The 111,748-nt window shown below is 42.7% G+C and overlaps 1 protein-coding gene across 5 annotated transcripts; it reads left to right on the plus strand.

Moving 5' to 3' along the window:
- The first annotated feature begins 19,752 nt into the window (after positions 1 to 19,752).
- On the plus strand, positions 19,753 to 97,960 carry casz1 (castor zinc finger 1). 5 transcript variants are annotated; one of them, XM_030423138.1, is made up of 19 exons: positions 19,753 to 20,200; positions 62,480 to 63,031; positions 68,724 to 69,624; positions 71,556 to 71,621; positions 74,261 to 74,357; positions 76,908 to 77,072; positions 78,696 to 78,868; positions 79,490 to 80,355; positions 83,987 to 84,119; positions 84,538 to 84,601; positions 85,590 to 85,753; positions 86,045 to 86,167; positions 86,256 to 86,576; positions 86,686 to 86,884; positions 87,694 to 87,865; positions 89,435 to 89,583; positions 90,659 to 90,896; positions 91,699 to 92,058; positions 92,810 to 97,960. In XM_030423138.1, exons 1-19 carry the CDS (start codon positions 20,152 to 20,154, stop codon positions 94,081 to 94,083), a joined length of 6,066 nt encoding a protein of 2,021 aa, XP_030278998.1. In that variant the 5' UTR covers positions 19,753 to 20,151; the 3' UTR covers positions 94,084 to 97,960. The 5 variants fall into 5 exon arrangements, with proteins under 5 accessions (XP_030278998.1, XP_030278997.1, XP_030278999.1 ...); XM_030423137.1 differs by lacking the exon at positions 19,753 to 20,200 and adding an exon at positions 48,207 to 48,360 and having other exon boundaries at positions 74,261 to 74,351; XM_030423136.1 differs by lacking the exon at positions 19,753 to 20,200 and adding an exon at positions 48,282 to 48,360.
- Positions 97,961 to 111,748: the final 13,788 nt, after the last annotated feature.

Below are 111,748 nucleotides of genomic sequence, written 5' to 3' on the forward strand. Positions count from 1 at the left end.
TTTTAGAATTGCAGCACAAGAAAAGGGTTGTGTATCCCCGTCAGGACGTAATGACAGCTGGTTATGTTGAAATTTCAAAATATAAGGAAGGGTGTAGCTGCGTGTTATTATAACTTCTGTGTACGTATGCATTTATTTGTTTATTTAGTTCTTTCAGGTTCTCAACAATGTGCTGCCAGCCTGTTTAAAAGGTTAAGGCAGTCGGGATATGTTCCTTGATGGGATTTTATCATGCTAGGCATGCTCTGTTTCCTGATGAATATATTAAAATTATTACTGTGCAAACAGAGTTTCTAATTACTGACCTGCTTGCCATTGTACTGTGCGTTCTGTATGCCCCCCTTCTTCTCCATGCCTTGTTTATTTATCTGCACCAGTGAATACAGAATAGTCTATGCAATGTCATTTCCATCCACATGAAAATGATTTTGAAAATGCCAATCTTGCCTATTATACAGTGTAATTACTTGTCTGCTTTTTGATTTTATCATATCTTCAGCCAGTGGGAAGATACTTGGAGAGGCTAAACATCTTAGCGGAGCTTGTCAGCTGTTGATTTGCAGGGGAAAAAAAGAAAATCCCTCGGTTTGCGAACGAAAGCGCTATCTGGCACATGTACGCAACGCAGTCAATGATTGTTTTTTATTGAGGGTTTACCTAGTGTGTGCTGGGCTGTTCTTGAGATTCAGGGCATTGTTTCAAGTGAAATAACTGTATATTCTTGCGTGTCATACCTGAGAATGCATGGGTGGGGTGACTCAGAGAGCTTTGAACTTTTTGGGGACAATTAATTATAAGTCGGCACACAAAAAACTTGGCAGCAGCTCTGTGGGTAATAATACATCTCTGAGAAGTCTCATGGTTGCTCACAATAACATACTGACAAAAACATTTTGAAGAAGGTATGTAAAATATGGGCAGATGAAACCACGTTAACACATTCTCACGTTATGAATGAGCATTTGAGCGGTTACCTCAGTTTTCACTGAGCAGGTTTTTCAACTTACGAAGCCAAAAAGATTATTTTCAAGTTCATTTTGATCGTCACTGCTGCACCTCTGACATGTCATGTAACCATTCCTTCCGTCTATTTGCATATGCAGTATTTGTGTATGTGGCGTGATAAAAGTGTCACTGGTTTTACAGGAGCATCTGCACTGCATCATGGTAAAGGGCAACCCTGTTGTTTACTTGTCTGCCTGCAATGTTGCACAGGGGGTTGATCAGGGGAGTTGATAGGAGCTGCAATTTAAAAAGAGGACACTGCAGCTCTGAACAAAAACAATTAAAGGAAAATGAAAGACGGCCCCCAAGGGTTAAAAATAGAAAATTATCAACATGCATGCTGGAATCCACTACACCACACCACACCCCCCCCCCCAACACCACCTCCCGCACCAGCAGCCCCCCACCTCCCTCAAACTTACTGGGCCTGCATTGTTATGTATGATCAGATCTGCCAGTTCTTCCTCTAAGCTCCTTGTCACATTTTGACTTAATGAAGTGCAACTTAGAAGGGAATTGGGTTCATCATGCTAGTCGCACGATGCTCCCTTGTTGTAGCAAACAGGAGTGGCATGGGACCGAAGCGCTACAGCGCGAGTCGTTATCATTCCGGTCAGTCTGTTTAACACAAAATTAAACAAAGAACTAATTAGTGCCTCATGAATTAATAACTGCACTGTTGCCGAGAAGAAGTTAGGTTGCTGAGGGGAGATATAAAATAAGTAGGAAGATCAGGTTAGAATTATTATTACTTTTTCGGGGATGCATGGGCTCTCAAGGTTAGGAAACTTTTGAGAGGATTTAAGAGTGACTCAACTGGTCCTGCCAAAGTCAGTTTCTGTCCTGAGGTAACTCTGTCTGGGTTAATGAATGTCATAGAAGACAGTGCACTTTTCTGCATATGAGAAAAAGACAGTTATAATTGTCAACTTTATATCTTAACCATGTGTATGATTTTAGCACAGTATGGATGAGGAGCCAGAACAATGTATTTGTCTTCCTTTGAGGTTTTATGGAAAGGGTTTCATTTTTTATTCCATAAAACTGTGTTGAGTCAATCTCACCTAAGAATCAGAAAGCTACTATCACTTCTTTACAACAAGATCAGTTTTTAGAATGCAGCTTATAAGTAAAGACATAGCTAACTGTATGCTTTACTATTACTCCCCACAATTCTTAAATGGGCTTTCCACACTATATTTTCACTATTGCCCCTCCCTTAGTCACCCACCCCTTTCCCCTATCTGTGAAATGGAGCCTGGGTATCTGTGTATTTTTGTACAATATATCAAAAGGACAGTGAGAAGTGAACAAAAGTACACATTTTCCTTTTGCATCATCTTGAAGCACGTAATATTATGTCAACCACTGTAGATGAGATGAGCTGGGTAAATGTATGGATTTCTCGAGAACACGTATGTGCATTCAGATACGTGGGAATAATCAGCGTCTTGGTTTTTAATGTTCCTCCTTTGCTCTCCTTCGCAGATGAAGTGAGCCCCCGTATGGAGTGACTCCCCAGGAAGAGAAAACGAGGTAGGACAAATCCCCAACATGACTGATTACTGTCCCCACCATCTCCCCTGTTCATATCTACAACAATATCAGGCATCTTCATTAATCCCCATGGATCAATGTGTCTGGGGGTTGTAAAAATTGACAAATGACTTATTAGAATCCCACCGTTTTATTTTCCAACTGATTAACTCACAGCAATGTCGTACACTATACAGGCACACTGATGTATCTGTTTTCCAAAGAGGGCTTTGCTCTCTCTCCTTCTCTTTCTCTCCCTCTTTCGCGCTATGAGGGCATCTATACAGTATGAAATGCACCCCTAACTGTGCATTAGAAGCCCCACCAGGCTGAGATGACTCAGAACTCTGACATATAAGAAAAGTCATTTTATTACGTTCAAGACATAAACCGTTGTTGAGCAGTGGACAATTGAAATCCAAAAATACATTAATGAACACAGAAGAACACAAATGATCATCTATAATTTTCAATTATATAAGCTTTTCACTGGCATTAATAAATACATTTATTTTAACACCATAATTTCTCATAAATGTGCCAGCATGTATGTCATATTTGGTTATCTGTCTTGTTACGCTGCTCCGTTAATTATAATTTGATATTCTTTTATGTCTGCTTTATGTCTAGATCTTGTTGTGGCAACATCCCACATTGTCATCTTGACAAAATAATATAATTTTTCCACTATATGGCATTTATTACTGCAGCAGACATTAGACACAGACATCTAAGTACAGATGACATCCACCAAATTAACAAGAGTATAAAACCTTTTGTTGCTGATAAAAAATCTGCCTCTGTACAATTTGACTCTCGAGAGGACGCTAATGACTTGTGACTTGAAGAAACTGGGTTGCTTTTTTTTCCCTCTCTCCCTGAGATGAAACCTTCTGTGCTAATGATGTTAGCTGGTATGAGCACAATGCTGATGTGGGAGTCTGTCATGAGGATGCATACAACAGCCCTTGCCGCTGGCCTCCTAGTCAAGAGGGATCTAAACATTCAGAAGTGACACCGTGGGCTGTCTCATGTCAAACCAGAGACCCTCACTATCACCGGGGGGTGGCATGGCCGTGAATTGAGGCGGAGGGCTACACCACGCTCCTTTGTTTCTGGTGGTGTCACTCACACACCAGAGAGAAGACACACTCCTTGCATCAATCAGAGCCCCAGATACATGCCCAGTGTACCTCCCTACAACACGATGATGACACTATCCACAAATTTCCACATAGATACAATCATTTACGGCATCTGCAGATCAAATCTGTGCAGCCACAGCCGCCCCTCACAGCAGGATGCATGGACATCTTTAAACAGGGTGCTTTGGAAGTCCTGTGAAGTAAAGTTAAGTATGAGTCAACTGTAATGCCGACTACGTAGAATAACAAACCACATAACAACAACATAACTGAGTACAGTTAGTTTAATTGGCTTTTGATATATGTTAATGCAACTAATCATAAAGGCCAACTGGCTCTAACACGGGGCTGGCATGACATCCCCCCCTCTCCTTTTGGCTTCCACAGACTACAGAACACTCCCAGAGCGGAGTCCCTCTCATAGACAGTGGGAAGAAAATTAAACTGCCAAATTTGTTTTCATTGGTTCCAGGGACAATCTCAGGGGGCTTCAAGGCTTTTAATTGAGCTCACTGAGCAGAAATTTGTAGGGCTGCTTACCAACAACAATGGTGTCTCCCTTCACTTCTCTCTGGTCTTAGTGAAAGATCAGACTGATTTTTAGTAAAGTGGTGGTTTGCTAAAAATGGGTAATATGTGTTTTATAGTTCAGCACTGTCAAAGCTCTTTTCCACTTGAATGGTCTTCATGTAAGAAAAGAAAATTGTTTTGGATAATGATTTATAATTTGATAAGTTCAGTCTCACTTTGTTTAGTGTCTTGTTGGCTTTCCAGGGTTTGTGTATAGAAGGGCAATGATCCTCTAATAAGCAGCAGTTCAATTCAGTCATGGATAAAGGTAAATAAAACCCAGAGTTCACCTTAGGAAAGATAATTTGTCTCACTGAAAAAAAAGAGCAGCAACTCATGAAACTCAGTTTAGTATAATTGTATCACTCAGTATAGTATGATAACAAAAACGAGAAGCCGCCTTCCCATTTCCTGCACTTTTCTCTCTCCTACACTTTTTGTCCTTTTAAATTTTTCCAGTGTGTCAAAACAAGCAAAGGCTACATGGAAACGGCAGCCCTGTGTAAATATTTATGATGTAACATCTCCATGTGAATAGACTTTCCTCCCAATCCATCCATCATTACGGGCATATCGTGAAAGCCCACCTCCCGGTGGTGGCTCAGGGCCTTAGGAAGCTCAGACAGGAGCGGCGTGTCCCCCTCTCATTCAAAGTATTTGTTTTTCTTTTGACTAGGGGCAGCCCAGCTGTGAGGGCATTTCATGTGTCAGCCCCCTCCGCTTTCATTCAGGGCTGACTTCAAAGCCCATTTTGGCCCATTGTTTCTGTGACGTGGCTGCTGGACCCGAAATGCCCAAACAGAAAAATGTGATGTAGGTCAAATTACAGCAGTTGTGTCCCTAGAAAAAGTGGAATTCTTATAGTCAAAACATAAAGCCCTGGTTACCGCTTAACCCTAGCTTTTGTGCTTGTTGTCCTCATACCTCTTTATTTCATAGTAGAGCTGAATGGAAGTGAAAAGGCAGCAGTTCAAAGTGCTTGGCAAAAAAAAAATCAATGTTTAAGTCTGATCCTTTCTTATTCATAACACTCCACTCAGGAACAATAATTCAAATAGCTTACTGACTGGAGATGTGTTATAAATTATATTAAGTTGGAGACTATGCTGAGGTCCTGTATTTTGAAGTTATTTGTTATTGCATGTTTGAATGAGGCTTAGGGAGAGATACGTACAGATCTGTTAGGGCCTGTGCATGCACAATTCTTTGACTTGTGCAATGGTTTGAAATGTGAAACATGTCTGCATTTGGTACAAACAAAGTGGGATGAAGAACCTGTTATATTTTTTTCAAGCTCGGCAGTCTTTAAGAATGTGAAGGTGCAGTAGATTTATGGGGTTGTGTGTTTGCAGAAGTAGGTAAGTCTACTGCCTTACCTAAGTGGATTACAAGGTTTTAAGCTTTTCTCCTTGCACAACTTATCGGCAGAAAATAGGCGTCGCAGACGTTAGCGAAATATTGCCACCCAGACTCTCATAACATTATCATTAGCCACTGAGGATTGCTGAAATGTGATTAATACATCACCATTTTGACAGACTGAGCCTGAAAAGGTAATATGGATTATTACAATGGTTGTAGAGCTCAATACCGCCATCCAAGTTTATCCATTTATCTGCAATGATGAGACTCCTTTGTGTTGTATAGCATTGTAACATCTATCTAAATAACAAAAGATATCGCTCCCATACACAATTGTCGTGCTGTTAATATTCAGCCCATGCAACAATGCACATGGGAATGGAGCGCTCAGACAAAACTTGACTCGGAACGGGGGAAAAGTCCATAGAACATTATGAGAATTATGAATCGATGTTCAAGCCTCTAGTACTGGGCACTTTTTCCTTGGCTGAGGTATCTGATTACCTTCAAACAAAAATATTGCTCCTGTATTGTTCAATTACGACTGGTTGAGTGCTGAATGATGCAATTCACTATCTAAGAGCTCTTTTTTCTTTGTGTGTACACTTAGTGTGTGTTTCATTTGGTCGGCCTTGGACTATACACGTTGAATAAATGCCATTTTTCTGTCGTTTCAAGTGCCTCTTTTCTCTCTGTGGATTCATTCAAGCTTTCAATACCTTTTCTCCCCCCTCTCTTCTCCTGTCTCTTTTTTCCACGAGCAGGAGGGTTTTACTTTACTCCTTTGTCATCCTAATTGATTGCATTAACCTTTTGAGTATTGAATTTCCTGTGCATCACGCCGAGCACAATGTGGAATATTATCATAATCCTTCCAAGTAATGGACACAGGGCAATCAACAATGCTTTAGGAAAAGTACATCTTTGAGAGATGGAGCATCATATTATTTTCAGTCCAAAGACCTGGATAGGGTAGGACTGTTGAGCGTTAAGAAACTTTGTCAATAAGTGATGTATGTTTTTTTTCATCTGCTACAGAAGTCAGGAGAGCTGACTATTGTGCCCTTTATTTGGAAACAAAATTAAAATGTCTGTGACGGTCTTATCTTTATGAAATTGACTGAAATGCAAAAGACTGTTATACAAACATGTAAATGATCAATCTCACATGTTTTTTTCATTTTTTGACTGGACTGGATATCTACAATCCCAAATTATTGGAGATAATTGTAGAATTTCTGGTTATCTGAGCCTGTTTTTTTTATGATTATAATCTTTCAAATATTCAGTTAAATTAATTACATAATTACTCAGTTAATTAGTTAAATAGTTGAAATTATTTCTCTTGGCCCAGCAATTTTAAGCGTTGTAACATCATCTCAAAACAAGCCACAAATTGCATTTAACATTTTCAGAAAAGTTGACTAATTCATGTTTAATAATTAAAGAAATGTCCAAAAATCTTGTTCCCACTGGTATTGATCTCACAATAAGGAATACTAACTATAATTTACACACTTAAGTCAAATGGTAGTATGCTTTGCCATCACGCACAATGACAACTTAACATAATTATAACAATGTGGCCACATTCAGTAGCACTACATATTTCAAGTGGGGCTCACCTATATGGACATCAGTGGCTATCAAACCAAAGTCCTGGAAATTGGTTATTAATTGGTTGTTAGATTAGTAATGTATTCCTTATTGAGTGTTGGAGTTTTTAAGTTTTTCTTGGACAATCGTGGGTTCTTCTATGTCACTGCGTGTTTGGTGATTCATTCGAGCAGGACAGTAATTGAGTGCAAAGTGTACTCTAGCATCTTTTTTTGTGGCAGCTAAAAACCTGGCCTAGCCTGGACTGTCCTTAGAAGATATTGTCTAAGCATATTCTCGAGAATTGGAACAAACACTTGTTTAAGCAGCTCCTGATTGTGAAACTGTAAGGTGGTCACTTAAGTTCTCTCAAATTCTCAATAGCAGCAATAGGGGTGCATTTGATTTGCCCCAAGATGCTGTGATGGATCCCTTTGTTAAAACAATGGAATTGAAGGGTGTTGTCTAATAATGGTCCAAGCACTACAAGTTGTACAATCAAAGTAAGATCTGTGTATGTATTCTTGTTCTCCACCAAGATCATACTGCCAGATCAGTAGAGTGTTGCGTTTGTTGATGACATGATTGGATCTCTACTTTTTGCAGATGATGTTATTCTGTTTGCTTGGGTCAAGTGGGAGTCAGGTGCTGCAATAAATAGAAGTGCATTTCAGTATCAGTATTTCTAAAGCCGTTTTCACATATGAACTTCATAGAATCAGGTTTGGACATTGTCCAGAGTTGTAGTTTTAAACATTTAGTGTTTAAAACTACAGTTCTTACCAGTGGAAATTGGTTCAGGTGAGTGGTGGTGGCACTTGAGTATAACATGCAAGAGGAGGAGGACCCCTCTGTCATGATGACTGTTAGTGCATTTGTATCAATACTTTGTGTTTTTGGAAGTATCCACCATAGCAATGAAAGAGTAGAAAACAATATACAGTCATGAGAAAAGAGTAGGAAGCAGCTATACTCGGTCCATCATAATTAATGTCAGTAACATGGGTGGGTAAAATTGAGCATGAGATTAATTGGCAGATGGTGTAGTGTTGGAGGTGATGTAGGCATGGTGGTGAAAAAAGCTGCTGAGTTGTCTTGACAAGTCAATCCATGTTCTAATCATTACCTATGGCTGGAATGACCTACTTTGGTGTCTGAGACTGTATTATGTGCATTTGTAAGGTAAGTTAAATTATGACAATACTGCTTTTTTTAAAATATCCAACCACAGAGAACTTTACAAAGAGGATGCAATGCACATGAAGGTTCCTGTTGTCCTTTCAACATCTGAAGTACCTCAACCAAATACAAGAAATCATTAGTAATACCAAAAATGTGATTCCGCCACATGCTCTCACCAGTGAACACTGACATCCTGGACAACAACTGGAAGCACCACAGCCACCAGGCAATGTCTATTTTGAAAAGTAATAAGCTCCTTAAACTATCTATGCAATGTCCACCAATTTAAAAGTTAATAGTCATCTAATAGTTGTGGAGACTTTTCAAAACCACAAGTTAACTTCATGGTTGCGCTAGAGACCTGTGAGAAGATCAACAAAGTCATTAGGATTCATCCTCTGGAAACCATGCATGTCTGTGCAAAATCTTGTTCCAGTCCAGGTAGAATATGTTGAGCTATTTCAGGATTTCTCCTATAAATTAATGGATGTCTGTTCCAGGTTTAATAGCAATCTATCAAATACGTGTGAAGACAAAAAAGTATGATGTTGTTATTTGTGGTCCAAATTGAATGTAGCAACCAACAAACCAATATTTCCATGTCTATAGCCCCACTGCTGGTATTGCTAAAAATAACCCATAGTGACCAGTATTCTTAAAAAACGTGGTATAAAATGTATGTTTTATTTTACTCATGATAATGTAAAGTATAGTGTTTACCACTAATACCACAGACATAGTCACCACATCGTGTTATTCTGCACATGGTCACATCAGACTGAGACTGAAGTAGCGACATGTTTATTGCATATTTTTTCTCTACCTATTGTAGTTTATCTACTTGTGGGAATATCTCAATTCTTGCTCTTTTTATCCCACTACCTCTTACTTAAGATTTTGTATGTATTGCCATACATTTTAATAAATCATCGTTCAAGGGTAATTCTATTTGTTAACTGTGGATAGTTTTAAGTTGAGGGCTCAGGATAGACAAGCTTCAGTTGCAAGGTAAGCCCTAGATTTACCTTGGCACGTACTTAAATCTCTTTACCTCCTTTACAATCGCCTGTTTCAGTTTGGGGGAAGTGTAAGTTGATTTTCCCCTGTTCTCTTAAGAGTCTTTGCCTAAGCATATGTTCGCTCATATTGGTTTATTATTGTCTGTCTTATTGGCCCAAGATAATATGAATGGAGATTTGGGCAGGGAAGGTGAAACAAGCATTACTAGTTCATTGTTTAACACAGCACCACTGCTACATCAATAATATTAAGGCTCCAAGCCTAAAATCTACAGAAGACACTCCAAGGATAACAGTACAATAATAACCTGTTAACAAGGCAGGAGGTAGCACGTTGGCCTATTGAGTTTAATCTGTTGCAGTAGCTCTTTTATCTAAACATTACGGTAAAGGCGTAAAAAACAGTTTATGTTGCAAGACCAATGTAACACCAATAACTGTCTTATAAAGGCTTAATGTCAGAAGGCCTTAGGGGAACTGTCACTAGAATAACACTGATCAGCCTTGAGCTTGGGAATTAGAGACAGCAAATCTTTGAGCATAACACTACAACTGGGATAGTTTGGAGGGATGCAAGTGGGCTGCAACTTTAGCTGAACAACACTGATACATGTTATTGTGCTGATTACAGAATTATAGTTCTTTTTTGTATTGCATCAGAGACACCACCATACGTCATATTTTAAAATGTAATATCACATTGATTACTTGCTCTTACACACCAACACTATAGTAGGCAGCATGTAGCCTGACAACATGTTAGCTTTGTTACCCCTGCAGTGGAAAGCTAAAATATAGTTTATTTCCAATGGAACAAGCCCCACTTACATCCACATACACTGTATATTCCTGCTATAAACCACCTAGTTACAGTATTGGTGACTTCTACAGACTGTTGTGTGTTTGTCTGTAAACACTAGCGTAAGTGCATTAAAGTAATTGATTGTTGAAAAACAGACAAAATCTGTTATCATGTTTCCCTGGCAACAGCAAGTATTATCTGGATTGCGCTGATGAATTGAAGCAAAACACCCTGTAATTCATATCAACTCTATTATATTTTTCAGCTCAAAGAGGAAAAATCAATTGAAACAAGCTCTTATGCATGGGTAGATGCTAGTTTTGATCAATACTATTTTCACAGGGATGGTGCTTTCGAGTTTGAGTGAGGCCAGGTTATACAAAGCCAGCCAGTGGTGCTCAGGACTAAGAGAAAATGAAGATTTTCAGAAGCAAGCGCAGTCACTATTTGGGTTCATCTTTTGGCACATTCACCTGAGTTTTATTGATCAGAATAGAATCATGTGATTGAGTGAGGATGTGGGTCAAAATATAGGTCAAGGTCAGTCAACAGCACAAAGCCCAATCCTGTCCATCTTTTGTATTCCATCAAGCGTCACTGGTATTCCACTGGGAAGCTGTGCCCTCAGCATATGGAAACTAAGGGCCCTTAGTTCAATTATACAAGCTCATTCAGCTTCAGAATATTGACATATCTCAGTACTCTGAAAATGTCATGGATAATGATCAACCAGGTCACCAGAAAATGCTTTCATACAAACCAAGATCTTGAGGCTGTATTTTGTAGTGCACTGCATTTGTGGACTGTAGCTAGAAGGTCAGGATTTGCCTATTTACAGGTAGGTTTGATATGGACAAGCCTTTGCTTTCTCCAAATCAATGGTTTTTGCACATCCTTCGCCATACACAGTGCTCACAAAAATAATTGCATATCATACTGTAAATTAGGTGTTTTGCCAAGGTTGTGAAAGGTGGGTTGAGTGGTATGCACAGGTTACATAACAGATCTAGTTATGTTCAGTGATCAGTATTAATTTCCATTATCACCGCCTGGGTGCACAGAGGTATACTTTGCCCGTAGATAAATTGTAAGGCTTAAGATACATATCATAGTTCATTGGTCCCACAAAGCTGTCTAATTATTGACTATCGTAAGGTGGAGAAAGTTATATATTATGACTTGAAGCTGCTACGATGAACTTTAATGTTTGTTGATTCTGGCGGCCCCTGTGGACAAAAGTGACATGAGCACTACCCCCTCCTGTTGTAAAGCTCTTGATCTGGTGAACTTGTGCATTAGTTTTAGAGCAAGTGAAAGAAAGAGGCAACACATTTTTAACACTGTTTTACCTTTAAACCCAGCAATGAAGTAATGTGTCTATTAAGATTGAAATCTGACGTGTATCTTACACTACAGAGACTACAGAACAAGAATATTTTCCAACCTGATCACATCCATAAAGAATGACTATAATAAACATAAAGAAACAGCCAATCTCCTAGCTCGTGGTCTTTTTTCCTTACCTAGGTCATACAGGGGAATGAGTTTTTCTTTAAACTACAAGACAAGCTGCTCAGCTGCCCCAACAGAAATTAGTGCCCATTGGAAGAATTTAACATTCAGGCTTACCTGCTTTACCATGTTGTCAAACATGGTGTTAGCTGTGTAGTCTGCGGATCCACAGGGCATGTAACGTATTAGAATATGTCAATAGAGATATGTTACTCAGGGACTTTGCTACAGAGAGTATCATTTTTTTGAGGTTTTATTTGTTTGACTGACAGGCAGATATCCTGTGAGCTGACCAAGCCAACATATAAATATATATTCACCTTTTTGCATTCTGTTGCTTATCTTTTAGAATGCCGATTAAATGTTAACAAACAACAGCAAAAACACCCACAAATTATATGCATGGAGTATTTGCAAATTGAGGAAACAATTTCCAGATACAACAATAGAATTGGCTTGACATAACTTTGCTCAATCACCAAAACTTTACATTTAACCAAAAGTGGGTGTTGTGTGGACATTTTCTTTCTGATAGCTGTGTCTGTGTTTACGATTGAGTGCTTAGTCTTGCTCTAGTCAGCAACAGATACAGACAGAATCTTAATTGATCTAATCTGGTTACTGCTTGCTATTTTCAACAGTTCCATTAGAAAACTCCCATCCTCCCCCACTCTGTCTCTCTCCCTTCACCTCCCACACTTTCTACCCCCCATCTGCCCTGACCTACATGGTAGTCACATGGCCCCGGCTCCCTGGCTTGGCATTTTATGGAAAATCTGCAGGAGATAAAGCCACAGGGTTTAAAGTGTTATCCCTGCCTGTCCTTTGAGAAGGGCTAAACACTGAATGAGGTGTTATTGCATCAATGCTGTTGGACACACACACAGGCAGCAAAGAGGATATCTTCCTCCCTCCTTCCTTTCCTCTCTCTATGTGTCTCTCCCTCTCCCTCCTCAGTTTGATTGGATTTAGTAGAGTGTCACCACTGTGACTTTGGGGGATTTCTCTTTCCCTGTCACTGTCTTATGCATGCTTGCTTGGGTTATTTACTTAACTTGTCCAGAAAATGGACTGTGATCTGCAGCTTACCGCCAAAGCTAGGGAGAGACAAGTGCCTCATGCTGGTTAAGATATGCCAGACAGGCACCTCGACGCTCACTCGCTGCTCTGGCTTGCTTACTCCCTTGCTGGTGCTGAAGGCTTAGTTTTGCACTGTGACCGAGTCCCCTTCACACTGTTGTCTGCCTGTAAATTTTCTGCTGCCCTTGCTATTCAGCCAATTACAGCAAAAGAGCTTTAGTGATTTTTTCCCTTCCCTTCTCTTCCTCCTTGTGTATATTTATATATTTATTTTACAAGCGAATGACAAGCATTGCTGAAGGTTAAAAAAATGCTGAATTTCATAGTGCATATAATGTCAACTTTTTTTTCTATCTCAGGGCTGATCAATAGAAGTCAGCTCTATCTTGTGCAGAACAAATATACATGCTGCCGACTAATATAGCTTCCTCGCCTGTTGCGTTTCAAGTGAGTCTTTCCTAGTGCTACTGCCACTTAAATTCAGAAAAGGACACACTGCAACTTGTTAAAATTCAATTTGGATCTGTGAGGGATTTTTTGTATTTAATATTTAATATTCATAAATTCTGTAAATACATGTCACCCTGATTTGTTCTCTCCTTTAAGTGCATGGTGTAGTCCCTTATTTTAAAACATATAGAAATGACAACCAAGTGACTACATGAGATACTGTGTGAGTGAAGGCAAATAAGTTTGTCTGGAGCTGGCAGGTTTTACAGTTTATCCCTCTGCAACTATTCTAGATTTTATGCTGTCAGCATCTTCCCTGTCCTCTTGACATTAATCTGCTCTGTCCCATACTGTCAACCTTATGAGCTATATATTCAATAATTGGTTTAGAAGAACTCCCCCTTAAGCCCATCTACACAATAATACAGTCAACCGTATTTCAATAACTGCACCACATCTCACATATGTTTTCGGAGTTGTTTCCTCTTTTTGAAGCTAGGATGCGGTACTGAATACATTTGACCTAATGTCTTTGAAAGGCCACATTATGACTATCAATACAATGTCAAATGTAATGCAGAGCTTCAAAGTGGTTTAGGAATGCATCCAAAGAGCTCTGCCATGTTGCATTCTGGTGCTAAAATTACCAGAGAAAGTATCCACACAAAAAAACTGGATAGGATAAAGCGGTCAGGGCAGCTTCGCATCACTGTGGTGATTGGTTGTAGTCATACTACAGCTATGCTTGACAGGGTGACGTGCAGGCTTCCTTAAAACAGTCCCACTGCAACCAAAAAAAGAACATCACATACGTTTTATTGTTCAGTCTCTCATAAAAACAAAACCAGAAGTTACACAAGTGATAATTGTGCATAAAAGAAGTGACACCACAAAATGCAGTGTTCCAAAACAAGAGAGCTGAAGAATAAAGAGCTCTTTCCACCAGTGTAAAATCAGCCACGCCTAGCAGTGGGAACGGAAAGCAAAACTGCTTAATGTGACAAAATAAAGACAGAAACACTCCAAGGGAGAGTTAGAATTAGGATCCTGAAAGATTTATGCCTCCATTTTATTTATAATTTGTTTTCTTTTCCTTATTGGAATTGAGTTGCAACTGAATATTTGATGAACACAGCCTAGAAGTAAGGATGTTATGTCAGCAAGGAAACAAAAAGTAAAAACAACCAAGAATTGCATTTTGCAAAGTTTGCGCTTTGGAGTAAACTCGAATGCCTCTGCTTTCACAAGTGGCTCGTTAATTGAATGTGGAGGGGAGTTCGCTATCTGCAGGTTGTGTTGAGCCCTAGCGAGGCTAGCTGCGCCTTTCCGTATGCACGGCGCTGAGTGCTGGGTACTCTCCGTGCACAGAACACCATCTGCATTTTGCTGTTAACGCGCCTTCACATCCAAGGGAGGATTAGGAGAAAATCCCCTGGTTTTTTTCAACCAGTTGACAAATATCAGATTTGTCTCTAAAAAATTAGCTCCATCTATATCTCCCACCATATGACACACAAAAAAGATTATCTTTAATACCCAGCCAGCTTGGTTGTGGAAAAAGCAGATTAAAGTTTCAGTTTGGTCATATTTACCCAGCCACTTCAAGTACGAGACTGCCTGTATTACTCAGTAGACAGACCTCTTCACAAAGATTCCTCCCCGGCACATGTACACCCTCCCCCACCCCCAAGCCTTTACCTTCCAGAAACAAGATGTCTGCCTGAAACAATTAGACATCATACTTAAATAATTCATCATTTCCCAGTCAGTCTTTCTCTTCTACGTGTCCTTTAAACAGACAGAGTGAGCTGCCAAAGGGGCTAAAGTGAATAACAGCAGCAGGTGCCTTTTCAGATGGAGCTTTGTAGTCTGCAGAGGGTGCTGAGCTGTTATTTTAGTGGCCCACTGGTGAGGAGCAGGGGGTGGCTGGGAAATGGACCTGGTGACTGACCTGAGACCCTAGAGCTGTCCTATTAGCAGTGTGCTCTCCACCAAACATTACCAGCAATGGTCCCAAATGAAACACAGATGCAGCCATACAGGGTTCAGCTGCAGTCACCTGAGAAGCAGCCCAAAACATTGCTTGAATCCCTATTTGTTAGTGTAAGAACCTTACTCGCCAAAAATAAACCCCTTTGACCCTGAAGGAGGTCATTTGTGTCTGCAGTGCCAGATTGTGCGACTGGACATGCATGATTATTACCCATCAGCATTCATCAGAGGGATTTAAACATATGAGTAAGATGCTCCTTAAGCCTCTGCTAAGTCAGTATGTTCTTCCTGACCATTTCATTATCAAATGCATAATCGTCATCTGCCGAGGACAGAACTGAAGGCCTCAGGCCCTACCTGTTGTCCTGGATGTTGACTTCCTTGCTTCCGCTCAAGACCACTGCCCCACCCAGAGGTTGCTTTATGAACACAGGAGCCCCATAAATGAAATTAAGGTGTCAATTAGTCAATTATAGCATAATAACTCTGAGGGCAGACATTTAGAGACAGAGAGAACCTCGGCTAAGTTCATTTCCTCCGGCCCAGGAGCCTAGCGCTTGGCACACGTCACTCCCCACCCAGGCTCGCAGAATAAAGGCCCCAGTGCTCTCCCTAATGTTATTTTCCCCTGGATATCTTTTTTGATCAACAATTTCCTTTCATGGGTTTGTTTTTCAGAAGCAGGGTATGCACTTTTTCTCTCCCCAATTTGGCTAGGGAGAATTTTATAATTTAGTAATTAAAATCTTTGTTAGGCTTTAGAAATTGCAGCTAATTGAATTTAATGGGAAGATGAATTTCAGCTTTATTTGATTAGCAGGACCCCTGGCATAGGTATTTATGGAAAAAACTCTACAAAAATATGCTGTGTGGGCTAAGATGGCATAATAGAATTACAGATAATCGGATTTCACTGTCATGAATTTCACTCTAATTTCACTCTAATTTTCCATTAGATAGCTGGTTTACAAATATTTGCTCATCTGCGATGGGAAAGGCTATCTGTCTAAAATGATTACGGAGCAAGCCTTCAGAAATATGTCCCTTTTTTCCCCTCCCTTTTAAAAACCAGATTGCGAGGGATCAAAATTAGGAAGATTGCATTATGGATGTCTGCATCCGGGAGAGCAATGGGGGAGATATGATGATTACGGCCGGGGGATGAAAGCAGTGTCAAGAAAAATGTATGACTCAAAAACATAGGCCTTGTCTATCTACGAAATCTCTGCTCTCAGCACACTGCTGCCAAGCAACATGATATATCATAATTCATGTAATATCATAAACAGTGCACAAATATAAGAAAGACATTGCAGCATGTTGACACACGCATATACCGTATACCTCATACAAACTATATGTTAATTTCTCTCAAGTGCGCACCTATAATGAGATTTTGCCCTGATTTTCAGAGTGTATGTATGTAGTTGTATATACAGCTATACAGCAATTATGAAAATCAAATGAGAGTCTGAAGAATCATTGTCATGAGTAATGCAAATGATGATCATCAAGAAGTGGTGTATAGCCGTCATCATTGTTCTGGCTGTGTTTGTGTGTAAGTTTAATATTCAGCTCCTTCTCTGCTTAAAAATAAATATATAATGCAATATAAACAGACGTGAGAGGGAATAATATCTCACATCACAGACAACCTCGAATAACACTGGGGTGAACTCTTGTTGAATCCCACTTTAAAAGCCCCTGCTTCAGAATTAAGCTTTTACACGTTCAATTTCCTGCCAATTTGACAACAACATGACAGTGAATATCAAAAATAAACTTGATCCGTTGTCCGTTGGAAAACACAAACTATTTTAATTTGTTGTGCTCCAAGTTAGATGCAGCAGAAGTGCGTCATGCCGCTACTCCTGTGTAAACCCCCAACCCCCACCCACCTGTACACTCCACCAGTCAGGACAGACCTCCACCCCACGCCATCTCGCACCCTCTCCTTTGCCTCTCATTCGCTCGCTCACTCTTTGCCCCGACCTGCCAGAGACAGCAAGAGGGGTTCAAAAACACAATCTGACTCTCGGCAAAGGTCAGATTTCTCACTCGGCATGTCTCTGGGCTTTGGGCACAAAAGCCACTGAATTCACATCTATCAACTGGGCCCTAGCTTTTGTCCTGGGGAATGGAGGACTCGGAGTGGGCCCTTCACCAGACCAGCCCCTCCTGGAGTGCACTGTCAGGGGCAGCCAAACGTCTGGCCCGGCAGCCCTTTGACTGATGTACCCCTGCCATGTCACACGCACGGCGGCGCGCACACGCATACTCACTCGCATACACAATCCACCTTGCCCTCAACATTCTCCCGCATGCACCATACAATACCCTCAGACCACATCAAACGAAAAGCCCCACAGCTCCTTTTGAAAAGTAATGGTTTCACCCCCAAAGATGGCAGTTTGAGGGCCAGAGGGCTGTAATGCATGGACGACAAACCCTCCCTCCCGTGGACATGAATAGCATCCACCCTGCAAACTGAAATGTCCCCGATATCAAGTTTGAAGATACTGTAAAAGTTTTAGTTTTCTTCTCTGTTGTCATGCTGTGGGTATGCGCAGCAAAGCATCACAGAGTCACAGCCAGGCCGATGTTTTCATATCTTGTTTGCAGTCGCAATCATGTAAACCCGCTAGAAAAATACATTTCTGTGTTTTTAAAACTTTTTATGTAAACCACAAAATTCATTCAGTCCATTGTTTAGTTAACACACATCTCTGCATTCTTTTATATAGCTCTACATATGAGTTTAATTGAATATAGCTATGTGAATAAGAACCAAAGACCAAAGAAACGACAACAATAGAACAACAAAAAACTAAACAAACAGTTTAATTTGAAAGTTTTTCTAAAGCATAAAATTCAAATGAACTACAGGTACTGTTTATTTATCACAGTGGGGTTGGTATGACGCTTCCCACAAGAGCTCGCCACTTTTAAGATATTATACATAGTCACATTAGTGACCTCAATACATGTCACGTATTATATTTTAGCTTAACTGACAATATCTCATACCTTTAGCACAATATCACAGTCAGTGAGAGAGATTTATAATCATGTTTTCCCTGTGGTCAGGGAGTATTTAGCTCAAAGTTTGTTCAGCAATGATCCACATGGGCGTCAGACCGTACCAGTTCTCACTAATTCACCAACAAAATGTGTTTGTTTGTACAATATGTGATTGATGAAGAACATAACTGATATTTGACAAAAGATTTCAACCAACACCTTTGTAACAACAAAAAAAAAAAAAGTCCGGGTGCCAAATCAGGTCATGTGAAACAATTATATTTTTTATCATGGCTAACAAAAACTGAAGTAATATTTACAGTACACTGTGAGATCAAGGGTGGAACCTTTTGATAGAAATTCTTTAAAGGACATTTTCCTTTATGTGGGTGAGGAAGAACGAGACAAAGGTTTTTTTTTTCTCCTGTTATTAACCAGGATGAGTCATCATCATTTCAAAATCAACCAAAACCTGTTTTATGTACATACTTTGGACTTTGCTGTCGGCACTCAGGAACTGAAGCCAGGACTGTGTATCATTGCCTTATAGTTCACAGCCATAAAGTTGTTCATTTCCTCTTTTCTATAACCAGTAAATGTTAGTTATACACCACCTTTACGCAAAATAAAACCACTGTGGGAAAACAGGAATATCCAGTGTCCTGACGAAGTTCACACAGTTCTTTTCTAATTTTCTGTCACTTTGTAAATTCCACATTCTTGACATTCAGTCTTGTTTACAGTATATGGACATTGTGTACAAATGGTCCAGAGGCACTTTGCATGCCACTGCGGAAGAAACTGCCAGGCAAATAAGGGGTTTGTCTTATAAAGTATTCATTGTCACCTGGTAACGGCTGTCGTTTATCATTTCACCCTGAAATTACAATGAAAACTGATAGCTTATCACAGGGAGGGAAGGAGAAAGAGAGTGCTCTGAGGGACAGAGGCAAAGAAAGTGTTCTACGCGGCTCCGACATAGAGACAATCTCTTTTTTGTGAAAGAGTTATTTGCTTTAAGCTCAGTAATGTTTTTGTCAAATATCATAAAAACTCACAGAGAGACATAAGCAGACAGTTATTTTTATCTTACCTCAGTTTGAAATCTACTTGATATAACTGTATCCACTTAACGTGCGACGTTCGGTGACTGGTTATACTTTATACAAAGCAATAATTAGATATATAATGAATTTAAAAAAAGCTTTCACACATAGTAACAATGTGTTTAATTAAAATAATTGGTCTAAAAGCCTCAAATACTTGCGTGTAATAAACGTATAATATATTTTAATAAATGTGTAATCTCTTCCTCCCCAAAACCTTTTTTTTTAAAGTGTTGTGCTCCCCTCATTTGAATAGAGGCAGTGGAGGCTCCACCCCAAGAGAGTTGAAAGGCTAGAAGACCACAAAGATGGAAAAGGCCAGCCCACTGAGGGAGGGAGAAAAAAAACTGCTCTGGTTCCTCTGCCATAATTTCCTATCAGCCTATTCAGACAACATCACCAACAGCTTGGTCTGTGCGTGTGTGTGTGTATGGGGGCAAAGCAGAGAGTGAGACAGAGCGAGAGAGAGGCAGCGCACGAGAGGCAGAGAGAGAGCGACACAGAGAGAGAGAGCAGAGAAGGGGGAGGCTCCATATTCTTTCACCTACCCCCCGTCAAACCACAGGAAGGAGGGGCCAGACCCTAAGCTGCCAATCAAATCCGCTCGTGGCAGCCGGCATTATCTCAGCAACAAACTATTGACAGATTACATGTCAAGGAGTTTAGTGCATGATTGAAGGAAGCCTTTTTTTTTATCTAGTTACTTTTCCGCTTTATTTCCCCCCACCACCAACCAACATTCGAATGACTTTCTAACAGAGTTGAGTAATATTATGAAAGTTACATGTCTGAGAGGATTTAACTTCGACTTCCCTGAATATGGTGAGTACTCTTCTTCTTTTTCTGTCTGTGCCAGATATGTTTTATTATCTGACAGTTAAAGGTGTGCCTTTATCTCGGACTAAATACACTGAGAGGGGAAGTTGTTCATGATTAAACTATGTGCCAGCGCGTACGTATACCCAAGTGTTGCGACACCCTTATTTATAGCTCTTTGACAGTGCCCAAAGGTGACTGCAATATCAAATATGATGGCCCGTTTCACCAGCTTACGACTCATGACGCTGTGTTATATGCAGCACACATGTGAAGAAAGTTCTCAAAGCCAGTTTCATTTTCTCTTGCCAGAGTGTATTTCTCTTACAGGACATGAGAGCAACACAACTCCCTGACAGGCTTATTTTTTTCTTCTTCATTCGTGTTGTCCTGCTTGTTTAGTTCTTTCATTTAATTACATGTTTTTGAATAAGCCAGCATGTGGTACTGTAGAAATACAGGTATTGGTTTTACCCACAGAGGCACTGCCGATGCCATTAGGGTACGTTGAATGGCCTAAGGGTTTGTTGCCAAGGGGACAAAGCAAACAAACTGTTGTGTTGCTTATGTTGTCACACATGTAAAGGGAACCTGAGCAGAGCTAACACCTTTCCAGGTGCTTCTAATTAGTGTATATACAGTGCACTAGTGTAAGTGACAGTAAAACGTAAACATTATGATAAATTAAATGCATCCAATTTTAGGTAAAATGTAGCAAATAACAATATTAATTTAAAATATGTATTAAGATTTTTCACACTGATAAACAAACGCACCTGTGGGGCAGATAATTTAAAACGGTCTCAGACCTGTGACTGTCAGGTTAACAACAGTCATTCGGTGCGTACTTTTAGGAGGGTAAACTTGTCCTGTTGTAACTGCATTACACCTCACACTTATCAGCCTCACTCTCCTCACCACTTTACTTGAAATAGGGGGTTTGTGTGTGTTTTAAAATAAGTCCTCTGTACACATTTAGTTCTTTCTTTTTTTTGCGTGTACTGTATGTACGTGTGCGTTCTGTGTTTGCATGCTCTGAGTATGACTTCCCTTCATATATACGTGTGTGTGTGTGTGTGTGTGTGTGTATAGTCCCTCTGTATTTCATTATTTGCACCATACATAAATATTACTGCTCAATAACTAAATGATAACTTCTCATAGACTCTGATAAATCTTATCTGCCTTTTTTTTGTACCGCATTATTTTTAAACTGAGTGTATAAATATTTAGTAAAGGTTGTAGAGATATTTTTGAAGAGGGAGTTACTTTTAAAATAGTAGCAGTGTTTTAAAATAGCAGAGAGGATGGACGGGAAAATATTCATATCCAGAATTATTCTTTTCCTTTTTTTGGTCTTTTATATTTTTTGAAAAAAAAATCATGTAATTCAAACTTCATTCAAGCTTTTTTTGCTCCAGGCTGTTGTTTTTAATAGCTTTATTTGCCAGTTATGTACTCCCTCTGTTACTCTCTGTCCTCTTACAGTTATTCATTCTTCTTGCCGTTCAGCACTCCTGACACTGTATGAGCTCTAGTGCCCCTTAATAATGTATATGGCAGCCTTACTGACAAATAAAATAGAATCCAAACATGATGATTTTAATTAACAAAAACTCTGACAGACTGTATAGCGAACCACTCTGGCCACAGGTTTTCAGACATACATGAGGGCTCGCTTATCATGGGTGGTTATTTAAGGTGTCCTGTATTATAGTTTGAAATAACAACAAACAAGTACAACTGTTATTGTGACACACCCTAATTTCAAACTTTTCGTCAGCTCGGAAAATGTTTTTCTACCCTCTTATGAGTCATAATGTTGATTGCCTTCTCCCTCACTGAGTTGTCTCATTAACCCTTTGTGGCCCTCTCCATCTTTTACGGCCTTCCACAAAACCAGGATGAAATGAGGGAGAAAAACAAGCCCAGTTCTGAAGGCCCTCAATAACCTTTTATCACAATTTGGCAATAACCTGAATCAATTTGATGTCTTAAGCAATAAAATATGCTGTTGCACTCCTATTTCTGCTGCTCCTTGGATGACAGTAAATTTACATTTTTTAATTAAACTAGCCGGAATTTTTATTAGGGGGCTGGGCTATGCTAATGGGAATGTTGTGTACAGCAGATTAACAGAGTTTTGAAATAAATTTAACAGGGAGACATTTGGAGGAAAAAAAATGCGAGTCATTGTCTTTAACCTCTTTCATGCCGATTTCTCCTGGGGGATCCTTGTATTCTAAGGAGCCTTGTCAGGGAAGAGTGCTTCTCAGCAACGAGGTGATTAGTATCGCCTTGTCAACCGAGGAAAACACTCACATTCTCAAGATTTATTTTTTAAATACCGTTTACAAATGATATCAAAGTATATGATTTTTGTTACCTATTACATATACAATAGAATAAACTGACAAGATTTACATCCCTACGTTTGAATTACGTGTTTAAGGTAAAAGATTCCTATGTTCATATTTCAATTTGCTTTGTTTTGTTATTTAAAGGAAAAGAAGTCAAAAACAAATGTATCGCATTGTAATTTAAATGTATATTTAAAATCCGCACCTTACCAATTCATTCTTTTTTTTTTTCCTATCCTACGTCTAAATTAATTCCCTTTCGGTCTTTAAATTTAGATTTCTGATTTCACACCTACATCAAAGAAGAACTATTAAAATAAGTGTCAAATACAGTAGTTAATGGCAGCGTATATGTTTGTGTAGTTTTATGGTCCGCTCTCAGGATTTGATTGATGTTGCGCGAGGCTGTGTCTGTTATGCCTGGTTTTAGCAGAGTGGCAGAGGGAGAGAAGGGGGAACATAGACAGCAGACAAGGGGAGGGAGGTGTGTGTGTATGTGCGTGTGCGCGCGTGCGTGTGTGTGTGTGTGTGTGTGTGTGTGTGTGTTGGGGGGGGTAGACAGAAAGAGAGGGACAGCTGAGTCCTGATTGAGCATGTGCCCAGTCATCAGACACAAGCCACCCAACACCATAATTACCTTAACCCCCGTCTTTTAATACCCAAATCACACCAACTGGCCTTTTTTTTTTTTTTTTTTTTTTACCGGTAGAAAGAGGAAACATTAGAGATCAAACGATCAAATAAACTCCAGATGCACGTGGGCTGCCATGCATCTTGCCGCAGTAGCCAAAGTGTTCAGGGCTACTTGATATGGGCCAGGAGCAAGGCAAGTGGCATCACCACCCCCTTTCTTCAATCCTGTGCACTCATGCAGTGGCCAGCACCTAATTAAAACCTCAAAGCTCCCCGTCACCAATCTGGAGTAATGGCCTAATTAATACTCAGTGAAGAAATATTCCAGAATGATAAACAGGTTGCACCTTGGGTCTTCATTGCCTTTATTATCTAAAATATAACAGGCCAAGTTTTTATTATCGCAGATAATGCATGTTTGTTAAACTGCTCTACTAAAATTGAGGGAAATGGAAATGGTGAATTGTCCTGTTTAATTAAACTATCTCAAAAAGGACGGCAGTGAATTATACACTCTAACATTAATTAGGGGAAAGAAAGTTTAATCATGCATTATTTTCTGGACAAAAATGTCTTTTTTCCCCCCATAATCTTACTCATTTGTCTCGGCGTATCCAGCCGTAAAGAAATCCTGCTTTTAATCTCACAGCTGAATATGCCGTGTCATGTATTCTTCTGTGCAGAGTCAAGAGGAGAAGCTTCCGGCAAATTTTTTTTTTTAACCCTGACTCGATTTCTTAATCTTACATATGAAATTATAATTTCATGCAAAGTAAGGGAGAAGAATAATCTCTAGTCGTTGATATGCTATATAAGAAGGGAAAAGGGGAAAATGAAGAGGTAATTAGCAGAGTGGAAGACTTTGGCGCGTTTGTCTGAAAGCGTGGTCTCCACTGGCCATGAATGAATTTGCATGCTTCGCTTATCGAAGCACACTTATTAGGCCAGCTGAAAGAGAGATTAAGCCGGCACAAAATGTGGTGACTAATCCTTTTAAATGTGGCAGGGGGTCTTTAAGGTGTGAACCAGTCCGTACTGTAGGTTAGTGGCTATGGAATGTGACAGACTGCAACTTTCATACAACTGAGTAGAAGAAAAGGAAGCAGCAGACGCGGGGTTAACTGTTTAATGACAAGGACAGTGATTGACAACGGGTAATAAATTGATAGTATATCTCTTGACCCTCTTATCTCTGGAACAAACACATCAGGTGGGGTCAGACTGGGTTGATAAAATGACGGAAACACTTTGTGTGGTCCAACATCAGTGGCTCTGCCTTGTTTTTTAATCAATAATTGTTTGTGAGTTTCGTTACTCATACAAGGCAAAAAAAAGATGAGGAGCAAGTCTGTCTTCTCGCTTTGAGTTTCACTTCTCTGTCACCTTTTTCTTTGACGGGAATTCAGTGTACTGTCTACTGTGCTTCATTTTTTGATAGGAGGAAAGGAAAAAAATAATCAACACAAACACAGAACCTCTTTTTTCTGTCACCTTCGCTACGAGCGGGAAAATGTTTGCTCTGCCGAGTTACAGAGCCAATACCCCTGTCCTCATCCGTAATTGACTGCAAACAGGAACGTGGTGACGTTTAAACACTGCCCTCCTCTCTCTTCTGTGTCACACACACATATCCTCCGCACAGTCCCCCAACCCGGCACCCCTCGACTTCAGGTTCCCCCTTCTGCCGTGTGTTTTTTCATGTGACATTCTATTCACTTGGGTCAGTAGCAGGCAGCACCAGCAATAATTACTGTCTGTACATGATAAATCTGAAGCCCAGCTGTTCATTTCTGTCACTGCCAGCAGAGACAGAAAGAGAGAGAAAGATAGAGAGGACAGGGGGAGAGAGGGGAGAAGAGAGACCAGGAGTTTGCGGTTTGCCGGATTTCTTTCTTTTTTTTTTCTTCTTTTTTTTTTTTTTTTTTACTTGGTAACCTGATAGGATTACATGGTTCTAGATTCCACACCTGTTAAGAGGCTGTTAGCAGAACAGTTGGCAGTCCCATAGCCACAGCTTAGCCTTTTTCTTCTCTCGCTGCTGTCCGTTCTCTATCCTCCTTTTGGAGATTTCACCCCGCATGTATGACGGGAGTTTGTTTCTCTGGGTTCCTGGCTCAGTCAGGGGTGAGGAGGGGGGAGCGCTCCTTGTGACACGCGAGCGGTGTGTGTTTGATGTTAGAGTGCGTACCCTACGATTCTGTGTGTGTGTGTGTGCGTGCGCGCGTGTGTGAGGCCGGGTCGGCTGACATCTCTTTTTCCCCTCCCTCTCCTGAGAGCCGTTGTCTGCCATCAGTTGCGCCTCCCTCTCCGACCTCAGTCACACCGGAGCCCCCCCCCCCCTCTGCCGGAACAACGTATATACAAGCAACACGACAGCAGACAAAGAAAGAATTCAATTTGTTGTTTTTTTCACGGGGTGGGGGACAGGTGTTGGCAGCGTTGTAAAATGCCCAAATACAGGTTAAACCAGACGATTTAAATGATTAAGGGTTGGGTTGAGAACGTTTGTGCGTATTTTAGGAGTGCCAAAGCCATGCTGTCAATTAGAAATACTTTTGGAAGGAGTGGAGAAATGAGTAATGCGTAAAATTTGTTGCCTGTTTTCTCTTGTTCAGCTATTATTAAGGTGGAAAACAGCTCTGAATGTTCAGGGAAATATTGTGTAGAAGACAGTTTGTGGGGGAATCTGTGATCATAGGTTGTTTTATGCCTTGGTGCGACGTGTCTCACTGCCTTATTTGGCATTCAGCAGCAACCCAGTTCTTTGGCTTCGTCACTTTCTATGGGCCCTCAGCACCTGTTCCCCCTATTGTGCCGGAATTTTCTATATTTGGCAAGGAGTTGGACTCTCTCAGTTGGTGTGCAGATCAATGTTTCTAGTAGTTCGAGAGAGACAAACTATACTCTCCAACATTATTACACGTGCTGTTGCTCAGTTGTTCAGAAGACAATATTAGAAAACATGATTCAACTTGGGAGGACTACGAAACATTTCTCACCAGGGCATCTAAATGTCATGCCGTCCCTTGCATGTTATTGACACGTTGCCTTGCCAGGAGTGCAAATTATCTTCCTTCCGAAGCGCAAGAGAAATAAAAAAAGAGAGCAAAGTTAATAGATATCTCAGGCTAACTTTTAATTGTTCTGATATGTAATCGCTAAATGACAATAAAAAAGGAGCAGGGCCACTTTAAAAGCTTTATCTCTCCTGCTCTGTGCCCAAAGTGTCATGTCCATAACAGCACCAGCTGATCTACAGAGTAAAATAACCGCTAAGCCTTATTGTTTGGACAATATTGGAGCCCCCCCACCCCACACACACCCCACCCCCTGCCTCCCCCCGCTGCTTCTCTCCCCTCTCCCTTGATTCATTTCACCCACTGTCCTCGGCTGCTGGAAAATGGCGTTAATTTTTTTATTACCTGTTTGACTCTCCAGCCTTATTACTGTAGCCCCTTAATGTTCTCTGTAACCGTGGAAACCAGATGAATAAATGTCCGCCAAAGAAAATGAGATGATTAAACAGGTCACCCTTGCAAAACAAATTCGCTTGGTCGAGCGCAATTTGTGTACCAAGCGGCTGTCTTAACAGTTTGCTAACAAGGGGATTGTTTGCCAGACTAACTGACAGAGAAGGGAGGGGGAAATGAAGATATCTGGGGAAAAAGGATATGATTGAAGAGATAATATTTTAGATCACTATGCTGTTTGTCTCATCTCTTTATTCCTCAGGATAATCGGGTGTTTGTGCAACATTTCAAGTTCTATCCTGCCTTATTTTGTATTCCTTAAATAATGAGACTTTAGACAGGTTCTTTTCCAGTGTTCTTTATATTTTAGCTCCATTTATGAGTAAGATTTAAGTTTAAAGCATCCATCCATATTATTGTCATAAGCATTTGGTGTGTGATCATCAGCAAGTGCAGTAGCAAATAGAATTTCCCTCATTTATGTGGCAACCAATCATTACTGCTAATTGTCCTTGAGGCCATCTGTATGGAATGGCTTGTCCTCTATTGGTGTTGGAACAGGACTGGTCATGGATTTACTAGTCCAATAATACTACTTAACTCCTCCAACCTCCATAGTCAGCGCAACACAGTTCGTATTCACATCTGCAGTAATAAATATAAAGGAGTTTTTTTTTTTTTTCTCCCTAAATTAAACAGTAGCCTGAACAGCATCCTGGTCTCAAAGTGTCACTAAGTTTCGTTCCCATGATTCCTCCGCCCTTCCCTTCCTTCTCCAAGTGTAATGTTCTCATATGACTTGTTTTAAGCAAAGCTCTCTGACAACCATATGAACCGTCTGGTGTTTTCATCTGGGAAAATAAGAGACTAGGTCGGGCAGATTTAGCCATGTAACGATAGGGCAAACATGCAGACTTGGACTGGAATCAGGCCTGTGTTGCCATTCTGACCACAAATCATAAATGTCGGGGACACGGCGGTGGTGTTGTTTATGGAAGGATGCCACGCTGCGCCACTCAAGGGTGTTGCCTGTTTGCATTGATGCACCACCACCACTTACCGCCTCTTGCTTTAAAACAACTTCCGCATCCCACTCAGCCCAGCCATTTTGTCCCGTTACCAAAGCAGATCCCAAATGTTCACCACAGCTTTAGCCTCAACGTTAAAGGAAGGAGGGTTGTTGCTCAAAGCGGAGCCGTGGCTTCTTTGAGTCGTTTGTGGGACAGAAGATGGCAAGCAGAGTTTTTCCATTGGTAGACGGGGTATTTCATCCCAATACAGGGATGCTACTGCTCAAAACTGAAAAGCACTTATGCATTATTGATGTTTTAATTTGTGCAAATGCCCAAGTCTTTGTTAAGTGATTATAGTGCTGGGGAGATAACAGGGGAGGTACTTCTCTATGAAACAAGAGCTTGCTTGCTGGCCGCACTGGGAAGCCATTGGACTAAATCTAACAAGTCCGCGCTTCTACTCAGCTCCGTGTGAGAGGGAGGGAGGAAAGCAAGGGAGGGGGGAGGAGGTGACGAGAGTTGACTGAAAAAATATCAACGTGTCTAAGATAAGGAAAAATTCAGGCGTTGATCTTTTGTCCTTATTTCAACTACACCTCCCGTTTATGATGTTGGGTTTATAGGTCTTTTACATCCCTTATCAAAAATTATTTGATGTAAATACAATAGAACTGACCTGAAAAGGCCCCATGTGTAAATACTCCTCATGACACACTAGAAACTGACCTTGGGAGAAGAATGCAAAGTTATAACGCTTGCAAAACAAGCCAATAAAATAATACCCCATTGAAAGGAGGGAGTTTGGGTAAATATAAAAGAGACGAGAGGAGAAGCAGTTTTCTTTCCCTGCAATGATTAACTCAGAACAAAGGTTATCAGGGATGACATTTTTTTAAACTCTGTAATTTATGTAATTGCCCGCTACAGCTACCTTGCCAGATAAACAATGACGGTCGGAAAGGTTGAAACCTTCCCCTAGAAAACAAACAAGCGAATATGCGCAGACTAGGAGCCGAGCTAAAAAAGATTTCTTTCCATATCCTAGTTGATCCAATCTCCCACTACGTCTCAGATCATTGCCACCAGAGCATAAAAACCTGTGTTTCCTCTATTGTGCAGTGTGGTGTCTGTGATGGTTGTCCAAACTCGGCCTCGCTGCTCCCACACCTGCAGCTGTTCACACAGCCTGCCTTCCTCCAGCTCCTAACGCATGTACAACCTGTAAATTATGCTGTATTCATTTAGCTCAGACTGCATTAATATGGACTCTATCAATGTCAACTCATGAGATAAGTGTCTTAGTTTTGGCTTTGGTTTAGGTATTAGTCATTCTCCTTTGTTCATTGCCTTTATTCCTGCTTTATTCTTTGGGAAAATCTGCTCAAGTATGGAACCAGGCTTTGCCTTCTGCTTTGAGGTCCCTGGTGGAGGTAAAACACGAGAGCATGCGTGTGCACATACGTGCACACAGACACAGACAGACACACACACACACACACACACGCACGCACACACAATAGGGCTCTCAGGCTTCCCCAAGCATTTACTGCTTTATTAAGCTGTCTCATGAACCCACTAGCAGAACATGAGAATACAGGAAAAAAAGAAAAGCCCATATTACTTAGATGATTTGATGTCATTTGTGGACTACAAAACACTAGGCTTTATTGTGTGCGCAGGGAGAAAGAGCGGGAGCAGGAAAGAAAAAAAAAGAAGTTGGCTTAGAAATTCAGAATTTCAATTAGCGTACGTAATCTGAACCTGCCGGCTTTGATAGAGGCTTTTTTTTTTTTGCTAAGAATACAGCAGCACTTGTAAAACATTAATTAAGCAGACTTGTTTTTTTAAAGGATAGAGTAAAGTGTGCTTTATGCAGTCCTTTTCACTGAACAAAAGGCAGTTACCTCACATAGAGGACCGCTTCACCCAAACCATTTGGAAAAAAGGGGGCCATTTAAATTGGAGAAAAACACAAAAGACAAAAAAGACAAGCCATTGAGAGTAATGTTCTGAAAGAGATGATATCATATGAGAGCACAGTCTTTTGCTGAAGAAAAGAAATGTATCCCTGCCTCAGTGAAACCTAAGCTTGGCGCAGGAAAACGAGACCCTATTTTAATGACTTTCTACCTGACAGATGACTTTAGACCGCCTTTTGGATCACATTGCTCTGACTTTGTCTCTTACATCATCAAACCATTGATTATTAATAGTTTGTATGAATTGTTAATTGATGGGTAACATGAGTTATGATGGCAACATTCTCCTAAATGTTAAAAGATAACTGTTTGATCTGTTGTGTAAACAAAATCTTGAAAGAGTCTCAAACGTTTCCACCCCACGGTGAATGTTTGTGGCAAAGCCGTGGTATGTCTGTTTGTGCTGCACGGGGGCCGGAGCCCTCTTGAAATTTCTACTCTTTTCTGGTTAGCGTGGCTACATGATACTGCACACTGAAATGCATGCTCTAAACAACACTAGTTAGCATTGAAGGGGGTTACAGTTCATTCACACGCTTTGGTTTTATTTTCCATGACTGTATCAAGATAAAAGACAATGTTATTGCCAATAGATCATTTACCAGGTTCAGAGGCAGATAATGGGCAAGTTATAAAAAAGGTGATTTCTTTTCACCTGTTTTTTTTCCACTTCATGGATTATATAATAGAAAAAGAGCAGAAAAGGAAAGTCCCTGTCTCACTTTTGCACACAGTGTTGTGTTTGCATTTTCCACAGACTATTGTAAATCCTGATGCAGTGGGTGATGAGTACACATACAGATGATACATTAAAACTGCCATAACTCGCACACCCAGCAAAGCTAAAAATCAATTGGAATGGATAGTTAAGCTGGCCCCTAAAAATCAATGAGCAATTCATGTCCTTGATCACACAGTGTCATTCCTCTCAATGTTAGAGGCTGATGAGGGCTCAACATACACACGCGTATACAAACATACAGGAAACTTTCAGACACATTCAGCGTCAGTGTAGTGTGAGTTCAGACTAAATTAAAACACACAGGACAAGGACACACATATTTATTACTTAGACTTTAAATAACTTCTTTAAAAAAAAAAACCTTTTTGCTGTAGCTTTTCAGTTTCAAAACTGAATGAATATACAAAAGGTTTGAAATGTACTGAGGCGGTGCTAAATGAGGTTGGGATGTTTTATCGGGGCCAGCTGGTGACTACAACATAGTAGTCAATCTATTGAAAATAGCAGGGAGTCAAATTTCAAAGCTCATGTTGTTGTTTTTAAACCGTGCAAAATGTTGCAATCCGACAACATTGTACACCAAGCCTGGAAAATAGAGATGACCTTATAACCATTACATGGTGGGGGCACAGACACACTCAAATACCACCACACACACACACACACACACACACACACACACACACACGCACACACACACGTGCACAGACATAGTGGTGTAGGAAGAGGAGAAAGGCGATAAGGTTGTCCAAATGAAGAGGATAAAAAAATCTGCGTTTCAAAATAGCAATTTTGCCCTTATTAATGCCATTAGTGTAACAGTCATAATGGATCAAATCAACGGATGACCGAAGCAACTCCTCTGTCTCTGCGCTATGACGGGATTATGTCGGGAACAATTTGGGCATTTTATGTTGATGGGTGAAGTTTCAAGTGCTGTAGTATCCTGCAAACCGCCTCTAAATTATGCCCATAGTTTATATCTCTCTTTTTATGTGTTTCTTTTTTCTACTTCTTTCTCTGCTTCTCTCCCCTGCTCTTTGTACCTATTTTATCCCTCGTTTTTAAGTACCTTCTGAACATTTGTTTGCTGTTGCCACCCTTCGTTTTGGCTGGCTATCAGCAGAAGTGACCCTTTCATTGGGAACCACTGTATTTTTAACCTAGATTTAGATAATGGCACTGTTACAGTCATTTTTGCTCCTGGGCTATTCGCTGCTTTGAGGCCATTCATGTCACTCACACTTTGTATCCCCCCCGTTACCAATTATAGCCACACTGACCAATTCAGAGCCAAAGCTACGACAGAAATTATGTCCATGCGACACCATATCTTCGACGTCAAATCTCAGTTTCTGCTTTGAAACCGTTTTCTTGAGCCCCCCCATTTGTCCATAGAGTCTGTGGTGCATTAGTTACGAGTTAGCAGTTGCCCGGCCTTAACAGGTGGTCATCTTTTACAGTCTATAACATTTGAAAGGGTCATTCAGCCCACTAGCTAAATACCTCAGATTTGGGGAGAGGACAGGGCCTTCGAAACAGTTGTCGCCTGTCAGGAGGAGCAGAGAGTCAGAAGGACCAGGCGAACACTTGCTCGTCCCCTCATCGAGGTGAGAATTTTCCAGCAGCTGTCACTCGGCCTCTTTACCTCGTGTGTTTTTAGAGGGGTGGGTTTTTTTTTCCCTCTCATTTCCAATAAAGAAGAAATGACTGTTTGTGGCAACTGGAGGGGGAGGGCGAACTCCAGTGCTGTGCCCTGTCACTCACAATCTCGCCCGTGTGTGTCCTCCTCTAGAAGGGTTACATGTCTCATCAGCCGCCAATCATGAGGCGCACGGGAGACGAGCTGAACGACAGAGTTCTCTTTCTCGTTATTCGACTGCTTAAAAAGCTCTGTTGGTTTATTTTAAAGTTTGGCGTCACAAAACTCCTTCCATTTGGCCACGCACGGTAGCAGAAAGAAGCCTTTCATTTGCCTCCGTTCTGCCTCTCCACGACTGCACTACCCTTCTCTCTACCATACCCTCTTCCTTTCCCTGTCTCCCTCACTCCCCCTTTCTCCCCCCCTCAATCCATCTGCATCATGTCGATCTGTCAGACTGCCAGTGTCTGTTCCAATTAGATTCCACTTAATACACGTAACCTCGATTAACACGCAATCAAGCCCAGATAAATCACGTCCTTTAAGTCCCCCCCTCTGCCTCTCCTGTGTTGCTTTGCATCACTCAGTTTTTCCCAACAAGCTTTCTTCGCCGCAGTCGTTGGTCACAATGTATAAAATCACACGATGACTGCGCAAGCAGGTAAACTTAGAAAATGTCCTCAGCTGTGACATTTCGCTGCAGAGACAGGTGCTTTTCACCTCTAACCAAACGCTCTGCCTTAGTGTGCGTCTCACTTCTGTTTCCAGTAATGTGAAGTTCCTCTTGTGTTTCCAGCAGACTCTTGTTGGTGCCCTTCTCACCCCTGAAGATGAAGGTGTCTTAATTACATCTTTGGTTAAAAAGCTACAAAAGACACCCTGGGCTTTCTCTACATTGCGGGAGGCTGTGTAGTCTATTGTCTCGGTGACCTTTTTAGCTAGCGGACAATTGGTTTGACTAGATTACAAATTAAGACACAGCACCAGGCACTTAGAAAGCAAGTCTGTTAGAGAGCAGTTCTATTACTACCAGCCTGTGAAAGCCACTGGGCCATACATTTTAAGCATCACATAAATGGCCACAAAGTCAGGCATCACATGCACATTGTTCCGGATCTATGAAATATAAAGTTACATTTGCTTTAATGATATCTGCAATGCCATAGTGCCTCTTTGCCAGTGGCAGAAAGGGAAAAATACACAAAGCTACTCCAGAGCTTGGGATTCAGGGCTGATTATAATTCTTTTAACAAAGTTAATAATTTACACTGTTTATGCTAATAGGGGAAAAGAGGTCTGTTGAATTACCAAACAGCGAAAACCACTAAAAATACAAACCAAATGAAAACAACCTGGGGCACTGAAAAAGCACACACAGCACTCTTGGGGTCTTCTTTTATTAATCGCAGCTAAAAGTGCTAACATTGACATGTTGAACAGATTAGCCTCTTTAATAACGGGGCGGGTCAACATGGCTACTGCTGCTGATCCACGAGGATATCCTGTCGGGAGGCGGATAGCCTGTGTGTTTCATATCCTGACCCCTGCCTCTATGGGGCTAGCCCCTGTACTAAAGATACACTGCATCTGGCCTGTGCATTCACTGCATGAGAAACATGACACTCTTGCTCTTTATTTATCCACATTGTATTTTTTATTCTTTTTTACCCTTTTCTTAAATTTGAAATGTCTGGCAATTGTGTTATTGTAATGTCTGTCGGCACGGCTACCGCTTTTGTAGCCGTGCTGTGTTCAAAAGTGGAAGCTGTGGCAGTTAGAGATCTGGCTTTGTTTCACACAGCGACAGCTTGTGTCATACACGCTCAGGCTGCCGCTGTACAGCATTAATGGTTTTAAATATCTCAATGCTAGTTGGAGCTGACAAGGCCTGCCGGTGTGCAGTGTGTAAATAGGGCTTGGATTTAAAATAAATTAAGCTATGAGAAAGGCTCACGTTGATCCATTTCTTATCTCCTTTGCTGCCTTGTCAGCCCCAAGCCCTTTTAGATAGTGTGGACAAGCAGAGGGACGAGCAGTGCTCATTCACAGTTTCTTGCGTGTAAGAATAGCCTGTGATTACTACTTACTAATAAAGAATGTATTACATGTATAGCCACGGTTGGCACTACTTTTTCAACTTCTTCGAAACTGTTGATCTCTGCAAAACCAATTATAAAGTTGTGCGTGTTTTATTTAATTAGTATTGGGTGCAAACAAAATGAGTATTGAATAGACACCCGATAGCCCTCTGCCCTGTCTTTTTCCATTTATAAACTCACAGCCTCAACAATGTAGCACTGTCTCTTTAAAAGGGGTGACAGTTGACTATAAGTTGAGCTAATTCTTTTTTTCTCTTTCCCAGAGAAAAAAAAATGAGAACAACGCTGATGAGTTTTAACAGCTTCAGCCAGGCGATGGGCAAATATAATAAGTGTTTTCGTAGACGTCACCAATGATTATCTCATCTGGGCATTTTGGGTGAATGTAGTGGATTTAGAGGCTCGTCTCCCTTTGTGCTGACATCACCCTTTAACCAACCAAATTAAATCATGGCTAAAATCATTTGAAACTCTCCCAGAGTCTGTCTCAAATGGCTAAACAATGAAAGTCTGGGAAAAATTTAAAGGGAGCGCTGTGTGCGTGTGCGGGTTTGAGTGAGTTTAGTCGTGGGGGATGGGAGGGGGGGCACTGTGGAAATGGGGGCAAATTAACCCTCACACTGAATAATGGGATAAGGAAAACCAATATTTAGCACATTCTTAAGAGAATTTAAATGACTGGGTTGTGACGCAGTACTGTGCACTCATGGCTGTTTTTATTAAAAGTATTTAATCATTCAGCATAAAGTTTTTATTTCCTGTATTTAATTTTTCGGTGATTTGTAATTGTAGTTGAACTTATGGAGAAATCTCAGCGGCTTCAGCATGGAAAGTTCTATGTAAGGAAAATCTCAGAAGGCATATAAAACACGGCCGAAGTCAGTCTTGATATAGCTCCACTTTTATAGATTGAAAGTCAGATTAAAGGGCATGAGTGTCCAGTTCCCACACTCAGAGTATGTTGCATGGAAAATGTGTTTTGATACTGATACCACTATGACACACTACAGGCAAGAAAAAACTAAATGACACCTGTGTATTTTATAAACACATTTTGGTGTCGTGCCCTCATAGCGCTGGCATGCATTCCAGGCTCTTACAGTGACAGTGATAATTAAAAATGACCTCTTAAAGATTTTTTCTTTAAAATAGAGAAAACAGAGATAAATATAAATGTACGATGACCTTGGAGACTTAAATGCAACTTTACAAAAACATGCCATAAAGTTGTAGTAAATGTGCAATTCTTTATGTATTTATTTCTTATTTTCTCCATACTGCAGTATTTACTTGTTAGCCATAAGGTGAGGTCTACGAGCATGGCTGGAACACACAGGGATTCGTCAGCTGTCCCGTCTCACCACTCGCGTGCTGTAGCCGGCCACCCATGACCTTGTGAAATGAACAAAGGAGTAAAAGACAGAGAGAAAGTGAGTGAGAGGAGTCAGTGAAGGAGTGGTGGCAAAGTGTGGAGGTGCATGGAGGTGGGGGTGGGGGGGTGGGGTTGCTGCTAAAGGCCTCAACTCAGCCAACGTGGCCTGATGTGACAGGATTAGCTAAGCCCCGGTGAGCATGGCTGGTACTGTGAGGCTGTGTGTGCGTGTGTGAGTGTGTGTGTGTGTGCGTGCGCGCGTGTGTGGCAGGCAGTGTGCACAGCAGACTGGGAACCCTGAACTGCTGCTTGCCACCAGCCGAGCCAAGACAAGACATGAGAGATCAACAGTGTGTCAGCCCATCGCTGCCATCAAGCCTTAGCCCTCATCACCCTCCCCTTCCACCAATGGGAGAGAGCCAGACCATAGAAGATACAGCCAAGGGAGTCAAGATACAGTAGGGGGGAGACACAGTGGGGGACAAGTGGGCGGGCAGCTGGGGCTAAAGTGAACGTGAGTTGGAAAATGATCCTATTAAATTGAATTAAAGAGGCAGTCTTCATTTACTCCAAGAATGATGGATTTGGATAATTAACAGTGTTAATGGGGACTGGTTAAAGAGGGCAAAGGAAACCGGTGATTGCAGATGGAGAGTAAAGGGGCCAGGTCAGACCTGCATTGTAGTCAGTCCGGCAGCCCATAAGGCATTTTTTTTCTTTTTTCCCCTGCACCTTGGTCACTTGGTGGGGATTATTTTGTAAGCGCTTCCAGACTGTGTCACAATGTTGAGAAACGCTACAAACCTCCCTCACCTCTTTTTCTTTTCAAGGTGTTCTTTTTTTTTTCCCCACAACTCCACCTTTATGAAAGGGCAGTGGCTGTAAGATGATCTGAACACGGCAGATCAAAGGCTGTTTTGTTGTGTGGTTTAGCGCACGGCCTGCCGGGGAGCATGCATGTGAATAAGGAAATAAAAGAAGCGATAGGAGGGTGTCACTGATGAGCGTGTAGGTTTAGTGTCGATATATTTTGCAGTAGTGTACTGCAGCAGTGAGTGCATTATACCAGTTTAATGCCCTCATCTCGGGACCTAATTATGGCACTAGTAGTGTGTGTGAAGTGTATGTGTCTGCACGCACATGCAGTGGTGTGCTTGTGTGCCTGGGTTTTCACTTTGGTCAGTGCACAAACCCTATCTGCATGTCCTTAATTCTTGATGATGTGTAGGCCTCAGGCAGTGTGTGTGATGGAGAGGATGTCTGTGTGCCAAGTTGAAGTGATCAGGCGGCAGGGCATGAGCCCTCACCCTCCTGAAAAATCCCGTTGGTTTTCTCACAGCGGCCGACCAACGGTAGTACGTCGCTGGTTACCACAGCCGGGACTGGTGACAGCCACCACAAAGTAGCCAGATTTATGGAGCGCTACTGTATGTGTCACTGGGTAATCTGCGGCTCCCCTATTACTTTCTAAATAAAAGCTAATCCTGAGGAGGAACTAGTTAGCTTCATTTACATGATCTTGGCCAGTGCCTTAGTAATTCTGTTTTTCCCCTATACGCAGCGTATATCATGTGCTGCATTGTTTAGGGTCGAGCAGTTTTCCTTTGACACAGAGTTGTGGATGTAATCAATTTCGACAGTTGTAGACGCACACTCAACTCTCCATTACCCGGGATGATGTGCACCACAGCTTACCTGAACCCTGATTAGGGAGAAAATGTCTTGAGTAAAGGGATCAAATAATTTTATGCTACTTTTCTCCTTTCAAAAAAATTAACACCACAGTCGCACGCGTGTGTGTAAGCGAGAGAGTGATAGAGTGTGTGAAAAAAAACAATCTCATCAAGCAGGAGGCCGTTTGCTTAGCAAGAGCTGACAGTCTTTGTGTATGTAAATGAAGAATTTAGACTAATGGAGTTGAACCATTTCTAATTTTGTGATGGCAAGAGGATTTTGATTGAAAGTAATTAAGCAAGCTAGCTGTAAAATTAATTAAAGCAAAAGGAGGGGGGGACTTTTATTGGATTGGATAGCGATATAGCTGCTGTCAGGCAGGGGGACAAATGGGGGTGACCTGGATTCTCTGCCCTCCCTCCTCCCACTCGGGACTTTTATGTCACTTTAATCTCCTTAGAGCGGCTGGTGTGCATTTGTTCGAAATAATCAAGGAAATATGGTCAGAAATTGTCAGCTTTCAGATCTAATTTACCTGACAGCCTCGCAAGAGTGTGTGCACGCGCAGGCATGCATGTGACAGTGGCAGGTCCTTTTTTTTCCCCTTGCCCTCTCCTCAGCTTTGTGGAAAATGCTCTTGACAGTCTTGAAGCATCTTGGTCGTCGGAGGGCGGGGGAGATGAGGAACTTGGGTGGCTTTAAGATGGACATTTCAATGAGGCGTGTTTGGCCCGGCTTAGCACCTCTGACACTGTTGTGTGCGTGCACACACACCAACATGTTTAATTGCCTCTGTAACATATTCAGACTCCGTTTGGCCGCTGTAGCAGCACTTCTCAGCCTCTGTTGTCTGCAGGTAGCCTAAACGAGCAGAAGCAGATTACAGCCATGACAAAGCCTGTTACAGCTACTTAACCACTAACAAATACGATTGGCCAATCCTGCACAAATAGAAATGGAACTTATTGTCCTTTTAGTTTAGAAAAATAGCAACATCTTATTTCTTATCTTATTTAAAGTCAATGCTCATTTCAAAACAAAACCAACTTTCATCATAAGCTGACGATTTAATAGCTGTAAAGTTGTTAAAAATATCAACCACCTGTGCAATTTGTGCTAAGCTAATAACTAGTCATAAAATTGCCCTGCTAATGTCCTGCGACATCTATATGGCTTTGAGCTGTATGGGGTCCATATTAAAGATCCACAGGGTTCCCTGCCATTCCACAGTGGGTGAGATGCCACTTCCTCTTAAAGCTTCTCATTGCTTGCTGGCGTTTGTGACATAGGGTCTCAGTGTGGCCCTCAGTACCCCCTGAAGAGACAGTTAATTAAGGCCTGGACCCAGACAACGCTGCCGGGACTCTCACCCATCACACCATCATCTGCCCCTGCCGCCACCACTCCCCTCCTCAACTCTGCAGCCGGCGGGGCCTGTGGGAAAGCAGAGCGCCGGAGCTGCGCCACCATCGGGGCCCCTAACGGGATTAGGAGTCCTCTGAAAATAGGACCTTAGCACCAAAAGCCTCTCACCCACCTTCATCTGCCCAAAGGATCCCCCTCAATTCAGCCCCAGCCCTCCTCCCCCCTTATAAGACGGCTCCACCCGAGCTCCATTTTATCAATTAATGTAATAAAAGGTGGAACAAAGAGCTTTCTTTCCCCTGCTCTGTAATTAGAGGGGGAGATCTCCAGAGGACTGGCATTCCTTGGGCCCGAAAAACATGATTCTCACTCCCCCCCTCTACTCTGCTGCCACCACTCAAGCGGAACATGGCTCCTCGATGTATAAGGGTGATAATGTAAATGTAGTGTAGTCTGCCAGGCAAACCCGGCACAACCTATTTTGCAGTGGCTTTATCTAAGTGTGAACAAATGAATGTAACATTTGGAAGAGTGATACATTATTAACTCTAATTGATTCCTTTATAACACTATACATCCACTGTCACCTTCACTTTGGCTCGCACGAGTACATGCGCTCTGAATCACTCCTGTCGCTGTCCCTATTCTAACACGTTACGTGTCACCACACACTGTTAACAAACGTGATAAAACCACCTGAATCGAGAATATCAGGTATTGCGTCTGCCTATGTGTGTTTTTGTCTGTTAAGGTGAGATACAGTAGACGTTCCTGTGCGTGTGTTCATATGTGTGAGCGTCTTACTCTCTCCGTCTCTCTTGTGCTTAACTGTGTCTACACGGGTGTGAAAGTAAAAGAGAGACGGGGCGCCTGCTTTCACAGCCACTGGAGCTTTCGATAGGAATTAGTTTTACAACATATGCAAATGTTCCCCCTTGAAAAAAAGGGGGTCTTTAAGTGACAGGTTGATATGTGATTAAACGACAATTAGAGTGCTGAAAATAAGTGTCGGCAGTAGGTCAAGCACTGGGCGGCTCAGCTAAAAGGTAGCAGACTATCGAGGAGAAAACATTCCCAGGCTGAGGCCAGGAACAGGACCCAAAACAAATTAGAAAGGTGAAGGGGGAACAAGGTTGGCACTGTGTTCCAATAAACCCACAACAAAAAGAAGTTCTGTGTTTTGCCTGGATGACAAAAGACACACTATTCATGATTAAATTAGGATCAGCGCTGAGCATAAATTCAAACCTTGAATCCTAACATTTTGTCAAATTGTATGGACTCAAAGTGTTAAAACGTTATACTTAACGGGCATATTTAACCTTTAAGGGACTCCACCATGTGATGGCGATGCCCTGCTTGTCCCAGTTTTAACCTTTAGTGTCCCCAGCCCAGATTAAAACCAGTTGTCCGCCCCAGTGTAAGCTGCACCCCTCTCCTCTGCTGCCCTTTAAGTTAAAAGTACAGAGACATGAGGGATTCTGTGTCTTTCTCTCTCTGGCCGTCCTTCTCTAATAAACACATACACAGTGATAAACACACACACACGCTCACACAACCATACAGGCAGAGACATAAAAGGGCTCACGCTTATTCTGGCAACAGATGGCCCTGTCCCTATAATCCCCTTTGATGCTGCGGTGGGCAGTGGCTCCTGAACATCTCTGAAGCCAAAGCCCCAACAAAACTTGAGCTACTTTTCCTTTAACTGACCCCAATTGCCAAGGAGCTGTCAGCTGTCAGACCTGGTTAAGAGCGTCTTTACTGGGGGAGACTGAAGGGCACAGGTTTCTCTCTCTCTTTCTTTCTCTCTCTCTCTCTCTCTCTGTCTCTCTCTCTCTCTCTCTCTCTCTCGTCATTCGGCTTCCTGTTTGTTTTCTGTCACAGACGGTTCATTCCACCTCCACACCGTGGCCGTGAAAGCAGGTTGACCGTGGTACTCTGACTCGTAGTACAGACGGCACTTACTGTATTTCTCCTCTGTTCCTTCCAGAAGGCGAAAGAGAGAACCTCCCCGAGCTCTAATATTGGAGCCACAGATGGCAGGAGGTGGGCTAAGAGGCTTAGATTTCATTGAACAGCTCACCTTAATTATTGTCAATTGTAAGAAAAGAGGGTCTTTTCACTGGTTGTGTAACCCATTCGTTATAATTACATTTAAATTTAAATTTAAAACATCGCACATCCTCACTTATTTTTTACAAACATAACTTTTTTTTGACTGATTTAGAAATATATTTTGCTTATCTTTTTTTGGTTGTCCTCACAGGCATCTGTGTAAGTGGGCACTTTAGTTTGGAGAGCTGAACAGTGGATGCTGATGAAATAAATCTGCTATCTCTAAAGAAAGTGGTTCTGTCTCTGATAAGATAAAATCCCCATGATAGTAATGAGCTCACTAATGGAGTTTTAAAAATTATTTAAGTACCTTTAACCCTTTTCTTTCACAGTAAAAAGCGACTGCAGTTCACACTTTTCTGATTTTGCAGAAGAATGTGCAAGTTATTTTATTCTATCATTTATAGTCTCTAATTGAAGCACAGCGTTGTGTTAAACACCCCTGATTAAACTGAAGATCGCTCACCCAAATATTTGAGCGAACCGGCAGTACGAAGCACTCCGCTTTCTTATTAATTTTGCACTGTAAATAGAATCAAATGTGAACTCGTGTCTCAACCTTTGTCTTAAATAATTTCCTTCCCCTAATGTTGGGAGCTTGGGTCTGTAATTGGAGGACAGCAGTTAAATGTCTCCTCGGGTGCAGAGGCGACTGATTGGAGCAGTCTCTGCTGTTTCATTTGGAAAGCACCAGATTCTAACGCACACAAACGGGGAAACACAAATTAGTGCTCGCTGGCTATGAGATTTCAGAGAAATCTTCTGTGCTGTTCGATTATGTATTATCATCTGAGAGCTTTGGGGGATAATCATCTCTGAGATTTGCTCACGTTTCCAGCAGGTCTGCTGAGATGCATGTACGTAGCTAATGGGATTGGGCTTTTTTTTTTCTATCCCTCTCCTGTGGCGTTATGGAGCTGGCAGCTGAACTTGAACGGATGCGCATGGTGCTGAGTCGTGCACAGGACTATTTCAAGACTGAAATGCGATTGTTTTAATACTTTAATCCACCTGTCCTTGGCATTCAGGATGTTGCAGAAGTCGCCTAATTATTTCAGTGCCCTCTATCCTTCCTAGTTGAGACAGCAGCACCCTTCTGTTGCTAAATAAGTCCATCCGAAAAGGGTTTTCTTCTATTAATTGTTCTTAAAGTAAAAAGTGTTAATTTATCTAAGGGGGAAAAACTTCTGAATCTTTCTTTAAAAAAAATGTATAGCCTAATTGAAATTTTAAATATGCATGTATGCAAAGAGGATCTGAAATACCTCAAATCACTTTAAAGAGCGAGGCCGTTAGAATTCTCGGAATTGTCCCAGGTTCCAACCACGATAGTATGCAAACACAAATATTTTCTTTTAATTAAAAAGGCCTCATCTAGCCGTATCCTCCCCCAAGCCTGCTGCCAGCTATGAAACCACCCCCCATTGGACACCCACACATGGACACGGACACACACACACACACACACACACACACACACACACACACACACTTTTGTGACGCTTGATCCAAATCCACTTTCACTCACAGTCACATAAATGCAGCCAAATTTTGAGAAAAGTGATTATTTTAATTGTGTCTAGGGCCATGGATTCCTCTTGACTAGCTGCTAATCTGTCAGAGCCTGGTTGTCAATTGAGAACCAGGGACACCAGCAGTGACGGCTGCCCAGTTCACTGATAGCCCCCTGAGGGACAGTTAACCCTCAAACACCCCCCCCCCCCCCCCCCCCCCTACTTCCACCCTTCCCCCAGACTGGTCCAGCCTAGCAGAACCCGTGGTGGCACTAAAAGGTGGGGCGGAGTGGGGGGGCTTTAGACTGGTGTGTATGTGCGTGCCTGTGTGTATGTGTGTGTGTGTTTGTGCCGGTTTGGGACAGTGACGATGTGTTTGTGTATATACGTGCGGTTTGTTTGGCGGGGGGTGGCGGCTTGATAGTAATGCATGTTGATGGTTTCAGAGATACTTCATTTCAGAAACAGGGGCCTCATTAACCATAGTCTTCATCAGGCCGGCGAGCAGCGGGCACATTAGGGGTCCACAGGAAGTTAGAGTACAGCAGGAGAGTGCATTAGGGAGGCCTGGGGAGACACACTCCCTCAGTTCCACTTCCACCTCCAGCTCTTTTCTATATCTTAATGTACCTTTCAGAGGAATTCAGATAGAGGTCAATAATTATGCTCTTTAAATTATTCAGTCGAGGTCCTCTGTAATTGTGCTTTTTAGAGCTCGGACATTGACAGCATGGTTTACTGCACCACGTTTGGGGCACGGCCTGACCGGATGAATCAGTGTAAGGGAAGGAGAAAGAGTGTGTGAGAGTGTTTTACTGCTCTCAACTAACTGGTGTGAAGTATGAAGTGAGCTTCATTTATGAAATTGCAATTTGTGTCAACAACAAATGCACAATTTGCCGAGCAATTTTGTCATCAGGTTTGGGTCTCTTTAAACAGGCGTCAGGACCGAGTTGTAGGTGTTGCGTTTGTTGGTGTCGGAGACCGTTTCGACTAGCAGCCGCTGTGTGGGAATGTTTAGTTTGGGACGCAACCGTGTTATTTTTGTAACATCGAGGAGAGGAAAGCACAATCTGCAAGGGTAGCAGAAAAAATCACCAAACTTTCTCTACAAAGCCAGCCCCTGCAACGTTTGACTGCACATGATAACATCGTCCGTCCACACAACAAGTCCTCTTTCAGCCACAGATTATTAACACATCGCTGAAGGCGGCAGAGAGCAATTCGCTGTTGTCACAGGGTCTAATATTTATATTTATCTAGTTGGGAGAGGCATTGACAAACATGTCACACACCTGCAGTTTTATAGAACGTGCTACTGCAGTTTGGTGTCAAAGAAAGAGCCTGTACAGTAGAGTTTTGTTGGGGCGAGAGGAAGACTGTAATTACTGTCTGACGATTCATCTAGTCACTGCATAAAATAGTGTTTATCCAGTCGCCCGTGTTTCTGTCGTGGCTGAGGGAGGGGAGGGTCATGTTTTGCACAACTGAGACAGCTAGGGCAATCAGGAGAAGAATCGTGACTCTAAAACATTCTGCCTTTCTTTCTTTTCTCTCTTGTCGCTCTCTTTCTTTCTCTCTTTTTCTGGTTGAGAACCGGTGCCTTAGAAAATGAGATCTCCCTCCCCCCCCCTCCTTCTCTGACACACCCACACACAAAATAAACATAAAAAGCTAATTTGTTAGCGCCCTCATTTCAGAGGCCTGAGCAGGAGAATATTGTTGGGGGAAAAGTAATGCTTTGTCAAATGTTGACATGTGTTGCAAACATGGGGCCTTCAGCAGCAGCCGCAGCAGCGTTTTGTAGAGTGGCTGAGGCACATTGTCGGCACATGAAGAGAGGATGCTTTGAAACAAGATTAGCCTCCAAATGGCCCTGCCTGCCCCCCCCCCCCCCCCCCCCCCCGCGTCCTCCTGTGCATAATATGTGTGTGTGTGTGTGTGCGTGCGTGCGTGCGTCTGCACTAAGATACTAAATGATCGGATCGACCAAAATATTTGTGGGCCTGTTTTCTCACAGAATGAGTCTGGGTGTCATGTACTGTATTTCACTGTCCAGCTGAAGGTGTGTGTACACATTAGTCCTGCTGCAAGGCCCCATTGTCTGGCACATGGCTTGGCTCGGTTTCGTGGGGCCAAAAAGCACACGTCCCTGTCACCGAGGCTACCTCCCCTTGGCTTTGGGTCAGGGTGACACTGGGCAGGGGGAGGAAAAAAAAATCCATCACCCAACACCCTGCCCCCACAAAAATGAATCAAAATTGGAAAACAACATGCAAGGTCTGCCTAATACAGGAACACTTGCAATATGCTGATGTTTTCTTTTGCACACTGTGTTTGCTAAATTGCCTTTGACTGCGTGCATCAGTAATGAAACTTTATGTCCTTGTGGAGAGGGCAGCAAGTCCGTTCCAGTTAGGACCGGGACGATCTCTCCTGTCTGGCTTTTGTAAGACTTTTTTTTTTTTCTAATACATCCTTATGAATAAATGAAGCCCATGAAGTCATTTTTTCCATATTTGTGTAAATTGCTTTAAAAGCATTTTATCATGTCATAAAAAAGCGCAATTGATCTGCTGGGCTTAGCCCATTGGACAGCTGTGTGTTTTGTTAATGGCCACTTTGCTCCAAGCAGCTTATTAAAAAATTTATATATAAATGCTAAAATTGCATAAATTATTTAGATACAGTAAGCATTTTTTTTGTTTTGATTAGGCAGGGAGGGGCTGTTATCAGTATGGAAATTTACCATAGTATATTATCTGCTGAAATATAGTAATATATCTGCCCAGACACATATGTGTCCTCCTCAGTGCACCCCCACACATGCAGAGGCGCAGGGAAAAAAAGTATATATTTTTTGATGACTTCGTTTCAGCAACCACGGAATGTCACCCATATCCTGGTTGATTGTACTTTCGAGTTTTATGATGTTTTTCCATTGATTTGTTTCCCCGGCGCAGCTGCCGACCTCTATTGAGGGACGAACGTAATCAGCGCTGACGCAAATTAGATGGTTATTCGTTTCGAAAATTGACAGAAAAACAATAAAAAAGATGAAATGCTCCCAAATCAATAGATATAATGAAATTCAAATAATCCGAGAGATGAGGTCTCCATGGCAACTGATAATGTGGAAAAGAAAACAATTTAATAAAGGACAGACACGCTTTGAAAACAGATTGGGGAGGGGGGTGGCTGTAAAGCGGGGAGAGGAGAGGAAAGCAGAGCAGAGGAGAGAGAGAGGAGGTGGGGAGATGGAGGGATAGAGGGAGGGTGGGAGCGGAGGTGGAGGGGTGTTTGTGGCTGTAGTGGTTGCTCTATAGCTTGTTTCCCCCGGCGTGTGAAGGATCTGTGTCTGTCCCAAGGACACCGGAATAATTAGAAAAGCTTTCAGGCCAGAAAGTGCAGATTCAGGTTTTAATACACAAAATTATTTCAGGGGCAGTGAATCGGAAAACCATTTGTTGGTGACCTTCCTGAGAGGCCTCCCCCCTCCCCGGTACAGGGCAAGATGGAGGCTATGTGGCAGCACTGCCTGAGTTATGGCATATTTGTGTTTTTATAGAGGCAGGGGGAATGGAGTTGGGGAAGTTGGGAGGGGGATGTGGGGGTAAATGTGTGTGTATGGTCGTGTGTGTGCGTGGCTCCGTGAGATTGGGGTGGGGTGGGGGGGTCATAGCAAGACCTTCATGTTCTGTGTGCGTGTGTGTGTGTGTGGGGGGGGTTCTGGCAGGAGTTTGGGCAGAGGGAGGGAGGGCAAAAAGACATGAAGGGAGGAGAGAAAGGGGGAAGTTGCAGATCCGGCTGTATTTACAGATCAGTTGTCAAAAGGAGCCATTTAAGGGGAATGCGCCCGTTCCTGCACTGTGACAGGCGAGGTGCCTGTTTAAAAAGGAAAAGACAACTATGAACCTGAGAGGGAGATAGTCAAACACAGGCTTTTTTTGTTGAAGACAGACAGAGCAGGGGGTGGCGAGGGAAGCGAGTGGGTGTTAAGTGACTTCATTTGTAGTCTATTTAAGGTATGTTTTACTTGTCCTTGTGCCGCTCCTCCAACATCTAATACAGGGGCTGCGTTCTAGTTAGCACAGCAAGGGAATAATGATTGAGTGCATCGTTCTTATTTCCTGTAAATACAAATGACTTTCCTTCATCTGCCTAAAAACCTGTATTTGATTTCAGTCTTGCTGTCAAGGGAGATTTGCTTTTGATGCAAACAGTGATAAGAGTCAAAACCAAAAGCACAGCCTCTGTTGCCCTCATTAGCTTATCACGACTTTTAGTATGTACACTTTCTGGTGGCTTTATTCAACATCCGTGTCCTGCTCTTTTAACATCCTATTTTCTTTATTACTCCTAGTCAACGGTCTAGAGCCAGTCTGGTTGGGCGTTGGACGCTTGTCTGTCAAGTGGTGACTAGCATTTTTGTGTCATTAGAAGGCTTTGTTTAACTTAAATAAAGGTGATCCACCCTCTGTTCAAATGATACCAACAGCAGGTCCGGGATGTCACGTCTCTAGTGCAGATACCCTTATCCTGTTTCAGGGAGCAATAAATGGAAAAACAAGTCCAGGCACAAAGCTTGGCTTGATAATTACTGTTTCGATATTTTAATAGCATAGGATCCTGATCAGGATCGCTGATTTCCTGCAATATAAACCATCATAAAAGTTGGGCAATATTTGATAGAAATATGAGTTCAAATTCCACATATTGTTAATCTTAGTCCTTCCTCTTTCCTACAAGTAGTTTGTTGCTTAATACACACTAAAGGTGTAAAAACTCAGTTTGCATTGAGTCCTTATACTCTACTTTCCACAAATGGTTTCATTCTTATTCCTGCTTGATTTTTCAAAAGCCCTTTCCCACCTTTAATTCAGTTGTACAAATTATGTTTCTCACATAAGACTAATTGAGACTCTGATAGTTAGATTGTCCTTTCTTTAACTCAGGGTAAAGGTAAACAGAGATCTGACATTCTTTGGCAGGACAGCTAATAGTCTCCAGTACTGATATTACAATGTGAAAAGTGCCCCACAAGTAGGAGAGAAACTAGAAATTCCCCACTGTACACTCGCTAAGAGCCTTCAAATCTAACATGGCAGTGTCAATGAAAACTGTTTGTTTTCTTTTTTTATAACTGAAAAAACAGAAAACTAAAGGGATAAAACAGAGACCTGAAATATGAGAGCCGGCAGGCATCCGCTGTGTGTTTGTGTATGAATGCATGTGTTTGTGTGCACATGCACACTTCCAGACACACACACACACACACACACACACACACACACACATAGGGCACAAAGCACATGTTATCACTGTCACCAGCAGCAGTAGCAAACAGCACCAGTTGTTCCGTGTGTCTGTGTTCTGTATGAGTGAAAGTGTGTATGCCTGTGCGTGCCCACAATCTCTCTCTGGCTGCTGGCTCTAAGGGACCCACTGTAAGTCAATCTGTGTGTTCATATACCCGTGTGTGTGTGTGTGTGTGTGTGTATGTGTATGCATGAGCCACTACTGTACTACACTTCAGGGGCCAGGAGCCAGGACCGAGCCTAGCCGAACAGGGCTGAACAGGGCTGGAAAGGGCTGAGGGCCAGCTCCCTGTGCACACCACCCACTTCACACCTGTCTCTCTCTCTCTCACACACACACACGTGCGCGCACACACACACACACACACACACACGAACAGCTCATACAGCCGTGCTGCTCGGCACAGGGCTCTCATTGTAGCAGTGACAGGAGGGCGCCCGTTAAGTGGCTCTCTCTTCCTGGGGCCTGTGTGTGTGCGTGTGTGTGTGTGTGTGGGTGTGTGTGTTTTGTTCCCCCATGTGACTGTGGGGTGGAGAAGGGCGATGAAGGACCCCTACCGGTAAAGTGGGTAAACTCGCACAGCCTCGACATCTGTGCTCGGAGAAGGAAGGAGGGGTGGGGGGGAGTGGAGAGAGAAGGAGAGAGGGGGAGGGTAAGGAGGGAGGAGAGATAGACAGCGAGAGAGGAGGACAGAGTGGGAGAGAGGAAAGGAGGGAGAGAGAGACAGAGGGAGAGGGGGAGAGAGAGAGAGAGAGCAGAGCCTTGGCAGAGAGCAGTTGAGGAGAAAATGCCTTGCTTTGTGGAGAGAATTCTTCCAGGGCAGGAGGGAGAGGTGAGACAGAGCGCAGAGGGCGGTCTGCTGCCAGGTAAGACTCACACACACCTTCCTCTCTCTCACCCCCCCCCCCCCCCCCCTCTCTCTTTCTCTCTCTCTCCCCCCCACACACAAACACACGCAGGAGTTGGAGTGCTACCTCGAGGTGAACGGGTCTGCTACTAGTTGCAGTTGGCATGAGTCAGGCACGCATGTGTAGTAATGAGGTGGGTGGTGTCAAAGTGTGTGTGTGAGAGAGAGAGGGACTGTGTGTGTGTGTGTGTGTCTGTGTGTGTGTTTGTGTCTGTGTGTGTGTGAGAGAGAGAGAGTGGAAACAGAGCAGGTGTAATGTTTGCTTTCTGGAAAAAAATTGTAGTTTTTAATTACAGATGCATATTTGTACTTATAGTGCACTGGATGTCAGTGGTGTGTTTAATTAGTTTTAATGGTGTGCTGCTTCCTCAAAAGTTCTGTTGCTGACTTTTTGTGCTGTGCCTTATAGCACTCCTCAGTTCCACTTTGTGAATGTTTCAGTTAAGTTTATGACATTCAGTGCTGGAAGGCAACTAAGTACATTTACTCAAATACTACACTGTACAATTTTTAGGTACTTTTATTAAATATCGTATGCTTCTTTATACTTTTACTTTCACTCATTTCAGAAAAATGGGAAAATGATGGAAATATTTTAACTATATATATTATATATTGTAGCTTTTACAATAATTTATTTGACATGTGTAGTCATCAGTTATGAACAGATTCATATTTTACAAATACAAAACATGATCAGTTTATAAAATATGATGCATATTGACAGAACCTACTGACTAACAGTGTGTGAAGTTATTTAAATGAGATCCAACTTGAGAAGCTGCAGCACAAATTTTACTTCCATTTTTATAATAATCCAGATCTTTTTCCAAATAACACTACCTTTTAAGTATTTTATTTTTAAATAAAGACAGAGCTGTTACTCGGATTTGAGTGTTTTCACTCCTTCTACTTACACTTCAGCAACGGATTGATTATAACTTAAATTTATAACAAATATTGTTTTTTTTATTATTATAAAGCCATTTAAGGCTGTTAAAGCAATCAAAGGATCCACAAATACACTTTATTTGACTTTAAAGGGAAAGAAAATATGATGTAAATACACGTTACACAGAATGAAAATAGAAATTGTTAAAAAGCACCTAAAACCCCCTCGCTAACGTCACGTGCAGATGTTTTCGGATGCGACATGAGGTAATTTGCGGTGTTGGTCGAGATTGATTCGGCTGTTTAGATACAGATGTTGTGATGGAGAGGTTTGTCATCGCAGGGATTTTCCACTCTGATGATGTAAACAGTGTCTGTTGAACAACGACTAAAAAGTCCTTTTCTCCCTCGTGGAGACATAGTACTGAGAGGAATAATCCTCCTCGTGCACAATTAGATTTTCTCCTTTTGGTTAAATAAATACTGTGTCTGTGAACATAAACACAGATTTACATGCAGCCCTGTGGGTGTCTGCCTCTCAGACAGTCTACTGCTACAGCCCGGGCCTGATATTTCTTGTTGAGGCCTAGAGGAAGAAAAAAAGAAAAGAAAAGAGGAGGAAGAAGTTGGCCGGCTTTAACTTCACGCTTGCTGTTTATTTGTTTTTATAACAAATGGAACCAGCTTCCCGTGTGAAAGGTGAATTCAGAATTGAATTTGGCTTGCTTTACCGTGGTGATCTGGCAACCGCTCCCGTGTCCCATAGGACTGCTCTGGTTGCTGTGTGCCGGGCGCGTGTGTTTGTTATTTAACTGGTGTGTGTCTGTGCTACTGCTCAGTGTTCATGTGTGTGTGTGCGTGTGTGTGTGTGTGTGTGTGTGTTTGAATAGTGGGTGGTGGTAGCAGCATTCACGAGAGAGACATTTTACTAAGCAGACATTTCCCCCTCTGTTTTCACTCTGACCTGGTAGGAGATTGATGACTGAATTGTGGAGTACATGTTAACAGTAACTGGTGATTTATGAAGATACTTAGGGTAAGTGAGGCCGCACAGGCTGGAGGGGAAGAAAAAGATATAGCCTTTTAAGTTAATGCAAAAATATATCCTTTTTAAGTAATAATTGTTATTACCACTGCAGGGTTTGGAGAGAGGTCTGAGTTGGATGTGCACAAAGTGCAATGTGAAGCTTTTCCTTTTCCTTTGGCCATGTGCCCTCCTTTGTTTCTGGCTTGTTTCTGGACTCCAATCAACATAGCAAGTTTTTTTTGCAAGGAAAAATGAATTTATAGGAAATCCGTTAAATGTGCATTTAGATGGATAGATGGAAGGGTTTATATTTACATTACACAAGATAGCTGAATTCAAACATTTGAGTTGAAAAATTACTTTTTCCTGGGTACACCACAGTGGAAAACTTCTCTTGGATGAACCTTTGCACTGCAACAAGTGCACTGTGTGTTTTGGCAGCCCCCGTTTAGCCAAAGATCCCTCAGAAAATCCGCATGCAATTTTAGAAGAATCAGATTCGTTCCCTTTCCTTGGCTCATGAACTCCCTTGATATTATGCACACGGAGAATCCTCCTCTCTATTCAAATATGAGAGTCAATCCACTTGGTTTTGATCTATAGCATTTTTAAGGAATAAAGCAATTTTGGGGAATACGGAATAGTGCTTCCCCCTGGAAGAGGGATGGCTTTCAATTTTTTTCGAGGCACCTCTTAGACTGAGTGAAATGTTTCCCCTGTTCGCTCAGGGACGACTTTATTTCTTACCAGGGATTTAACACTCACTCAGTCCCCTCATAAATACAGCGTCCCTCAGCCCTTCGCTAGCCATAACTCATGCACTAACTCTCTAGCTAACTAAACTCATATAGCAGAGCCAACACTTGTTTGTCTTTTACCTCAGCCTTTCTCTCCCACTCTTCCTCTCTGTCTCTTTTGCCTCCTCTCAGCTGATTTATACATGACAGAATCTTCTCTGACTACCGTCTCACCCAACTCCTGCACTGATCTCCTTGGCCCACTCGTGGAGTGGGTTTTAGAAGAAATGTGCATTTGAATATGAGCCAGCCTAATCTCCTTGAGGCTATTTAGAGTGAGCCTAATGCTCCAAGAATGAGCGAGAACAACACTGGAGAAAATGCGGACATCCCTCTCAGCATGTCACAACACAACTCAGGTCTCCACAGAACGAAGCAAGTCTTTGATTCGTTGATGAAAATCTTTCTGTAAGCTAAATTACATAAAATTCCTCCTTTCAAGGCACCTGTTGAAGCCCTCAGCCTTCTTAGAAAAGTCTCTGTGTCAATTCTTTGTGTCCTTCTGCCTCTATGACACCTACCTGTGGAATTTTTACCTTTAAAGGTGTTATTCCAACAGTACCAGTACTAAGAAGCAGACGCACAGCAGCTGATAAACTTTCAAGCTATTTCACTTTGAGCAGATGAAAGTGCTCAGGTGGGGTATTACAGTATTGTGGAAGCCTTTACTGATCTGGTGCCGATTGGCATTTTGGGAGGAGACCGTCTTTCTGGCGTGGTTCCCGTATTGGTTGTTAACAGCCTGCTGGTACCTTCTGTTCTCTAAACTCCTCAAGCATCTGAAGACCCTCTGAAGTCAAAATCGCCCATTCTGATGTCTCGTGGCAGCACCCGGCGTTTTGTTGTATTTGCGTCTCAAAACACAGGCCCCGCTCGGAGGAATTACCCTGAGCACTCGTTGGTGTCGGATGGGGGAGGAGGGCATCTTTCCTCTCTCCCCCCCCCCCATCTCCCAGCTCTCCTTGCTGTCCTTCCTCTCTTTTTGATCTCACCATCAAATCTTCCCTGGTTTTTATGAGTGACGTTTACCCGAGAGCGGCTTGGGAAATGGCTGGCTGAAGAAGACGTTTGAGAAAATGCGCCTGAGCAAGCCATCACCTTTGATAAAGCCATAGTTCCAGTGGGAGAGGAAGAAGAAAGCCAAAGAATAAGAGCATTGTTGGTAATGAAAAATGCCATGCAAGAGGGAGCATCTCTCTGATCCCAGCCTGTTAAACCAACAACGTATAGTACAACAGATACTGCAGGGGTACATCAAGCGGCTCTCCAACAAAGAGTGTGCGACCCAAAGGACTGATCTGAATCGGGGCTACCACACTGTGCATTTATTGCACATCAGCTGGGCACCAAATAATCTCATAATACAGCGCTCACACATGCACGGTGACTCACACTGGTGCTGCCATCGACATTGGCATACCTTCAACTGTGTCACCAGTTGGCAAAAGGCTGGCAAGGCACTTGAAACTGCACTGCAAAAAGAGAATAAAATAATTGGGAAGTGGAGGGAAGTTGGAGGCGCAGAGAGCGAGAAATGTTAGCTTTAGTAATTACTACCTCCATAGAGAAGCAGTGGAGAGGACAGTGAGGCAGGCAAGCGCACGAAGGAGGCCCCGTGTGCAGATAATGAAGGGGTATCATTGCAGCTCTGACAGCGTTAATCTTAGAGTGCCTCACAATGTGTGTGTGTGTGTGTGTGTGTCTCTATCAGGTTGTGTGTATGCTCTGTGCAGCATATGTATATACTGCCGAGGTGAACGAAGGTCGCGGTAGAGTGCCATTGACTCTCACCCTTCCAGTGAGACCATCGGGCCCACCTGACAGCACAGATTATCCAACCACGTTGACAGGTGGCACCTCGCGCAGCTTCTTGAAGACAATCCTGAAACTCCACAGCCTCTCGCTCGTCCTCACGAAGCACTGGGCTCACCTATCAGCACCCAAACTTGTCTGCTTTCTTCACAAGAGAGAGGAAGAAAAGAGGACAGCGGAAAAAGGGGACGAGCAGTCCAACTTTCTTTGTGCCAGGCTTTTTCTTTTCTTTTTTCCTCTTCCTATTTGAAGTTGTGAGACACTCATTTAAGCCTCATTGCACACCAACGCTCAACACACAAGAAAGTGTTATGAATATGTATCAACACAGCATATGGCAGCAGTAGCGCTGGGACTAGGTGTGTCCAGAAGGGTAGAGTGCTGCCGATGCATTATTCTCCATTCAAATTACCACAGTAAGAGTGCAGCGGGGAGCTGTGAGGTGTTCACCACCTTTTTAGACGGGGCAGGAGAAGAACCCGGATCATGCGAAACAGCAGGAACGGAAGAGCTGTGATGAGCACAGTAGTGGGCCAGCTGAGTTTCCTTGATTTGCTAGATTTTTTCGGCAGGTTCAAACCCAGCACTCGCTGACACGAGCGTGATTAAAAGTGATATTTCTGACACATTAGGATGCGCACGGGAAGTAACCTCCTCTAAAGCGTTCATTATTAGATGCATGACAGACCTGAATATTTATAAAATAGGTTTTAATAATTAATAGCAGCAATCTGCTCCCGTAATTCATCAGATTTGCACTTCAACAGAGTATCCGTTTTCACTTTAAAATAATAATAAGAGGAATATTAATGTTGGAGAAATGTAAAACGGGCAGCTGGATACAGCGGCAAGCACTACATGTTCACTTCTGAGGCTTTACTTTAACCTGTCACTTTGCAAATAAAATTACATTTTAAGCCGCTAACGCTGCGCTGTTTGAAAACCTTCAGTTGTTTGTGCTTGACAATTTAGTGTGCTGCTTCTCACAAATGTGGCAAGTCATGAAGATAAAGATGCAGGAAACAAAGTGGGTTTGGTGTAGAATGCAAAAGTAGTTGCTGTGGTTTTATCAAAAGCAAATTTATTTGTTTGAGTCAACTTAGCAGCACTTCCTTTTGTATACTGCGACCCAAAATAGACAGCATTCTTTTTTCCTGTAAAGCGGCTTTGCGCGTTTCATCGTTTCACAGTCATTTTTCTTTTCTTTTTTTTTCTTCTTTTTTTTTTCTCCCTTATTGTTGAGTGTTGTTTTATCACACCTTCAAATTCAGTCACTGCACATTCCTCCATCGACTGAACTCCCAGAAACAAGATTGTTCCTGTTTTAGCTGAAATCTGCCACGTTTAGTTCCGCCTCCACTTGAGATATAACTTTTTGGTAAAGCACACTGTTTTAGTGCTGTCACTGACAAACTCCTGTGTTTCTCCTCACTGTGGTTCAGTTTTTCCTGAGTGTGTAGAAATGCCAGTGTACGTATTTACCAGTGTGTGTCTCAGCAAATGACGTGACCTGCAGCCACTAGACAGAGTGGAACAGAAGGAGAGCACACACCACATGGCTCTGCTGTCTACAAGCAACGCACACACACACTTAATATCAGTCACATCCACTCAACATAAGCGTGTCCAGTGTATTCTGCACATAAACACACACACACAAATGTAAAACAAAATTAAAATCATATATCATTTCAACCCCAGTGTCGCATTCATCCTGCTTATCAGAAAAGTAAAACTAAAGTTTTGGCAGCCGAGTTACAGCCACAGGGTGTAGAAAATGCAAATCCCGGGAGCAGGAAGACTCGTTCTCATCACTTCCTCTCTTAGCCCTACAAAGAAAGTGTTTTGATCAAAATTTAATTGTGTTTCATTAGAAGAACACATTGAACACTGAATGTGTAAGAGTGTTTGAAAAAGCCTCCAGTTTTAAGCATGCGATGGGTCATTTTTGGACAGGTAGAGAACCTGCCCAAGATGACATTTTAACAGGCACCTGTGATTCATTCTACCACATATAAAGTCCAAAAGAGGAGAAGTCTGTCAGGCAGAGCAAATGTTTTAATGGTAGCTAGGGATCGATGTTGTCAGTGCAGGCATCCTGTCTGGAAATACATGCTTTTTTGGGGGTAAATGTCACCTCCTTCTTTCTTTTCAAGGAGAAAGAGAGAGGAGAAAGAGAGCAACGACAGGGGGAAGGAGGTCAGTGAGATCTGATGCAAACATTCCAAACTAGGCCGAATTTAGGGAAATTGCTTGAAAAACATTGACTCGCACTCTCGTTCACAAGGCCCCCGTATCTGAAAAACAAATTTGAAACGTAACCTTGGAAATCAATTAAGAAGTCCCCGGGAGCTGGAGAAAAAAGAAGGGAAAGGTCCACCCTTCTTTTTCCTTTTTCCCCCCTCCCTACATGTCTTTTCCTCTCCTCCACTTAACAGGGACTTGGATCTGCCCATCAGAGCGCTGCCTTGTGTGAGGAGGCTTTGTCAGCGGGGGCTTTATTATTTTTTTTAACGGCAGAGTGCCTTATATGCTGTCAAAATGTCTTAAGAGTCTTATTAAAGAAATGCCACAGCTCATTTCCTTGTAATGCAATTCATATGCTGGTGAAAGGGGGCATGTCTAAAGATCTAAACAGCTTTGCTTTTTAGGCTTCACATTAGGGGTTATCTGTGAGGGCTTGTCATTGATTGACATTATCTGGCCTGACAGGGCCTCATATCAAGGTTAACCTCATGGACAAAAGTGCCACCCGCACGGACACACAAACACACCCTCTCTCCCACACTCGTGGTCAAATAAGGCACGCTCTCCTCAACTTCCTGTTGAGAGGGGTGCTACGTATTTGTGTGTCGGCTTCGTGTGTGTGTGTCAGCCAGGTGGAGATTTCCAGACTTAATTGATAACTAATGGAGCGGCGTGTGCTGAGTTTACCCTGGAGGATTGACACTGTGTGTGTTTGTGTGTGCGTGTCCTGTGGAGAGATAGAGGGGGTAGGTGATGGTAAAAGGATGGGGATGACTTACTCAGCAGCTCCAGATTTTGCTAAATTAAATATGGCCCCAAAGATAATGACATGGAGTGACACACACCAGTCTGGCGGCTCCTGACCTCTTAGGCGAGCAGGCCGCTCACTTCGCAGTAGAAAAAAAGTGTGTTACTAACACACACAATACACACTCCCACACATCTCCCCCTCTCCCTCCCAACAAGCCACAAAGGCGAAGAGAGATCCCCGTGACCAAAATACAACTGAAGCAGTTAATCTGTACAGATATTAGCTCAAGGGCCCTTGAGAGGTGCACCGCTGAGCCCCTTCTCCACTGTACTACCCACACCGCCTTGCTGCCGCGCCGAGCGCTGCAACCATGAGGGAGGGACACAGGGTCGTCTGCTCATTTACCATGGCGGTTGGTTTATCAAATTGCACTTGTGGTGTCTTGAAACTGAACATGGGAGCCGCGCTTCAAAATAAAGCTGCAGGAATAAATTTCCCTCGTTTCAGTCTGCAGAGGCATGAGACCGAGTGTGATTGTGTATTTTTCAAAGCAAAGTTATTTTATTCACCTCCCGCAACACAAACACTTCTAAATTAAGTCATCATCTGGTGCCAGCTGTGAGTCCAGATTTGATGTACAATTTTAACAAGTTAGCCGTGTGTCCCATGAATTACCCTAAGCAGCAAACTCAATAAAAGTTGGCTGTTTTAGTACGTGGCTGTCAGAATGGCTCTTGTCACTCATGTCAGATAGTTTTTTTTTTTTTTTTCTCCCTTAGACCATTTTAGGCTGCTTGTCCTCTGTTCTGGAAAACACCATAATTACCATGTTTGTGATGAAGCTGGAGGGCGTATTTGTCCTCAGATTTCAACTTTCCTGCCTGATTGCCCTCAAGTTCAACGTCTTTCCTCTTCCGTCTGCACTTGAAATATACATTGTTTTTCTTCAGCCATTGTCCCGTGCAGTCAGTGTGTGTGTGTGTGTGTTTGTGTGTTACAGGGGCCGTTTGCGTCTGTCTTTGTCCTGCAGCGTCTTCTTTGTGTTTTTGCGGCGGTGTGACGAGAGCGTGGCACTTGGCTGAGGGCTCGTGTTTGATAACAGCCCGTGGACTGAGCTGCAGTGTAGTAGTCCAAACGGGTCCTTCAAGGTCAGCACCCCCAGAAAGAAAGCACACAATGTGCAAGGTCACATTCTAGACTAAAAGCAATAAGTGCTTTATTGATAGAGAAAAAAACAACAAGCAGGCAGATGTGCAACCAACTGATTAATAATAAAATACATTTGTGAGAGAGAGGGACAGGGGGGAGGGTAGAGGGCAGAAAGGAGAAGACAGCTACCTCCTGACTGTATGTCCCTGTGTGTGTGTGTACTGTACAGTGTGTTTTGCAGCCAAACATTGATCCTGTAGTGGAACCTAAAAAATCTATTAGTGGTTAAAAAAAGAACAAAATGTGACAGATTGGTGCTGGTGGCAGTTTCCCGGGTGCACAGTCTCTCCCTTTCTCTTCACGCCCGAATCATTTCCTACCATTACTGCAGTGTGAGTGATTTGTAAAGTACAGTGTGAAAGTACAGTTTAAAAGAAGATCACAAACAACTGACTTCTCCTGTTTTGACAGTAATCTACACATCTCATCAGTATCGTGTTTTATGACGGAGACAACAGGCACTGTAGGTTCCTTTTTTTCCGTTCAGTCACTTTGTGAACAATGTGCCTTTTGTACCGCGCCTACTGTGCTATTATCTTTTTATGAAAATAAGCAGAGGGTATTGGACTGTCGTCATCTTTTATGTGCCTTTATCGCTCTTTCTCGCGTGCTCTCTCTGTCTCTTGTTCTCTCCGTTCCCTAACCCGGCAAACCTGCTAAGTGAGTAGAGCTCCGAAGTGGATAGGTTAGTGGCAGATTTAGATTTGAGGTGGGGAAAGCTGAGTCCCAGTCCCCGCCAAACCTGTTTCTTCAATACGACTCTGAGGGACATGAGAGCTGGGAGATTTCCATATGCTCTGCCACCCTCTTCCCCTCAGTGATCACCTACAATAGTACCCACCCCTCCCTTCTTGCTCCTTGGAAGTGTATACCCGCTTTTACAGCACGCTTTCTAAATCCCTTCTCTACATAAACTTCTCCTCAGATGTACCCACCCCTAAACCCCCATCTATCAACTAGTTGGCAGTGGCATTGTTTTTAATCATCAGAACCTCAAAATTATTATTATCGCTTCTGATGCGGCAATTAAAACTTCAGGTCAGAGGCACAACGAGCGGTGATCAGCAGCCGAGCTGAGAAGTTTTAATTAGACGATCAGAACCATTAATGCACAAAAAAAAGGTGTGCGCTGGGAAATTAACGGGAACGTCTTAATCAGGGTTAGCGACTCCGAAGAGGAGTCAAGTGAACAGAGAGCAAAAAACAAATCATTTCCGCACCACTGGGACAAAACTCAATTAAATATGCATGCGGAAAAATGGAAATTTCTCAGCATCGGCTGCACCGACTGTTGGAAAACTGTGGCAAAATCTCACGGCAGGGTCGGCGACCTGCTTATTGTTATTCTTGTGTAATAAAAATGAGAGAGGGGCCAGATGCTGGGGTCTGGGTGTCGTGGCGTAGTTGTCCATCAGTGGCTTTCCGCTTGACTTCCTTGCGGCTGCCGCAGCCTCTCTACCATGCAGGGGGGAGAGGGAGAAGAGGAAAACATTCTCTTCCTGCAAGCCGTAAATTTACAAAAATAAAAACATGGTAATTTTCAAGTGTGCCTGTGTATGTTTGCCTGTGTGGCTCAGTGATTTTTCTGAAACACACATGCACACACACTCTCTCTCACACATACATCTCCCTTGAGAGCCAGAGACACAAAAGGTTCAGTGAGCTACGCGCAGGGAGCTGCAGCCTTGTCGATTAATCTGCCAAAGGTTCATAAAGTTATAACTGGGCTTTTTTAAAGAGCTACAGCAACTCTCCGTTGCATATTGTAAAATAATCCTGAGCTAAACAGACATCTCCCAGACCCTGTTTGTATTAATTAACTCCTGATATTGCGGGGGGTTTGTCCCTGTGTCAGTCATGTTGGAACTCAGCAGGAATCTACAACAAGCCCTGTACCTGTGTTTGATTAGGTGAAGACATAAGCTTCAGTTTAAACAGGTAATATCCACCCTGCTTATATACAGACCCTCCTGTGTGCTCGCTCCATACAAACTGACAACACTGCAGGGAGTCGGTGTGTTTATGGTGCGGCTCTGCGCTTTGAATGAACAATAAAGTCAAGTTATTCAATTTCCTATATGTTGTATATGTGACTTTACGTCTTCCGCAAGATTATTACGCCTGCATTTCGGACATTAGCTGCCTCCTCTTGTATGTCGGAGAGAGGTAAAGCCGTGACCCTGCCACTCACAGTCGTTGTTAACTCCCACATCCTTTACCCGTAGCAGCCTTGATTACAGTCTGTGCACGTTCACACAAATAATGCACTTCCAACAGCGTTATTAGGATTTGAAACACCACTTGATTGGGCATGATATCATTCTGGCACACAAACAGAGACTCTGCATCAAAAACCAACAAGACCTGTGGGGCTTAGAGCTGTGGAAAAGTAAGAGCGGAGGGCTAGACTCAAACACAAGCTGTGTCATCCGGCGCTGAGAAGAAACAGGACCCGAAAGAACTTTGATGCACTTATTTTTGACTGAAGATGAAAAAGAAGCTGACCTCTCCCAAATGTATTCAAAATAGTTTCTTGACTTTTTCCTCAGGTTTTGGCCTTATACAGACAGTAAATGGCGCTCCTTTGCGGCCCTGCACTGTTTCCAGTAAAAATAGTGTCACAGTTAACATAAGCAGTTGGAAAAATTAGTTTCAGCTGTTCAAATTCAGACCTGTCTATTTTTTTTCCAACTCCCAGTGCTTACTGAGGTGTCTCCTCCTTGACAATTAGCACACCAGGCTAAAACAAACTGTAAATAATGTCCGATGCATGTGACAGTGTTGTTTTTCTTTCTGATATTCATTAATAAGGCAGAATGCTTACTGGACTCTCAGGGAGGTGGGGGAGCAGGTCCCAGAGGGAAAAGTTGTTCTTTCATGTAGGTCCCCACAGATTTTATCTCATTGTACGCTATCATGCACACAAACGACTTGGGGTAAACAGCTTAGTGTTACCATAGCAATCCCTATTGTAAGCAATGGCAAAAAGCTGCTGTGGACAGAAACCCTCAGCATAAATAATAGTTTAGACAGCTTCCATAAACCATCGAACCATAGCATGTTCCTCCTCACGGGAGGCTCACAATCTTAAATTTGTTTTAAATCACGCCCTACCTTTAAAAAGAAAACAATGAATATGTCTGATAATTCAGTTAGAGGCCTGCTTAGATACTCAACCGGTAGCACTTGGTCCTCTACTCACGCTCCGTATTGTTAACAGAAAATCATACATAAATACTCACTAATGGAAAGAAACAACTGTGTAGGGGTCATTTCCTACAAGGAGCCTGAGATTGCGATGCAAAGGAAATCGGTAGTTAAAGCATGAAATACTGAACGCAGTAAACAGTAAAAATGACCTTCACTGCAACACCCAAATGACCTCAATCTTCCTTTCTGAAAAAAAAAGAAAAACTTGAAAATTTATGTCTTCCACTTCCTAATAGTTTTTCCAGCTGATTCCTTTTTTTTTCCTTCCAAAATTGCTGTCTCCTGAAAAGTGACCCTTTCACCCCCGCCTGCAATTGTCTAACACTAAATTGTACAGTAATGTGCCGCTGATATATGGCCCACTCAAAACTACATAATTCCTGAAGTCATTGTTTCAGGGAGGAAGTCGGCAATGTAAATACAGTAACTGAGAAAGCATGTGTGGCGAGCACGGGGGTGCATTGTCTGCTGGCGATGGGGTGATCTGTAAACTCCTTCAAATTGTATATCCTCTAATGATTCCACAGCTTTGCAAAAGAAAATGAAAACAGGATTTTATGTCGCACCGATGTGATTTACATAATGCTGGCAATGGCTCACACATGATTGTGCTTGGCTTTATGGCTGAGGGAAAATGAAGTGGCTCGCACTCATTGTTACAGAGAGCGAATTGAGTCTTTAAGATAGAACTTAGTTACGTCTGATATCACATTTTTTGTCTGCTGAAATGGTATGTCCGTAGCTCAGTATGGTGTATTATCTTAACCACAGTGTGGCTCAGTTAAGATTCAATACAACTTCACACACACAGAAGAAATATATCTGCTCTTTAACTGTTTTCACAGAGCCTCAACTGACAAAGCTTTAAAGTAAAAGCAGAATACGATTTAAAATGCTCGTCTGATCCCTGGCGATTCCCCCGTTTTTTTTTTTAATATCATAAATACTGTGTTACTCACGGTCACCTCCTGCTCGCTTTTTGAAAGTTATTTACAACCTGATAAAGATCTGGCCTTGATTTTGAGTCTGGAAAATTGCTGTTGGAGGGTGAACTTTGGTGGCTCTGGAAATAAAGTGAAAGGTACCAGAGTGCATTTTCTGCCCTAAAAAGGCAGCTCTGGATATGGAATGCCACAGGCAGCTGTTCCTGCCTCATCAGAGGACATGTTATAAAGATAGCCCCACTTGGGTTGAAATAATGCCACCCATTCCTGCCCCAAAGCACACTCTATCATGGTCTATTGTTCACAGAGGCCGCACTGAGGGGGGAAAAAATGTTGAGACTGTGCAGCATGTCTTGTTAAGCAAAGATATGTAAAACACAGCTACTACAACATTTTTCGCCCGATGTGTCCATGTTGCTGTCTTGGTAAGATCACCAGATAAAGACAGCAGAGGGTAGGAAGAGCTTATGTACACGGCTTATTATTTTCACTTAATAAAGTGAAACCAGCAGTCTCCACAGAACAAGATATTGAGTCTAATCCCACCGAATAGCCAACATGAGAACGCGGCTCCAAAAAGCCCAAAAGTGCTCAGCGCATTCACTCCACATCCTGACAGCTTTAATGCTGAGCAGCCCCCCACTCAGTGGCAGGACCACAGCCTCTTGAGGTGAGACTGAAGATAACATTTCACAGTGTCTCTATAGCGCTGTCATGTGAAGGATTATGTAGCCGTGTCTTTGCTGCTTGTAGTACCGTAGGGGGTCTGATACCTATCTGCCAGCGATTTTCAGCTCCCTGTGTTTTTTTTTTTTCTCTCCATTTTTTTTTTCCACCCCTCTGAGCTGACCGAAGAGGTGTGACTTAGAAAGATATGTACAGTATCTCTGTGTGTCCTTCCAGTCTTGTGCCGTTATTGTTAAGTGCTTTTGGATGTTATTTATAGCAGCCATCACTCTTGTTCTATGTTGTTTTTTCCATTGTGATGTTTAAAATCAGTACAAGTTGATGACATGTGAAACACCGGTTCAAACTTTGTTTCTGGTCGTCGTGAAAGCATGACGCACATTTAAAAAACCTGCTTATTGGGTGAAAAGTGGAGTTATGTTTTGTTAAACCGCGACACATATAATGTGGTATTGGACGAGTTTAAATGATCGCATATCTTTTTCTTTTTCTTTTTGTTTCAGCTGAAAGGAGTTTATGCACTGAAACGACCTCAGGAAAATCCAAGATGGCCGCCAAAAGGAAAGGTGGCCTAAAACTCAACGCTATCTGTGCCAAGCTGAGCCGCCAGGTGGTGTTCGACAGCAGCTCCCAGAATGCAGAGGGAGACCAGAGTGTAGCAGACAACAGCGAGCGTGGCAGTTCCCACTACGATGACAATGAGACCAACTTCCCCGAGAGCCTGAGCCTAAGTCAGAGCCTAGAGGAAGACCAGAAGAGACGTGAGGCCATTGAGAAGTGGGTCAACGGCGAGTATGGCGATGAGCCGCCAGCTCCTGACGATGAGCAGGAGCATGAACTCAAAGTCAGCACTGACGAAGACGGCCCTCCAGAGGGTGTGTACATGGTCCAGCCCAAAGGCTGCAGTGATGACGAAGAGGAGGCCGAGCCAGCGGCAGGGTCTCAGGGTGGCAGTTTCCATGACAACAAAGAACCTGAAGACAAAGCTTCAAAAGATGACACCTACATACCACCCGGCGAAGCCCAGAGTCGCCAAGCACCTTTCGCCTCTCCAGGTACATTTTGACTCTCTGTCCTCCAATCAGTGAGCCACACTCTGATTTAAACTCGACCCTTTGCATACATCTTAAACCAACTACTAAAGCTACCTTTGCCCTTCAAATCATTCCACTCCATAGTGTTACAGGGCAAAGGCTCAAATAGAGCGTGGGTGACATTGGCACATCCACATAAGCTTAAGTGTGCCCATTATTGGAAAGAGACACTCTAGAGTTACATTATGAATAGCCAGTGACATTATTACCCTAAAGACAGATACAACTGGCAGGCCAGGGGGGAAAACAGGAACTTGTCAGTGTGTAGTTCACTATAAATTCATAAATGGAGTAGGCTTACAACGTAAGGCCGTTTATGCACTCTCTCGGCAGCTGTGGGCCAAGAGCGCATGGCAGGACCAGGCTAAGCTTCATATTACACCCAGGATTACATATTGAGTCTTTGATTTTCCCTAAGCTCACTAAACTTAGCCACTGCTTCAAGCTCCTCTATTACATGGAGTCGTAGTTTTGCTGTGGAGCAGTTCTGGGTTTTTTTCACAGTTGCCAAATCCAAGAGATGAATTGTCAGATACAGTCAGAAACAGGGAAGTTATATTGCAATGCCATATCACAGTTAACTATGTTATTATCTTTCACAAACAACAGGAGATTCATGTATTTGCTGTTAGCAGACATGGGCATGTTTTAATATATTCCTTAATGCTATATGCTCTTGTAAATGACTCATAATAACCCCTGTTTAATCATGACATGATGTTCCCTAGGTATAATTCACTGATTATCAAATAGATAAAGCTGGCAGAGACTTCCAACAGTCATTCTGAAGTGGCAATAGTGTGCGTCAACAGCACAAACAATCTTTTAAGAAAGCACCTTTTACGGTTATACACTTTGTGACCCTTGAAACTAGCGCATATGCACTATATGAGAGAATGGCCTTTGTGTAGCAGAAGTTAAAACAGAGCTGTAAAAAGGGGCAAAAAAACATTGCTCGGTTATATGAATAGATAAAGCCTGTGTCACAGACAGCGAGAGAAAAAAAACAGCAATTTGCAGGCGAGACCGGTTGTTGCGGTACAAAAACAAGTTTTGTTTTGTGCTTGCTCACCTCAGTTTAACAGTTTTTTGGTCTTTCATCTAGGTTTAGGTATCTACCTCAGAGTCATGTACACATGCTCTTTTTGTCTACATTTCTTTTGGTTTTCACTATCTGCACGGCAGTAGCTCTGGCCACATACAGAATTGGGGGCAGGGGCTTCTCAGAAAATGAAGCAGGTTTCATTTCAGAGGCAAATGAAAAAGGCTTTGTGGTTTTAATTAGTCATTTTGTGTTTATTTCATGGCCGTAAAAAAGCCTGTCTGTAAATATGTATTACTGTTGTGTAGCAGGCCTACAACTTTCCCTTCACTGGTTGCCTCACTACTTTACATCTCACAACAAAGCCGAAGTGTTTGAAGACTGCGGGGAGAGCGCACTGCATCAGTTGCAAATCTTGTCTTTAGAGTGTTTTTTTTTTTTTTTCAGAGTTGCTCTTTGTTGATTGTAACTAGGGCATCTATATTGCCACGTTTCTGCTCAGCTCACAATTAAAACATTTTTTTCCCCGCTCTCTCTCTCGCGCGCGCACCGCTGTCTTTCAAAGGCTGATGCGGAGTGCACGTAATTATGCATATAAACATAGTGGCTTAATTATCTCTCATAACATCAGTGACAATGTAATTAACAAACATTGCAAGATCAATGAGAGAAACTGCGACCTTCAAAACATTTAACTCCTCACATTGAGGCATCGTGCGGATTTCCTATCAGTGCAAAACCCCAGAATACTTTTCCTAGATAATTTAGATGTCGCATTAGAGCCCTCATAAGCCAGTCAATGGAAAAAAACCAATGAATAAAAAAAACTATGAAAGCAATGACAGAGATGCTCATAGCGATGGATCAAACAGGCTTGACCATGACTTCCATTTGCAATTCTGGGTTCACTGTAAAAGGTTATTGTTCATTCCAAGCTGTTTCAAAGCACTCTCTATTTACTGCCTGTTAATTAACTAACCAAACAACAAGCAAGTTTGAAGCTCCGTACAGTTTTGTCTGTGTCAGATTAGTCCGAACAAATGCACATAATGTCATTTATTCAAAGCAACTCTTCATTAGGATACCACTGTCCATTTAAAACAAAACACACTTAAACTAATTCACTAACATGAACACAAATTGCTTTTTAAATCTCCATTTAAATGATTGTTCCATATAAAAGAATCCCACCATTCAAAACTTTCCCCAACTGAACTCTGCTGAAAAACACTGCGTGTTATTAAAAAATATATATATTTTTCACCAAATCGTTTACATTGTGCTTGAGTGGTTAAAAAACGGACGTCCTTTAGAGGGTATTCAAACTCGGGTAGTCCATATATAGCCACTAGCATGCACCTTTATCATCAGCGACACCTCTGCCTCTCATTCCTGTGAGCAGGGAAGCTATGCCACTCGGATGGCCATGTTTGGTCAGCCAAAAGAGATATAATACCCATCTGTTATCATATTGGGGAGGGAAAATGTGGCCTAATTGCCTAAAATACAGACGAGGCCGGTGTCTGTCGTGTGTTGGATTTTGCTTGCCTGAAGTGTCAAGATTAGGCAGCACTTCTTTGTAGATTTTCCAGTGACACCGGAGAGAGTGCAGAGGGACTTGTCAGCTGCGTTACTGAACAGAAGAGAAAAGGGAGGTTTATTTATTTCTTTTTAAATGGGTGTGCGGTAGCATTAGTGGTAGGGCCAATCTCACCTTAACCCATGCACCCGTACATAGTTTCCCACATGGTGTCACATTGCATCATTAAGAGGCAGCCAGATAGGGCTTGAGTAGGAAACTCATTTACATGGTGTTTTAGAAAGGTTATCTCCTGTCAGTCCCAGTCATAATCCTTTCAAGTCCAATCATTTGCCTTTCGTTGATAGCTCGTCACACGGCTCTGCTGATGAATAAAGAGACTCGACTAATTTTTGGAGAAGGTGATGATAATACCCTCAGCAAATAGAATATGGAAAAGGCATGCTCCCATGACACAAACCACTAGTCTCTCTGCAATAATTAGCAATTGACCCAACTGACCAACAGAAATTACAGGTATTTTCTTTAATTTAATACCTACTGCAATACGACAGGCATTAGCAATGTTATTTACACAATTGATACATAATCAACGGTGACAGTTTCTAAATTAGTGTTTATTTTACCTTGCTCTTTGTAGATATCATTCCCCACACAGTAAAGTGTAGTTGGATTTTCTGACTGGGCAGGTCCGTCCTAACTTTAGAGCTATATGATATGCTGTGACCTGAGAAGCCCTTATAAATACAGTAGCAATAAAATCCAACCAAGTACCAAGCTTATCAACACCTAAATCAAATGAGAAGAATGTTCTGCCAAGTTGCACTTTGACATGTTCAAATGACTTTCAGGTGATCTTTTGTGACATATGCCATTATCAGTTGAGAAGCATAAGGAACAACAGAAACGTCAATATTGAATAAGTTCAGCTGGTCTGTATCCAGCCCCCGATGCTTGTTTATGTCACTCTGTGGTTTCAGTACATGTGAAAACGTGGTAGATTTGTTAAAACAATCTGTAGCAAACACGCAGGTAATCCCTCTCAAATACCTGATCCATTTCTCTTAAATTTTTCATGCCCTTTCGATCCTCCAGATACTCTTTCATACCAATCCACTGCGCGGAGGAGCAACCCCAACACGCTGAATGGAAATTTAGGGATTATTTTACATGCTGCGCAGGAGACGTGAAAGGCAGGGCACAGCGACTGATTTAGCAATAACTGAGAAATCTGAGACAAGAGCTGAAATATTTGCGTATTAATTACCCGGGTGGTAGGTGGTGTTACTGCTCGCCAGCCCATATGTTGCTCTGGTGATGTAAAAAGCAATAAAACTAATTTTTAAAAAAAGGTTTTGGACCCTGTTCCTGTAGCGTTGCCAAGGACAAGTCAAGAGGGCCAAAGCTTTTACATGACCCAGGTGAAATTATCATCTGCTGCATTACTAGCAAGTCTGTGTTCTGGTATCCTGCCTAAAATGCAGACCGACACAACAGGAGATGTTTGAGAAGCTGCCTCACAAGTCCTCCCTCTCTATTTATTGTTCCTCTCTCATGCACCCTCTCTCTGAACAGTTATCCTCTCTTTCCACACTCTTCTTCTTTATGCAGAACTTTGTCCCTCCACTGCTTTCAGGCCCCACCACTTTTCCCTTTCCCCCACTCTCTGACCCCTTGCACTAACCTGGATGAAAGTTAATGGGCCAGAATTAATCTCCACATAATGCAATTAAACTATACATTGACTATATTTCGCCTATGTCCTTGGGGAAGTTGTCCAATTTAATGGACTCTTAAAATGAAAGTGATGTTTCAGTTCACAAATGTGTAAAAAGAGGAAAGGAGGAGAGGATTCGTTCTTTTCACTCTTGAAGGTGACACAATAATCATCTTATTTTCAACAAGATTAATGGGAGATTTTATGAGTTGCATTTAACATGTAATAATTTCTCAGATAGTTGTTAAAATTCTGTCATTTTAATTTTCTGTGATTGTCTAGCATTAGTCATCATGTAAACATTTTTTGCAGGGAAATGGGCTGATAGTGTTATTCATTTCAAGAAGTGGTATCAGCAGTTTTTTTTCTAGAGCCTCGCCTATACATTTTTTTCTCACATGAGGTCTCTTAATATGGTCACAAAAATGTCACACTGTTAGGTGTAGAATGTTTGATTTATTCGAGAGTTATTCTCTGATGAACTTATAATTAAAGAATTACTATTATTATGACTGAATAACATAATCAAAATGAAAAATCAGAAACGTTTGTTTGTTCAGTGTCTCTTTTAGCACAATCACCCGCAAATGCTGCAGGACCGTCTTATAGTGCAACCAAAACAGGAAGAGCAATGCCTCAGACTGCTTGTTTGTAGACACATGAATACACAGACATGTACAGAGGCTGTTGTAGCTTGCAGTGCAGAATCATTTTTCCTGTTGTTAGATTTACTGCAGCTCTGAAATACCAAGAATAACATAATCAAATCAATTATATGTCTACATGTTTTTTTTTTTCTCAGAAAAATAGATATGATAATAATAATAATGTAGCAGTAATGTAACAGCATATTTCCCTAAAGTGTTAAGGTGAGAGAGCATTGGACAAAAATTAATTGGATAAAGCATATTCTCGACTTCATAATCGTAAATGGACTTGCATTTCTACTTTGCCAGATTAGTTCATTTGTAACTAATGTATTCAATGTCATTAATTGTCAAATATAGTCTATATTGCCCAGTTCAGCTACAAAAGCATGGTGACAGTGTCAGACTCCTCAAGCAAGCATCAGTCAGCATGTAATGAGAGAGAGAGACACTTGGTGGGCTGAGTGGGTGAGTTTGGCCACTGATTAACACGTCTTGAACTTGGGGTTAAGTTGGGTTCAGTTTTACTCCTCAAATAAAACAACAATTATACTAAAATGTGCTGTTTTAAGTAAAGACTTACAGCAATGCCAGAAGCCACCAAAGAGGGACTCTGAACTCAACATGTTTTCAGCTGGTAGCAACTATGAAAGGAAAAATCTGACAGCATCTTAACCAGAGGATCACCATCATTTTTCTCTTTGCAGGAGAAGCATCTGCCCTGCGAGACTATGCAGCCAACACCATGAATGAATTTTTGGGAATGTTCGGTTATGATGACCAGCAGGTAAGGGATGAGCTGACCAAGAAGATCAGCTTTGAGAAGCTCAAAGCCGCTACCTCAGACCCCTCATCCCTCAGCAGTGAGGAGGCCTCACGGCGTGCTCGCTTCTCCAAGTACGAAGAGTACATTCGCAAGCTAAAAGCTGGCGAGACCCTACCTTGGCCCATGCATGCTTCCCCACCCAAACCAGACGACCTCAACTCAAAACTGGCCCAAGAAAAGAGCGCTGCCATGCTCCAGACCTCTGCGTGCCTCCCAGGGGCCGAGGCACAGATCTACCCTTCCAGCCTGGACCACAAACAGCCAGGAGGACCTCAGCTGGGCACTTCCCAGCCACCAAATCCCTCTCACATGCAGAACATGGCATCTCGAGCCTCTAAGTATGACTTCTTTATCCAAAAGCTGAAGATGGGTGAAAGTCTACAGCAGCAGAATGGCAACGCTTACAAGCGACCATCTAAATACGACTTGGAAAATGTCAAGTTTCTGCACCTCTTCAAGCCTGGTGAGGGCAACCCTGACATGGGCGGTGCCATTGCCTTTAAGACTGGCAAAGTGGGCCGCCCTTCGAAGTATGACATCAGAACAATTCAGAAGCTAATGCCAGGAACTCCCGAGGCCTCACTGATGCCCAATGTCCTTGCAACAGCACCAGGGAACCCGGGAGCTCCTGGTGTCCCCACCGCAGGCGCAGCTGGAGCAGGCATTGCTCCAGGGATCACAATGGACCAGGCGGGACACCTAAGCTTCAACACCTCTGACTACCTGAAGTCCAGCTTTTCCAAGACTGACTCCATCACCACGGGCACTGTTTCCTCTGTTAAGTAAGTCTTCCACATTTTTAATCTGCAACAAAATACAAATACAGATAGATTTATATATATAGAAGTTTTATACCAAAAGGAATTTTGTAAACTTATAAGCAATTCACTTAATTTAATCGTTTTGTTATGGTTACACAGGAAGGAAAATGTACATCAGATTTTGGAGTTAATGCAGTCAGATTAGATTTGATCCAGATTGTATTCAGTTTTTTTAGGTGGAGTGGTGAAACCCTGGAAGCGTTATGCAAAAAAAGTCAAAATGGTGCAGCCAAAAATGGGCGTGGCCTTTTTGAAAAAGAGAATCAAGAAAAACTAAACATTTGTTCATTTCAGTTCGGCAGGATTGTGCGGAAAAGAATTGTGCCGCATATTGTAAAATGGTGTAACAAATACACCAAAATGAATTTGTTATTTCGTTGTCCATGACCAAACTTCTCAAATGTAATGCAGTAACAAAAATAGTGTGTGAGTTACTGTATTAGTTATTTACACAACATCAATTCATACATCATGAGAATGAGCTAATAAATTGCATAACTTGTCATTAAAATTTTACTTTAAAGTTTACTGGTGAATTAAAAAGACTCCAGTGGAACACCTTGGAGCTAATGTGGAGCTCACATACACTTAACTGCTACTGTGAGTCAGTTAGCCTAACGCAAAGGTAATTGCTACCTCCACAGCAGCCAACAGGAATGTAGTGTGAAATAGCGCACAGTGCCCAATAGATCCACGACATGATGAGTTGCGAAGGCACATGAAGTGTTTACTCGCTGTAGCACTCCGTGGAGACTGATTTAGCACAGTCATCGCAAAGTGACTGACTTCTTTCGTTTGGCTAGGGTGTAACAACTCTCCCTTTAATTACTTTGGAGCCATGACTAACCTCCCGGCGAGTCACAGGGGCCGAATCTGCACTGCCTGACGAGTGCACTTTAAAGGAAGCAAACGAGGGGTTTGGGGAGCTAGCCTACAGTCGTGTACACTACCAGTAGGAAACAGCTCCCAGAGTCTGTTTGATTGGTTTTGACCTTGTCTCTAGTTAGTCAAGACCTATCAAAGACACTGTTCAAGAGCCCTCCGGCACCTCTCCCTCAGGCTTTGGCCTTTGTCAGGTTGGGGCTCAGTGGTGCTGCAAGCTTGGCTAACTGACCCAGTCTGGTGCTTGTATACACGGAGTGAGGGGGTGCTAGGGAGAATGTCTGGCAGCGCATCCTCCCCTCTGGGCCAGATTAACCTCAGGTCATCCCCCGTGTGGAACCGCTCACATGGAGCTAAATGCCATCTCTGAAAGGGAGCAAGCAGAACCAATACTGTATTATAACTGTCTTTCTACAGACAATACCGTTACCTGCTTCACATCACAGGTGGCACAAAGTACACAGCATCCGTCAGCATGCCTCCGTAATGTAGTGAGATCCTCTTGATTTCCCGTTTTTGAACTCAATCTGATTGAGCTGAAGCCGACACTAAGTCGATTAGCTTGATCTGTATGCATTTGAAGCTGCAGCGTCGCCTTACATCTTTGTTGGAACTGAGTCCAGACTGATTGGAGACAACTTGACATCAGTATTAGAGCCAAGGCCCTTAGAGATTATCAGAAAAGACCTTTTCAGAGCTTTTCTTCCACATCCCCATTATCCAGTTTTGCATATGAGCACTCTCCAAAATACCCCCATAAAAGATTAATGTCCCTTTGCTCCTGCATTTTGCCTTTCATTGGTTGGGAGCCCATGCATCAAAGTGTGCGCCTTCTATCCCTGATTCATACGGCACATGAAAACGCTGTTGTGCCACAAGAAAATGTATATTGATAGTCCAAAGTTTGGGAGCGGCTTGTAAGTAAATATTGTGTCAGTTTGTTTTTATTAACAACAGGCAGCCCAACCTCACCATTAATCCTGTCCCTTTTGTGTTTGCTGTTGCATTAGGAATGGCCTGCCACCAGATAAACCCGCCAGCGATGACATCAACCTCTACCAGAAATATATTGCCAGGTATGCAAATCCCTCAATGTGCTTCCCAATGAAAAAATATACCCAAAACAGAGCGAACCTTTTTTTTTATCCTCTGATGTTGTGTGTTTTATTCAGTGATGTAACTAGATCGTAGATGGGTATGAAAGTGTTCTGTGTGCAGTAAATTGATTAAGAAAAGACTGAAATTTATGTGCTGAGGGGAAGTCGAGGGATGAGGTGTAATGAAAGTGAAATGGTTTAATGGTAGCTTACTGTAACTGGTTGAATAAATACTTGTGGTGTGTATAGCACTAAAACATTGAGGAGCACATCATTCTGTGCAACTGTGTACTGTTAGCTGTTAACTGACACAGAGAGGATATAAGCCTGGGCCAGGTTCTTCTTGAGTTTTGCCCTTTATTGTTGAACACACGAGAGAGTGACTGATCTAAAAAGTCTGTCATTCACACCAACAAAGACAAAAGCATCAGGGGAGGGGAGGTGTCTTGGGTTTCAATGGACACAGAACAATGTCTCCCATTCTGGATTCATTTTGAGCCGACACTAGAAAGGTGATTATCACTTGTTTGTTTATTCCATTTAAAAAGAGAGAAAAACAGCATTTGAAAAGCCAAAGTGGCTTTGGCGTTAATGATTACTTCTCCAAGCCATAACATGAAGGGCACAAATCAAAGCCTTGGCACTGACAGACACACACACACACACACACACACACACATACACACGCGTACTCTTCTGCGCACACATACACATGCACACAAAACCCCTTCCTTGGACTGATTACATTTTGCAAGAAGATTTAATTAAGGAATTTTTAATGAGGCTTCTGCTGGCACTGCCAAGAACTGTTTTGATATTTGCGCTGCATAATGCATAAAATTTGTCTAAACATCTCGGCAGTTGATGCACGGGGAGGCTGCAGATAAGCCCAGATACAGTTTCAATTTCCGTGTTGGGGTTGGGAAAAAAAGAGAAAGGATAGAAGAGGAGGGAGGAAAAAAATGGAAAAGGAGGGCTCATAAAAAGGGCAAATGTAGCACCGAGAGGGGAGGTAGAAGCGGGGGAGGGTCCTCTTTGGAGCTGGGGCTAATGAGTGCACACTAATACTAAAAAACAGCTTTGTAAACATGTTCATGTTCAATCCGTGTGAAAAGAGAAAAAAAAGTTCTTCATCTCCTCACCAGACTATAGTTTGATGTTTTAAAGAGCTTCCCTCGTACTGTTTAGTTGCAGTTTTCACTCTTTAAATGCTTTCATGCACCCACTATTGCCTCGGCACTTTGATCTGTGTATCTCTATTGTAACTGGAGATGCGCTGCAATCTCTGTATCGTGGCGATATTAATATTTAATCTGCTGCTGAATAGCAGCGGCCCATTAGGCCCCCTGACGCGGCAAGTGGGAATTGTCCAGAGGCAAAGTGATACAGCTGGGCAATGAGCAGAGGGGTGGGCCACAGTCTCCAGGGGATGGGGGGGCTTTGTGTGTTCATAAGTGTAAATGTGTGCGTATATATGTGAAAAAAGAGTATAGAAAACACTAATGGTCGGGACATATGTTGGCTTTATTGTGTGCATGCACGCAGTCGGACTTCTGGTTTTGTCTTCTTTAAAAGAGCCATCAAACCTCTCAAAGCCCCTCCACCTCCGTCACCATTTTCCAGACACACACACGCACACACACACACACACACTCAAGCAGCCAACTTAAAAAGAGTAGTGGATATGCCGTTCAATTAGCTTAATGAACTCGGCAAAGTGATCTGTAAATGCAGCTCTGGGATAATCCTAACAAGGAAAAAACCGAAAGAGAGATGGAAAAAATATTACTTAGCCCCCTTTTCCCCCTCTCCTCTGCGTTAGCAGATGGAGTTCTTGGCAGCAGCAGTGCAAATGTTTATTTGTGTGTTTTCACTGGTAATTGGAGGATTTTAACAGTCATCATCGTCAGGCTTATAATCACCACCGTAAAAGTGGCTGTACACTGTAGCAAGTGGCAGCCTTTTTTTTTTTTTTTTTTTAATAGCACCAGACTAAAATTTGTTTTTTGGATTCCAGATGACAGATTACAAGGGTTTGGGAGGAAAAGTAGACAGAGTTGTTCCTACATCTCAAGATACTTGACCCTTTTCCTCCCGGGGTAAAACTGTGGTTAACCTGAAAGAACTGTGCATTGATTTGACAAGGGTTTTCACAGCGTCGAGAAATAAAGTAGTCACGGGGTTCCCGATCCTTGAGTGGGTGTGTGTATGCGTGTCGAGGGGAAAGGGTTTCAGTGTAATAAGTGTCTCTTACGGCTGCTTTGGAAATAAATGGAGCTAATTTGGCTGAAATTGGTGTGACAGACGGGTAAATTGTTGCAGCAGTGTGGAAAGCAGAAGTCAGTCTGAGGGTGTGAGCTGTGTTACTTTGAAGGTGAGACGAGCATAATGCCTTTGAAAGCACCTTCACCTGTTTCATTTTGTGCCGTTCGTGGCATTCCAAATAATTTCTTCATTAATCATTCTTGATTTGCTGTTGATAATGTTATCTTTCCCAGCTTCTTATCATTCAGCTTTTTCATCCCTGCGACTGTTCTGTATGCGACAAGCTCTGATGTGTTCCCACGTCGTTTTAATTCACTGCTCTGTTGAAATGTTTCCCACAACTGGGTTTTCAGGTTCTCTGGAAGTCAACACTGTGGACACGTGCACTGTGCCTACCAGTACAGAGAGCATTACCACTGCATGGACCCTGAGTGTAACTACCAGGTGAGCGTGAGTATTTCATCACTTTTTTGAGCACCATCCAAATACAAATTCCACATTTTCTCTTGTATCCTGCAGACTTGAGTAAAACCTCACAGGTCATATTGTCACACAGTAAGAGAATTAAGACAAAGGTAATTTTCAAGTGCCACCGTCACTTGTTAAACTAGTCGGCACTTAAGTTTTATTGTTTCTTTAAGGGTAGCTTAGGCGACATGAAGCTGAGCATCTTTTTTCTTCAGGACTCAATAAAGAGGTGATCCTAGGAAAGACAGACAGTGTATTGTGTTCACCTTTTTGCCGTCACACCCTGCCAAAGTGTACTTAGATGAAAAGTTTGTTGGCCTTTGGTTTCCAGAACAGGCTATGGGTGTTTACATCCGTTCAGTTTGCAGGCGTCTTCCCGGCACAGTTGGTCTTTGACAGTTGGCCTTTTATCACAAGGGTTAATTGTAAATATGCTTGAAATATGCCTCTTTTTTATTTATGTGTTCTCTTTTTCTGAAGACATCTGCCAGTGACTGGGGGCCTGCCTTTAATCCCCCTTCACGTTATTAATCTTGTCCTGGTCCCAGGAGTTGTCATGTATGGCACAGGAAGAAAAAACACAGAGCAGATCATAAGACAGGCCTTGTGTTTGCTGTAGCATATGGCCTGAGAGAGTTAGACAAACACAAGAAGATTTGTCAAAGATGTCAAAAATCCATGCGCAGCTCGAGCTCTGTGTGTTTTCCTTCCTTTTGCTAACAATTTTCTGAATTAAGCCATCTTCAGATGTAATCTCCTTTGTCTGCTCCTGATCAAGAGAGATTACCGCTCGATAAATATTGTTTATGTGGTGAAAAGCATTTACAGATCCAAGCTTTCATTTTCTGCATGAATCCCACTTCACAGTCTGATGGGACACATTCTTGGAGGAATACAAAGGAAAATCATTTCATGTCATTATTTAGAGCATTAGTTCAGGTTATCATGGCAATTTCCACGGTCAGGTCCACATTTCTCTGTTGCTTTTGCGTTGCGTGGAAACACAGATATGCTCTGGAAGCCAGCTCTCGGGATGTCAATACCCTGAAAAAAACAAGCAGGCAGTGATGAGCAGCCCCTTTCGAAGCGATAACTCATGAAATGTTACATGACACACTCTCCTGGAATATTATCCCACTGCCAGCCTCTGGGCGATTGGCTGAGTCTTAACATTCTCCTTTCATGGGCTTGTACATGAGGGAGAGTGTGCATCTTGCCACACTAGTGGGAATCCTAAAATAAATGTAGCAAGTGGCTTCCAACCTTCATCACCACTCAACTGAAAATGAGATCTTTTTCCCAGTCAGCTCTCTCCGTGGCCTATTTTTGACAGCTTGATGGATCGAATGTACCATGACCACAGCTCAACTTATCTTTCCGGTCACAATTAACCATTGGATGCCAGAAACCCCAGATCTGAGCTCCAGATTTTTCCGGAAAAATTATTCAAAAAGTGATGAATTCTGAGATGCCATCGATTTGATTAAAAATCCCAACAAAGTGTTTGCTCCTACAGGAGTCAAACATCTCAGAAATATGCATTGGGAAACAGGCCAAGAGCAAGGGAATTAACAGCTGTGTGAGATCTTAGCTTTTTACTTGTGCGCAAGTGGAACACATGACACAAAGCAATTACCCTACTTTGTACAGCAATTAGTTGCTTTTTAGAATAGTTCTTTCTGATGTTTTTCCCTCAACTGGAGATAAATATGGATTGAGGACAGAACTGTCTCATTGATTTGTGCTTCTCCCATTACAGTTTCTATAACATCAGCTTAAGCCCAATTACAGCAGATTTGGTTGCTGCAGGTCTCTGTGGAGTGACTTTTCTGTTTCCCCTTCCCTATTCCTCGGAGTGGGAGGGATTTTATTTATTTATTTAATTATTTTGTAATTTTAGAAGGCGGGTCTCTTAGCATATTCACTCATCGTTACAGGCGCAGCCTTCACCAAAAGCGAGTGTTAATGCTTTAATTAAAACTGGAATCATATCTCAGAGAATTGAAAGGGAAAACGTTTTTTGGTTGGCTTGTTTGTTTGTTTGTTTCTGTTGTCTTCTGTTTTCCCCTGTGCATGTCTGAGAAACCATCTGCATGGAACATAATTCTTCCAGAGCAAGAAACATCAGAACTGTGATCTTGCATGTCAATTGAGTTATCTTAATTAAAAAAATACATTTTGGTGGAAGAGAAAACATAATGCAGAGACAGTCGGTGTATGGGGAACATACTTCACATTCCATGTGGAAGCGCCTCCTGAGCTCAGAAAGTCCCAGAGCCTTTGGTGCTGCATTTGGATAGGACACTACTTTTGAGATATGCAAAGTAAATCAATAACCACAGAACTCGTCATGTTTAAAGGCATCCTGGCCCTCTCTATTGCAGTGTGCACAGCCTCGCTCAACTGCCAATTGGCTCCTGCATGTTGCAGCTGCTGCTTCCACAGAGATAAAGTGACTTGTTGCAGATTCTGTGACTGGTTTAAATAAACACCAACCTGTTGCCGTTTATTTTTCCCCCTCCCCTTTTGCAGAGGTTTACCAGTAAGCAGGATGTAATCAGGCACTACAACATGCACAAGAAGAGGGACAACTCCCTGCAGCATGGCTTCATGCGCTTCAGCCCTCTGGACGACTGCAGTGTCTACTACCATGGCTGCCACCTCAATGGAAAAAGCACCCATTACCACTGCATGCAGGTACACTACGCAGACTCACACCTCTTCCTCTGCCTATACACATACCCACAATAAACCCACAAACATGTACAGTAGATCTGCACATACACGAAGGCAGAAAAAAAATCAGCAAATATAGCCACATCTGTTTTTCACAAGCAGTACAAAAACACACACTGACTAATGCTGATAAAAATAGTAATGTTTGAGATAAATGCATAATTCATCATTCAGTTTACTTTCCAGGGCCACAAAACAATTGTCAGTAAACTGGATCACACACAGTCCATACAGGGCCTAAAGCCTGGTTCTGTGTCCAATAAGAACCTTAAAACAACTTTCAGTAGCGATGGCATCATTTCAGGACAGTATGAAACAACATATAAAAATGAGCATTGTGATATAGATAATGTCCAGATCAGGAAAAGCAGGTCACTTGTAAGACATGCACGACTTCAGGATGTGTGGATGTCACACAGTTTTACCCACATCTGTGGCCTGGAAGCAGAGACTTTTTTTCATTTGCGCCAAGTGTCTTTGGTTGCTACGTCTCTTAAAGTAAATAAAAGAAAATTGAAAAAGGGCAAATACATGTGAGGTTGCTTCTCCCCACCTCTTCACTCTCTCGCTCCTTAATTGGCATGGATAAAATTCAGTTAGGTGTTTATATAAACTACACATTTTTCATCTTTTAGTACCAAGCAGCCAGTTGAAGATAATTCCCCCCTCTGGATTTGTTTAATTTTTTCACATCTGCTTATTTTCAACTTGTCATTGTGCTGAGAGCTTTCTCACCAGCAGGGCAGCAGCGCAGCGGAGGATGGCTTGAGATATATTCTTTTTTAAACCCCTCTAACGGCGTAATTGTTATTAGGATATTTCAGCCCTTGTTTTAACAGTCCCTGAGAACCTGCAGATGTTGGCATGGGCTCCCTTGATTTAGGGGGGAAAAAAACAGAGTGGCATTTTTTTCATTGTTTGACTCAATATGGAGAAGTTGCCCGGTTTGCACGGGTGAAAAGTGCCAGCGATGATATACAATTGCTGCTTTTAATTCAAACATTACCTGTTTTTTCCCCCCTCTGTTGGCTCTGAGGACTCCTGAGTACCAGAACATTTTAAACTAAAGACCAAGACAGTCATCTTTCTCCTGTCTGCTTTCCTCTGCCCCCTCCAACTTTGAAATTTGTTCTAAGAGTTACAGTAAGTTTGTGGTGACTGCATCGTCACCCTTCAAATATGATTTTCATTTTCTAAAAGGCAGCTTTGCCAGGAAGGTACTCTAGTTTCAGCTGCCTGCTGTGACCACTGCCTCTTTCACTCACTTTTTTTCTTATTTTCCATTTGTCACTATGACATGATTGTTTCCAATTCGAGGGTTTAACTTGAAACTGATGTCGCTCTGGTGCGCATCACCACAAATTAAATTGTGAACGTGTGAAAACAACATTCTTCCACTCATTTCTAGGCCACTAGCATCTTCTTAACCACACTGAGCTGTTGTCTGTATAGCTTCTGTAGTATCACATCTTTTTAAAGCACGGTGTTTTAGCTTTTTTCAAACCATTCTTGCAAACTGAAACTCGCATGTCTGCTGTGGGCCCAGATCCTGTCTGATTGCCATGCTCCGTCTCTGCTTTGCAGGTGGGCTGTAGCAAGGTGTATACCAGCACCTCAGATGTCATGACCCATGAAAACTTCCATAAAAAGAACGCCCAGCTGATCAACGATGGCTTCCAGAGATTCCGTGCAACTGAGGACTGTGGCACAGTCGGTTGTCAGTTCTACGGACAGAAGACTACACACTTTCACTGCAGGTGAACAGGCTTAATGTAGTGGATGTTTCTCCACATGATGTTTTTTTTTTATTTATAAACTCTACATTAAGCATAAATGAATTTTTAAATTTTAAAAAAAATCAGCAGCAAAGAATATCATCACATTCTTTGTGGAATATTAAATAAATGATAGGCAGCACAAGTGACATCACAACTAGTGGCTCCACCATTTCTAGTATTTTATATTCCAGTCACATTTATGTGAAGGAAAGGATATAGAAAACAAAAGATACAATAAGTATATAGAATTAAGTAGAATATTAAAAAAAATACTTTTATTTAAGTGCATTTAGTCACATAAGTTTGCATAAAGCTCTTATTTTGAAGAGCATGTACCCCGACTAGTATCAATGGGTATAGAAAATCACTCAGTTGATTCAGACTCCCTCCCTGGAATGTATCCCTCTGGCAAAGGTTGCAGGTGGCAACGTGTCAATGAGCTGCTGCTGTGTTACTGAACCTCCTCAGTTATCCTTCCTCTATTGTGAAGTATTTGAATCATGTGGACCCTCTCAGTGACTCCCAGCAGCACCGAGGTGGCTTTGTAACAGAACATCGTAGCTAATCATGTTTTCCCTTTATTTTCCATTGTTTTTCCAGGCGCCCAGGCTGCACATTCACCTTCAAGAACAAGTGTGACATTGAGAAGCACAAGAGCTACCACATCAAGGATGATGCCTATGCCAAAGATGGCTTCAAGAAGTTCTACAAGTATGAGGAGTGCAAGTACGAGGGCTGCGTGTACAGCAAAGCCACCAATCACTTCCACTGCATCCGCTCAGGCTGCGGCTTCACCTTTACCTCCACCAGCCAGATGACCTCCCACAAGCGCAAACACGAGCGCCGGCACATCCGCTCCTCCGGTGTCATGGGCCTCTCCTCCACTTTCCTGGCGCCGAAGGATGAGCCAGAGGAATCGAGCAATGATGACCTGATGGACTTCTCGACCATCAGCAGCAAGAACTCCAGCCTGAGTGCCTCGCCGACGACCCAGCAGTCCACCACTGTATCGCACCTGTTGGCCACGCCCACCACAGCTGTCTCCTCCTCTCCATCAGGCCACACCCTGAAATCTGCACCCTCACTGTCCAGTGCAGGCCAGCGTATGTCCAGCTTGCTGTCCCAGGCCCTGCCCAGCAATATGCCGGTTGCCCTGGCTCTTTCCAACAGCGCTCTGGCCACCTCCAACCCATTCTTCCCCCTAATGCCTAGGCTGCCTCTACAACCACCTCCGCCAGCCGCTAGCCTGATATCAGCCGTATCTTCTGGGGCCCACTCCATGCCCACTGACTCACTGACCCAAGGTTGCTCCACAGCAGGGGCAGACGGAGCCATGGCGTCCACCCCAATCTCTTTTGCCACCGCCTCCATCATGGAGAAGATCTCGGCGAGCAAAGGTCTGATATCACCCATGATGGCCAGACTGGCAGCTGCTGCCCTGAAGCCTTCCAACAACCCAGATATAGGTCAGTCCCTTCACAAATTGTCTTTAATGTCCATTATTTGTGAAAAATGGGCAATTGGTGCTTAAAGAGTAAAACTAAAACCTCCATTTAATACATTTATGTATTGCACTGGTGGTCGGATAAACTAAGCATTTTGATGTTTATTAATCATTTACTCTAAAAATAACTAAAAATAAATCATTAATAGGACAGGCCTGTTACAGCGTTTATGTTTGGGGTAAAAAGTTGTTAGTTGTCTGACAGTCTTAAAGCTTGGTAATTCTAGGACTCCTCTTGACCTCATAATGTGCTTTTAAAAGTCTTACGTTTGACTTGTTGAAACCTGCAGAAACCTTGTGAAATCCTTTCCCTCTCGATTAATGCTATAACTGAACCAGTTTAACACACTTTATTTTAAATTGTTGCAAGTTATAAACACATTAATAAATTGGTAATCAACTGTAAAGGTTAACTTTGCTTGCTACTCTGTTTAGAGACAGAAGTATTGAAATATATGACAAACTGTAACCTTTTGAGCCATGTCAGAGTCCAAAGAGAAAATACTGCATGTTTAGTAAAAGCCACATCCTTTTTTCTGTGCGTGGACGCTCCACTACAGCCAGAGAAGAGAAAGTGCACTCAAAGGTCATTTCTATCACTATCCCACAGTGGAGAGAAAAGGCAGAAAAACTGCTGCTTTCAGGCTTAAAGGGACATACCGGAGGCATAGTCCTCTGCTCTGGGCTTGTTATTGTGTTGATCGTTTGTTAGATACCCACAATCCATTTGGAGATAAATGCGCTGACAGGGGAGAGTAGAGCCTGTAAAAGTCTCTTATGATGTTGAGAGTGGGGGCTCCTGGGGCTTGTGTCGAACATGTTCCCTCATCATTGGTCTCTTATCTATGTCTGCGCCCGTTCCAAGCAAATGGATGTGGAATGAAATTAAGTTCAGAAATTGCGAGAACAAAAAATGTTGTTTTTTTTTTTTTTTTCTTTTTTTTCCGTATCCTCTATGCAAACTGATAAAAAAACAGAAATCACTCAGGCAGAAATGACTCAATGCACCAGAGCTGAGAAAGAGGCTCTTTTTTTTCGCTGATACAAGAACTCCGACACACTTGCATGCATCAACAAAGACACACTTTTTGAATTTCTAGAAACCTTCTGTTCCCACGAAAACATGTCAATATCTGTTTAGCATAAACACAATTCACATAAATTTTGGAGGTAATTGCCTTGTCTTTGTTTATCATATTGCTCTAAACAAAGCTTCTGAAAAATGAAAATGAAGTTAAGGCATTAAATTGATAATGCACTGCAGAGCACAGTCTTGCATTCAGTAGCAGCGGGGCCTCCTGTGCTGAGCCTGAGCAGGTGGGGTGCGGATTGTAAATGGGGCTGCTAGGGGGAGCATCTCCGGATGTTGGGACTGGGAAGGATTACAATTCCTGGTGGTGTTCCCGGAGCAGGACAGGCCCTGGGAGAGAGCTGGGGCAGCTGCTCCGGGGAGCCGAGCTGAGCCCAGGCTGTCAGGCTGAGCTCCACCTCTGGGCTTCCAGCAGGTAGTCTACACACTGGGAAGGCCCCCACTGAGGGTGGGGCCTCCACAGATGGTGCCTTCACCACCCCTCTGGTTTGTCTCACTGAGAGGCTGCAGCTCAGATCTCTCTGCCGGATAACAAAGCTCCCCGAACTCAAGCACACACTTTATCGTCAAAGTTGTGTGCACATACAGGGTGGAGGGGTAGCTGCAGTTTTGTTTCTCATATTTGCTTCATAAAATGTGTGAACAGGACATTTGGGGCTAAAAAGAGGAGGAAGTGGTTTGTGCTTCTCTGTCGAAAAGGTGTGAAAAAAGTCACTGTGTTTGTGGCTATTTTTCACAGTGTTTATTTTTTCATTGGGGTTGTGAAACTGCACCTCTGTTGTGGTGAATTGTGCATTTTTCCTGTTTCTGCTTTCAGTATTTTCTCAGTATTCTTTCTTTTTTTTTTCTCTTAATGTTCCGCTCTAATTTACCCCTAAGTGTTTTTTCCAAGAGATTCGAGCATCTGAAGGGTTTACTAATTAGACACACAGTACAAATGATCTTTCACAAGCTCTGTATCTTATCCGGAGTAATTACATGGTGCTACATTATTCCTGGATAATTTCCAGAAAGAAGCTGCTTTGAGTCAAACTCATTTGTTCTCCTTCTTTGGGAAGTAGATAGAAAATTATAACTGCATGATGTGCAGCAGAATAATAGACTTTAGCTGTGTAGTCCACCTTCAACAGTCAGTGTTACCTCTGATATAGTAAAGGAATGCTTTAATCTGCCTGATGATCATATGTACATCATATATGAGTGGCTGCTCTTGATATAATGTGCTCTCATTTGGTCTGAGTGTTGATTTAATTGTCAATGACAAGGCAGGATGTGTCTGGCTAGTTAATTTTGGGTGTACTCTTATCAAGTCGTGGGGGAGGGGAGGACTGAGACTTGGTTAGAATTTGGCGACCTCAAACAAGACGCAAAATTGTTTGACTGCTGTTTTCCTTTAGCCCCACCCCACCTCCGGCCCCTCCAACCTCAGCCATTGTCAAACTGAACTGACACTGACACTTCCCCATCTCCTAGCTTTCAGCGGACAAGGCCCAAGACTGGCTTTTCCACTCCTATTCTGCCTGATATGTCTCTGGGTCATCTTGTAGCAGGGGGAACTCTGCTCGGTTTCCCCCTTACGTAGGCTCGTCTTGTTTTCTCTCCAGCAAGAAATAGGAGAGGGGCCTCACCAGGCTGAGGGCCAAGGGCACACACTTGGTTGCCCATGACCTTGCCTGTCACTATCCCTCAGCACCAGTCTCTATTTTTTAAACAACAGATTCCTCACCAAACCAATCATGGCTGCTGGTGCTCTCCAGTCTTACAGTGTCTGAGGGGTCACCCCTCCCACTCACATTTAAAAAAAAATAAAACGCCACTTATTGTCTACCAAAAGCCCCGCGTTCCCTCTGTAGCCCCGGGACAAATTAATATTTCAATCCCTTGGGGATGGGGGAGCAGGGGCAGAATTCACCTTCCTGTCAGCATTTTTCCCCCACGTCATCCCCTCGTCTTTATTTATTTCATTTAAGCGCTCCTGTCCTCGCTCAGAGCATCCACTGAATACCTATTTGGAGGAGAATGTGATCGAGAGGTCATGCTATTTGAACCAATCTGATTGGCTGTCAGCTCCAATCTGACCGACATAGCACCCCTGTTCCTTGTGGGTATGCTCAGTGGCATTGGCTGCCGTCCGTTGTCAGGCCAACGCGGAGCCTGGGAAGGTGGGAAGGGAGTAGGGGGGAGGGGGGAGGGGTGGCCAATCTGAGACTGCCACTTTCCCTCAGCATTAGCATCTCACTTAATGACCAGTTAAGAGGCAGCCTGGCAAATGAGTTGTGACAAGTGCTGCAGAAAAAGGAGTCTTTTTCCCTCATATCTCCCGCCTCTCAATCACCATTTAAAAGGCTTGACGGCCTGACATAATTTCGCAATAATTATCACTCGGAGTATTCTTTTCGGGCCAGGGCAGAAGTCAGATTGGATCTCGTCATAGGATAATAATGCTGACCAACAATAACTTTGTTGTCTCTTCTCTCCTCTGCGTCTCTGTCTTCATCCTCAGGGAACGGGCAGCCGGCTTCAGCCAGCCAGTTCAGTCTGGTTCAAGTGAAGCAGGAGCCAGTGGATGCCACTTCTGGGGCCTCCCAAGACTCCACGCAGGAACACAGCCTGGACCTGAGCAAAAAAGACCACAGGTACACAGCTGCATGGTACACAGAGGGTTAATTCTATATGGAAAATGTTGGTTCTTGTAGTAAATTCAGCTAATATATTCACAAAATAAATCAACACATAAATAAGGTTTCTCAGATTGATTGATGATTTCTACATTCTTGGCAGCCAGGGTTATATTCACAATTATTTATCAAAAATATCTCATTACATGTGCATACAATTATAAAATCCACAACATATTACTCCCTGTTTTTTGTGAGAGGGATGTTTATATAAACCTTCAGCTCCAATTTTCCCTCCAACTCACTGTAGATCTTATTTCTTAAGAAGACAGCATTTTTCTTCTTCATTATACAGGCACACCTTGTGTGATAAATAGTAATATTTACTGTTCTCATGCAAATCTTGACTAAACATTGTTCATTTTCCTTGTTCCAGTAATGAATCAAACGGACACCCTGTACCAGGGAATACATCTCTTTTATCCTCGCTTATGAATAAGGTAAGATCCATCCATCAAACGCCTTTCATCCAAAGACAAATTAGCGGGACACGGAGGGGCCTGTTTGTTTTTTAATGTTTCACCGCTAATAAGATGAGTTTGTATCATTTAAATTTTCCAGCCATTTTTCATACAGTGTAATTTTCACTGCACCTCTCACAAATTAATATAATGAAGCAGTAGCTGGGTGCCACGCCAGATATATAGAGATGTTTGTTTTTTGATGAGCTGTTTTGAACTCACCGTCCATTTTTTCTCCTCCTTTATACTTTTTCTTTCCCCCGCCTCTCTCTACATTTATTTATAGAGTTTGTAAATTATTTGATTAAAAAGTCAGCGGAGAAAAAAAAGCACGGAGGCGCTGCCCTCATTTTTTACCACGCTAAATGTTAGTGTATGGAAATTTAAATGTGCTGCATTTTTGGTGAAGATTAAAATGGACATTGTCTTAATCATTCATCTTATCTGATTGATACAAATGTGCTAGGTGGTTTCCATCACACTGATGGTGTAATGACAGATCAGCCTCCACTTTTTTCTATCGTCACCAACTGATCAAAACCTCCTCCCTCCCTCCCTCCCTCCCTCCACACGTGTTGTCTTTTTTAACCTCTCCCCAGGAGAGCTTAACTTCATAGTTGTTCCCCTCAAAGCAGTCATTAAACCCAGACAGTGGAGGATCTCTAAGACCTGTTGTCCAACAGCTCCTCATGTCATGTCAGCTTTTGGGGGTTTGATTCAAGCCACCACATCACATAAAAGGGTTAACAGTTACTCCCAGAGGGCACTTGGCAAACACGCTTGGCCTGCACTCAAGCAAAAGCCTGGATGTTTGTAAATCTGGCTGCGCTTTTTAGCCTCGCCAAAACATTTGTGTGTGTGTGTGTGTGTGTTAACTCTCACACTCTCACTAACATATGCAAGTGCCCAACTTACGTATGCTCAGCTAACCAAGCAGCTGGTTGTTTACGTGCTGTGTGTTTTGTAGATGTCACAGGTGAACCCTGCCCTGTTCAACGCCATGAACCTGAAGACAGAGCTGGAGGCAGGCCAGGGCAGCAACGCTGCAGAGGCAGCACAGTATCTGAACCGAATCCTGAAGAGGCCCACGCCAGAAAAACCCACTGAGATCTGGAGGACATACCTCCGCAGGTATGAAACGCACAGCACACTTGACTCATTTCATTTTAATAGTGAGAAAACAGTCAGAGACTCTTAAAGTACTGTAAATAGAAGGCCTTTCCCTGTAAATACAATTCCTCACATACTGTACGACTGGAAACCCCCTGAAACATAAAGAATCTGGTCGTGCAGGAACTTGTAATGACTTACCGTACAGCGGATATACAACGTTTACTGCCAGGGTTAAACCAGATGTCCTCTTAGCATTTGTCGTTTATCTGAGAAACCAGTATATTTACCGCCTTCATTATCTATGTTAAGGTTTGACACAGATGACTTCTGTGAGGCTCAGTGTGACTTCCTTCAGAAAGTGCACTTTCACTGCGTTGTAGAGGACTGTGGTGCACTCTTCAGCACTGTGGATGGGGCCATAAAACATGCAAAGTGAGTGTAAAATTGGCTCATTATCAGAAAATAAAAAAAATAAAAAAGGATGGCTTCTATAAAAATGAGCTTCCATCTTGTTTTTCAGCTTCCACCTGCGAGCCACCATGAAAGTGAAGTCGGAGCCTCAGTTTGGTGAGGGCAAGGACTCTGGTGAGGGGAACCCACTGCAGCCTGCTGCCCCTGTCTCTATGGCCAACAATCCCACTATGGATGTGGCACACCTCACCTCCTCCGGTGGCTACAGCTCCCCTCCTCCCTCCTTGCTGGCCTGGAAGCAGCTGACTGGCAGCATCCCTCAAATGTCGGCCTCGATGCCCAACCTGCCAGCCAACTCCCCTCTGGCCACCACCTCTCTGGAGAACGCGAAGCCACAAGTCAAACCTGGTTTCCTGCAGTTCCAGGAAAAGTAGGAGTGACATTTATTTGTGTCTTTATTACATCACATTAGAATGTTTGTATTTTCCTCTTTGGGCCAAGTTTTTATTAAACTGTGTCTTCCATTTTTATTCATCTAGTGATCCCTGTTTGGCTACTGACTGTAAGTACTCAAACAAGTTCCACTTCCACTGCTTGTTTGGGAATTGCAAGTATGTGTGCAAGACGTCTGGCAAGGCAGAGTCCCACTGTTTGGACCACATCAACCCCAACAACAACCTGGTCAACATCCGTGACCAGTTCTCCTACTACTCCCTCCAGTGTCTCTGTCCCAACCAGGTGAGTGTGCGGCTTGATAACTCAGCCAGGAGCTGAATCACCTACTGTCATCCCCCAGAGTTTTCTAAGCATGAAGTATGCTATCTATTAGACCAGTGTTTGAGGTTATTTGACTCAAGGCTTTCACAACCGCTGCTCCCCGTCTTCCATCTCTGCTGAAAAAGACAGTCGACTCACCCCAGTAATGCCTGTTTATATGTCAATGATGTCATTTTGACTGCCGCATTCTCCTCTCAGAAAAGGCCAATTTAGCTGATATTACCCAATAAATCATTGTCACTTGCACAGTAAACAAGGCTGTCTGGAATAGGGCAAAAATCAGGGGAATGCTTCGCAAATGAAACCTAAATGGCAGCCCCTGCCTGCTCTCATGAGCCCGTATTTGGAAAACCGTTTAAATGAATTCATTAATGTGTCGAAAATCACCCCTCTCACAAAAAGTCCCCCCGTCTCCCTCCTCCTCCCTCCTCCTCCTCCCTTTAGTCTCCATCTCCTGAACTGAGCAGATCTTATTTGGCCCAGTCCTTTGGGATCTGAGCCTCACAAACAGATGGTGGTGTACAGACATGTTAGAAAGGAGGGGTGTTTGTGGGAAGCCTCGGAAAAAAAAGCTATCATACTTAGAAATGTGGGATGTTTCAAATGACCAAAAAGGAAAACACTGTGAGGTGTTGATTATGTTTTTGTTCAGCATTCACTTTAACTTTTGCTCACAAAGAAACATCAAATATTGTTAATCAGCTCCTTTGGCTTTCAAACATTCAGCACGTTTGACTCATGAAATTGGAAATTATGTGCCTCTCCTGCAGCACTGCGAGTTCAGAATGAGGGGCCACTATCACTGTCTGCGGCCCGGCTGCTACTTTGTCACCAACATCACCACTAAGCTGCCGTGGCACGTCAAGAAGCACGAGAAGGCGGAGCGCCGTGCCGCCAATGGCTTCAAATATTTCACCAAGAGGGAGGAGTGTGGAAGGCTGGGTAAGGAAAAATACTTCTGATCCTGTTTAAGTTTTTTAGATTTTTGTCTTTGCCTCTTCATCATCCCACGTCTTAACACCCCGCTTTTGAGATTTTACGAGGAGAGAAGAGTGGATCAAAGGTGTTAAATTGAGAAAGATGTGGATTGATTTTCAGTAGCTGTCGCAAGAGGATATTCTTTGTGTTTACAAAGGGAGAGACCAGTGTTGGCAAACACAATGTCGTGCCGTTTGAGTTGTTTAAGAGGCATGAAACAAGTCTGCCTCATAGGTTTTGTTGCTGTGTTTTGCATATTCACAATGGCACCTCAAGTCCCAAAGGTAGTCTTGCCTGTACTATATGAGCAATAACGTCAAAGGGGGCAATCACATCCAGGTTGTTTTCTTCTTCCTTTTGCCCCTGTCAGAAATGAGCAATTAGGTTTGTGTTTGTTAATTATCCGGCTTGTCTGGTTTAGCCTGTTTGTGTTCTGAAGCTGCGCCTCACAGCCACCGCTGCCATCACACAGAAATGAATTAAAAGTGATCTGTTTTTTTCAGGCGGTTACACAAGCTTTTCAGAACGCAGAAACAAAGCAAACAAAAACAGGCCCTAAACAGCTGTTTTTTGTCCCCAGCCTGATCTGCCAACTGTATTGTTCAGGCTGGAGGGGAGGGGAGGGGGGGGGGGGGGGGGGGGGGGTCACAGAAAGGATTACCATCGGTAGCTCTCGAGTCATAAAGAATTGATGGGTTGCCAGTATCCATGGCAGCAACATTAAACTGAACACCGCTGATGATGTTACCTGGTTTCTGTCTCACAAAGGGCCCTCCGTGTCACGGGGGTTACTGTTATTTGCTCAACTTTGCGTGTTTAAAACGTTGTGTGTGCAAAAGCTATTTGATGACACAGACGTGTTGTGCTCTTAAACTGGGTGCCATGGTTACTGACATGCAAGCACCTGCCCAGCATGTTACTCTTTCAATTATTTCTGCCTGCTTTTATATAATGGTATTTGATTAACAGACACAAAACGGAACATTCATTTAATTTGAAATCATAAAGCAATTAGAGCCAGACTGGTTAAAACAGGAGAAAGAACAGAAGAATATGGAGCAGACAGCAGCACAATGGAGAACAAAAGGAAAAAATGACAATGGAGATACTTTGAAAAATGAATTTAATATGGTAATAATTGTATATTTACTTTGGTTTGCAGGGGTGTGTGCATTATTGGCCCACAGAAAATGAGAATTTATTTATGTAAATTCCTAATTGAATAAAGCATGTCAGTGTAATAAAAGAGCTCCACAGGTTCTGTGCACAGAAGCCTTGACTTGCTCAGTGTGACACTGAAGTGATCTAATATTCCTCCTACATGTACACTCTGAAACACTTTGAAACCCGATCTCTCTTTTGTCAGAGCTATATCATGAAATTAAAAAAACCTAAAAATATTTCCCTTTGTGTTTGATCTAATCACGACACCGTCTCACTGATGATATTGCGTTCATTGCAGTCGCTGCTCTCAGAGACAAATTAATCTGCGAACGGAGAGTTTACAACTGTTACTGGTTTTTCTTTTCGCAGGTTGTAAGTATAACCAAGTCAACAGCCACTTTCACTGCATCCGCGCGGGTTGCCAGTTCTCCTTCCTGCTCAAGCACCAGATGACCTCACATGCACGCAAACACATGAGGCGGATGCTGGGGAAGAACTTTGACAGAGTCCCATCGCAGGTACAAACACACAAATGGTGACATCTGACACATGTCGTTATGGAAAGGGTAATTATCTGAAAATACGTGCGGAACACCGCGGTGAGGTAGAACAGGTGTTGAATGTTTTATTGAAACATATTCCAGCAAAGCTGCACACCGTTTTACTGAGAGATAAAACAGGCTATTTGTGCAGCGTAGATGTTTGACTCTAATTTTCTATTTTTAAGGCTCAGTGATTTTGTTTTTGTCAGTTCTCGCCCGAAAAATACCCAAATGTTTAAAAAGAAACAGAAACATTTAAATGGATTTTCACCCAAATGTTGCGTTGACACCGACTCAGATCATTTTAGTGTGGTTTCTGCTGTGAAAAGATTATTTAAAAAAAGGGTTGTCTTCCAAGAAGCACTGCGCAGGAAATCTTCTGGTTATCGAAAGTGAAAATACAAATGAGAAGATAAAAAAGAGCTAACCTGATGTCTTTCACTGCAAAATGTATTTTTGAGAAGATTCTCACTTTTATTTTAACATTTTTATTACAAGTTTAAAAAAACAAATCTGATTACCACAAGTTTTCTTTGTATGTCAGCTCAAAAATTATCAGGCCTACTTATTAAATGTCAAAATGCTAAGTAATTGTGGTGTAAACTGTGTACCTAGTTTGGTTGCTTCTTTAAATTGTGCTTCGTGCTCTGTGAGTCATATTCAAGTAAAGAGTAATGAGTTCACTGGATGTAAAAAAAAACAGTACCGTTCATATCCTGTCATACCAGTCAACGACAAATCACTCATCACATTCTTTGATGAATTTTTGACTCTAAAGGTGTGTTCTCCGTTTCCCACCTTAAACTCCACAGTACGTCCTGTACTGTACGTGAATTTCAACATGTGGATTTTCTAGTTCTGTCTCTTCTTTTTCATTTTGTAGCCTTTACACAATGACGTGCGGGTTTCATTCTTTCAAAATACTTCTGAGGTCTGGAGAAATTCTTGGTCATATGCCAAGTGACAACACCTGCATAAATGACACGCTATATGCACGGATGCTGGTTTGTCTCTAATGTCCCTTTACATTGATGATTATTTTGTTTCCCAGGTGATGCCACTCGGTCAGAGGTCAGATGACATGCAGCATGGGGCTGGTATGATGTCTGGGCCTTTAGGCAGCCAGGCTGGTATCAACTCCAGCTTCTCCTCCAGCATGATGGATGAGACTGACGATTACATGGACTACATGGGAGGAGGGGGCAGCCCCTTGGGCCTTTCCTCTGAGTCCTCCAACCAGGACCGGAGCTGCACCAGCACACCTGTAGGCAACGATGGCTCTCCAGCAGGTGAGAATAAGACAAAGTGTCAGCATGAAGAGCTTTTAATAGAGTTCAGTCTAACGTGTGAATAGAGCAATACCAGTGACATTCAGCATCGTACATCATGCGTCACTCATCTACCTTACTCAGAAAACCAGCAACTTGTCATTTCATACATTCTTCAATCATGTATTTCATGATTTAGTAGTTTGACCAATAGAACAATGAGACATCAGTCATATTATACGAGTCTGATGACAATGCTGTATTCTTATGTTCTGAGTCGAGGACAGGATCTTTTGCAGTTTGCCTGGTCATCCTCATAAAACATCCATTTTGTACATCAGTAGTTTGAGTTATTGCACTGTGTGTAGCTTATTACATTTTCCTTTGGCCAGAGATCATCCCTGTGGCTTTATGTCTACTTTAGCACTTTTAGCGGGGTGGATAGGACAGGAAAGGAGAGGCAGCCTCTTTCCCCTCAAACTTACTGAATAAATGGGTTCTCCTCCTGCTTTTTTCTAAATCTGAGCCTGCCTGTGATTTTCAAATTTCTCCACGTGTTGCCAGTATTATCCACTACTCTCATCATTGTTGTTTTGGCTGGTGTTTGGGTTACTTGTCTTGAATGGGCCTCATTTTGTATCATTCTCTTATCTTTTATCTTTCCCTTTTTACTTCCCATCCCTCTGTGTGTGCGTGTGTGTGTGTGTGTGTGTGCGCGCATGTGATTTGGCCCTTGTTTGTGTGTGTGTGTGTGTGTGCCGGTCTGTGTGTCTCTTCCCCTCTTGTCTGTCCTTCACCCTCTCTGGTCAACCTGTCTCTCCAGGACAAGGCTGCCCCGCCACCACTTCTGCTCCTACCACCCCTGCTGACACTAGCGCTACCCAAAATGCACCTCCTTCTTCCCCTCCTCCCCCTCCTCCACTGCCACCTCTTCCTCCTCTCTCCGCTCCTCAGCCTGGCTTCCAGTCCCAGGCCCCATCCCTCTCTCCTGCTCTCCTCCGACCTCCTCTCCCCTCACTCCCATACCTCCTCTCTCCATCCTGTCTGTCATACTCTCTGCTCAGCGCCTCTCTGGGAGCCACTCGGAGTGTTGTCATGCCAACCAACACACCAGCTTTCAGCCCCATCATTGCCACTCCGTCTCCGGTTAAAAATGACGTCCCTATAGTTCAGGATGCTGCAGGTACTTATCCCCGGCGCAAACCAACACTGCAGCTGTCAGTCCTGTGTAGGATTTAACTGAACTGTGTGATTCAACTTTCTCTGTGGAAGAAAATAAAAGTGGCTTTCCAGCATGCAACATTTGTTAAGAACTGATGAAACGTGCATGCTTACTGACCCTGAACAGTGACAGAACAAATGTGTAATAATCTCCTACACCATTGCGTGTGAGTTCACTTTGAGTATGACGAGGATTTAGAGATAGAGCAGTAAATTTGGCACCTGTAGTATGAAGTCTGGGCCTTGTTTAGCTTCCATTAACAAGGCTGCATCAGCAGCCTCTTATTTTAATCACGCCTCAAGTTTTATCGAGGCCCACTGCTTCCTGTCTTGCAGAACAGGGATCACATCATTAGCAGTGACCCCAGGGTGTTGCAAAAGGTGGGTGCCCCTCATAAAACAACATGGAGATAAGAGGGTCGGTTAAGACCCACAGCTCCGCCTCTGTTTGGAGGCTGGAGACACCCTGTAAAAGTGTCATGTTCCAAAGTCAATCTATCATTTTCCCCCTCCTTTAATCATTCTGGGAATTAGGAATAGAAAACTGTGTGGCTCTCTGTGCTTACTCAGCTGTGAACCACTTTTGGCTGAGTAAGGTTGCACATTAGAGTTAAAAGTAAGGCGGTCGCGCAGTGTAATTTGCTTGTAGTTTGTGGATTTTACTTTGTGAATAGACTGATTGTTCTTTAATGTGCTTCCTTCCTTTCTTTCAGGCAACACCATCTCCATTCCCACAGCCACGGGCTCAAAGAAGCGTTTCTGGATCATCGAGGACATGTCACCGTACGGCAAGCGCCGTAAGACCGCCTCATCGCGTAAGATGCTGGATGAGGGCATGATGCTGGAGGGCTTCCGCCGCTATGACCTGTACGAGAACTGCAAGGACTCGGGCTGCCAGTTTTCTCTGAAGGTGACCCACTACCACTGCACACGTGAGAACTGCGGCTACAAGTTCTGCGGCCGCACCCACATGTACAAGCACGCGCAACACCACGACCGCGTGGACAACCTGGTCCTGGACGACTTCAAGCGATTCAAATCCTCCCTCAGCTGCAACTTCACTGACTGCCAGTTTTCAGGCAACAGCACCCACTTCCACTGTCTGCGCTGCGGCTTCCGCTGCACCGACAGCACCAAGGTGACGGCCCACCGCAAGCACCACGGCAAGCAAGATGTGATCAGCGCCGCCGGCTTCTGCCAGTTCAGCTCCAGCGTTGATTGTGAGGTTCCCGACTGCAAATATAAGCTCAAGTGCTCGCACTTCCACTGCACCTTCCCTGAGTGCAAGCACACGGTGGTGGGCATGTCCCAGATGGACTCCCACAAGAGAAAGCATGAGAAGCAGGAGCGTGGCGAGATGCCGTCAGTGTCGCCCCAACAGGAAGCAGTTCACCACCTGGGAGGAGGTGTGTCTGTGGTCCCTCCAGTCTCCATGAGTCTTTCAACTTCCTCACCTGGAGGCCTCCACGGGTTGTCCCACGCCATCAACAGCAGCGCTCGCTCTATGCTCTACCAAACAGGTGGCATGGTGTCTGAGTACAACCACCCGTACCCACCATCCTCCCTCAGCCTGGACAGCTCCCTCAACCTGAGCACCGACACCAGCAGCTCCCTGTTCTTCCTGAAGAACGCAGCCGGTCTGGGTCTCAGCGACTCACTGGACCTCAGCAAGAAGCTGCACCACGAGGCAGCGCGGCCTGGCCACAACGCCACGCCCCCGCTGGGTCTGCAGGCACCTCAGGACGACACCACGGGAACGTCTGGAGAGGCCGAGGACGACCTGTCGCCAGAGGAGGAGGCACACGCTGAGGAGGAAGAAGAAGAGGAGGAGGAGGAGGAGGAGGAGGCAGAGGAGGATCTCAACACTGACTCAAATGACGATTCGACGGCGGAGCCATATGGCGAAAAGGACAATGGCGAGAGTTTCAATGCTTCCATTAACCACACTGATACTTCCCAACTGGAAAAGCAAGACGTTGACCCATGAAAAAGAAAGAGAGCTGCGAGTGACTGTAGGAACTGAAGAAAAACCCTGTGTACTTTGAACAAACAAAAATGAAAAGGGGCGTCATTTATCATGTTTAGAGACTTCAGATGACAACAAAAAAAACAGTGTGGAGAAAATGACGGCCCGAAATGATTTATTATGATGTTTACAAGATGACCAACATTATTAATTCAATTATGCATTAAGAAAATATGAACGGAGACACACAGAATTAGGCCCTGTTTTACACACGGGGCAGCAATGTAAAGCATTTTACTACACATCAGTCTTTTTGTGTGTGCGTGCATGTTTGACTTTAATTTATTTCTATTTTTTTCACTTTTTTGTGTGTGGATAAAAAAACAAAAACGTCAGAAAAACAAAAAACAAATCTCTCTATATAACTATATATGTAAGTGTGTGTGTGTGTGTGAACGATGATATACAAAAAGGAAATTGCTGGCTCAGGCGACGTGAACTGCAGGGCCGAGGAGACAGAAAAAAAAGGGATGTGAATCACTAAGGGGAAACAGGACGTGTTCAAACATTTTGATCTTTTTTTTCTGTATTAATATTATTATTATTATTATTAATTAATATTATTACTAGACACTGAGAAGACAGGGGAGTCACATTGTGCTCGTTCCACCTCTCTCAGATGTTCTTCTTTGTTCTCAACAACATGTGGAATTGACCAGTAAACGTGCGGTCAGTCTCTCAGCTGCAGTCTCAACAGTTCTCTGACATTCTGCTAGAAGTATGTTTCAACTAGCACCAAAAACCAAGCTCAGCCCTTGTAATTTAAACCCCCCCCCCCCCCCCAGCGGAGGAATCAAGTTTGTGTGTGGATAGTGCACTTTTATATTAGCTGACCATGATGATAAACGATGACGATGATGATAGATAACTCATAAGCATATTTAAAGATATTTTTGTTACCATTTGCATCTTTGCATTACAATGTCGTTTTGTTGTGTTGTTAGTCAGAAGCATATCGATCTGTAAGCAAGGCGAGGTCGTGATTAACGGCCGACGAGTCCGGTTGAGGAGGACGAGGAGCGGGAGGCGTGTGTGTGGGGGTGGGGGTGGGGGTCAGACTGACCAGAGGAAACGATGAGTCACTCAGATGCAGCGAGGAGGATGACAGAGGAAGCGTCAGGGAGTGTGTTTAATGTTGAAAATATACAGACCGAAAATGTCTCAACGGCATTTTGTTTTCCATTCACTATGGCTGTGGTTGAGCTCCTGTTGTAACGGTTTTTATTTAATATTTATGTGACCTTTCCAATGAGAAAATTTTTAGGGTGTTATTGCACTTTTTAGGTTCATTTTTACCGTCTGAAAAAAAATATGATATATATCTTTTAACAGGGAATTTGCTTTAAAGATGTTGTTTTAGTTCACTTTTGCTTTAATGCACAAATAGATGTTAGTGTGACAAAGAACTGTCGTTCTGTGATTTATTTAAAGACTGGTTTTTATTTTGCTTCTGTGATTGGACAGTTTGAAAAAAAAATGGCAAAAGCGGGCGCGCCAGAAAAAAAAAACACAGTGCCCTGATAAGAAACACTAATACGGACTGTGATTTTTGTTAAATTAATTCTGAGGAAGTTCATGGCAATGCTCACTTACTGTAGTACTAAATTATAAATCTGTCAAAGCCACCCTCTGGTTTATATTGAGCGAATATGTACGACCGAGAAGTTGACACACTGATCATGAGTTATCTCCTGAGCTTGGCATTGGAAATAAAATGATCATAATATAGGGAATAATAATGTGTGTAGATGATATTCCTCCAGATATTGTTTTGAGAAGAAAAAAAAAAAAGGTTGTACAGTATTTTCCTCTGTAAAAAAATAACTATATATGAACAAAATGCTCTTTGATGAACAGCTTCCTTTAAAAAGAAAACCGTTAAAAGGAGAAATGAATAATAAAAAGTAAAAAATTCTAATAGCCTCATCATAGTTTGCTTGTGTGCGTGACCTTTTTTTTTTAATCACCCCAGGAAAAAAGTTGTTCATACTGTAGCGTTAGCAGATTCCGTTATGATACAACATGATGCAGTATATTTTATTTGCTTTTTTCCGAACTATGTCAGAAGCTCAAACAAAAAATACACTGATTTGAATTCATTCATCGATGTTTCTGTTTTATTTAACAAGTCGTTTTAATTCATTGTCATTTTTCTATGTGTGTGCTTTGGTGGGGTTTTTTTTTTGTTTTGTCTCCTCATTAATTGAGATTCTTGGGTTATATTTGCTTTGCTGTGGGCATTCCTCGTTCACAGACTGAACTGTCTCCCGGGACAACGCAGAGGCGACATTTGTTTTGTTTTCCCATCATTTGCTGAGGTAACTGTAGGGGCTGGGAGACGTCGTGCACTTGAATTCAGTTTGTGTGTGTGTGTGTGTGTGTGTGTGTGTGTGTGTGTGTGACAGAGGGTGTAAAATAGGAGGATTTGTAAAAAGTTGAAAATAAAGAAACTATGATTATTATAACAATACCCATGTAGTGCTTGATAGTGCTTCAGCCTGCGGCCACGTGTGGAGGGGGAAAGGTGCTGCTGGAGGACAGCAGGGCAAAAGGTCACAGCAGCGACCTCTCTGTCTCTTTTTGTATCTGTCAGTGACACTACTGAAGTGTGTGTGAGAGTGTGTGCGTGTGTGTGTGTGTGTGCGTGCGTGCGTGTCTCCCCCTGAGAGAGACAGATAGGCCACGGCTGTAAGAACACAGACCTGTGGCTCCGTCCCAGCTGCTCAGAGCTTCGATTCATATTTCATGACCTTGTGCGTCTTTTCCCTGCTTTGTTTCCGCTATATATCCAACTGGGGCACTTTCTCTGTCACAGAATTTGAAGAAAACACAACAACAAAAAACAAAAAATTATCTGCATTCATGCAGGTAGAGGAATCAACAATATTTGTTGCTGGGGTCGCCCGTTGTTTCATGCTTTGACATTCTGGTGCGAGAACAGGATCAGAGGCGAGGACCATTAGGGAGATTTAAAGGCCTGCTACTGCTAACAAGATGGCTCTCTGCGTCTTGTTCAGTGTTAGCGGGGCACATTTATTTTTTTTAGTTCAGTTTTTCCTTTTTTTTTTGCCTTGAGCCATGTGCTGGGTTCTCCTCCCACTCCCTCATGTCACCCAGTGGCCAGTGTGCTTGTTCTGTCTGTCCCCTCGTCTACAGCTGTTCCTGTCCTTCCTCCTTCTCTTCCTTGTGATGTTTTTTTTTTTTTTTTTTAATAAAAAAAAAAGAAGACAAAAAAAAAACACGGGGTAAAGGCATCACCATCTGTCAGCCAGCTGGCATCCTGTATATAATCTACCAGAAAAAAAAAGAATAAACATGAAAATTATATTACACAAAAACCAGACGGAAACGACCTCCAAATCCTGCATAGGCTGCTGCCGAAACGACAGATCATTTTACTGTTTTAATTAACAGAGCAAAAAGGATGGTATAAAAAAGTGGTGGGGAAATAAACTGAGATGTATTTCCACTGCTGGAAAAATGTAATACGAACGCCGCCAGCTTACTGCAGCGTAGTGGACACAGAGCAACATTTTAGACTTTGTAAAATATATTGCACTTTTGGACTAAAAGCCATCTCCCGTTAGCGTTCAATTTGGCGAGATTCATGAGACATTTTATATGAACGTAGACAATGAAGCAATTTTTTAAAAAGTCTCTACTTGAATTTGTTGCCCTCAGCACTACTATTCATTCTTGTCGTGTTGCTTATTTCCACTTGGATACAGTGCTGTTCATCTTCATTGTGCTATATTTATGTTTTTCTTCTGTTTCTGCATGTCTTATGCAAAGATTGAGCTTTTCACTCAGTGAAATAAAAACGTACTGAACGACTTTAGGCCTGTTTTCAGATGTCTTTTTCAATGTCTATAGAAGAGTGCGACACATCCTTCCCACCTTTTCACAAAAACGCCTCTGAGCCGTGCGTATCTTATGAGGGAGGTGGGTGCGCATGCATCGCTGGCACGCGGTCGGTTGATGTGCCAGGAACAGGTTGAGTGAGACTGTGGAGAGGCGACAGTCGGGGCTGGGAACACACACGACAGGTGTGCAGTGCATATGTGGTCACATGATGCCTATAAGGCAGATTAGGGCCCAAACAGATGAAGCGCTGCTTAATGGCAGCTTTTATTAAGTTCACAAAGCGTGGAGGGAGGGGGTGAACAGAGGAAAAGCAGGTGGCTGGGCCTGTGCACTCCTAGATGAAGACAGATATTGTACAGTGGAGTCTGAAGAGGGTAGCCACTGTGGAAGGATTTATGAAGATTTGCCCGCCCTGGACTCACCGCCCGCCTCTTCCCGAATCCTGCAGTAATAGCCAGAGAGGGAGAGCTGGAAAAGCTCCGGGAGCAAAAAAATGTGTCGGAGAGTGTGATCACATAAGATGAGATGAAAAAGTACCTGTGTGTACAGTCGGTCACTGCTACAACAAAGAGTACAAGGATCCACTGGAATAGAGACAAATTGAACAGTATTCATACACAACACACACAAAAAAAATGCACTTTACATTTTAAGATAACAAGCATTTGGATATTTCAAAATATCAGTACACTCACGATATAATACCAACTGAAAAAAATATGAGATGAGATGATAAAAACGAAATAAATGACAATATAACGGGCAAAAACATCAATCACATAAACAAAACTGGGTTTTAAAGAGTGTGGAGACATTAAGACGTGCACTGTAATAAAGTTTTTACATAAATAGTGGATATTCAACCAAAGACGGATGAAGATTACATCCTTTTTCGGGGGCAGTGGGCTGCACATGAGGCCGACAGAAAAAAAAGGTAATAATGTGTGCAGTCATTATCACTATATTGTGATTTGAGGTGCGATATCGGCAGAAAAAAATAAACAAAGCTGCTCCAGATGATCGAAACAGTCGTTCGGGGACGCGCACTCTGATTGGCTGAGTGTGTTTGGACTGTATGTACTTTACAGTGTGACGGCTGCCAACACGACGGAGCTCCTTCAGCCGTCTTTGTTCGGGCCTGAGACACAGATACTTCAGTCAGATGTGATGTTGATAACACCGTTCAGTTTAGTCCAAGTCTCTCTGCAGCAGCTGCCTCCGGGCACACACCTCTCAATAAAACAGGCTGTTCACCAGTTTGTCAAACCGCCTGTCTCCCCCTCAGTCCTGTTGATGCTCCATGACACATGATTTTAGCATTTTATAGGAGGGATGATAGATTGTGGCAGAGTATTTCAGTAATAACTGGGTGGAGTTTGTCAGACCTGAGTGGAAAATGTGAATGTAATTAAAAGAAATATGTGGCGCTAGCACACAAACTCACTGTACAAACACTAGATACAGAAGTTAGCATGTAGCCAGTGAACACAGTGGAGCATTTAGCAGCTAAGGAGATAAAAAAAAAGGGTGAATACTGGACTTACCCAAAAGAACAAATGCGAATGTTGCTCTGTGTCTTCTGTCTAAACAAGAAACAGTTTGATAACAAGTCCATATGTGATAATATGTTACTGTAACGTCGTGTGCCCCCAAGTGGCCAACAAATAAACCTTTAAAAAAAAAAAAGAATGACAAAAGAATGAATTTTTTTGACTACTTCGCTCCTTGAATATATGATTTGCACCTGGACACGGAGGGAACACTCAGCCCAGCTTATAATTTGCCCAGTGGCCACACGTGGTATTGCAGCCAACAATTTAAAAATTTTTTGCAGATCAAAAAGCGTTTCCCCCATGGAGTGCTGTCATATACCATTATTATGTAGCTAACCAGAAGCTAAAGTCAAATCCGGTTGACTTTAGCTGAAAACGGAACTGTTTTTAAAAACAGCTAACGCCAGCATTAAAAGTTGTGATTATGACTGGTGACAGAAAGCTCTGATACATCTTCTCCTTTAAATTAAGACGCCGTTTGTCAGTCAGTCCACTCTTATTTGGGCCTGGATTAAGGCTAGGTGCTTTGCTCTATTGTCAGGTCACATTTATGTATTTTAAATCCTCACACAACCAAGTCTGCAATCAAATTTCTTGATGAACAAAGTAATGAGGAATTACGTAAACTCATGAAATGCTCAGATACACTCTCAGAACTGTGGGACTTGTGTAGTCAGTGAATCAGAGCTGTTTTTGGCTCCACGGGTTGATGTTTAACTCATCCAGTGAGATTATTTTTACCCCGAATGTGGAGAGAAAAGTTTTTATAACTAAACCGTGAAGCTGTCCCAGCTCAACACCGCAGAAAATGAGGCTGTGGCCACAAGTAGGAAAAGCCTTTTACATAAAATGAATGACCTGGCGTCTCGCGTATCCCATCTTTATCATCAGACACAGTCGTGCTGGGTGCTGATAGGCCCCACAGGTACACAGTATATCATGTATCACGAGGATATGACATGGCCGCATTGCTCATTTTACTGCTTCATTGGCCCATTTATAGTTTACATTTTTGGATGAGATGTTTCCCTCGTCTCTCTCAGCACTCCGCCACAGTTGCCCCCTCTCTTTAAATCCCGTGCCCTTTGCAATAGATGTTCATTTATCTATTTTTGCATGTGTATGGGCTTATTTTGGAAAGACCTCGGTCACACGGCAGAAAAGGGGGCTGTGTGAAAAAAGCCGCTTTGCCATTGGTAGCAGCTGTTGCTGCTGAGACACCTCAGAGGAAATGGAGAATTGGACACACACTCATCCAATTTACCATTAACAAGACCTTATTGGATGCAGGGCCATAGGAACATGCGGCTTTGCCTTATGTGGCTCTGTTTAGATATGCTGCTGCTCTTCTCCCAACGTGTGTGACTGCGGTCTGCGACGGTGTTGGCATCTCTCAAAGTGCGGTGCATGTAGTGATCTCAGGACTCTTAGCAGACATTCAGCTGCAGGCAAGGTGCCCAGTGTTGCTTCATGTGGTAACCGAATAACAAAGCAATTATCACAAGAAGGATTTCGACCCGGCGACGACACAGAAAAGAGTGTTACTTTGAGAACATTAACAAACAGTTACAGTAACCAAATAATAGTTTCCACATCTATTAAAGCCGCTCATAGGAAAGTCTGAGTTTGTAACACGAGATGAGTTTCAGACATCAAACACCAGAGCTGGTCGACAAAGATCTGCAAAAAACAAGAGATTTCCGTTCCGTTTTACATTTTCCACATTTAAATCCAACCACATTCAGAGAAGTAGGCTGTTGTCAAGCTTTTCAACATAGCAACCGGGCGCCTGGTCAGACGAGTATTGACTTCATCCTCCTCCGAATACACAAATATATAATTATCTTTTAAAGATCCTGTGCCTCATAAAGCCCAGACCGACTTCTGTATACGCTCAGCAGGTTTTCGATCATAGATTCCCCTCTTGTGCAACACCTGTATGCCTCGTTTCTGGCTCAGTTACTTCTTTTTTTTTTTTTTTTTTTCTCTCTCTCTCTCTCTCCTTTCTCCATAAACACACCTCACATTCTTTAGTGTATCTGCAAATCTTTGTCTTTCAACACATTTTCTCTCTCTCTTACGACATAAAGATAACAAAGCATTCTTCTCACAGTTTTAGCTGGAACATTCAGTTGGTGAAAACAAACAAGCGGCGGTGCGGCGTGGTCATTAACGTCAAAAACCTGAAAAACTGGATTCAAGCGCGGCCGGTTCACACGGAGAAGAAGTCGACGTGCGTCCGGAAACTGCTGATCAGATCTTCATGGTAATGAGCCCACATCATATTTTTTCTCTTTGATAAAGCGTCGGTCTTCTTTTTTTGTTGTTGACGTTTCTGTTTTCATCTCCGCCGAGTGTGTTCGAGGTCGGAAATGCTCATTGTGGGTTCACAAGAAACATTAAAATCAGTGAAAGCTAATGTTTATTTTAAAAGATGTTATCACAGATGTGAGGCTGCTGTAGGTCACTCCAGGCTGTGGCGTTTTCTTGAGAGACACTTCAGCACTTTAGATTATGAGTTTGACCTTTAGATGAAGTTTCCCTGGAACATGAAAATTCATTATTTCAACACACTTGACTGGAAGTCCTCTAGATGAGACAATACGTCAGGCACTTAACACCTTTTTTTTTATAAATGTTGATGGACGTTGGATTCTCAGTGGGAAGTTGTTGAGTCAAAAAGTGAGCGATTACTGTGCTGAATGTGAAAGAAACAGTTCCTGTATTTCTGCGAGCTGTGTTTGAAGTGAACACATTCTCACAAAGGGGTGGGGTGGGGGGGGAGGCAGTGAGTGTACTGTTACACGAGTGTAGATGTTATTTGGTAAACACGCAGTTGTCGTCTTACAAACACAAACAGAATCCAGTGGAAAGATTAGCGCCGGGGCCCTTTTAAACAGCTTGTGAAAAATGAGCCTCCCGTCAGCCCCGTTACATAAATGTTTACGGAGAAATACCAAACATTGTGTTCTATTTGTTTTACTCTGCCTCAAGTTTGCCCATTGCCATAGATTACTCATCCCCCAGAGTTAAACACCACTTTGCCAGCGAGAACAAACAACTAGTAGCAGACAGCGACCAGAAACAAGTGCATAAAGCGGTTGATCCAGGCTGGCCCGTCGCCACGCCGCCATCACCCTCCGCTTTTTTGCAGAATCAGACCAGAGGTCTCTGGAGTCGAGTGAGAGTGTTGCATCACTTTTTGAGTCTTCATCCAAAAGGAGAGGAAAAAAAAAAAAAAAAAGAAGAAGAAAAATCTAATGGCCCGGCGCTCTCTCAGAAGTAATTCTCATTCCACTTCAATTGCCACAGTGCAGCGCCGCTAAACTGGCAAGTGAGGCCTGCTGCTGCTTTCTTGGCAAACGGAGAATTCTTAAGTGCTAAGCTGTAAATTTGCTTAATTTGACGGGAGTCCGAGGGGGAATGGGATCGTTTTCTTTCAGGGAAAAAGCCTGGCATATTGGCTGACAATAAGCTGGAATGGTCCAACATGGTGTTTCTGCTCGGCGATGATGGCTGGAACACACAATGGACAGCGTTTGACAGAGCTGTAAAACCGTTTGACTCTGGCAGCGGCGCTTGTATGACTCACTCTTATGTTAATGCTGCGGGGAAAACGATGCTTCTCTCCTGAAGCACATTAAAGGGGTTTGCCTGTTTACACGTACAGGGAAGTTGGTGTTTACTGCTCGACTCTCTCACACACACACACACACACACACACACACACACACACACACACACACACACCTATTAATGATATGCAACAATGAATTCCTCATGTACACATCTTATCTCGTTTACTTGAAGGAACGGCCGCGGGATGCAGGAAGTGTCACTCAGTTAATCTGTGACTTTCGACGAGGAACAGTTAAGGGTCACATAAGAGAAAAAAAAAGATGAAGTTTTGGTCACAAATGTGGAACCAAAACAGAAAAAGTTTCTTTTTTACACGTGGGAACAGGTCAGTGGTATTCTGCCGACTCATCAGAGAGCAGAACAGCTACTGACATGAAGAGGAAAAGGTTTAATTTGTGAAGAAAAATCAAACGGAAGATGAGCTTGTTTGACAAATAAATCATATTCAGATTTTCTTGCGGAATAATATCTGATTAAACTTGTGGTCAAAATATTTGGCAGCCCCAAAGAATAAATTAATCCAAAATTGGGTCGATGCACCCACTTCAGACGGGCTGCACGCTAACGCTTTTAGGTCAACAGCTACAGCGACAATTTTGACGCATAAACGGAGCAAATAATGTCTAATCAATTGTCAATCTGGGATCTCAGGGCTTCCGGAGACTTGGATTACATCTAGTGAGCTGTATGGAGCCATTTTCTGTTGTCTTTCAGTCATGGGTTGTTTTTTTTTATGTTTTAAAACAAGTCCCCATCTACTTCACTTGTTAGGGGAAAGTAATGAAAGACTGTTTCGCCGTGAAGCTCCAGAAATGTTTTGTGGAAGTACTTTAGCCCATTAAATCAACACACTTGCCTTGCTCTGGACAGTTTTTTATTTGAATTTGGTAAAAACAAATCAACACATCATCCTCAAACTCAGGTTTTCAGTCATTTTTGTTCCATGCTGAACTTTGCAGATACTAATCTATCACTGACTGGTGAATCATTCCCAAAACACACGTTAGTCTAGTGAGCTTTGGTCAAACAATAATTACTCATACTGATTTTGCAAGAGAAACCAAGTAAAAAAAAACAAACAAACATCTCTTCTGACCTTAAAAAGAAAATTTCTTCAGGTAGTTTTGATATGAATATAAAGCAAAAGATATTAATGTCACTGCTCCAGTGTGGTCGGCAGAGGCCGGGTGGGAACAGAGATAAACTTGACATTGCGTGGGCTGAACAGAAATGTGACAACTGTGGCATTTGAAAGACAAGCATGTGGTGAAGACCTTAAGCAGGTTAAAGTTCTTGAGTACGGTCTCCGGTTGGTCACACAGTCGCAGAACCGTTGCCATACATTTAAAATTAAAGCGTTACAATCAGCGTTATTTCTGTAGAATGACTCCTGAACAACAGCAGCCCTGCGCCCTCATGAACATCACGAGCGCCTTTAAAAAGACCGGTTTCAGTATCACAGCTGTGACCTTCATAAAAACAGAGCTGGGCAACAGGTGGGCATCATGTGTGTGCTAATCTTCTACATTATGGTTGTTGATAACAGACACTGCACAGCCCCGCTCGGTTAAAACTCAGTAATTTAATATGGAATACATCAGCAATGTGATATTTGTAGCATGGAAGAAGCAAAGGTTGGGAAGATTCTGCTGATGCTAATAATAGAAAACGTCCATCATTCACTGCGGGCTTCTGTTACCAGAAGAATTCTGTGAGTGCCGCTGACCCTCCAAAACAAGACATTGGGTGTCCACTGAGGGATTTTGGGATTATTTTTTTTCACCCGCTCTCCTCCTCACTCAGGGCATGAAAATGTGGGTTGTATTTCGCTGTGACAATCCATGCCAACTTTGGAGGACAGGGTTGGTGAATGTGCGGCCTCCTCCTCCTCCACAGACGCGTACGAGTATGGTGGGTGAAAGTTTGAACCTTTGGGCAGCTACAAGAAGACGTGATTCGGTGACTTCAGTTAGAAAGCCACAGAATCTGGCCTGGTGAATCTTAAGATCATTTCTCATGTGAATATTCTGGGTCTTCAAACTGAAAATGGTGACCAAAGACCTACCAAAACAGTTAAAAATGCATAAGTTGTGCGAACAGTGAGAGAAACTAGGTTTTACTGGTGGCTGTTCAGCAAACATCGAGACGTTGCCTCTGAACCAAAAGAAATCCTGAATATGTCTCCAGAGTAACATTTATAATGAAAGTAGGCTAGCTGAGCTGCTGTAAGACTATTCAAAACTCGTTACGATTTTTGCTGCATTTAGTAATTAAACCTGAATTTTAAACAGTTTTGTGGAATTCGATCTTGTACGACATGTTAGCTCCTTTACTTGCGAGGCAGCTGGATTCATAAAATTAGCTAATCACGTGATCTCTCGAGTCCGTCTTGCCAGGCATCCAGCTGAGGCCCTACTGGCAGCTACAGACGTGGGTTGGGATTAACGACTAGCGAGAGAAACAACTGTTTATATTAAAACAACAATGGTGGCTCCTAAAGAGATTAGCGTAAATGCAGCTATAGTATCAGTGCTGTCAGAACTGGCATTAGCTTTAGACGTCTTGTCAAATTCCTACTCAAAACAAACAGGGGCAGCATATGACTACAGTAGCAGCTAACTGCTGCTAACTATGGCTGCCATTAGCTGGTTAGCTCAGTTAGCTGGTTAGCAGACTGGGAGCTCGGGGACAAGGGGTATATTATTGTTTACACTGAGAGCTGAGAGCACCAAGAGCTTTTGACCAGGACTGGGCTGGGGCTAGCTAGATAGCATGCTGATTTCTATAGCTATTAATGCTCACAACATGAAAACTTTTATTTAATTACATGCTGGTGAGGATTTTTAGTACATTTTAGAATGTTTTCAAGAAGAAATACATGTTTGCCCTTGTAATCTGTGTCTCTGTGCATTGTCACGGTTGCTAACATGCCTGTGGACTTGTTTATGTACATGTTCTACGAGGTGAATAGCTGTGCTAACGGAACGTGAGGTCCGTCGTGGATACAAAAAGCCATGAAGAAGACAGCTGTTGGACCCTCTGTACTCCTTTATTTTCTTCTTCTTTTTCTTCCCCATTACCCCCCTCTCCTGCCCGCCTGGTCACGAGCATGCTTCAGGTGTTCCACAGTCAGGCCCTGTGATTAGTCTAATTTGCACAAACGCTGGCGAGCGCCGCACCTGTTGCCCCTGCGCTGCCTGCAGCCGCGGTGCCTCAGCAGGCTGACAGGCCTTCCCTTGAATAATCCAATCTCTTCGCAACGGCGTCGCTGCTCTCCACCAGCGCAGGACAAGGGCATTCTTTTTTTTTTCTGCCTTTTGTCTCCCTTCGTGTTCTCATGGCCACCACGCTCCTGATGGCTCATTATTGGACCATTCATAAATATTGCCAGCCAGTACCCCCCTCCCTGTCTTTTACAGGCTGCCGCTGCCTTCCCTTAACTGCTCCTCACCAGTGCCTTCCTTTACCTGCCAATAAGGTGAGCAGAGCTTTCCTTCAGGTTCAAAAGAGGCCCCACAGCCTTCCACATGACAGCCCTCCAGTATCCACACACTCCATTTGGATTTGAAACAGCGCCAGGAGAAAATCAAGTGACACAGGCCACACAGAGTGGGAGGGTGGGAGGGAGGGAATGTGATCCCACTTGATTGTTGAGAGTTTATATAGCGAGTGATGACAAAGTGCTTTATGACTTTGCAGTGTTCGCTGGGCCCTGCGATTGAAGCCTTATACAGGCAAAGCCCCCTGGTGACCTTGGCTTGTCAAATGTTCTCATTTTCACCAGGAAGGAGCCAGTGTTCAGCGGCTGCTCAGAACTGGTAAGCTGCTTTTAGAGAGACAGCAGCTGAGAGCTTTTGGAGGTGACCCATGCTTCCTTACTTTCACTGCTGAAAGCTCTTGAGGAAAGGCATCAGTCAGAACAAGGTTTAGGCCTGCTGACCCATTGAAGTACAAACCTACGTAGAGTATAAAGCCATGAATATTTTCCTTAAGACTGAGGGTGTGTTCAGACTACCAGTGACAAAGCTTTGGGCCATAAGTCATTATTATAAGGAAGCCGGCGATATGAGGCTACAAACTGGCGCCGAATACTGCTGCATGATGGACATGACATGCAACAAATCAAAATGAAACTGGCTGCGACTTTCAACAGTGACTTGATGACAATGCAGCTCACCAGGCATGATCAGTTTGTTTGTCAGCCGTAGTGTGAACGTTTACATGACTACAGCCTACCCTACCTGCTGGCAAAAGTCTTCACTAGCCTACCTGTAACACGAGACTCTTAAGTAGCCTACCCACTAGCATTAGAGTCTTCGCTTGTCAACCTGCTAATATAAGTCTTCCCTAGAATACATGTTAACCTGCGAGCAAATCTGTGGTGACATTGGTAGTTTGAGCTTAATGCTAACTCTAGCAGGCTAACATGTTTAAAATGACAATGTCAGTATTTAAATGTGGATATGTAACTGAATGTTTACCGATGTCACCACCTTGGTTTTGTTTGTTAGCATGCTCATTCATTTGCTAATTCGCACCTAATACAAAAGCGTACCTGGAGTTGGCCGTGTCATGGACAATTTTTAGCTTGATGAGAAGTTCACCCCAAGGGGGCAATGAATGTTTGTACCAAATCTATCTTAACAGTGGTCAAGACATTTCACTCAAGACCATGAATGTCAACCTCATGGTGGCACAGGAGGAAAAGTCGGGAGATCACCAAAGTGACAAGGACACATCATCCAGGAACCATGGGACAACATTTTGTCCAATGCATCCATTAGGTAGTGAGATATTTCTCTAACGGATGAAAGAGTTTGACTTGATAGTGGCACTAGGTATAAAGTCTGAGATTCATCCTCGAGGCACCGAAAATATCTGTACAATGTTTAATGGCAATCCATCTAATAGTTGTAGAGATAAATCAGTCCGAACCAAAGTGGTGGACTGACTGGTGATTTTGTTCCCCGTAGCCACGCTCAAGACCCAAAAGTACAGAAAATACAGGAGAAACTAAATGGTAAGAGCGCATCTTGAAAGAAGGTTAACAGATTTTCACAGCAGATGGTGATAGTATCAGTCCAAAGGTGAAATCCCGAGGAGTAAAAGGATATTTCCAGAGGGGCAAAGCAACTGGTGGAGTTCCACAGGCCTTGTCACACATCAAGTATTACATCAGATTGCTCCCAGCTGCATGCCACATGTATCTTATCTCACAGGGAAGAGGAAGGAGACGCATTTCTTCCTCAGGCCTCCTCTTCATGCATTGTCCGCGACCTTTCCTATGCAAATTTTTTTTACAGGACACTTCCCCCTGGAGAGAGATGACTGGCTGCCTTGTCGGTTGGAGCTTCATGCTTCAGGAACCGGACAAATGCTGCTGCTAGGATGTTGAACTATCCTGCAAGCAAAAGCTGGACCAGGATCAACTCTCAAGGACTCAAGAAGGAGTTTTAAATGAGTAGAGATGATGTGTGTACGGTGCAGACAGAGTCATGTTAGCCCTCTGACTGGCTGCGATGGGCTAACAACCCTTGCATTGATCCAAGGAGACACTCAGCCCTCTAACCTGCTGAGTGCTCAGTTCCAGTGAACAATGGAGTTCAGAGCGCGTCGATACACCACCCTATTGAGTGCTCTCCGTTTAGCAGCAAGATTGATGAGGTTAAGGCTCCCAACCGGGGAGCCAAATGGTGTCAAAACCAAGGTGTTGCTTTGGACAAACAATCCCTCACTGCACTACCACACTGAGAGATGCTGGTTACTGGCTAACACACCAGCTCTACCCCTGGAAGTATACTCACACAGGGCACAAGGTTTTTCCAAAAGGGTATGCAGACTGTGGAGGGATGTTTGTTAAGACTTTTAAAATGTAGATGAGAATATGAGGGCAGGATAGATGGTGCTTTCTGGACAGGAATGCACTGCAAATCCCCCAAGACACTAAATGATGTACAAGTGGATTTATTACAGTGGGTCCCTATAAATCTAAGGTTGGCCTGAACTCCAGGGAGAGGTTAATGGATTACAAAGGGATGTGGTATCGAACCTCAGAGAAGTTTATACACCTCATCAATATGTGAAACGCTATTGATCATTCAGACCTTGATAAATTAAATTCATGCACTTGATAATGCACGGCAATATTCAGAATGCCCCGGATGAGGAAAAATGGGCCTTTTCCGCCCAGCTTTTTTTTTTTTTAGGTTGAGGATCTATGGAGGGCCCGTGTATTGACATGACGCTAGAGAATTGCATATTAAGAGAACAAATTGTGGGCGTGTGATTTGAGCTGTGCTGTCAGCGCCAGGAACCTTGTGGAGTTATCAGCAATCCGACCGGTGCGAGCAGCAGCTACCGATTTATGTTCAGATTTTTAATTACAAATAAAAAAGCAGAGATTCTGCAGACGGTTTTTTCGCTTCACATTTTGCCTCTAAATATGGAACATGAGGTGGGACACATTCACTTTATAAAGGGAGACAAACTGTCTACAGCTGTGATTTTATCCGGTATGGATCTCTACATTTCAGACTGCAGGAAGACTAGATGACGTCACAGCTTATGGGGGATGCTGATGAACTAATATCTCATAGGGTACACTACCTGTATGTCGCATCTTGACTAAATTGAAAGCAGCAACCAATAGCTCACGTAAGAGCTGTTCACCAAGCATTCTTGTGTAACACATTTGCTGACCGTCCACAGTTGAGTTTCATTTTGGGTAATATGAGCCAATATATCCTCTTAGATTATGAATATCTTTTGTATCATGATATAATTCCTGGTTTTACGGCAGCAGTAAAGTGATGTAATTTGTATTTACTCACTTAGTCATTATATTGACATTGCTGATGTTTATTCATCAACGATCTCATTGTGTTAGTATTTTGAAAAAGTATCAATCGTCTTTCCGACATCTGTATTGCAATATCAATTATGAAGTGCGGCCTATTTGGTCAAAATATTGTTCTATTTATGCATATATGAAGTGTGTTTGAGAACATTTTAAAATATCTTGGTATGTATTGTATATATGGCCCTAAAAATATTGTGATATTATTTTAAGGCCACATTGCCCGGCCCTAATTCATACAAAGGATGCCTGGATTGTTCCGTCGTACATCTGTATCAGACAATATTTACCTCGCAATTGGCCCATTGGCAAATGTTTAGTGGTTGTTTCATGATGTATGATTAAATATGTGCTCATAAAAAGATAATGTAAGGAAGGGAAGATTTACGTATAAATAAAAATGGGAGGAAAATAACAAAATAAAAATATTGGCCTCAGCTATCAGACAGAATGTTATTTTAAACATCTTTTCTGTTTCGGCCCAGATTTGTACCATCATGGCAATAGCTGTATACAATGTCTGTAGTCTCATAAAAGTCACCTGGATACATGTAACCACACTGAACCATTAGCAGCTCTAGTATAACTCACCTACACGTTAAGCTTTTTGCTCCAAGTACGCTTAACATGTTTTTCTTCTGAGAATGACCAAGAACAGCTTCGACTTCTGAAAGTGTGACGATGTAAAGCTCAGCCTGACAGAGTGACTCAGAGACATCCTCAAAGTCAAAACAGATTCAGGCAACAACACGGCTTTTCTCTGGCGCCACCTCAGGCGAGCTGTGACACTGTTGGACCTACGACTGGTAACAAAATTGAAGCTTAGCGAAGCTCTTTTCACATTTTGCATCTATTGAGCAAATCTGTATTTTGGTTAGAGCATTACAACCTCACAGGAAACAGAAACACTGTGGTGACAACTATAGCTTACCTTCTGTCTCTGCAACCATTGTACATACTCTCTTCTCATTATCCCTGTCTGTCTCACTCTGCCTCTGAAAAAAAATTAACCTTTAAAAAATAATAATGTAAGCATAACTGGGCTATCTTCAACATCTTCAGTGTACTCTAAATCAAATGGGAACCCCTGTTTTAAAAGGAAACACTCCCACGACAGAAACCAGAAGATTGACAATCCGCCTACAGAAATAAACAAATCTTCACACATACAATGTAAAACTATGTCACTTACTCATTTCCAGAGAGAAAGCTGGAGAAAAGCTGAAAGTCCCTGCCCCATCATGCTTTCTGAAAACTCAGTAAAGGATGATTCATGGTTCTACACACAGTATACACACAAGTACTGTAGTATTCTGATGTGTAGCTGGTCTTACAGGGTAGTCTGCAGCTGGTTGAGAGATGTGGCATAAAAAAAACCCAGAAAAGCTCGGGAATCACAATGATTAATCAGACACTTTGACCTATAAATGGTTGTAGAATTCACAGGCCTTGGGATGGTGAAACAGCACTGATGTTACAACAGAAGTTCCCATAGTTCCCATTTGATTTTATTATTACCAAACGGATTGAACATAGAAACGTTACTAGATATGAGTGTTACAGGCACACGACCACATTCACACAAACATATCGGAATGAGATTAAAAACAAAGACAAAATCTGCACTCAGAGGACGACTCCAGCTTCCGTTTGTGCACTTGTCTTTCTTTAAATGTTAAGAGGATGGATGGAAACATAATTTAACTCAAGTTAT

The sequence above is a fragment of the Sparus aurata genome, chromosome 7 (assembly GCF_900880675.1).
Source record: "Sparus aurata chromosome 7, fSpaAur1.1, whole genome shotgun sequence".
NCBI classification, from domain to species: Eukaryota; Metazoa; Chordata; class Actinopteri; order Spariformes; family Sparidae; genus Sparus; species Sparus aurata.

What these genes read in the sequence shown, in the direction of transcription:
- casz1 (XM_030423136.1), top strand. Translation starts at nt 48,282, where the DNA reads ATGCCTTGCTTTGTGGAGAGAATTCTTCCAGGGCAGGAGGGAGAGGTG. An exon ending in TACCAGAAATATATTGCCAG is followed by an intron (nt 71,622 to 74,260) that starts GTATGCAAATCC and finishes CTGGGTTTTCAG; the next exon opens with GTTCTCTGGAAGTCAACACT. An exon ending in TTGACAGAGTCCCATCGCAG is followed by an intron (nt 89,584 to 90,658) that starts GTACAAACACAC and finishes TTTGTTTCCCAG; the next exon opens with GTGATGCCACTCGGTCAGAG.